Here is a 140,439-nt window from a genome sequence, read left to right as displayed (position 1 = left end):
TTTTTTTTTGTCTGATGATGTGCAGGAGAGGGCAGACAAGAGACAGGATAGGGGAAAGTTTATCAGATGAAGGAAATCGCACAATTAAGGCTGGGTATCGAACTGTAACATATTTTGGTAGAGGTCAGAATCAGTGTCTTTTTTCCCAGTAATTCTGCAGTTAAAGATTTTGTGTTTTAAATCACAATTTTGCTCATTTCTTAAATCAAATTTAACTTAAGGGATTGTACAAAAAGGCCAAACTTCATTCTGACTGTTCTTCAATTGCACTTTTATACAGTGAAAACAGAAACCCTTCTACTGACCCAGCATCACATATTTACCAAATAACATTACTCAAACCCTGGAGTGGAGTTTAAGACATTTCTCTGGGCATCTGCTATCGGTTACTGGTGATTATTCAAAACGTTCAATAGCCTCCTGCTTATTCCTGGTGTAGATGACACTATGCCCTCTGCTCCACTTGGCTCTGCATTCAACTGCTCGCTCATCTCAGCCCTCCTGCCTCGGTATGTGTGCTCTAACTATAGACACTATAGACACTCTTCGGTCACCGTGAGCCTGCATCAATACTGTCAAACGTCACATGCAGCCACGTCACTTCAAGTCTCATTTTAAGCCACTAACGCACAGAACACATAGATATGAGACAACTAGACTAACATTTGATTATTTGTTGAGGTAAAGTAAAATACAGAGGACACTAAAGTGTGTTAGCTTGTGAGTGTAACAAAGATCTCGTCACTACGTGTTTGCATATTTCCAGTCAAGTTTGTCGTTCAGCATGTTCCGCCGCAGCTCTGCACAGTCCTTCCCCCCCTAACCAGGAGTTTCATTTCAGTCACCTGTCAGTCTGAACTAGTGTCTTGCCAGGTTTTTGGAACAAAACAGGCATGAATGGCAGTGAAGTGACAGACCATGCAGCTGTCACGCTGACAGCAAATGGAAGACAACATTTGTGTATAGTGTGTGTACATCGTGTGTCCAACACAAGCAAGTGGGTGAGGATATTAAAAATCAAAAACACACAAACAAAACTGATATTACCATCTATTTAAAACAGCTCTCACACGGTGTCAGCAGCAGAGGGGCAATGTAAACTTTACAAAGGTGTTGTACTGAACTGTTGAATTCAGTAAGACCTCACATTTGGAGGATTACATAAGAAACTGTTTGATGCGCACTGCACGTCTGGACTGCACGTCAACAGGAGGGTAAAATCTGTGATGAAATCAAATCTGTCAAAGAGCCCATGATAATATTACGGTGAAAATAAACATAAAATTAGACACCATCTTGAAATGGGACCATCCTATCCACTATCTCTGTTAATATGTTGACATTCCAATGGTTGAGGACTCAGTGAGTACTTGGACCACACCCCTCTTCAGACTCTGCCTTCACTTTGATCTCAGCTACACACCCTTAACGTTTTGGGACAGTATTGTGCACAGTTGTGACGGGACAGAAGTGGTACACATATCAGCCACAACATTAAAACCTAATCCTGTTACAATGCATGCAATCTTCTGCTTGGATACCTTGAGTCCTGCCATTGGTGGGGATATTAGTTTGACTGCTAACACCCACCTAAACATTGCTAAGACCAAACACACACCTCTATTCAGAGAGTGTGGCCACCCTCCCCAGGACAAAGCGTCCTGCCACACCCACCGCAAAAGGGTGTTTAAGGTGTTTACTCTGCCATATAACTTCATAGATCCCAGTTACATTGAGCATTCGTGGAGTGTGAAGAAACAAACTAGATCCACGGAGGCCACACCTCATAACAAGACTCAAAGTATCCTCTCCCAATCTCTCCAGAAGTCTCTTGTCAATGGTCCAACTGGTCAGAGCTGTTTTAGCAGACATAAAGCAGGCCCGTACAGGTGGTTCTATTGTTATGGCTGACACGTGTGAACACAATACCGGCCACAAAATCCCGACTGGTAACAATGTGGGCACTCCTTCATATCCGTTGGCACTGGCATAAAAAGAAACAGGTCTGCTGTCACTGCTGTATCTAACCTACAAATCAAGATGTGAAGTGTTAGAAATATTAATTAATTCTACTCAAACAAAAACAAACTATTTGATAGCAGTCTCAAAGCTGCTATGAGCCTCTGAGCTGGGAAATGTCACACTTAAACGTATTAAAACCACTAATATCATATAATCTGCATTCAGCTCAGATCATAAACTTTGGTATGATTCCTTAAAACAAACTCACTCACGACAAAGCGAATCTCAAGGGGCCGTGTTTTACTCTCACTAAATCATCTTAAAATTCAAGAGCAAACGAGTGGAGCCTTGCATTGCATTGGAAAGTGTCTGTTTGAAGCAGACACAAATGGCAGCTGGAGGACCTCGCTATGTGAACCTCCAAATTCACAGACTGGTTCACGAGGGTAGGAGCTTTACAATTTATCTGTACACTCGTAAAATCATTGATCATATTGCACTTAGATGTTGATGACAACAGGGTGTCCCATAACACATACCACTGTTGCACACACATCCTGAGCCACTGTGCGTTTATCCAGCAGTTCATATTTTTCACTCTCCCACTTACCCTCTTTGTGTCACTTTAGAGGGTTATCATGTCATCCCTCTATCCCCGTTTTCCTCTTTCTGAATCATTATTATCGAGCCGTATAGCCCATTTGATGCAGCTTCCTCAGGAGAATCTGAGTAAGGTCAAAGGTGGTGAAGCTGATCCCCACCGCAATGGGTCCTTTGACCCAGTTCATACTAAGACCTTTGTAGAGTCCTCGGATAACGCCCTCCTCAGCCACTATCTCCTTCATGGTGCCCAGGATAGTGCCGTACGTGTGACCTGTGACACCTGCGGTCTGCATGCGCCGCCTGACCACATCCAGTGGATAAGACGCTGACTGGCCGATGAGACCGGCGCAGGCTCCAAAAGCCAGACGTTCATATGAGTAGGGCTGCGGGCGGCCACTCTGCTCTGCACGGAAGAGGACGATTTATTTTAGATGTGTATACAGTTTATGTATATATTACATCTATGAGAATAGAAGGAAAAACATACAGATAGAGATACAGATACGCGTGTCGTAGAACAGTACCTGCATGCAACTTCTTCAGTGTCTCATAAGTAAAGAAGCTGAGACCAGCATATGGGATGACACCTAGTATGGTGGGAGTAAAGCCTCGATAAAGCGTTTTCAGGCCCTCCTCTCGAGAGATCCGCACAAACACGTGCATAATGTTACTGTACCTAAAACAGAGAAATGAAACAAAGCATTACAAATGATTGAGAAGCTCATTGCTAGATTTCGGCTTCTGGTTTGCAAACTGACGAAAAGTCAATCCAGAGTCTCATTCAGACAAAAAGCCATGAGCTCACAGAGTCTGCACGGTGAGATTTACAGTATTTTGGTTGCATCTTTATTTTGAATACTGTCTAATAATGAGTGCATTCAGTGTTCAGAGTTTCAGCAACATTGAGAGCTGATCTGAGACCTGAGCTGAATAAATACTACAACAGTTTTATCTCCATGCTGTATTATGTTTCATATTTTATCTTACGAAATTCACAGATACACGCTGTTGACTATTCACGGCCTTACATTTCCTTTGGCGTTACAGCCATCCTCGCTCGCACCATGTCAAGAGGATACGTCAATATGGCCGCTGTGGTGCCAGCCATAGACCCGGCTAATAACCTCGGGACTGGAGGCAGAGCTCTGGAAAAGAGTAAAACAAGTATGAGTGTTTTTTTTTAACTTCTATTTAAAGCAGTGAAAAAAATAACAAGTGAAAGACCTAAAAACTAAAACTTACTTCCCCTGAAAGCCATAGTAGCCTCCCAGCAGCCTCTTGTACTGCTCATGTGCACAGAACTGGATGGCAGCGTAGGGGATGACTCGCACCATGGTGGCAGAGTTCCCCCTCCACAAACTGAAGAAGCCATCCTTCAGGTAGGTGCGGTAGATCAACCGGTAAGCTTCCTGTAATTAAGTTTGCACACAGACATAAAAATGCACAGTCGAAGAAGAATGATAAACTATTTTTGCCTCTCTGCTTTTTTCTAACACTCAAACATACCTTGGCAGAGAATCTTGCTGAAGACACTGAAAAACAAACCACATAATATAAATAACGGTACAGTCTTTCTGTCTTCAGTCTAGTTATTCTTTTTAGTTCTACCAGTAACATGTAGATAGATGATTCTATATCATTCATTTAGGTCACATGTAAAATCACTTTTAGGTCAGACTTGCCTTGGAAGATGATTTTAGTTCTGTCCAACGGGGCGACAGCTGTCTTGGCCACAGCTCCTGCTAAAGCCCCCGAGAACAGTGAGTTGAGGACAGTCCGAGTCTGCTTCAGGCCCTGCACAGCAGCAGAGGAATCACATTTAGCGTTACAAGCGGCAACAAGAGTGAATCCTGGAAATTTCCAACCGCCTCCTTACATGAGCAAAGTTGTGTTTGAGATGCTGTCGATCATTAAGCCACTATTAGCCTCAAGCATGGTAGCAGATGTCGCTTAATGAGCCTAAGTGGCTGTGAAGCTACTAAGCTCCACATACGGTACAACTAAACTATCTCGTTCTCTTGTTATATATTTATTTTTAAATTAACAATTATTAGGACACTGGTACACAGAGTAACAGGAGTACATATCTAAAATGGACTTGTGGTAAGAAAAACAGCTTTGGGACTGTGAGGTCACTGGTTTGATCCCCTTGCTGAGGTGCCTTGAGGAAGCACGGCGACTCCACAAGCTGTTCGCCGGGCGCCTTGCATGGCTTGAATGGGTTAAATGCAGAGAACAAACTCCGCCAATAAAGCTGAAAAAACATGACGGGGAAAAAACAAAACACATATACACGTCTCTCTAGCTTAACAGGTGAATACGACACTTAGGACACATTTGAGATCCCATCTCTCAGAACACATTTGGAGGTGGTCTGGGCTGTGACCACATTCTCTCTGAAGTGTGAACACACAATATGCCCTGTGGGTCACACTGATGGAACGCCTACTCTGCAGGGCTGCTCTTGCACAAGCACAGCTTTGCCTCATTCATTCTGGAAAAGAAAGAAAACACACACACACACACACGCTGGCTCCGGCTGTTATAAAGGTCTGACTGAAAAGGAAAACCTCCCGTAAGTGATGTCGAATTATCAGCAATGAGAGCCTTTAAAAATATTTTGTCCTTGTAGCTGTTAACTAACTAATTTATACATCTAAAATGCATGAGCATGTGGTTAATTAGCGATGCGATCATGTTGATGTTTGCAAAGGAGCCCAGTGGAATTAATTTGCTGTATTTTCTCAGCAATATCTTTATTCAACTTTATTGCTGGAGATATAAATTTCGCTTCAGCAAACAGCACTGTGAGGACACTGTGTGTGTGGAAGCTTCCAGGGTTTCAGCTATAATCTGAGCTATATGTGGGTTTCTAAAATAACTAACGTCAGGAAGAAGATAAAAGAATAAATCCTTACTTTTAGTGGGCGAGAGAGACTTAACTGATAGAGATCCAAAGGCAGCTGTTGCAATATTCTACCCAAAATGATTGATCGGTGTTTATCTGCATACAGATCAGATCTCAGCGCTGGCTCAAGACACATGGGGAGAAACATTTTAATTGCAGGTGTGACCACAGGTACCTACACTTGTGATCGGATTACTCAGAACGCACGTTAAAATCAAGTCTGACCAGAGCCTGAGTGATCCGAGCTTAACTGCGTCCTCAGTGCATCTTGGGTGTGTTCACATTTGTACTTGGAGCTGTTCTTTAGTGATCAGATCACCCAAGAAACATTTTAATGCCAGGTGTGAACAGGGCCTCACACCACACCTGCAGGAGGTCATCTGACCACATTCTTTTAGCAGTGTGAACACAATGCATCCTGCGTCACCTGCCTACCTCATCTGCCTCTGACGGAGTTTCCTTTGAAAACTATGGGAAGTGCTCAAAGTATCCCATAACAGATGTTTTTTTTTGTTTTGTTTTGTTTTTTACACCGAGCCAGCTGCTGAAAAGAAAACACACAGGCGCTCTTCTGGATGATGTACCGCCAGAGAAGGCAAAAGATTTTTCCTCATAACTTACTTCTGACTGACTGGAGGAAGCCAGTGGCAGCACTTCGCCCTGAGTGAGTGATGCCCGTTGTTCCTGGACTCCACTCCCCATCCCCGAGGACTATGCACTGAGCACAACCATGAATTCAACCACCAGTGTGGTGGGCAGCAACAGCAGATGACAGCTACAAGGGAAAGGGAGAGGCCGATTAAAAAAAACATAAAAAAAAAAAACAGAGGTCAGTTTTAAGTTTGTCTAAATATAAAACAATTAGCAAGTTATTTCCATGACTGATCTTCTACTCCCGCTATTCTGGCAGAACTGAATCCTGTGACAAGTGTGACCATGACTCTATAAACAATGCAAGCTCAGTGTGTCAGTAAGACACATAACAATCAGATTTTACAGTCAGTGGTATCATCATGTGGTAAATGACTCCGACACTGATTTTCTCTGCATTCCCCTTCAGACTACAGCAATGTCGTCTCAACCTCTGACAACTGACAGGCAGTGTTATTCTTAAACAAAAAATTATATATACAATACAGACCTCTAGTGAATAGTTCCCATCCAGTTGCTTTTAATCGACCGGCACACCTATGTAGCCTGTACAACACAAACTGAAACACCAACAAAGAATCCCTTGAAGGATAGGGGTGAGGACTAGTAGGTGAAAGGTGTCAGTACGAACAACACAAGCACAACTTAAGCTCCTCCCTTGCAGGCATACCAGATGGCAGCCATGCCACATTTTTGCACTTCCAGGACAATCTTGCCCATCTAACAATAAAGATGAGATGAAATTCAGAGGTCAAACATGATGTAGGGTGATCTCAGTACTACTAAACAAGGCTGTATACATGCCCCTCAATGAGCTAATCATTCCACCAGACAAATCACTTACTCATGCAGCCTTTAACCTCAACAGGCCCACTGGTTTATTGTTTACTACTGTGCCAGTTTCACAGCTGTTGCTCAAACCAACTGTGCACTTGCCCACCTACATTATTCAGTCCACACATAAACAGCCCAGTCAGGGGGAACTGGATGAACAATGAATGAAATTAAGGAACAAGAGGCCTAGTTTGGAGAGGTCTCTCTTTTTTTTTTAATATAGAGTAGACCTATAACTACTTTTCTGAAACATTATTTACATTATTTGTGGTTTAGATTTATTACTAGGCATACATCATTGAGTCATATAGTTTCTGTTGTAAAACGGGCTGTTCCATACTAAGATAGTTGTGACAGGGAACCAAAACAGTATGTTCTGGGCCAGATGTCTAAACAAAGAGCTGAAACTCGCCGTCAGGCTCTGTTCAACAGAGAGGAGCTGCACATTCACATTATCATCTGATACACTGTTTTTATTGTAAATTTTTTTTGTCCTAGTCAAGAACACTGTTTCTAAACCACCACAAATCAATTGACATCTTTATGCCAGTACAAGTACTGATTTATCTGCAAAAAGCTACAACAAATCATCAGTCAAGCTCTATATCTGAATAAAAATTATAATGTTGATGATGCAAAGGAGAGACAGCAGCACATTCGTTGAGACACTGGAAGCAGACAATATTATTTTTAATGTTTAATCAGTTGTTGTAAAGACTTTGCCTATCCATCCCTCATCTAAGCTAGTTCAGCATTAGATTACTAGTTGATTTCTTAATATATTAAGACTGAGTGGTACTGTGGACTCTGAACATTTGTTAAAAATTACTAAAAAAATCAAAGTTCAAGCAGTGTGGCAACAGCGAGGAGAATCAGGCTAAGACAGATAGAGAGAGAAAGCCATGAGACAAGAGTGCAAACAGAGGGTCTGCTGAAAAGCTGGGTAGCCATGGGCAACTAATACTGGAATCAGTCCAACGGGTATTGAAGCCAGACCCTCAGAGGCGCACTCAGAGCCATAGTGAGGCCCATTTCACCTCACCCACTGTCCTTACTCCTTCACTCACCCCTCCCTACGGCCTCCGTTACCCATGCATATCATTTTACAGTCCCTTGTTCTTTACTTGTTCCTGACTGCCAGCTAAGTGCTTCGCCTTGTGTGCTTTAGGCTTCATCTATAAGCCACTACCTCATTCCCATGTCATACTTTACGGAGTAATTAAGAGACAGAGCTGCCCTGTGGAATAACAGAGTTAAACAAACAGCAGTGTCTTTCACTAACCAGCCTGTTTAGCTTGCTCTTGAATAAAAATCAGTTCAGTGTTGTGTCTGAGTCATTCAATAAAAGCATGCAAATGATCAACAATCACACAATCAAGTGATTAATCGATTATTAAAATGACTGACGATTCACTTAGTCGACTGATTATCTGATCTAATTTTTATGTAATTGTTTTTTCATTTTATTTTAGGTCATCTGCAAACTGAACATGCACATTTAGAAGAATGGCTTACTGCTCTGTTGAAAATAATTATATATGCTATTTTACATCGTTTCATGACATTAGTTTGATAGCAGCACTGTGTCCCCATATGTCACCATTTTGCTTGGCGTATGACATTATTGACAGCACTTGTGTTAATACAAAACCGACATAGCATAGCCACAAACATCGTGTGTTTACATTTCAGCAGCGCTTCAGCATAACTAGACACTGATTCATGAAATAACCCCTCTGCTTTTCCTACCGTCTGCTGCACCAGCCTTGTCGAAACTTGTCCACTAACAAAACACAGCCACCAATTGCAGCCAGTTAGCTGTCACTGACTACAAACACCGAATTTCTTACCTTATAAACCGGACAGCAGGACGGAGAACTGTGTAGATTTTATATTTCCGTCACTCACTTTATTTCGACTCGTTGGCGGGTTTGTAAGAAGTTAGCTCAATAGCAGGTTAAGTAACGGCAGCTAGCTGCTAGCTTACTGCTACACTAACGTCAACGTAACTATCGTCAACAACGCGGTGGAAACACAAATAAAAAAAACTTGAGACTTGACTTAAAATGTGTCGCGGTGGCGCTGAAGGCACTGTCTCCGATGCTGTTTTGAAATTCATCAGCCTAGCGGTGACTTGAAGTGACAGGCATCCTCCATGCTGCTGTATTTCTGCCGTTACTACTGCTGTCAGAGACGCGAGTCGTTAGCTTGACCACAGCGAGGGTTTGACAAGGACGAGCACCGGGGCATTGTGGGAAATGAAGTCTGAAAGAGGTGGGGCACGCTTGGATAGGTCGGTTAGAGGGGCGTGAGCTGAAGACACACTTGGCAAGGAGAGGTCTTTCTATACGCTCAGTTTAAAAAAAATAAAATCAGGATGTCAGAATAATAGAAACATGTATCGGTATACCACAACATAATTTAACAGTACTACAAACCACAGCCTCCAAAATGGAAAAATAAAAACAAGTGAATCAACAGCTCTGTTATGTTTAAGAAATGCTGCATACAATAACCTACATGAAGATAAGATTTAGCGCCGTCTGATACATAAGAATATTTTTTTCTCCACTAGAATACCCAATGAAGTGAGTGTAGTTTCTCAAGTTATATGTTTTTCTTGTTCATCAATTACACAGGAAATTAATTAATTTCCACAGTAACTTCCATAAGACTAGATAATTATATATATATATATATACAAATATACACACGCAGCAAGATAAATGTGGAGTAACAAAAGTGAGTTTTATCATAATCATGCACAACATACAGTATAATGTTGATTTACACTGTAATAATGAATGTAAAAACTTAAAAGACAGCTGTTTTCGCATTAGTAAATGTGTAAGGCATTCAATACACATTAAAATTTGACTCTGTCAACATGGAAAAGGAATCTGCACAGTACACCACCATTTAATATTCAGTGGCAAAACATCAAACGGTAAAAAAACCACAATTACAAAGGTATTTTTTTTTTACAGGACATGTATTTGGTCTTATGAAGGTATTGAGTGTGACTTCACACTGCTTGCAAGGCCTTTCTACGACAACTACACTGAACAGAAATGTCTAGCTAGGTAGGTGCATCTGCTTCAGTTATTGGCTATAAACAGGATATAGCAGCATTCATTTTGTAACTCATTGTTAAGGGTATACGATCTTCAGTGATGCTCTCCTCAGCATTCAGTTGGTAAGGCTGCCATGTTTGCCAGTCCACAGCTCTTTAAGCTCCACCTCACATCCCAGATCTCTGAGGGCTGCTTTACCCGCATCACTGCAGTCTCGATGGGTCCGTATTGCCTGGACTATCAGGGCCTCTGCTCCCATGTCCAGAATGGCTTGGCTGAAGTTGCGCATACGTGAAACCAGGTTTCTCAACAGCATGCATGCTTGTTTCTGTTAAGAAAGGGGGGAAAAAATAGACATAAAGAGCTGAAACACAGGGTCTTTCCCTAAGTGTGCATCTTCATTTTACCTGTACATTAACACCATCAGTATGAGACTTCATAGCCTGCACAGCAGCCAAGGCTCCTCCATTCTCCATGATGACTTGGCAGTTGTTGGGTTTACGTAGAGCAAGGACAGAGAGGCATGCGCAGCCCTGCTCACATACCTACAGCAGAAAATGAACATAACATCTGAGAATATTTGTTGCATTGCTCCTTTTTTTTTTTATCTTGTGACATTATATCTAAAATAGAATTAATAAATTACATTTGTAGTTAATACTAGAAGAAAAACTCATTCATAGTCGTTTAGCATGCAGGTATGACATTCGACTCACAGCAGAGTTGCTCATGTGTTTGTTCATGGCAATGACAATGAGCTGGACTCCACCACCATTAACGACTGCATCTTTCACATCATCATTTCCCGCTATGGCTCGTAATGCACTCAGGACCTGCCGTACCAAGTCCTGCAAGAAAAAAGAAAAAAAACAGTTTAGTGAGAAAATCAAACATGTAAGCTGAATCTTTAATCAGTCTGAAAACAAGTTCTGGTTATTGTTTTATGAGCACTACCGCTGACTCATAGCTGTCTGCAAGCAATGTCAGCATGAGTTTTAATCCGCCCAGATCACAGATGTCTTGACAGAACTCGTTCCTTACAGCCAGCCGGGACAAAGTTGCCCAGAGCTCGCTAAGAACACTTGTATTGTCAAGGTGAGCTGTAAGGAAGGAACACAAGAAAAGAAGGTATTACATTAATGAAATCTAAATATCTATTACTGCGATAACCACACATAGACACAGCTGGTCTCACCTTTTGCAGCCTCAATTAAAACCTTCAGTCCATTGTGCTCAAGAACAATAATCTTGGCATGTTCATGAGCATGCCCAAAAGTAACTCGGACGTCATCATCATAGGTCATGACCCTGAGAGTCAACGAGGCCTCCTTGACCAGCTCAGCACATCCACTATGTTGTGTAATGGCACCAGTCAGCAGAGGCAGGACGCCACCTTTAACCAGATCCTGCCTGTTCTGTTCATGCTTTATACAGCAGTGACGCACGGCACAGACGGCGACGCATGTCACCGAGGAGTCTGCCTGGTACTTCTTAAGGACATCTAAAAGGAACTGCTGGCCATCTGCATCCAACAGGTCTGGCTGTCCATCTGTTAGTGCAGCCAGAGCAGACACCGCAGTCAACACTGCTTCCTGCTCCTCCAGACTCTTTTTGCAGTAGGAGAGGATGACGGGGTAGGCCTCTTTCTGGGCAGCCAGGTATCGCTGGGCAAATCCAAGTAAGCACTGCTCAGTGAAGCATTTAATGTCTGCTTTCACTTCCACTACACTAGCTGAGTCTTTTCTGATTCGGAGGGCGCCCAAAGCCTGCAAGTGAAAGAAAAAGAGAGATGAACAGAGTGAGATTATGGCAAGAGATAACTTTGCAGGCTCCTTTCAACAAACCGCTCAAGACTCACCTGTAAGACCTCATGCATTTTCTCCTCTTGATTGTCACCAGACGATCCGACGGGAACAGCTTTTACTATACAACTGAGGTCCACACCTGCATTCAAACATAAGGTCAGAGTTAATATTCTGACTCATAACGAAAAAGGTCTGCATAATTGTATTGGTAAACAATGGTCTAAGCAGCAGCAGGCTGCAAACTTTTAATGTAAAAAATATTTCCCTTCCAATGTAAATCTTTCCTTTCAAAACAGTGTGTGGGTTACAGGACCTTTATTTAAAACAGAGGCCACATTATTCCCTCTTATAAAAGACACAGAGATGTCTGTCTACACAGAATTAGCGAACACTACTCCTGCATTGATATTAATCATCAGACTTTATAGATGATGTAAGATGTCTTACTGGAGACTGTTCTCAACGATAAATAATTTAGTAGGCTTCACTGACCAATACATCTGCAGTTTGGACATTAATTATTAATTTATTTTGGTAGTGTAAGGAAAACAGTCACGATATTGGCTATGTGTCTATTTTATTTGTGTCATTCTGATCCTCGCTAAACGTTTATATAGGTCCTAACTAACTTGGCGTCACTGTAATAAAGTGTACATTAATAACAGTCAGCCACAAATGTGTACAGCCATGACACCCTCTAGTTTCTACGGCATCTACCTTGAGACTCAAACTGCTCCACAGCCTCCCTCAAAGCCTCGTCGGGAACCATCTCAAATTCCTCCATGTTTTCCTTGACAGCAGCATCAAAGGTTTCCTGTGTGATCCTCCTTTTCGCCATTTTACCTCGTTATTCTTCACTCTGAAATCAAATAAGACAAAGGTCGTGGCAGCAAACATCAATTTCGTTGAGCTGATTTAAGTCTTAGCCAAGACAGCTAGTGACAAAGGCAGCTATTGTTAGCTTATGGATATTATGTGTCTCCTCTTGTTGCTACGGCGGTTCAAGTTTCCAGAGCTACCGTTAAATAACGCTCGTGATGAAATATATCTATTCATATTTATTTTTTGACTTGATAAATGTCGCTTATATGATATTCAGTGAAATCGTTTATCTCCTACCTCCGCCCAGTGACAGTCTGCTCCACTGTTATGAATGGACCGACTACAGTTACGCACTTTTCGTAGTCGACTGTGTGTCCGGGACAACAACGGCAGCGGGGCCGAAATTGTGCGCAGCAATGTAAGTGAATAGCAACTTCCGCCAAATGTCCCGCGCACACATTTGCTCCGTTAGAACAAAGGCGGAAAACATTAGTTCCTACTGACCTTTTTTTTTTTTAATCACCTTAATTGTCAATTGTTGTGACTCGTGGCAAATTATAAATTTAACAGACAGTATGTTAACAAAGCAAGAGATGGGATACGCGATTATATGTAAATAAACACTAAATGATCTTCAATTTAAGTGATCGGTTTAGTTCCCTTCAAAATAAAAGAAGCATTTTTTTATAACTTATGATAGCCTACATGTGTAGAGGATAATATGACATGAAATGCTATTTTCGCAGTGAATAATTTATTTTTGTTATGTTAAGCTAATGCTACAACTTAAAATTTGTATACTCACTGGTCACATTTGTCTCGACTGGTCTTATTTTAAAAGAATAACAACCGGAAGTTCTTTTCCTTCGGGCTAGCTTGGCGCGCTGGTTCATGCAAATGACTGATGTTGAAAACACAGCAGAGGCTGAAGCTGCAGGACGGAGTCAGGGGACGTCGTCCCAGCAGCGGTAAACTGATACATTAAGTTTTTGTTTTGTCAATTTAAGATGGCAGCGACCACAGAGGCTCCGGAGCCCTGGTACCTGGCCCTGCTGGGCTTTGCCGAACATTTTCGCACGTCTAGTCCGCCGAAGATCCGGCTCTGCGTCCACTGTCTGCAGGCGGTGTTTCAGTTCAAGCCGCCTCCGAGGGTCGAGGCCCGGACTCACCTCCAGGTGGGCTCGGTGCTGTACCGCCACACAAAAAACGGCGAGCTGGCTCGGACACACCTGGAGAAAGCGGTGAGCAGAAGCCCCGTTTGTGTTTGATACGCGGGCTGGACAGCTAGTGACAGACACTAGAAACCAGTGTGTGATGCTCTTATTTTACCTGCACTTCTTACTTCTCTATTCTCACTGTGATACTGATACAAATATTTTGTTCCATTTCCCTCCTCAGTGGTTCATATCACAACAAGTATCCTTTTTTTGTGTGTGTATATGAAAATGCATTCAACCCTCAGCATCACTCCATCTCAATAAAACCACAATATATGCACGTTTTATAAAGAAATCAAGGTTTTATGTTGTATATCTTTAATGATGTGTGTCAGATATCTCAGTTTGAAGATGTTAAATTTGAAGCTGCAAGTATTCTCTCTGAGTTCTACTGTCAACAGGTAGGTGCATCAATCTCATCACATGTCTTCCTACAGTAATAACACAATAAATAAAAAGTAACGGTGTTTAAGTTCATTAAAATGCACATTCGATTATAACCTCAATGCAAGAGTAAAATAATGCACTTTCTGTTGCAGATGTTGCTCGGTTGTGTTGCTTGGTCTTAGTAACTCACTTATTGGATTCTTTATTTAAGAACTTGGTGGACTCTGCAAAGCCAGTGCTGCGGAAGGCCATTCAGATTTCTCAGCAAACTCCCTACTGGCACTGTAGACTTCTTTTTCAGCTGGCAGTAAGAAGTGTCATGCATTACAAAGTGTTTTTTTTTTTGTTTGTTTGTTTGGTAAATTGATTTGAAGCAGGTTTATTAATATGCGTGAGGTTCTTTTCTCCCTCAGCAACTGCACGCGCTAGAGAAAGATTTAGTGTCGGCATGCGACCTCCTAGGAGTCGGTGCGGAGTATGCAAGAGTCATGGGATCAGAGTACACAAGGTAAACAAGTCGGATTTACGCACTCATGATTGGATGCATATTGACCTGCGGTTATGTATCATCTCACATGAAGTGTTTTTTTTTTTCTTATCTTCCTGCAGAGCTCTGTTCTTGTTAAGTAAAGGAATGGTAAGCTTGAAAACTTTTCCCTGCTAATTAAAGCCACTCTGTTAGCCACGTTGTTACTGTGCAGTTCTGTAAACTGTGTATGCGTTTGTGGGTCTGCAGTTGCTGCTGATGGAGAGGAAGCTCAGCGAGGTGCATCCACTGCTGACGCTGTGTGGGACCATTGTGGAAAACTGGCAGGGGAACCCCATCCAGAAGGAGTCTCTGAGAGTTTTCTTCCTGGTGCTGCAGGTCACACACTACCTGGATGCTGGGCAGGTAACTACTGTATTCCCATGTTTAATTATTACACCGAAATATCATGCAAAAGCAAGGCTTGGGTGCACTATTGCTATAACTGCACACATTTTTTGCATTTGTACTATCTGTAATATTCAGTATTGGAAGAGAAGAATATATAATATGCTGCAATAGTTATTCACGTGCTTGGTTTGTAGTTTCATGTTTCTCGTATGAAAGACTAGCATTGTTAATGAGATGTCATCCTCAAAGAGTCTTTGTATTTGTATGGTTTAGGTGAAGAGTGTGAAGCCGTGTCTGAAGCAGCTTCAGCAGTGTATCCAGTCTATCTCCACTCTCCACGATGATGAGATCCTACCCACTAATCCAGCAGCCCTCTTCCACTGGCTGCCCAAGGAGCACATGTGTGTGCTTGTGTACTTGGTGAGATTTGCTTCTAAAATATCCTAAACTGCAACACAAAACATGCCCTGTCTTTTTTTGCTTTTGTTTTTTTTTATGCCTCTTTATGCGCAGAAGCATAAAGAGGCATTATGCTTTCAGACTGTCTGTCCCGTACTTGTGAACGCGATATCTCCGCCTCGAGGGAATTCCTTCACATTTGGCACAAACGGTCACTTGAAGACAGACGAACTGATTAGAATTTGGTGGTCAAGTGTCAGTGTGACTCCACGAACATGTTTTTGGCCGTAACTCAAGAATTCGTATGCTAATTATTACCAAAATGTCGCACAAATGTGACCGTGACAGGGGGCCTTCTGTTCCTCTGGTAGTCCACCATGACCTCACTGGATATTTCGATATTAAGTTTTCTATCAGTCTTTTAGTGTACACTCCTCTGTAAAAAAAACTATTTTTTTTATCATTTTACAATTTATTTTGCTACGTACGTTTAAATGTAAACTAACAAGGCAGTAATACTTTTTTTGTGTGTGCCAAAGGTGACGGTGATGCACTCCATGCAGGCTGGCTACTTGGAGAAGGCACAGAAGTACACAGACAAAGCTCTCATGCAGCTGGAGAAGCTGAAGAGTAAGTTTGTCGGAGTGTTCGCTTCCTGATCATTTCCTCCTGCTTGATGGAAGTGGTGTCAGCTCTGATCCATCTTTATGTGCTCTAAGTGCTGGACAACAGTCCCATCCTGTCCACGTTCCAAGTGATCCTGCTGGAGCATATCATCATGTGCCGGCTGGTCACTGGACACAAGGCCACAGCTTTACAAGAAGTGAGTCATCATCTGTAGAGATTCATCTGTCCTGACAGGTTTTAATGAAAGCACAGATTGTTACAATCTCCGTCTCTCCTCTGGCGACCGTCTGAACTTTGTTGATTGTTGGGATGGTCTGTGTTCAGATTTCTCAGGTTTGTCAGCTCTGCCAACAGTCTCCCAGGTTGTTTACGAATCACGCTGCCCAGCTTCACACACTGTTGGTGAGTCTCCAAGCAAAGAAAACATGACCATTTGGACATTTCTTTTGTTATGTTGACAGACTGGATTAGCCACAGGACTGCCCACCATTGTTTCATATGACTCACATAATGTGATCCATTCACATCTGTTTCTTCTTTCCCTGTTTCAGGGTCTCTACTGTATCTCGGTGAACTGCATGGATAATGCCGAGGCACAGTTCACTGCTGCTCTGCAGGTAAGTTTCCTATTGTCACTTGGCTTCATCCAGTCATCCAGATAATCAGTAGAATACAAAAAATATGTTTCATGTTTGTAACGGTTCCTGAAAAGCTAACATTTGGAGAACACAATGAATGGCAACAATGAATATGACATTTTTAAAAGGAAGGTTTTGTCAGAGTTGTCAGCCAGCGTTTCTCAAAATCAAGGAAGGATCTTTAATGGCTGCATTTCCAGGATGGACTGTTCCAATGTTGACCAAAGTCCTTTGATCAAACAATTTACAAGCATACCTATGTGAATCCTCTGTGTCATTAAACCACCCTCATTCATATGCACACATACAAGTGTGGGACACTTCGTTAACATACACCTGCTGCTTGCAAACTGTTCCATTGTGTGTTTTCTGAAGGAGTCTTGCCTTGCCTGGAAGCCTCTTTGACTTACAGAAACACCTAGTATCTATCTGTTTTCTTTCTTCTGTTAGATGACAACACACCAGGAGCTGTGGACGTTCATTGTGACAAACCTGGCCAGTGTTTACATCCGGGAAGGGAACAGACATCAGGAGGTCAGAAAGCTGCTGCTTTCTCAAGCATTTCATCCTGTTTCTTCTTTGGTTCTAACTTAGATTTTAAATCGACAGCTGTACAGCCTTTTAGAGAGGATAAACCCTGATCACAGCTTTCCTGTCAGGTATGTGTAGATGCTTTAGCATTTTAACGAAAACACATTGTGTTCATATTTTTTTCCCCGATATATTTTGCACTATTTCAAAATAACTTTGACTTCTGCAGCTCTCACTGTCTACGAGCTGCAGCATTTTACATCAGAGGGCTCCTGTCTTTCTTCCAGGGACGTTACAACGAGGCCAAGTACGAGCAACCACTGTAAACATGTGCACTGTAAAAATATTTTTCATTCTTTAACGTGTGAGTTTGTATCAACAGACGATTTCTAAGGGAGACTCTGAAGATGTCTAATGCGGAGGATTTAAATAGGCTGACCGCCTGCTCACTAGTCCTGCTTGGCCACATCTTCTTTGTTCTGGGCAACCACAGGGTAAGTCAACAACATAACATGTCGCATCCATTAGACCACAGGCACAGAAGCACAGTTATCTTTGCACTGCAGATGTGATCTTGACCCCACGTGTGCCTCTACGTATTCTCCAGGAAAGTAACAATATGGTGGTTCCTGCTATGCAGCTGGCCAGCAAGATCCCAGACATGTCTGTACAGCTCTGGTCCTCAGCTCTTCTCAAAGGTAGAGCCTTAACTCCCATTATTGTATTACTGTTGTATTAAGTTACAGTGAAATGTGCTAAAACAAGAATGTCTACAGTCTTTTTCTTGGCTTATGGGTAGCTGAAAGGCTAATTGAAATCACATCCCATTAAAAACAAGACGATATTTAATTTATCCTCAAAGGGGAAATTAACTATTTTTATTAGAAGATCATTTTATATTTTGGCCTGAGGGGGGCGCCAGACCCGAGCACATTGGATGGCTTCAATTTAAAATGCAGTTTTCCAGTTTATTAGGTGCCCTTAACTAATCCCAATACAGGCTAATCCAATCAGTAGTCCACCAATAAAATGGCATTATCATGAAAGCTGCATTTTTCAGTTTTTGCTAAAATTACCTCAGAGCGGTTTTCAACCTTATGAACACTTAATACAGTGTAATCTAGCACAACCCTTCTCACAAACCGTTTGCACAGAAACTGACTTGTGTTTATGTGATGTGGAGTCATTCCATAATGTTCACAGCTGCACGTAGGGAGGATGTAGTTAAAAGTGCTATAGAGACTGACCAGCTGACTGACGTGGCCGTATCTAGACTCCACCAGAAAACTGTTGTTGGTGATTGAATTTGGTTCATTTGAAGCATACGTCACTTTGTATTATTCTGTTTTCTCTCCCACTGATTACTGGCCACATGAACACACCATGACGTCATCTGGATATATTTCTAGTACTGCAGAATCATTTTATTTATTTATTTATTTATTTTTTTGATACCTTACAATAACAGAAACAGTTTTTCTTCCAACTAAACATTTTGTACCAATATTCATATGAGGAGAGATCCCTTGCAGAGGAGACAGTCATACTCTATTCTGATCCGGTTACAGCCTCAATACATCACAGAGTAATGAAGCCACAACTGAGTTAGAGGTGGACGAGGCTTAGGAAAAACAACAAGTGGGTGAAGAAACACTTAATCACGCTGAAATAACTCGATACATCTGAGCATAATCAGGGTTGGATCTGACGCTTGGATCCGAAATCGTTAAACCATCACCGGCACTCGCAACGATTTTTCTCCCACAGATCTGAACAAAGCGTGTGGAAACACCATGGATGCCCACGAGGCAACGCAGATGCACCAGAACTTTTCTCAGCAGCTCCTGCAGGACCACATTGCAGCCTGCAGCCTCCCTGAACACAACCTCATCAGTGTAAGCACAACATCAATCAGTCATACTATAAACAGTGAGTCATTCAAGCCTGCTTGGATTTTCAAAGACACATTTGTGTGGTGTGTTGTGGTGCAGTGGACAGACGGCCTCCCTCCTGTGCAGTTTCAGCCTCAGAACGGACCTACGACCAGCCTGGCCAGCCTGCTCTGAGACCTAGATGCCACGCGCAAGGGGGGGAAAAAAAGACGCTGACGAGCTACTGCAGGGAAAATGACATTAAAAAAAACTGATTACAAAAAGAGAAGCAGCTGATAAAAGGGTAAGAATGAAGGGAGGGTAATGAAATTAGAAAGAGAAGGCACTGTGTCATTTGGCAGACTTCCATTTGGTGCATTCCTTCACCTATTTGGGGCACTGGGGCCATAGGACTGAGTTTTAGGACATTTTTTTGGAAACCATAAGGTGTTTCACCACCTCATAATAAATGAAACACACCTCCTAATAAATGAAACACTAAAGAAAAGTTTGAGAAAGAAACTTACTAATGTTATTGCTGAGTTTTAAGATTGCTACCACTTTTATATCCGTAAGGTAAATCTGAGTTATATGCAAGACTCGGCTTACTCAGCTTAGCACAACATCTAAAAACCGCTAGTCTGGCTCTTTTCTAATATAACAAAATCCATGTAGCAGCTGTACCTGTAAAGCCCACTTATTAATATTCTACACAAAAATATGTTTGTTCTATTCTCAGATGTTGAGCTTCTCCTTGAAATTGAACTGATTTGTCCTGCACATTTAGCTCCCCCTTCTTTTTTTTTTTCTTACAAGATCACAGGGTATTTTTTATTTTGGTAAAAATGAAGTAAAAATGAAGCTTTTGTCTTTTAAGATTAAATTACTGCTCCATTAGAAGCGTCCACTGGCTAAACAGACACAGTCACATGAACCCAATATCTGTTCAAATCACTGTTTCGCCCGTTCTGATGCAGCATTAGTTAGGATACATTTGGATATACAGCATATCTCTGTATTGTAGTGGTCCGTTTGATATGTAATTTACTGATGACTGTGACAATTCATGTTGAGCTGTGACCTTGACACCAAGTGACTTTCCATAGATTGCACAGGCAACCATTGGCTTGCTCGATATTAAAACAGTAAACATGTCCTATGAAGTATTGGGACGCTACAGTTAAGACAACGTACTGACCTACTGCACTTCCTTTAAGAGTTATCTCTCTCACTGTGCTGTATGTTTATGCGCTGTGCACATTTTGCCTGAGGTCAAGAGGAAGTCAGTAATAATAGTAGCATTTCTACAAAATAAGGGCGACTCTGACCTCGTTGTACATACGTTGTTTCATGATGAAACTCACATTTTTACCTTTTCCATGTAATATTTTTTCACTCCTGTTTTTCTCACTTCCTGTTTTACTAATTTCTTCCAGGCGATGGTGGTATAAATCTGTATTTAAATAACTTATTTATTCACCGTTGCTTTCCATTTTACCTGGTGCTTTTTGTCCTTTGCCGGCACTGTTCATTACAGTTTTGATATATTATCAAACGACTGGTAGGAATTTGAATTTAACTACGTCAGAGGAGGAAAGTTACAGTTTTATCTGGTGGAGACTGTTACACAGATTTATGTGCTGATAGTGGATTGCAAAATAAGCTGCTGAGTTTGGTCATTTGAAATAGCGATTACTGCAATAAAAGACAATAAGGATGCCATTTAATTTACTGGCATTTTACAGCGTGTTATTAAAAGCAGCGTTTGTGTTTCCCCCAGTGTCACTTTAACTACTTCAACACTTGTATGACTTTTTTTTATAAATAAAAATTAAAAGATTGAATGGCTTGATTATTTACTGACTATCCATGTGAAGTCTGATATACTGCATGTGCAGCATGAAGACAGGAGGTTGGCAATAAATACAGAGAAATGTGGATGCGTTGTCTTCTGTGCTGCATATAAAATAAATCAGAACAAATTACTGAGAGTAGAGGAAGTAAAATTGGTGGAGTGGATAATGGTGACAGTGTTTTAGGAGCATCAGGAGCACCAAATGAGCAGAGCAGAGATTTAGCATAGTTTATTATTTGCAAAATAACCTTTTTGCAAACCGTACTGCTTTTTTAATTAGGACATATTGTTTCACATATTCTTCAGTGCATCCTTTGGTTTCCATTAACTTCTATATGTTATTAAATCCACTCTGTGACTCCTGAGTGGTCGCTGTGAAGTGAAAAGAATTACTTTCCAGTTTTAGGATGACAGGCACATACAGTATCCTGCATTACCACAAAGCGATGTCTGTAAAAACGCTGCACAAACAAACGCACACAATAAAGTCAAAGAGCTAAAACTTGCCACATATACAAGTTTATGTTGAGCACAACTGTCAACCACAAGAGCAGAGGTTTTAATTACAGCCTGAGTACTCTTTCTTTTCTGTTTGAAGTGTTATGAAACTCCTGGATGTTGTTGTTGGGCAATGTATCTGCATGGCAGCGTCTGTACTATTTAGGCTTGAACAAAGGTTGTTTCCTCAGGACAAATGACAGCCCAACAGTATATTGTTATGGTTTTGCTACTCGATAACCTCGGCGAGGTGATTAGTCTGATAGTGAGGCTATAAATACAGATGAAAAGCGGGAAGAACACGACTGAACTTGTCCAATGCAGAGGCATCATGACCACAGGGGAGAGGTGATCCTCACCTTTATATACAAAAGCCATCAACGGGCGGTCGTGTTTCGAGTAATAAGCTGTAAAATCGATTTTTCTGAGTTACTCCATGTTTGTAAACGGAAGTCAAAATCACTAATGCCGAACAAGTTGCAGACGATGTTGGGTGAAAAGGAATGTGGCGTATGTTACAACACATTCAAACCTCAATGTCCTTCATGGAAAACCAGATGTTTGCTGTTTGAACGCAGAACAACAACAGCTCATTCAGGATGATAAATTTGGTCCTCTGTGACACAGCTTTACTGGAGCAGTTACTTTGAAGAGCCTCCTTCTCCGGAGAAAGGCATGTGAGGTAAATGAAGGCACACCAGGGGCACAGGGTAACAAGGTTTTTAGTCTTTACAGACTGCAGCCAGCCAGCATGCAGAGTCCTGCCACAGAGGGAGACAGAGGGACACACGTGATGGTGACTCCATTACATTTTTATTACGCTGATTACTGCAGCTGCATAATCTGATTATAAAATGGTAGCTGCTGCATTATAGCACACACTTTACAAGAGGCCTGGGGATGTCTTTTACGGTTTAAATGTCAAAGATCTAAAGAGGACTGTTGCACTGATGGATATGATCATACAATAAGGAACTGTCTTAACAGATATCATCTGAACCTGAGGGTCAGGGTGGTTTAATCGTTTTTTACATTTGGCTTTGACAGTTTTCTAGATATATTTACAATAATGAGCCATGTTAAAAGACGCAAGATTACATTTATTTTATTTTAGTATTTCAGTCAGCTGGAGGATGGCGGATAAGACGTGAAATTGGCCAAACTGAAACTAATAAAACGTATTAGATTTCTGCACATTTCTCTCATAAAATATCCACCGTAAGAAACACGATTTTTTATATATAAAAAATAATTGATGTGTTATGAAAAAAACTTACAGATGAATAGGAATTTAACCTTAAAAAACTCTTATTTTGAAATTTTAAGACATTATCGTTGTTGTTTTTCAAGTGTGATGCAATCTATCACATCCATCGGTATTCAATGGAGACCCCTCCGAGAGCTTCATCTTTTTCCTCAATGAATAAAAACACTCATTTAAAAAAATAAAATAAAACTCATTCCGTCAGATTAACGCGTTTCTCCTCTCCTCCTTTATTCATTCGCTCCGTCGTAAATCTGTCGCAAGAGGACGAGGCTTTGGTGAGAAGTGAAAACTTTTGGGACGCTCTAGGTGTCTTGGACGTAGCTGCTAAAAAGGAGCCATTTCCTGCCAAATAGTGCGCCCGCCTAATCGTGACTGCAGCAGCTACTTCCTGCATTGTTACAGTGCTTAATGAGGATTAAGTTGAAGCTGTCATGTTGTAACGGGCGGCCATTAGGCCCTCTCCAGACGGAGGAAGAGGCAGGGAGCAGAGAGGAGCTGGAGGCCGACCTTGCCTCAGTCTGATTTCAGGAGCTGATCCCTTCACCTGGACATGCCCTGCTGACTGACTCTGTCCTGTCAAAGTGTTTGGAGATGTATTTTTAAACCTGGAATAATATATAATCTGAATGCTCTCCTCATTGTGCCAGCACATCTGAACTGAAAAATTATAAAGCTAATATAGCTATAAAATGTCCAAAAAATAAAGTAATTTATATAAATGTGAACCGTTATAAGTAAATTAAATAGATGCAATGAACAAAGAAACTGAAATTCAAACATAATCACAAAGTGTAGCGTCACAAGATGTCTGAGATGAAGACCCACCCTGAGACGTTTATTCCAGGTGCCACACACTGTAGGTAGAAATCACTGCAGGCTAGTTTTATTGTATTAAACTACTTCCTGATGCTTTTCTTTAATAGATATTCAGAAGTGAACAGAGGAATCATCCTTTTATTTACCAGAGTTTGCAGTCAGACAAAGACAAAACCACACACATTCAGTCTCATGGAGAAATCTGACAAGGCACCGATAATCCCCAGTGGCTGTTTAATTGTTTGAATTTGAAACTGAACTGAATTTGTATTATAATATATCAATTAACACCAATCATGGAGTTTTTGTTGTGTCCCTCTATGTGTCACTGCTCATCAGTCCACATCTTCGGCCCAAACTGAAACGCTGCGTGAATAAATGAAAGTTTGTGAAGTCAGACATTCATGGTCCCCTGAGGATGACTCCTTTCATGATTCTCAGCAGCGGTTAACTCTCTTATCCAACACGTTTCGTCTACATCCTCCATTTATGTATGTACTCTGATGTCTTTGGTGAGCCCCTGGCCTTTCCTCCAGTGCCAGCACGAGGTTGCATTTCTCAACGTGTACTGGCGCGGTCATTACTGCTATTGATCCTCTGTGATTTTATGTTTTCATTTAATGTGTGGAAGAATGAAAACTCCTCCGGGTTGTTTAAAATTACAAGAATCCAATTTAGAAGGACGTGACCTTAGTGTTCCCAAGCGTAGATAAGGCCCTGATTGTTTTCCACATCTAATAGTCTGTTGTGGCACATATAACCAGAAACAATATTTACAGAAAGATTCTTACAGACGTTACCGCTAAACTCCAATGTGTGATTATGAGAGGGTGGCTACGAGACAATCTGTCGCCTCAGGAGTTGGAGTGGCACGACGAGAGGACGGAAACAATTAGACCTGATGACACAGCAACATCTAGAGAGAGCTTTTTTTTTTGTCATTTAAAAACAGCAGGGTGAGGGTGACAAAGCACTCCAACCCCCCACCTGTTGGAGAATAGCCTCTCCTACCCACTCCAGTCTTCATGGACAACGGCTTCTTTTCCCGAGCTCGCAGTATTTCAAACACATGTGTCGGTTTACGGGTGCATTTGTGAGATGAGTGAGGATTAGTCCGGTTCACAGGGATGCTTTGAAGGGATGCAGGTCTTGTCATGAAAGAGGAAGCCAGCTGGAGCTGTTACAGAGGCGACTCTGCCACTGACGTATTAACCCAGAGTGTTCTGGACGGTCATGTTTGGATCTGACTGTAAATGCAAGCCTGACTCATCAGAGCAACTGATCCCCACTGTAAATTGAGACATAAATATCATGTATCAGGTCAATCACACAGGACCAAATTCTGCTCACACCACAACTGTGATTCTGAATTAGGAGATAATTGGAGATGTTGGCCAGAATATGCACTTTTCTTTTCATTTTTTTATACAGAAACTATGGTGTGACATGGTTTATATTATAATTTGGGGTCATTTGGGGAGACAAATGTGAGGCTGAAGTAGGAGCAGGCAGGAGATAATGATAGGATGCTGAGGATGTGAGAGCGATCCACTTATAAGATCACAGTCTGAGTTCAGTGCGAGCATATGATGCTCAAGTTGCCAGACTATATGAATGGTGATAAATGTAAATTTTGCCACACAAAGAACAGTAGCATATGAATACAAGTGTTGGTACTTCCGGTCATAGCTTCATTAACCTTTCAGGGGGCATAGATTTGACCCCCATTAACCTCTGCACCTCCAACTCCCACTGCATCCGTTCCCTCAAAGTTTCCATTCTGGTACAATCGCACACATTGCCTACATGTTTACTGCACACGTGTGAGCACAATGTTAACCGCTACGTTGATTATGGTCTTATGTGCTATATGAGCGTAATGCACCAACATGATTAAGGTCTACAAACTAGATTTAGTCCCAGGTGCCTGTATCAGACACAGTTACAGCATTATGGAATGATGCAGGACTCACATTTGCTGATATTAGTCTTTGGTAGTGCAGATAATCAAATGACCACAGTGCAGTGGACATTGGACCTTGTCGGTCTGGACAATGGTGCAGCTGACATGATTACTTTGCATTGCAATTGTGCAACTGTGTAAATTGACATTGTGTTCGCTCTCAGTCGTCATAAGTTTATTTATTTTTTTTGCTTCAGCCATTGTGCTCATCCCACTGCCATTACAGCGAATCTGAGTCTGAGTTTTGACTGGGAGTTTGATACATATTTTAGTCTCTAGAGGCAAAAATGATGCTAGTGAGTGTTTTTAGGGAAATGTGTGGTGCTTTGCATATTTATAGGTCCTTACTGTAACATGGTGCGTGTGTATGTGTGTGTGTGTGCGAGTGTGTATATTTGATGGGATCCGTGTACTTGCTGGTACAGTCATGGGTCACTCCGAGGACCCCGTGGCCCCTGTCATTGTCGCCCTGCTTTGGCCCTTGGTGGTCAGTGCTTACATGATGTGATCCGGTCGCCCTGGTATGCCGAGGTGCGCATGCCCACTAAGAGGACGCAGCGGCTCCATGTGTGTTGAGGCGCATTATTTGGCAACAGACGCGGCAGTGGGGAGGGCCGAAAAAAGAGGATATCCCCTGGATTTCAAAAAAGCAACGATTTATCGAGGTTAACTGCAGATTAAACATTCCTTGGTCGACCATCGGCGAAGAACAGGCGACAAAGCTACCGAGTAAGTTGACTTAGGTGAAGACCAAGTTTTTTAGTAAGTGGATCGAGGGGAGCCTTTTATTCGGACTCGTCGAGAGGAGCCAGGTTTTCCTCCACCTATCTGTGACGATAAAGAAGCTGATGGGCTGTTGAAAAGTAACACTTCTCCGCAGAGCCAAAGGTTGAGTACCGGGGAGGAGAGGGGGGGCTGGCTCAGCCGAAATTTGTTTTATTTTACGTTTTCCTCGGCGCAGCAGCTTGTAAACATGATGCGTGGACTTGGTTTTGTGCGGTAGAAGTCGTTAAATGAGGTGAGGATTACAACGTTACATCGCCAGCGGCTCGTCGGCGGCAACCTCCGTCCGTGGGCCGGTCGATGAAATTTATGAGTTCCGACTCGAAGGTTTTTCCTCCGGAGGGGACACCCAGGTAAACAGTCCCGGTGAGACTAGTACAGCCTTACTTTTAGGGCAGTAGGATGAAAGTTTGTGCCCCCCTTTTTTTTCTTTGAGCCGACGGCTGTCCCGCATCCGGGGGTGCCGTCAGGTCAGCGATCCGGGCTCGGTTCTGGTTGTGCGGGTCATGTTGACGAGCGGCTGCCGGGGCTGGAGGGACTTTGATTAGTTTGACTTGGAGTGGTCTGGCAGCCGTCCATGCCCAGACAACCGACCGCTTTTTTTTTTTTTTTATTCGAGCTAAAGTGGCTTCGTGTTTTTGTTTGTGCGATGTAGCTAATGTTAGCTCGCTAACTAATAACACGCACACCTCCTCCGAGGCGGTGTCAATAATAAAAAAGCCGGCTAGTTGCACATGTACTGTGGGCTGGGTTTAGTTTTTAAAGGGCTGAGTTTGGTTTGGATGGTGAACCGTGTGTTGAGACGGTAATGGTGGACGCCGCTGCCCGCTTTAAGCCCCGTGGCACCAGTGTTGGTTCTGCTATCTGGTAGCTAATCTTCCTACTTCTCTCTGTGACAACCGTAGTCTTCCTCCTCTTAAAGCTGAACACACACACACATACACACACTGACACACACACAGCACACACTCCTCCTCTCTCTTCCTCTCACCCAGACACACGCACACATACACATACACACATTTCTCTTCCACTACTGACAGTGTGCAGCTTTTTCGGGACAAAGCCGCGTGTCAGGATTCCTGCAATCAAACTATTTCGTCAGACATTTCTACCGATTGTTTACCATCCGGATGGATTTAAACCTTTTAATTTTTAATGACTGGATATGACGGAAGCCCGCGTTGTTGTTCATGGTATGTTCACGACACCTCACGCTGCATTTGTGTCACGAAGGCGCTTGTTATTGCTGTTAGACATATTAATTGCACTTTTAATTAAACGTTAATTAATTAGATTGAAAGTTGCCTTATTGTAAAATTTCGTCCCTTTTAACCAAGACTTGTGTCTACAGGCTTTCTAAGTGACAGCAGTAGTGGATTGTTTTTGTTAAGGTGTGAGCTAATTAATTATCCCTGATTGTTGTGTTACAAAACCTAACATTTCCCACTTTTATACCTTGTAAACATTCTTAACAGTAAGGATAATTATGAGCACTCCAGCCCTAATGCAACACAGACACCTAAAAGTCCTGTGCATGCCCTGTGTACTGGGGATGGTGGTGAAGCGAGCTGCGTTTAGGAGACTTTATTGCCTCTTTGTGGTGATCTGGAATGAACCCCCAGTTGTCTGTGTGAACAAAGGCCTTGTAAAGCGCTTTTACATGTTAACAATATGCAGGTTGCCTTTAGTGAAGGGGGTTGTCAGGGGAGGAGAATGCTTTGACTCTCATGAACTATCTGGCTGAAGTCGTGCATCTGCAGCATGTTGCACCGCTATTAGTCCCCCCCCAACAGGGTCTGTTTTTGTTGTATTAAACTTACAGGACTGGAGTGAGTCAGAAAACACCGTTCCGGTGATCGCGCACAAGATGGAGCCAGTAGTTGTGCAATCAGCCACTGTTCTGTAAAGAGTCATCTGCTGGCCAGATTTTAAGCTGCTTCACTTAACTGCAGGAGTCATAGGGCAACTGTGGTCAAGCAACACAGACTAAATCAAATATACTGAGAGCAATTTTCTCCGTAATTGTCTTCTCGGCTTGTTTTGTGTAAACAGTGACGTTAGTTGGTGCATTAAGCACTGACATGTCAAGGTGTGAAGTTATTTAGCCGAGCGACTTTGTGACCCGCAGAGAACTCTGATTAAATTCTTACGCTATGATCCGTCCATGAAGGTTTTGTTTTTGCATGGAAACTATCTTTGCTACCATTTGTTACTCTGACAGACGATAAGAATACTTTGCTGCCCCAGCAGTTTTGCAAGCTAGTGCGCCTGCATAGTTGCACAGTTTTCTGAAACCCTCGTGCGATGTAGAAATACGTTCTCACGGGGTAAAGGTCTGTCGGTGGGTAAATAAAGTTCTGAGCACGTACTGTATGCGCGGCCGGACATCAGCGATGGCCGAGTTTGCCGCTGCGAATGAGGCACGATTGAGTGACTGACGGCTGACAGGATCCGTGATAAATAACCACCTTGACGCAGCTAGAGGAGACAGAGATGAGCAGTGCCCTGATAGTGGTGGCAACCTGATACCAGACTAAAGTACGTGTATTCAGCGCTGGTGAAAGCCACACTTGTCAAGAGTCAAGTACCTGCACAGTGCAATCAGATAATGCGGCGGTTATCATTGTGATTTAATTACACTGCAAGGCTAATGAGATGATTGAGTTTTATTAGATAAATACGGACAAAAAACACAACAAAGAGTATTCAAACTCTCATCAAGCACTTTAGGCCGATAACCAAATAAAGATGAGCAGTTTTACGACCACTGCTGGATACGACATACTACCTGCTATTAAGAGCCCATTTAGCTCTCATTAACTATCATACTTTCATATAGTGAGGACCAGCTTTGTGGTCGTGAAGCCAATATACCCTGAGCAAGGGACGCAGTTGCCGTACTCGACGTTGTCCCGTCGGCCATACAAACTTCAGTACCACGAGCGCCATCCCTCGCCGTGCTGTGAAGTCTTTACAGTGTCGTTAAATGCTGTTTGAGGATTTCCATCTCATTTGAATGTGTACCAGGATTATATTTTATTTAAGATTATTCATGTTCACACGTGGCTATTTATGAGAATAGTATACAGACATAGAGACTTGTTTTCAGACGATTTGCATTTGTTGCTTGCAATGTCAAGTTGTCAGATGAGTCAGGGTCTGATCCACCGTGTGTGTGTGTGTGGTGGTGGTGGGTGCTTGAAGGAATTGTGTGCAAACTGCCGTGGAGATGAAATGTGAAACCTGTTGGCCATTCGGACTCCCCATTACAAAGATAGGGCGAGAGTCTGTTTAAGGATGTGGGGTGTGGAGTGTGTGTGTGTGTGTGTGTGTGTGGGTGGGGGGGGGCGGGGGTGCTGGGTTGACGTGTCTAATGTCTAACTTCTCTCCGCAGCATCATTTCACAGCTATATGCACCAGAATTAAAACTGTCATCACAACGCCCCACCCCAGTCTCGACACACACACACACACACGAATACACACACTGTATAATGGCCGTCACTGTGGAGGCCCTGCTCCGGCACCTGAAGGGTTAAAACCAGCTTCAGCTTCTCTCTCTGTCTAACACACACACACTGACAGAGTCTCACACACACACACACACACACACACACACACACACACTAGCCGACCGGTTTAAACCGGTTCTCAGGAAAAGTGCTTTGTGTGTCCCAGTGAATCCTGGGAAGGGTCATGTCATGTGTGTCTCAGTGATGTCAGAGTATTAAATAAAACTTAGTCAGCTCTCCGTTACCAGATGATTGCTCTGCATTGTGACTCTGCACGTATGTTGTAGTGGTACATGATGGAAACACTGTGCGTCCTTTGTGCTCGCCGCCATGACGGTGTGTACTGAGAAGTAACCCAGGTTGTAAGGGTTAATTGTACTCCCTTTCTCCCCCCTAAAAAACCAAACGGCTTCCTGTAGCGTGTCGCTGGGCAGACAGAGGGCCTCCACAGGCTTGAGAGGACCGGGTCTTCATTCTTTAACAAGGATGCATGAATATGATTCACGCTTCTTCTTCATGGTTGCCCAACAAATAGCGAGGGCCTTTGTAAACCTGTGAATGTCACTTTTGGTTTCTGTTTAGGCCTCCGTGAACTTTAATCGCAGGTTGGGTCGTCCCAGTATAGCAGGCCGTGTGGGTCAACACCTTTTCATTTGGTAATGACCAAAATCAACTCGGTGAGTGTGTGCACATGCAGAATAGTATCCCGCTATTTGTTCTGGACGCGCCGTTTACATGGAACATATTAAACCTATTATATTATTGATATACTCTGAATGCATGATCATAACAGTATCCAGGTTTCTGTAGCAACCGGGTTTACTCAAGAGTTGAGTGGAAAACACTGTTTGCTTTCTGTCTGTCTGCTGCATTTACCTCCATTTAGCAACTCCATCCAGACCACTCATAATGGCAGAGGAGAATTAATAAGCACAATATGTCGGGCATTATCAATTTCCTTCAGCATATTGAACTTCATTATATAATTTGTCATCATGCTTCTTGATCTTCTGACTAACTGCTAACAAGCGTTTAATGCGAATCTGCGGGCAAAGCAGAGAGTGATTGGAAACTTCTGTTTTAGCCCTCCGGCTAGGGACGAGACGTTAGCCACATTTTCTCAAACTCTGATCTGAAGTTTACATGTGCACTCAGTGTTGTTTCACCACGTCAGAAGGCAAACGTTCCTGAACTATCTGCTGCTTTTGAAAGTGGAAAAAAAATCCTGACCGTCACAGAGAGAGAGAGAGGGGCGCCGACACGATAGACGTTCACATATGGGGGATAGCGGTGCAGATTTTTAGACAGCCTGTCCTGCAAGTCAGTCATGGTGTTGCTCTCAGCTGTACCTGCAGAAGTGACAGTTGTGAGAGAAAGTAAGAGAGCTGGGGGGGAGTTCATACCCCGCGTGCTGTCATCTCCACACACCTGTCCACATGCTGCATTAGCGTGATTGTCAGTTTTGGAAAGAAACATTTGTCAGACAGTCTCCGCTGACTTTAACATACAAAAGTAGGATGTCTGTTGCAGCGCACGGATCACTTTACTTAACCTGTCAGACATGTCTGCACCGTACCCTGCTATACGAGTGTAACTGATGTCGTATGAACAGAGTTACTTGTGACAATTTGCTTGACGGAAGTGTCAAAGAGGCAAATGATGCCCAAATTCACAGATTTATCAATACAATGATTAACCCACTTACAATTGTCAGTGCACAGGAAGCTGAATGTATGCAGTCTATTATCCATAAATAGCTCTTTATCCTCTGCTGTGAAAAGTGCATCAGAGATGTACAGTGTGAAAGGCCATTATCAGAACCATGAAGGTAAACATGTATTGACCGATGTGTTCGCCCATCTCCCAGCGTCTCCTCCTCTTATTTCTGACTCTGAGGGATTCACTTTAGGAGTAATGCGTGGCACTATGAACCACGTACTGATGCACCTCTCTGAGGGCACAAGTGCACTCTGTAATGCCCATCTGCCAAACAGAGCGAGCTGCTGTATGTCTCCGTCTCCACTGCTGCTCGGCATGTCAACATCTGGAGGGACTGAATCTGTTGTATATGGGTTAAGAGACAGTAATGGATCTGGTGCTTTTTGGTGCCTGACTAAGAGAAAGGAAGGTATACACGAGCTTTCGAATCCAATTAAAAAATAATTACTCTTGGAACACATGAATTACTAAAATATGTGGATTCACGAGTTGTCGTGAATATTTGAAGATAAATCACGCTCCAGTTCATTTTAGATAGTCCCCAAGTCAATTTTAACGCTGATTTGATCACGATGTTGTCTTGTTCTTCCAACTGTTTGTTATCACTGCAACATATTTATGCTGTAACACGTCTTTCAGAAGACACGAAGAGCTCAATCCCTTTGTTTGTTTTGTTGTTTGTTTTCCACTCAACATGAGGTGCTCCCAGAGTACTCCCATATTCTTTTCACTCTTGCCTTTTGGTTTCTGGTTTAGGTTGAGATTTGGATAATTGGAGGTTTTGGAATTACACTCGAGTCAACATCTTGGGTCATGTGACCACCCTAATCTAACATGTTTTGTCTGGGGGCCATTTTAGTCAGCCTGTGTCCCCTACAGCTGATTCAAGGTCAGTTTTTTCTACTTCAGTATTGAATAATAAGTGCCCTTCTGAGGTGTGGGTTTGTCCTTTTATTTTAACAGTACAGGAATAAGTGAACTAACCTCTCTGTGTGTGTACAAAAGGATGGGTTAAATAAGGACGACAGATTCCAAGCACATAGTGTATATGCACTGATCAGGCATAACATTATGAACACCTTCCTAATATTGTGTAGGTCTCCCTTGTACCTCCAAACCAGTTCAGACTCATCAGAGTCCTATGGGTTGAGGGGAGATGCCTCTGTGGATCAGGCTTGCTACAGTACATCCCACAGATACTTGATCAGTTTGGGATCTAGTGAATTTAGAGGCCTTGTGCTGTTTTTCATGTTTTTTGAGTTGTTCCAAAACCGTTTTTGTGTGTGTGTCTGTGTCAGGCTGCATCCTGCTGGGGATGGCTGCTGCCATAAAGGAGCGTCATTGCTATGGGGTGGGGGTGCCTGGTTTGGTCTAGGTTTCCCAGCGGAGAACATTGTATTTTCACAAAATGGTCAATGTTGTTTACTTTTCCTGTCAGTGGTCATAATGTTATGCCTGATCAGTGTATACTTGGCCAAAAAAGTAGATTTACAGACTTGAGAGCTTGACTTCATCTGAACTAAAGAACATCTTGACAAATGTTTCAGCAGTTTTTTTTTTTTAAATCAAATCTCTCACCTGATGTGTCAACACTAGTGCTGTCAATTCACACATTTAACTATTTACAGAGCACAGGATGAAACTCTTCTTCTTAAACACTTACAGTTTCCTCTATTGTTTACACTCACGCTGATAGTAAATTGCTGATTTACACGCTGATTGTAATTAACATTTAACTGGTTTACAGTTTGGGTTGGATGAAGTGCGACAGGATGCTGACCTGTTAAGCGTGTGACCGAGGTCCTGTTTGGATATTGAACAACTGACATAATTCTGTTATTTTTCTCCTGGACCCGCAGGGGATGTCTGAGGAGGCTGTCCGCCAGACGCGCAGCCAGAAGAGGGCGCTGGAGAAGGAGGCTGTTCCACAGTCTGGAGAACCCTCCAATGCTGACAATGAAAGCAAAAAACCTAAATTGGACCCGTCTGAACCAACAACAGAGGAACAAACTAGCCCTAAACCCGAGCTCATACTGGCGCAGGACAGTCAGAGCCGGACTAAGGCCGGATCAGTGGACGAGAAGGAGCCAGAGCAGAGCCCGTTGCCATTATCTTTAACGTTATCCCAGCCAGCGAAGGATGACGAGGATCGGACCCAGAGGCCGCCGACCGTCGAACCCAGCTCGAACAATCGGACTGACTGCAATGACAGAGCCAGCAGGGCGAAGACAGAGTCGGCTATTGATACGAGGAGCCGGGTCCGACAGGCCGAGCCGAAGGCGTCCAGTGGCCTGCTGGCTGCAGGCGAGGTGAAGGCCACCATTAAAGTCGAAGTTCAGACGGGAGAGCAGCCCGTGGACATGAGCACCTCCAGAGGGTGAGAAACAGTTCAACTCTGTTCAGCTGTGACGACCACAGGAAATAAAACAAATAATAATAATGCTCAAATCTGCCGGCTACTTGTCTAGATTTCTAGCGTAAAAATATGTAAAAGTTAGTTTTGTAATCCTGTTATTCTTTAAACCTACTGTGAGGAAGGACGGTGGGTGGGGGGGTGGTTGGGGAGGTGGTGGGGGGGGGTTTCCATGTGTGGTGCTCAGAGGTGATGCCTTATAACTTTATCTTTCAGTCCACCTCCATTTTCCCCCCACTCACCACCTGAACCCTTAAAACTCTCCCTCACACAAAATGAAGCCGTGTGTCACAAACTGGTTCCAGCCGGTTGTTGCCATGGTTTCCACCGTGGAAGGAACAGAGAGGGGAGGGGTGGGTGAGGGGTGGGAGGAAAAGTGAACGTGTCACGTGACGATGACTTTGAGGTCACGTGACTTCTTTGGAAGAGTAGTGATTAATCCACAGGAAGTGATGATGGCGCTAAGCCCTGAGGAGACACACACACACACACACACCCACAGGAGGACAGCCAGGAGAGACAGGCCTCATGTTGACATGACGATAACTTAAACAACTTTTTTACGCTTCAGAGAAAACCGTAATATGTTCAATCAAAGGGCCACCTTTGTTTTTATAGGAACATTACTCCCACTCTTTAGCTTTTGAGCACCAGACGTCAAAGGATTTAGGTCGTCTGCTCTCGCATACCGCCTGCATTTGAACTGGGAGGGGTACAGTATAAGTAAAACATGCACAATGACATGGAGACGCAAGTGAAGGTCGATCCGAACTGCCTCCATGATTCCCATTAGCTGCGATTTCCTTAGCGAGCTTTGTGTGACGTATTTAGCCCCATACAGGTCACCCCTGAATGCCTGCGACGCCTGCTATACCCTGCCCATGGTATCCTGTTTCAACAGGAAACGTGTGCTCTCCAACAGCCATTTCATTGAGACTTACAGACCTTGACTGGAGCTCTAAGTCCCACCTTGCCCCTCCTTGCCCCTCCTTGGCCCTTAAAACCTCTCCCCTGTTGTCGGAGTGGCATCAACATAAAGAGACGCTTTGTGGAGATGTGTCTGGACTTGTTATGTTATAGTGGAGCGCATCAACCTGCGGTCATAAATTATAATTGTGGCTGAGGAGGAGAGCTCCTTGAATACAGACATTAGTAATGGGAGACTATATTTGAACTAGTGAGGTGTACATTATCCTCCCTTAAACAGCCATAAATCTTCATGGCCTCCTCAACCCCACTTGACCTGTCAGTACAAACTCATGTAGTGCACATATAGTAAAACGTAAAGGGGTTTCTAGGGTTTTCCAAAATTTCAGATTTGTCGTCTGTGTTTAGACATTTATAAGACATAAATGACACTGAACATAGATGGACATTAAGGATTCAAAAACTGATTGTGAACTTCATTTCTCTCCTATTTTGTTGGAGTTATACTGGTAATATAGAAGATAACACTGAGATTTAGACCGATCAGCCACAACATTTGTCAGTGATCAAGCACTGACAGGAGAAGTAAATAACACTGATCATCTTTAACAATACAATGTTCTGCTGGGAAACTTTTGCACCTGGCATTCATGTGAATGTTACTTAGACATGTACCACCCACTAAGACCAGACTAGACAACCCCACCCCATAGCAATGGCACTCCTTAATGGCAGCAGCCATCCCCAGCAGGATGCAGCCTGACACAGACACACACACAAACGGTTTAGGAACAACTGAAAAAACATGAAGAACAGCACAAGGTGTTGACCTGGCCTCCAAATTCACTAGATCGCAAACTGATCAAGTATCTGTGGGATGATCCACAGAGGCCCCTCCCCTCAACCCATAGGACCTTAAGGCCCCCATTAACAACAGTTGCCAGACACCACAGGACACCCTCAGAAGGCCCTTGTCTATTCTCTGTCTATCACAGCTGTTTTGGAGGCCTACAGGAAGGTGGTCATAATGTTATGCCTAATCGAAATTTAAATGCCTTTGTCCCTCTTTCTTTCTCAAAGCAGTATAAAAAGGGAGAAGCGCCCTCCGTCTCCTGAAGATGACGATGTCATCATCCTGTCAGACAACGACTCCCCCAGCCCGCCAATGAATGGCCTCAGCCACTTTAAGGAGCTGGACACTGACCTGCTCATGGTGAGACACAAACAACCTACAGAGGTGGAGCTTTAGATTAAGATGAGATAAAACTTCATTAATCACAAAGACAATTATTGTGCCAGAGGATGCTTAAAAAAGCAAATTACAAGAGTTTTTAGATTTAAAAATGTGAACAAGGAGATTCAGTTGTGGTGTGAACGAGCTATTTTCTGATGTTAGTACCACTGTGCACCATTAAAGATCTGAGTCAGGGAAACTAGAAATAGGTGATCAGATAGAGCTTCGTTGAAACACAGAGGGACCAGTGGAGGTTTACCTTTATATTTTAGTTAACCTTAAAGAGTTTTTATTTCTTTGTGTAACTGATATTGTGCTCTCCTGAGTGCAGAAGAGCAGCCCAGCCGAGAGGGAGCGTATCATTAAGCAGCTGAAGGAGGAGCTCCGTCTGGAGGAGGCTAAGCTGGTGCTGCTAAAGAAACTTCGACAGAGCCAAATACAGAGGGACACTCTGCAGAAGGTAAACAACTGAATTCACACAACACATGATTGCCTCTTAAAACCCTTTCAGTTCCAATATTATGTTTCAGAATAACCAAGACTGAACATTTTAATTCATTTGATTTGAGCAGCTGACGTCAAGCTTTATAAAGATTAGCTATGGAAATTTAGGTTTCCCCAACGAATCGCAATGTTTTATTTTATGAGAGCTGTCGTCTGTGAGGTTATTGGTAAAACTGGTAGTAGCTGTGAGCTTCAGCAGCAACTACAAAGACTTTCAAAGGGTTTACTCTAAATGTGAATACAGGGGATGTCTAGCTGTGGCTTGGATTGCCACGACAACACACGGGGAATGGTTAAAAGCTAGTGGAATAGTTCAACAAGGATCGTTCTTATCGATTCTCCTGCTTGTTGTTTAATATTGTTCCCTGTTGTTTTCCAGCCCTCGGGTGTATCCGGCTCCTCTGCTCCTCCTCCTCTAATTCGAGGAACAATTACAAGCAATAAAGGCTCTCAGCAGGTTAATGCTCTAACATCACAAATGCACACAGTGTGAAATCGAGCTCAGTCGTACTGTAGTCGATACGTTTTCTGATCGCGTTTTTGCTCCCTGACTAGATTTTGACCGGCAGGAGTTCGGGTACCGTCATCCCTCCGCCTCTGGTGAGAGGAGGTCAGCAGGTGTCGTCTAAACATGGCTCCCAGATCATCATGCCGCCTCTGGTCAGAGGGGCACAGGTGAGTTGGGTGGAAATGTTGTTAACAATACTGTTAGCTAGATAGTAAGCAGCCATTTTCATATATTTAAATCTCTTCTGTGTCAGTGCAGTGAAAGTCTGAACCTTCTGTCAGTTCACTTTCTGGAGACAAACCGCATGGAAGTGATTCAACTTAGGACTTATGATCTTTCTTTGCGCCTCTCTCTCTGTGTGTGTGTGTGTGTGCTCTTTGCTTTGGTGCTCTCGATGTCCACTCCCCTTGTCCTCCACTACCTTTGTCTGCGATGTTCCTCCGTGTCCTCCCTCTCATCGTCCTGGTTAGCCCATCTCTGTCTCTCCACAGCAGATCCAGGCTCTTCGCCAGCAGCAGCAGCAGCAGTTGGCTGCATCTGGAGGCTCAGGGTCGGGACCCCCTCCTCTGCTGTTGGGCCCCAGGACCTCAACCCCTGCAGGCCAGGGCCAGAGAGGCATGGTCCAAGCAGGCCTCATCAGGATTGGCGGTAGTGCGAACTCACTGGTTAGTATGTCACCTCAAAAAGGAGGAGAGAATCGGCATGAGTGTGTCTTAGTTATCTGGTGCAGTAGCAGTTTCCACATTCACTTTGAAGAAGTCAGTGACAGAAAAAGTAAAGTTTTCCCTCTTCTGCTTTTGTCCTGACTTTTGGAGGAACAGTATGTTTACCAGTTTCTTTCGAGTCAAGAGGAGCATCTGCTAACATTTACACATGTTTTTTCTCTAACCACTTGTCTTCTTTAATCATTAAACACCTCATAGTTAATCAGCACCAGTGGTTGTTAACTACCGTATTGCTCAAACAAGATATGATGATCTTGACCGAACTGAACCTGTTGTGTTTCTTCAAAGGTCTCAGCATCTAGTTTGAAGGGCTCTTCGTCAGGAGGCGTGTCTGTGGTTAGCATGAACGACTCTCCTGCCAGTCGCCAAGCTGCAGCCAAACTCGCCCTGCGGAAACAACTAGAGAAGACCCTGCTGGAGATCCCTCCACCCAAGCCACCTGCCCCAGAGTTTAACTTCCTGCCCTCAGCTGCCAATAATGAGTTCATCTACCTGGTGGGACTGGAAGAAGTGGTACAAAATCTGCTGGATACCATCCACAGAGGTGTGTTGTAGAATACAGTTAATAAGTCTATCAGCAGAAACATATTTGGAAGTGATTTCTCAATCAAAAATGCTGAGTCCTGAGTCGCATCTCTAGATGTTGGATATCTTTCAGATTAATGTGTGGAATTGAAAATATTTTCCAGATATAATCACGTCTACTTGTGTCTATTTTTAATCACTTATTTTGATGTCACCTATTTATTTTTGCTCTGTGCCTCTTATCTATCTCCATCCAGGAAAGACAGGTGTGGCACTGTCCAAGTCCACACTCAGAGACCCTTTCATCTGCACCCAGTGCAACACTGACTTCACCTGCCGCTGGAGGCAGGACAAGGCAAAAGGCGGGATAGTGCTCTGTGAAGACTGCATGTCATCCAATCAGAAAAAGGCTTTGAAAGCAGAGCATACCAATAGGCTGAAGGCTGCGTTTGTCAAAGCACTGCAACAGGAGCAGGAAATAGAGCAGCGCATTATCCAGCAGACATCCTCATCGGTCTCCCACAGTACTTCGTCATCCTCTTCATCTGCCTCTTCGTCCATGAAGGCAGAGCAGCTGGTGTCTCAGCAGATGAAGCAGGCTCAGGCCAGAGTGTCCTCCCTCCAGCACCACCACCAGGCCAGCCGGGCAGGCAACATCCTTCATCACCACTCCATCAAGCAGGTTGGAAACACTTTATCCTTTTAAGCGAAACGCCTGCGTAGCCAGCACCTGTGTAACTAAAAACACCTTCTCTGTGTCTCTTAACCCCCCCCCCCCCCCCCCTCAGAGCTCGCAGGGTCACCTGTCCCGTGGCATCTCATCAATGGGGGTGAGAGGCGTCCCCCACTCCTTCTCCTCCTCCTCCCAGCTGCAGAGTGCAGTGGCGGCGGCGGCTTTGGTCAGTCGGCCAGGTAAGCACGCCCATGTTTCCCACCGCTCTGTCCAGAGTTCAAAGGTGAGCAGCAGTGGAATCGGCGGCGGCAGGAATATCCGCGGAGGTAGTGCCTCATCCACTGCATGGAAGAAGCAGAGCAACAGCAATACAGGTAGACTCGCATTAATACCAGCCCAACTCTGGCGCCATCTGCTCTTTTTCAAATTCCTGTCTGGTCCAAAAGCAATCCTTGAACATCCTAAATTTTTTTTTTTTTCGTGTTGAGCAATCTTTTACAAAAGGAGCATAAAAAAAATACGGTTAAACACACTGGAGGAAATGTTTTCGGACAAGGCATTCCCACTCTCCGTCCCCCCTGGAAGTGATCTCCATTTTCCCACTTTAGTCCCTCAGCTTGGTGGATTAGTATTTTTCCTGGGTGTCACTGCTATACATAACCCTAGAGTAGAAATCTCTCATTTTTCCTCTGTGTTTGTTCGTTGTGGGACCATGGGTGACTTTGTATTCAGGTGTTGCACAAAATCATTCTTCTATTCCTTATCCAGCTCAAAAAGCATTCAATTTCGTCGCGTACGGCTCACTTCACACACTGATACGCTGCTCTCTTGCATGCTTACAGGAGTGACCATGGCCTACGTAAACCCCAGCCTGACGGGTCACAAGACGTCGGCCACCGTGGACGCTCGTCAGAGGGAGTACCTGCTGGACATGATCCCCTCTCGTTCATCCATCTCGCAGACTGCAAACACATGGAAATAATTGAAACAGCACTCTGCTCTTCATACTTAGTTTTTGTCCAAGTTCGTCTGCTCCAATAATATGGTCCACAGCACCCCTGCAGGACTGCTAAGCAATTACAGTCTCTCAAAGTGAAGAAACGTTCCTTAATTACCTTTGTATGATTCTTGTTTTAGTTTTCTTATTTTCTGTTGTTTATTTTTGAGGCTCGTGTTCTTTGATAATTGTGCAGAAACCATTTCGATTTGACTGGGGCAAAAAAAAACAAATACTTGAAGGGCTTCCTTTGGGCTCTGTCCTCCAGACCGGGTAGTTAAATGATGGGTGATAAGTGGATTTGTCTGCTGTGAGTACCTTGGTTAAAGAGGAGTACTCAGTTTTAGGCTTTTTAGCCCTTTTTGCCATGATGCGGGTCAAACGGACCCAACCTTTTGACACTTGAATGGTTCTAGTCGTCATACCCAAGAGTTCAACAATATACACATTTATTTTAAGTAAAAACAAAATAACCAAGTTGTAAAATTTTCAGAACATCATCGTGTAGTTACAGGTTTGAATTTATTTTGTATTTACAGTAAGTTATTTTCTTTCTCTTTGTTATTTTTTTTGACTGATGTTAAAAATCACTCAGTATATTGTGGTTTCCACAAATGAAGAGTTTATTCTAGCTTGTTTTTTTTGTTTTGTTTTCCTGTTTAACAGCATGCCTACCCGTAAGCCCATTTTGCACCTTAGCTGAAGAAGCATGGTGTAATTGCTTAATTCATCTGTAATTACCATCTGTAATTTGCTTATTTTATATCAGTGTCAACATTGTAAGATTATTTTGAGTGTTACGTCATCACTGAGAAAATGCAAACTCTGAAGGAGCTGAATTTGCCACCTGGAGCAAGAGATCATGCCTCCGTTATTCATCAATAATCCATGCGACACTTGGGATATGCATAGCCCTGAGTCGGTTCTTAAAGGAACCATTTCCCAGCTATCAAGACTGGATTACACAAGACCATATTTACCTTGTACTCCTCACCATGTGACATAATGTCTCTGCTTTCCAATAATCTTAATTGCATTGTATAAACTTATGTTAAACTTTATTTGGTTTACTTTTTTCCTAGCTCCTGAAGAAATAATAAAAATATAAATTTTAAACGGCTGCTTTTGTTTGTTATTTAGTCTAGAACCCAAACAACCCCAGGAGGTTTTCAGCGCTCTGACTTTCTTATATGAAAGAGGAATGACCGATGATGGAGAGTGGATTCTCTGACAGTCACTGTTGAAATTGACAGAATTTAACCAGTCAAGCGCTGTCAAAGAGGAGTGAGTATAAATAAAACGTGGGCAAGAAATTACTAAAGGACAAAGAAGATTTTAAAGAGCAAATGAAGCATACAGGATCTACATACGGTCTGTTTGTGGTGTTTGTGTTAGTTGGGGAGATCCCATATCGTTATCTCCTGACAGTTGTACATACAACTACATATAACCGGCAGGAGATAAACAGCTGTGTTCCCATACACTGAGATATGACAGCTATTCTAGAGCTCAGATGCTGTAGCGGCAACTGCACATGAAAAACATTCTTGAGATACTGTAGTGTGTAGTGTCAGAGGGAAATATAGCTTAATTTTAATTATTTGACAGATATACTGTAGCTTATATACATAACTCATAACGCAACAGAATAACATTTAACATGACACTTACATAAAACTCACCTTTGCTGCTGTATGCTATTCTTGTTCTTTTACTTAAGTAGGATTGTGGATGTAGGGCTTTTCCTTGCAATGGAGTACTTCACAGGCAAAAAGAAAGTCGGATATGGTGCATTGAAGCAATTTTGTTACACGAAGTATTATTGTTGTCTGGATAATAGCCATTTAATATACTAGTTACAGTATGACTTTATGTAAAGATGTTTTTTTTTTTTTTGGTAAATTATTTAGAAAGTGGAGTGGTAAAGTCCCGAAAATAGCATTCTTCAGTACGGACATGTGGGGGCGCCAGAGCGCAGCTACGGTTTTTCAGAGTGTGAGAAGAAGAGTCGCTTCAGTGACGTCGCCGGCCCGTTTAGCGAAAGGCAGGAGGAAGATGGCGGGGTCCAAGGTGAAGCAGGACATGCCTCCTCCGGGAGGCTATGCCACCTTTGATTACAAGAGAAATCTGCCGAAACGAGGATTTTCGGGTACATACACCACATACTCACCAAGCTAACTATACGCAGTCATGCACCAGTTACTAAATATGGACGTTTTTATAGCATGTACTATTGACTGACCTGCTTCTAATGCTAACCGGTCAGCCTCAAGGAAACAAGAGACACATTAAAATGCTGTTGCTGTTGTTGGAGGCTCGGGCACATATCGTGTCATTTAGAGGAGCAATGCATGCAATCTTTTAACAGCGTGATGTGAAATAATTTACATTTATTTAAGTGGCTTTTGTGTGAAATGTTATTGACAGGCACGTTAGCTAGTTGCTAACTAGCTAACTCAGACACTAGGCTAACTGCGGATTTGGGCAAATATAATAAAGATTATCTGCTCTTGACAATAAATGAAGAGATTTCATGTAATGCATCTTATAATAATAATTATAAAAAGTTGTATTTAAAAGGCATAAGACCAACTAATTAAAGTTGTTTGTGTAAATCTGTTACACCTACCAATTCTGCAGGGTTTACCAGATTAGTTTTGTTTAGACCAATCTATATATGCATCATTTCCTGCTGTCATAGCTATGAATAACATATCATAGCTATAATATCACAGCTATAAAATATATGCCTCATTATGAAGACACAAATTTATTTACAGTTGCTGCTACCATTAAAATACAACGTGTTAACATGATAAAGACGATTTTCAGTGTAAGTATTGTTGACATTTTTTCAGGTAAGACAATGTATTACAATCCTAACAGCTGCAGCAGTCACATATCAAAATACAGTTTGTGACCAGTTATTTGTAGACATAATCAAGTGTCTTAGCACAAGTTTCCAGATCCTCAGCTCATGACAGCGTTGCCATACAAAGGCAGAGAGCAGTGACTAAAGTAATGGTGAAGTTGAGGAAAAAAGTGTCAAAGTTCTTATGAACTGTAGAGGAGATATACGTTTCATGTATTTTTCCTGATTATTTATAACACCAGATTTTTCAATACAACATAAAAATGCTTAACTTGAATACTTCATATAAAATTATTCATTAAATATACATGATAATATACTGAGTTAAACATCAATAAGTCACACCAATTCCACAGTAGTTATTGTTACCATGCTAATTGATGTTAACTATCAGCAGGACAGACTCTTATTATCTGTTGTTTTTTATTATTATTATTATCATTATTATTATTATTACTATTGTTTAAGTTTGTATTATTCATATTGCCTAAGAATTGCTTAAGTGTTTGAGCATCAAAATCAAATGATTTCAATTCCAGGTGAAGAGATTTATTTATTTAACATATTCTTTGGTGTAATAGTTCTGTTTTATCAAGTTATGGTGTTGGGAACCCAGTTTCAACCATACATGAGGTTAGGGTTCACAGTAACACTAGAGATCACTTTTTTTGAAGTGAAAAGATGTCATCAATCAGTGAGATAGCAGAGTTAATATAAGGAACAAAATAGCTGCTGCAGATTTGAGACTTGCACCACTTGTGTACAACCCCGAAAAATTAGTACATGTGTCGCTGAATATGCTGATCTGCTGATCTGCTGCAGGTCTTTGTTGTGCAGGGGGCGTTACGGAAAGCTCACCTGAACAAAGAGTATTCACATTTGAAATGTATGCAACAGGGATGTCCCGATTAGTATTTGTAGATCTGTATGGGGAACGATCTAGGCATTTCTAAAATGATCGGTATCGGGCTTCCGCCAAGTCTGATCTTTAGCAGTTACTGCAGTTACTTTAGCTCTGACATAAACCAAAACCACATCCCTGTAGCGTCAAAACGTTGTCTTCCTCTATGTTGGCTAGCGTCAAAGCTGCCAAAAATAGGAAATGAAAATGAAGTCAGTCAGACAGATATTTGTTGATTATGCAATATGGATGTTTGGTGGTAGTAGGAGATTGTCATTCAGTACTTCCAACTTGATTCACCACCAAAAAACAAAAAAAACAAAGCCAATTTCTGGAGTGAAGAACACAGGTTTCCACCGACCGTTGGAGCTTCTGGAGCCAAGGTACGAGTTACCCTCTCCTTGCTACGTTAGCTTTGACTGCTTTATTTATTGGACTCTAAGGAGAAAACAAGGAAGATAAGAAAAGCCTCCAGGGGAGGAAATTTTGTTTGTTTAAAATTTAAATCGGAACTCAGAACGGTACCGAATGTTAAAAGGTCGGTATCGGGGGCAAAAAAACTACTTGATTGGAACATCCCTAGTATGCTGTTGGCTAGACGTGAAACGTTATTAGTCCAATCTGACTATTAACACTACAGCTGGTCCAGCTGGTTCTTGAAACTTAAATAAACTTTCAGATGAGTAACTGAGCTGTAGTCGTTTAATCACCATGTTTAACAGGTGGTGCCACCTTTGTCAAAGACATCTAAGCAGCCGTTATTTATCTTTAAAATAGTTTACTAGATAATCATTTATTTCTCTTACACCCAAGACAAACCTGTGTAAAACACGAGGAACTTCACGTGGCAATATAGTTTTACCACTTAGCTAATAAACATAAGATAGTGATGTGAGTAATGTAGCTGTCTGTGTAGTTAATAATGTGGTTTAAATGTAATTTAAAACTGTACATTGTGTGCCGTGCACTAAGCTATTTTAATGCCATAATGAATTCTTTAATCAACAGGATACACTATGTTCGGCATTGGCATCGGCGTCATGGTGTTTGGTTACTGGAGGCTATTTAGTTGGAACAGAGAGAGGAGGTAAGAAAGTTCATGGGAGTCAAGCTGCGTGTAACATTCACAGTCGGGCTAAAACTGACCCTGGTGCTGTGTTTGTGTGTTGCAGGCGCTTGAACATCGAGGAGATGGAAGCCAGGATAGCTCTGATGCCTCTGCTACAGGCAGAGCATGACCGGAGGTGACAATAAAAATAATAAATAACATATCCCACATGTTCATTTTTGTAAAAAATAACTTATTAGAAATCAGACATTTATGTAACAATTGGGTTTTACCTTTTTTACGCCAGGACCTTACGGATGCTGAGGGAGAACTTGGAGGAGGAAAATATCCTCATGAAGGATGTTCCCGGGTGGAAGGTAAAGATGTTCAAAACAACCCTCGCATTCTTAGTCTCGTTTTTGAAAACCCATACATCCATATCCCATCCAGATATTGGTGTTTTAATATGCACTTCTTTTTTTTTTTTGGCAATAAAATGGCAACACATTTGACAAACGCCTTTCATAAGTGCAGTGCATTTCCAATTCATATTTACAGTAGCTATTAGAGTACATACACACTAGTAACTGTTCATTGTTAGAAAATGTTAACATTTGCTAATTAGTCAATGTTCTATACGTATTTGCCTGAGGCCGTCGTTCGATAACTTTTTACTTTTTGTGGAATTAAAATAATATTTTTGAGCAGAGTTACATGCGCTCAAAACTATGTTGTATGTATTAACAAATGACCACTTGTTATAACTCAGGTTCCAGTGACCTAAACTACAGTCATAAACAGTAACTTATTTTATTTTAAACCACATGATTCAGCTTCTTCTTCTTTGGTGAAAGTATGTTGAAATGAGTGTTTATTTTCATATTATTTAGTATTTATTGTGGCCATTAGTAGTATAAAAACACGTTTCATACACTGAAGCTACCTCAATGCTCACTCGTGCAGGTCGGTGAGAGTGTCTTCCACACAGACCGCTGGGTCACCCCTCTGAATGAGGAGCTGTACAACCTCCGGCCCAAAGAAGAGCTTTTGCACCGGCGCTTCGGCTTCTTGTGGCACGTGTAGTCACCTCCGAAACGGACCATGTCCTGAGCTCCGGCACCACCTCCCACAGCCAGGACCACATATGACCTGAGCCGCCGTTCCGTTCAGCTTGTAAATGTTCCAATATTAAAGTATCTTTTTTCTGTACCTCATCTCGGATCAATGGCTCATTATTTCAGTCAGGATTTATTTTTGTTGTTACGCTGCATCTTGGCATCAACATTTTATTCATCCATGCTGCATTTCACAAGTTAATATTGGACTTGTTCACCTCAACAAGGACAAATGCATGTTGTAAGACATGATGATGCTTAATTCTAGAAAAACACAGAAGTTGCAATGAAGTGTTTGCATTGTTCAAATTTTTGAGTATAAAATATTCCACAAACTGAAATTTTGCATCATCAACACAACCAGTTACATGAAGTGCCATGACACACAGCAATGTGTTACTTATGTTTACCAGTATTTGTACTAATGCATTTCTGGCTGATCAGGGAACAGTTTGGGCATGAACTTAAATTTTTTTTTTTTTTAAGCCTGTGCACATACCCATATTTATGTTGGTCACAGTAAGAGATGAATTCAGGAGCTTAACAGTGAATTACAGGGTGTAGGCTGGTGCTATTGTCTTAACATACTTTACTAGACAGTAAACTCCCTACTTATTACCTAGAATTGACTTTAAAATGAACCAGCTCAGAGCATCGAGTCGTCGGATTCAGACTGATAAGGTAACACCTGAAGTTGAAGGTCTTGTTTGACTGGGCAGTCTTCACAAGCATTGTGCTATGTAAACTGCAACCTACTTCTCAATGCTTCTTGTAACATAGTTACAGAGGATTCATTCTTAAACCAGTTTTTTTTTTAGTCTTAGTTCATATTTAGTGTAGATCATATAAAAATGTTCAGTCCAATGATAATTATGTATCAGATATTGACAGCTACTGAATATTAAACAAACAATGCAAGAAGCTTTTCGGTCAACCCAATTTTATTTTTGAAATACAAAAAAATAAAAAAAAGGCACATAGGCATGTCTTGTGCTTTAAGGACACAGTAAGCCATTCCTAAAGACTCGTATGAAGTCAAACACTTTTCTTCGTTCAGTGCTCCATCAGAAGATTAGCATTAGACTGGCTCACCCCACATTTAAAAGTTGATAGACAACATCTTAAGGGTTTGCGGTTGTTATATCGCATTAGTCAATGGGTCTTCAACTGCCGCTACTAACATTTGAATAAATGTTACATAAAGGGTTTTCAACTTTTAATTGGCAGGTTCCTTCATGTAGATGCGGCTTACTGGTGCAGGTAGGACCTGAAACAGAACAACATTAATCAGCCAAAATGTGACATGAAACCAAGAGGTCCACTGTTTCAGATTGGTACAATAAAGACTCACCTGACACAGCGCCTGCGTTGGTCAACGCCACCTGAAGCCGACCACTTCAGCTACGAGGAGATCCAGTGATGCCTCACTCTGTCAGTTCACTCTAAAAAAAGAAGAAAGAGATTGAGCTTGGCAGCTCCTGTTGGTTTCACACAGTTAACAGCATGCAACAGTATTAATGAGTCTGAAACTCACCACTTATATAAAAGGGTACAAAGAAATTTTTAATGCAGTCTAGACATTCTACACATCAATTGGAAGTGCTGTGGGTCATTACTGGAGCAAATTTGAGGACTACTGGAGTGAACAGAAGTGGACTGAGCACAACACTATCCGTGACTTAAGAGACCAATGCTTTCTGGTGGACTCGGGGTGATCAATACAATCCAGGCGCTTCTTAGAATCTTTCCCCCCAGATGGACTTTTAAAGAATCAGGGAAGAGGCCATGGCATGTTTGTAGGCGAACTCTGAAGAGGACTAAACACAGCGACTAACTTCAAGGTATTCATGGAAACAATGAGAACTGAGTTTGAAGGATGTGAGCAAAGCAAAAGGAGATTTTTACCTCACGTGCACTGGCCTACTTTCTCCACATTTGACCTAGGCAAGAGAGCAGCTTTCATCTCTGATGAGCACTTGTTGGTAGGCGCAACACTTCACTCTCCAAGGACTTGTAGGATTTTGAAGTAGCTGACCTCTTGAACGTAATGAAGCATTAACATGACCAGACACCAGCTGATGGGTTCCCAGCATTTCCCTGTGCCACTTTTGGGGCTTGTTCCAATCCCTCACTAAAGGTTTGATCTCAGTACACTAGGCTGTCCAAATTTGGCCAATGGATGGTTTCAGTTTTGACTTGGGATCTTATGAGAACAGGCAGCCAGCTTGTTTTTGGACTTTATACACCAAGTTAGAGCTAATCATTTGTTTTTTTTTGTTGTTTTTAAATCAAGAGAACTTAAACTGCCAATTGCCCTCCAGAGAAATCCATGTGTAATTTCAGTGCTTTGAGCAGGTGACTTGGATCTCACGCAGCATTACTTTGACATGAGCCTATAAGTCTCAGCTAAATTCCCCCATGCGGTTATTTTGAAAGGCAAAAGAATCAAGATTATTTTCCACAGTCTGTTTAATAGGCTCCATGAAGCCGAACTGACAAAGAAAAAAAAACGTTGATCATACAAAGAACATAAAGTACAAAACTGTTCCCGGTTGAGATATTACTTTGGGGAAACGAAGTTACATTTCTCGATCACTTTAAACAAGATTAGTCCATTTTACAGCACATTTAAAATGCAGATGTTGAGCAGAGCACAGAAGATACCTTGGACAGACTGTAGCATGCTGCAATTTGCAACTTCATGAACAGCCGGCCACTTCGGATGTGTAGTTCACCAGTCTGAAAGGAATTCACTCTTTTGGGAAATTGAACACACAGGAGTCTCAGCTAAACTAAGTTTTTTTTCTCTTTAATAGTAAAAGTATTTAGCATAAAATCCCCCAAAAAAGTCTGTTTAAGAGCAAAAGGATCTCTATCCTCACTCAGTTTAAATCTGGCAGGAGGTAGGACAGTCACGAAGACTGAGAGGGGAAATAAGAAAACAAAAAACACAAACAAGCCCCATCAGATATTTCTTTATATAAAAAAACTAAACTAAATAAGGAATCAAATCAGGAAACACTTTAACGTGCTGGACAAAAAGTCTACAGCGATGGTAGTGGCTGTTCAACGAAAAGCCAGGTGGAGAGCCATTGTTTGATCCCCAATTTGGGACTTCACAGTACTGATCAGATTATACGGATGCCTTTTAGTTAAACGATCTTATTGAGGAATAAAGATGCCCAATTAAGCAAGGTGAGATTCTTGAACTGTTATTTGTAACATGGTTTGATAAGGAATGACCAAAACTCATGGCTACATTGTTTTTAAGATGCTGAGCTACTACAACAGAACTACAAAACTAAGGTCAGCAATAACACGTGGACATTTTTCTTGAGGAGCGCATCTTTGAAATACAGCCAGCCAAGTGATGATCTTGAATCAGGGAGATGTTTACTCGTGAGTAGCTGAGGATAAGAAGTGGGCACACAGGTAAAGACACTGCAAGTTCCAACACTGGAGTTTCACAACATCCCCCTCAACCCACCAGACAGTCTAAACCCCTCCCTTGGTTCTTGCATTAGGGACTCCATCAGCTGACATATGAGCAACATTAGAACAGGTGACATTCAGCATTTTCTTAAGTGGTTTAAATCGTTTGCCAGCCTCTGTCAGAACGGGGCATTGGCTAGCAAAATTTGGCAACCGTTTACAAAGAGGCATCGGCTTGGGCTCAGGTACAAAAATTAAGGGGCGTACATGTTTCATATGTTGGGGCTGTGAAATGTCCTAAATTTATGGTTTGAGGATGCCTAGTGTGATGAGGTGTGTTTATAAATCTAGTATGATGATACAAGTGGGATGGAATGGCATAGCACCATTATTAGTGTCTTGATTACAGTACTCGGTGTCATTTGAGATTTAAAGAAACTAACAGCCCCAACATAAGCCTAGACACACGGTGCAAATGCATATCATTCATGCTTACCATAGCTGTCATATCCATCGCGGTAGGATCCTGAGCGGTCACCATATCCACCCTGCCCCCTGTAATTTGACAAACATTGGTTAAGAGCTTGACCCTTAAAATTTTTCCATCACCATCTTAAAGCTGTGAAACCAAATTTCCTTCCCGCTCACCTGTTTTCTCTGTAACCGCCTGAGGAATATCCTCCACTCCTGTATCCACCGCCGCCGCCGCCACCACCGCCAAAGCTCCTGTCTCCGCCTCCGAAGCTTCTGTCGCCGTAGCTCCTGTCACCGTAACTCCTGTCGCCATTGTATCCGCCACCTGGAATTGCACGACAAATTTACTGACAAAGTGAAGAAGCAACTGTAAACACACGCCAAGCATGTTTACAGGTTGGCAACTCTCACCTCTCGAGTAACCACCACCACGCCCACCTCTTCCTCGGGATCCACCGAATCTTCCTCCTCCGCGGGGTCCTCCTGAGCTGAATCCTCCTCTGGAACGTCCTCCCTTCCCTGCTTCATCCACGCGAATAGCCCGGCCATCCAGAGTCTGAAAGGCAAAGGTAACAAAATTGTTAAAATTTGAAAAAAAAAAAAATATTCAAAAAAAATGTAGATAACTGTTAAAGTATCTTGTTAAAAAGAATAAATCTAATTCAGTATTATTTACCTTTCCGTTCATGGCGTCCAATGCATCCTTTGCGTCTTCTGCATTGTCGTATTTGACGAAGCCGAAACCACGAGACCTCCCAGTCTCTTTGTCTCTGATCACGTCCACTATTGGAGGGAAAACGGAATTTAACCCTTTGTACTGCCACACGATAGCGCTCAAAACTGCTTCAAATTGTGCAATCGATAGCGCGCAGTCATAAAAAGATAAGCAGTAATGGCGGGAGGGGGATTTACCTTTTTCGATGGTTCCGTATTTGCCGAAGGCCGCAGCGAGGGAGTCCTCGTTGGTCTCGTAGCTCAGACCGCCGATGAACAGTTTACCTTCGTCCGACATTTTAGCTACAAAAAAATAAAAAATAAACCCATCAGAAACAAATACAAGCACATCGACACAAAATGACCGAAATAAGCCAAACTAAAACTCATGTTAAAACACCACGCAGCACATGCTGCGCGAAAGTAGGTCACCGGATGAGTTGCATGAAATTAACACGATAACCTTGCAATCCTGCTTAAAAATCAACTTAAATGTTCAATAAATCATTATGTGTTGTTCTAGGCCTATATTGGTGCAGTATTTTGTGATTTTCAACCACTAACGGTTTCGGGTCGAAGAAGGCCTCAGGCCCGCAAACGTGGTATCGTTTCATTAGCGGATTAGCTTTTTTCTTCCGGCGCCATTTTGTAGCACAGAGCTCACTTTTGTTGTTTCATTCACCGACTTCGCGGTTAGCTCGAGACGCTGCTACACGGCCCGTTTTCTACATTACATAACGATCTTTTACTTCCGAATTAAATTCAATCAGTAAAACAGCGTCACAACATTTCCCACGAAAATCCTAAAACAATTTCAGCCGAGTCTCAGGCTGCACAAACGGGTTAAATGTCGTTATCAGATGTATTTGGATATCATTGAGAAAGTGCGATTTTTCATCAAATATTTTTTTTAAAAAGCAGATAAAACGTGTTAATTAAGCCTTGCAAGTGGATACATGCAGTTTAGAAATGAAAAACAGCGAGTAAAAGTTTAACAATGAATCATAAAATGGTGATTACCTTTATCCTTAGAGATACCAAATGGCTGATGCGTGGAGATCCAGGTCGAATGAGAGAGAGGAGACAGAGCGCTCCGCTTTTCACCGCGCTGCGCAGCCGCTTCTTCTTCTACTGGTGTTAAACGGCTCAGGAAGTTACATGAGGGACCACACCGCCACCTACTGGCTAGGGCGGTACAACTGCATATCTTTTCAATAGAAATTGACTTGTTTTATGATTTAGGCTTTAAAACGTTAATAGGAACGGCCATCAAAAACTTTAATAATAATAATAATAATAATTAAATATTTCTACACTTACATCTAGTTCTTTTTCATATCCACACAGCCCAAATATCACCTGGTCAAACACGCCGACGAAACAGTTCTCCTGTCTCTGCTGTCGGGCCCCTCACAACACCACGGGCCAGCTCTTGAATAGTTTGTAGAGTAGTGTGACGGCTGGAACTCAACGTCAGCAAAGCCAAGGAGATGGTGGGTGACCTTTTCCAAAAGTCACCACCATCGTTCGTGGGCAGCCAGTGGAGCCGGCTCATGAGCACCATCTTTGACAACCTGCTGAAATTTTCCTCCAACACGGAAGAAAGCAAAGACACTCTACAGACTTTTTACTACAGTTTCATGAGATGAGATCAATCATTACTTTCTCCATAACCTGCTGGTTCCCCGCCAACTGCGGAGAACTCTTTCGGTTTGCTCCAAGATCATTGGCCTGCCTGTCAGAGCTCTCTCACACACTCACGACCAACAGACACTCATGTTAGCAGGCAAGATCACCAAAGACCCCTCACACGTCCTTCACTCAGCATTTGAGTGGCTCCGTTGCCCCGCTATTATCACCCATACTACCTCTGATGCAGTTACAGGCCTGCTTTGATTGCACTGATTGGCGTGTCTTTGAAGCAGCAGCCTCAGACCTGGATGAACTGACTGACACTGTGACATATTACATCGGCTTTTGTGAGGACATGTGCGTGCAGACCAAACCATGGTTCACTGCTGAACTGAGACGACCACGCGAGGACAAAGAGGAGGCCTACAGGAGTGGGGATTGGGACCTGTACAAGCAGGCCAGGAACAAGCTGACAAAGGAGATCAAGGCTGCAAAGAGGAACTATACTGAAAAGCTGAAGGACCATTTTTCTGCCAACGACTCTTCTGCAGTTTGGAAAGGCCTGCAGACCATTACCAACTACAGGAGACCATCCCCCCACCCTGTGGGGAGCCCCCACCTGGCTGAGGACCTCGGTGAGGTCTACTCCAGGTTCTAAAGGACTTTCACACCTTTCACTTCCCCCACCATCTCCATCACAAAAGGCCTACCGCACCCCAAACCACCCCCGTACCCAACCCCCTGCCTGCACTGAGGATCTGCGAATAGGATGTGCATCAACTGTTTCAGAGACAGAGGATTAGGAAGGCTCCAGGACCCGATGGAGTGTCTCCGTCCTGCCTGAAAGTCTGTGCTGATCAGCTGGCTCCCATCTTCACCCAGATCTTCAACAACTCCCTGGAGCTGTGCGAGGTCCCCTCCTGCCTCAAACGCTCCACCATCATCCCGGTTCCCAAGAAGTCCCCTGTCACAGGATTAAACGACTATAGACCAGTCGCCCTGACATCTGTAGTCATGAAATCCTTTGAACGACTGGTGCTGGCCCATCTAGACCCCCTGCAGTTTGCCTATAGAGCAAACAGGTCAGTAGATGATGCAGTCAACATGGCTCTTCACTACATCCTGCACCACCTAGACTCTGCAGGGACCTACGCACGGGTCCTGTTTGTGGACTTCAGCTCTGCGTTCAACACCATTGTCCCGGAGCTCCTCCACCAAAAACTGTCCCAGCTCACTGTGCCCCTCTCCACCTGTAAGTGAATTACCAGTTTCCTGACTGACAGGAGGCAGTGGGTGAAACTGGGTAACTTCACATCCAGCACCCGGTCCCTCAGCATTGGCGCCCCCCAGGGATGCGTTCTCTCCCCACTGCTTTTCTCACTTTACACTACTGACTGCACCTCAAGGGACCCTTCTGTTTGCAGACGACACCACCGTCATTGGACTCATCCGGGACGGCGACGAGTCTGCATACAGAAGGGAAGTGGAACAGCTGGTCCTCTGGTGCAGTCAGAACCACCTGGAGCTAAACCCGCTCAAGACTATGGAGATGACAGTGGACTTCAGGAAGAGACCCCCATCAACCCCTCCTCTCACAATCTTCAACAGGACAGTCCCTACAGTAGAGTCATTCAGGTTCCTGGGGTCCACAATTTCACGGGACCTGAAGTGGACCTCCCACATAGACTCTGTAAGGAACAAGGCCCAACAGAGGCTGTACTTTCTGCGTCAGCTCAGGAAGTTCAACCTGCCTCAGGAGCTGCTGAAAATCTTCTACACTGCAATAGTCCAGTCTGTCCTGACCACGTCCATCACTGTCTGGTTTGGATCCGCCACCAGACGTGACAGGGACAGACTGCAGAGAACAGTCAGGGCTGCAGAGAGGATCATTGGTACCGACCTTCCCTCCATCCAGGACCTGTACCGGTCCAGGGTCAGGAAGCGGGCCAGTAAAATCTCCACAGACCCCTCACACCCTGGTCACAATCTGTTTAGACTCCTCCCCTCAGGCCGGCGTTACAGAGCACTGTACGCCAAAACAACCCGTCACAAGGACAGTTTCTTCCCCCGGGCTGTCGCTCTGATGAACTCTGAGCAGTCACAGAGTGTGAGACCATTCACATGAACAAACAACATTTGTACTTTATTCACTTTACCCTTACAGTCATGTTTACACCCTCCATCCTTTTTTTCCTTTTTGTGTATGCTTTGTATTGTTCTATTTTGTGTTTTCTTGTTTCTTAAAAGTGTCTCATACTTACACGTCATGCTGCTCACTTGTGCCTTATATTGCCAACCGGAGACAAATAAAGTTTTCTGAATCTGAATCTGAATCTGCTCTCCCTCAAATCATTGTGAATGTAAAAAGAGGACCCAAGATGCTTGCTGCTTAAATATCCAATTACATAAGAGTTTTCTAACTATGTTCATTTGCCTAGAGTTCTGAATCCCTCATTCAGAGTATTTTTCAGAGCATTGTTATTTTTTGTATGTATTTTTCAAATTTGTATTGTGTTTTTTTTTTTGGTAACTCTTTTTTAACCCTGTCGAAGTCGTCATTGTCTTCTGTATATATATTTGCCAAATTCCGTGCTACTGTGACAAGGAAATTTCCCATACGTGGGATTAACAAACATGTCTTATGTCTTATGTCTTATTAACAACGTCCAAGTGAGGCTGTAAATTGTCCTTTATTGATTCAAGTTCTTTTTGTTGAGAATATCCTTTTTCACACATCAGTGTGCAGTGGGCTGCAGTGAGCTGGAGTGGTTCAGGGGTTACAAGTTGCTTTTCCAGCCACTACTCCACGAGCCTCTGAAGGATGATTTCTATGACATCAGGACTGGGTGGAGACACGAACCTGTGGACAGGGAGGAGTTTACCAAAGGGGGAGGTTAAATCAGGGCTGCATGGGTTTTGTTGAGGGAACCCTTTGTCTCAGACCATGCGGCCGGGGGAAAGATGGTTTGGAATGATCTGCTTGAATCCTTTGTTTTAGACCATGCGGTTACACCACTAAGTTGTTTGTAATGATTCTATTTGTTTATCGATTCCCTTACATGTACTTATGTTTCTTTAGATATTTGCAGTTGAAACACCTTTAACCTCTGTGGAGGCAATTAAATGTGAGCTAACTTATGTGCTTCCATTGTTCACCCTGTTTGTGGCCTACATGTATATTCTATGTAGAGAAAAAGCATTCAATCACCCATTTTCCATTTTTTTGAAAAAATAAAATGGTGGGCTCTTTGACCCTTGTGTTTAAATGTGTACACCATTCAGAATTTCTATGTTGGCATGCCAAATTTAACAATCACGGTAACTGGACCAAAATACCTATTGCATGCAGAAAAGATGGCTGCTTATTAGATAACAGTGAAAAAAAAAAAAGCTTTGCCTGAAGCAGTTTTAGTCCCTCATTCATCGAATTTCCAGTCACGCTTTTCGCCATCCTCCTATTGATTTCAGTGCAAAAAATAAATTTTAGGATGAGCAGGACAAGTATAACCTGCAGTTTTGAATGTATCACCGTCTTTCAAACTGATCAATTGCCCACAGTGTTTATTTTGCAAGCTTTTACTTTGTCAGTCAATATGGTGATCTAGTGTGTGGGTCCTGAGGTTGGCCAGTGTCCTTTTTGTCTGTGTGGTAGATGTAGTTGTGTGTGTACATGGGCTTGTAGGCAGTGAAGTGTTTCTGAATACCATGTGTGGGAGGTAAAGAGAGAGGAAGAAGCATCTGTGTAGGAGGCCCAAGGCCCAGCCATGTACTTTTAACACTGATACATGCAGTGAAAATGCAAATATGCGGCTTTGCTTTCCCGCGGAGTTAAAAAAGAAAACTAATGATGCTTATATGTGTATGCTGAATATGAAGCTACAGCATTTTTGCTCAGTGGACCCTAACAAAAGGGAAACGGATGCCGAGAGAAATGTATCAGATATATTTATTATGTCTGAATCACATCATGTTGTCGTCTCCAGCACTGGCTCTGCAGCACAGACAGTCTTTGGGATTCAGTCACGAGTAGCCAAAATCCTTCAGCTGTGTTTGCTGTTGCATATCAGGCCTTTTGGCAGGCTGCTGCTGCAGCTGCTCACAGCAACTGCATATTTGATCATCCCAATCAGCAGAGCACCACTTAAAATAGCATCATGGTGCAGCTGTAAGATTCATCTTAATCGTTCGATAGCTGACGATAAAAGAGCAGGCCTCCGCATGATTGTTTCCACCCTCATATGTTAGGTCAAGTGCATCTGTTTGGGAATGGGACAAAGTATTGGCAGTGAGGAGGGACGGTGCTTTTTATACCCAGTCACCATGATGCTATGAGATCCTGATAGCTTCCAGCTGAACTTGTCCTTTTGTGACTGAAGCAGGAATTGTAATCTGTACTCTGCAAAGTTTAGCAGGGTACAGATTATCCTGCAAGTAACCTGAGTGCAAAATGTGTAAAATTAACAGAAAATGTATCTAAAGAGGTTTGAACTTTCCCTACGTTCTGAATGAAGGGATCTTTGTCTAAGTGACGATCCACGGTAATGGCACAGATCAACAAAGACACAAAGGGCCATGTGGCTTCACTGGATGATGGCTGCTTCAGAATTTTCAACAAAGTAGTGATTTCATTGCTTCTGAAAGCTGGCGTCCAGCGTATCTGACTCTGAAAGCGCAGACACATAGTCCTCACCGTTCATCAGAAAATCTTAGAAAAAAGTAGAGTGTTCAGCTGCTGTCATGGAGGAAGTGTAAGTTGTTTAGGTTGGCTGCACATCACTGCTCTAAGCTCTGCTTCCTGGGTTTAGAAATGTCTAATGGGGAACCATTTATCAATGTTAAGAAATTAAATAAAAACACAAGTAACAGAATGTTGTGAAGCGTGATCTGAAAACCTCTTAGGCCATTAGTCATGTTGTCTTCCTCTCATTGAACTAAGATGGTATCACCCAAACTCTAAAATACTTTTCAAAAATACATACTTACCTGGAACTAGTAATGTTTAATGTTGTAATGTTTAGCTAAAAAAGACAAGGTACGTGAGATAAAGGCCGAAAGCATCAAACCATTAACTTAAAATCTAAACCACTACCCCCCACACATCCCCACCCCCCAGAACATCTGTGTTACCAACAACACACCACTCTCTCCCCCCACTACTCTCTGCCGGGGTGATCCATTCACCCCAACCCCCACCTAACCCAACAGGGGTCTCTTTACACCACCCCTCCAACTTCTCCATAACAACAGACCAGGTGAGAAGGGAGCTAAGGAGGATAAAGGCAAGGAATGCCACTGGCCCTAATGGCATCATCTCCAGACTTCTCAAGGACTGTGCAGATCAACTCTGTGGGACTTTTCTGCACATCTTCAACTTGAGCATCAGTCTGGAGAGAATTCTGCTCCTGTGGAAAACATCCTGCGTGGTTCTGGTTCCCAAGACTGCGCACCCCAGTGAGCCGAATCACTTCAGGCCAGTAGTCTTAACCTCTCACCTGATGAAGACCATGGAGAGGATCATCCTTGGCCACCTCTGTCATCTGGTGCACAACAAGATGGACCTGCTGCAGTTTGCCTATCGACCAGGCATAGGTGTGGAAGACGCTGTCATCTACCTGCTGCACAGATGTCTTTCTCACCTAGAGGAAACCGGTAGCACTGTGAGGGTCATGTTCTTCAACTTCTCCAGTGCGTTCAACACAATTCAACCATCACTGCTCCAGGGGAAGTTGGAAGGAGCTGGAGTTCACAGTAGCCTGGCTGCATGGACCACCGACTACCTCACCAACAGACCACAGTATGTGAGGCTTCGCGACTGTGTGACTGATGTGGTAGTCTGCAGCACAGGGGCGCCGCAGGGTACTGTGCTCTCTCACTTCCTCTTCACCCTGTACACATCAGACTTCAGACACAATACTGAAAGCTGCCACCTTAGCTGCCACCTTAGTAGACTGGTGTGCACTGCACCACCTGCACGTCAACACCAGCAAGATGAAGGAGGTGGTGATCGACTATATATTTTTAAAATTCCGTGCTACTATGACAAGGTCATTTCCCATACATGGGATAAATAAACAATGTCTTATGTCCTATGTCTTATGTTGTGCTGGTTCAGGCAAAGTTGCAAAACTTATGAATAGATGAACAAAGCAATGCAGCATTTGGATGCCTAGGATCTGTCCTAGTTCATTTAATTACTTTTCAAGCATCAAATTTTATACAAAAGTTGAGACTTTGTCCATAAAAGTCAGGTCATGAATGAAGCTGTATAGAAGACATCTGTGTCAGTGACAAAAAGCCGTAATTTTAACAGAGAAAGGCAACGTTAAATATTCAATTTATTTTCTTTATTCTTTGCAAACTTTTCCTTTGTTGGGTTTATGTTTTAATTTTGCATAATTCAAATATTTTAGACGAAAAAACACAGAAAAAACAGTTTACATTCAAGGAATATATGGCTAAGGCATTGGAATACACAAAGAAACAGACAGAAAGAGTTCTTTGACAAAACACAGACGTCTAACATGAATATATACAGTAGATGCTTTTGTGGTGTTATGCTACATACTGAAAGCCGGTGTCCCCGAAGGACAGGCTCAGGTTACATATCATGCTCAGTACAGAGAAAGATACAGGAATCAGACTACACAGATCTTCTTACGTTTTGATGAAATGCCCACAGTGTTAAAAATACCAACAAAGCAACTCCTTCTTTAGTGTGCTCCACAGGTATTTCACCGACAGCGGAAGGTCAGAGGTCAGCTCTGGTGTTTGTCACAGTGAGAGGATCTTTTTCATTCGACTAGGGACGGTGGTGACGATGCTGGTACGGGCGGGAGGTTGGCGAGGAGTGGAGGCTCCTGCGAGTCCGTCTGCGAAGGCGCCTCTGATGCATCAAAAACTGGAGGCGCTCCAGCTTACAGTGCAGGGTTTGATTTTCCTCAGTGGACGTATGCAGCAGGTGAGTGTCATCACCTATGAGAGAAAAAGGAAATGACATATTAGATGTGATTTTATAGGTTTTTATACGTGCTCACGGAGTGTTCTGCCATGAATTATTGCATTTACTATGATTGAATCTCTTGGTAGAAGAAAAGAAAGCTCTTCAAACGACATTCAGTCTCTAGTAAGCTTATTTAATCTGGTCAAAAATGGTAAGTGTGCACAAAGGAAATTAAGTTCAAAAGGTAGTCTGAAGGTTCTCAGTTCATGATATATCCAAATAAACAAAACCGAAACCTGATCCACTGGACTTGCTGGGTTTTCTTAAAGCTGTTTCATCCACGTAGCTTCTTCAGTTCTAAATTACAGGTGGGGAGTTTTTGTTTTTACTAGGCACCTGTGTGGTGCCAACCTGAAACTCACATGACTCGTCTGATAGCGTGTATGTATCTGGTGGTTACAGACCATAGTCATGTGAGTTTCAGAACCAGCCACAGATGTCACTAATAGAAACCTAAACTCTCCATCAGTCATTTGGTACTGAAAAAGCCACTTGGATCAGTGGTGAAATGTCTTCAGGAAAAACCCAACAAGTCCAGTTGAGTTTGTTTTGGCTTTGTTTCTTAGGGGGGACCGAGTTAGAAAAGTAGAGATGCAACTAACTGTAATTTAAATTTCTGATTACATTTTTGGCTAATTGGTTAAATATTCAGTTTATAAAATGTCAAACAAAAATGTAAATGTTAAGTGACTGAGTGAAATTAAAGCACTGCACTTGCAGAAAATAGGGAATATAAATAGTGATGGGAGACTAAACACGGCCTCAGCACAGCTGAGAAAGTTTGGTGAGTCATTCAGACCTGATTATTTTTTTGCGAGCAGCTGTGGTGAAGGTGCAGTGTGACATGTGCGCGACCTCATGTTTGGACTGTTTGCTCGAGCTGACCTGGAGCTTTGCTGAGCTGCTCTGATCTCTGCGTTGCCGCCGGTCTGCTCCTGGCTTTGCAGGCCTCCTGCGCGGTGAGAAGCGAGCCGACCGGGAGGTTTGAAGCAGGAAAATGAGGTAGAGGAGGAGCCGCTGGAGCCCTCTGGTGGTGGCAGGCGGCGTTGAGGAGGTCGTTGAGGATCTGCAGAATGATGGCGATGCCACGTCGAGGATGAGTGATGCCGCTCTGACTGCAAGGGGCCAGTGTCCCTGAGAAGAGAAGAGAGCAGGGGGACAGAAGACAGTACAGCATTAAATGTAAGCTGAGAGACATTATTTTCACTGGTTCCAGCTTTTAAATGAACAATTTGTTGCTTATCATTGTCATATTGTACATGGAATATCTTTGAATTTTTGATAAATATAGTTGCAGCACTAGACAACCTGTCTGAGCTGCTCGTAAGTATGCCTTAATAAGTAAAGCTGTGGTTGTCTGGGCTAATTTATCTTAATCAGACTGATGTAAAACTGACATACCAGAAAAAGTCCCAGAGAAGACGCCCGGAGAGTGACTGACTAAACTCTCTATGACTGCTCCTGGCGGCTTTGGCATCTCTGCAGTGGATGAAGGATTAATATTACTCTGTAAGAAAAAAAATAATCATATATACATATAAGTATAGGCTTACACATTGAAATTAAGCTGACTGTTATGTAAGTTCTGTTGAATCCAGGATTAGTTTTTGTGTTTTGCTGCTGCTTGCATGTCTAACCTCTGTGAAGGTTGATGCTGGCGTTGGGCTAGGAGGTCCAGAGATGGAGCCGGCGGGACCAGCTGAACAGACTGGTGTGGCTGCTTGTAAAGGAGAGCTGGGATGTGGGCAACCGGACGGCAAAGAAGGGGTTGAAAGAGGAGATGCTGAGGGGGAATGAGGCAGAGATGACGGATTGTGACAGTTCACTGGAACGCCAGCTGATGAGTGGGAAATGTTAAAGGAAGTCCTGGGTTTCTGAGAGCTGCATTGGATCGAAGATGTAGAGTCCAGGGTCGGAGAGGAGGTCTGCAAGGTGCTGCTGGACTGCCGTGCTGAGGCATAGCCAGGGTGGTTTAGCGGCCCGGTCTGACGATCACTGCAGCTCTGGGCCCTCGAGTCCCTTTCCTGCTGCAGCTCCTTCACATCCTGGGCAGACAGCTGGAGCTGCACATACATCATCTGGGCACCGATTCCAAAGTTAATAGTCAGGGGCGAGCGCCCAGACAGGAAGTCATTGATCTGTGAGACAGACAGGAAATAACCACAACAGAGTTCATTTTTACAGTCCAGTAGATTTCAATCTCGGTAGATCTGGTGACACCCACAGGTGAGTGAGAAGGGAAGAGATGGTGTGGGTGTTTACAGCAAAGCCAAAGAAAAAAAGAGATGCTGCACTGATAAAGAATAAAGAGTAGAGGATGTGCTGGATTACATGCATGTGACAAGGAAACTACAATAAAGATAACACCTGAAGCAATCATTAATTTGGGCCAAAGACCCGTGTGTGCGCGTGTGTTCAGCCGTTAAAGTGTCAGTCATCAGTCGAAGCGTTTACCTCCCTAATGAATGACATAATGTTGTGTTTGCATGTGTATACATGTTTTTTTTTCCTGAAGACAACAAAGCTAGAATGTGTGGGTCTCTCTTTTCCCGTAAGTGATGTAAGGTGATTCACACATTCATCGCTGCCCGAACAAAACCACGCATCCGCACATTTGGATGTTTTCAGTTTTTCCTATAAATTGAAGGGCTCTTTCACAGTTTCTCAACTCAGTGTGTGTGTTACTGCAAACACAAAGTGGCAGTAGGGTGTAAGTATAGTATAGTTTCAATGATTTAAGGAGAAGATATTTCCCTCACCTCAGTCCTATATCCATTAAGAGTGGACTTGCACACAGCATACACTTACACACAGACACTAAGTAAGACTCTTACCTGGACTTCTGTTAAACTTTCCAACACGTCCACTGCAGTCCTCTCAGCTCTGGCAGTCGAACACTGTGAGTATAAAAAGAACAAAACTGTTCTGTACGGGTGTGATTACATATGTGTTGCAGTGCAAGGGTGTGTAACGGTTTACTTACTACTAAACCAGCTTCAATGACTGGGACCAGGGTCAGCTTGCTGCCATCTGTTACACCCAGGTCCAACAGTTTCCCTGCAGTCAGGTGCCTAATTTATATCCCCCCCAAAAAAGAGAAGGTAAATTCTAAAACATGTATACTTTATATGGATTAAACTGAAGTGAGTGCAGTGTAACATAACTCACCTGTGTTTATGCAGGAGGACGATCCTGTGCGTTTGCAGTCCAAGTTTTTGTGAGATGCGCGTCCTCAGGCCCTCCAAAGTCTCTCCCCGGGGGACAGTAAGCTCCACGGGGCTGCCGGTGGTGGAGGTGATGAACAAACGCATAGAGGGCTGACTGGTTTGGACCCCAGCCCCACAGCCTGCAGCCTGGGAAGGGGCGAACAAGCTACAGAGACCCCGCTGCTGCTGCCGCTGCTCCATTCAGTCACGCTGACAGAAAAAACACCCGGGTTAAAATCAGATTCAGATTCGCTGGAATCTAGTGAGACGAGCGTTTTTGTTTTTTGTTTTTTTTTTCAGTTTACTCCTCCTCCGTGTGGAGCATCCTTTAATTTTAACACAACAATAACTGTAACAGATCCTCTTTGTGGCCGTGACAGACGCAGCTCTACTCCTCAGAGCGTAAAACACCACAGCCCTGTGAGAGCAGGCCCCGCCCACACGAGCAAGCAACCAATCGGGGCGAGCCACAAGACTATTGAGCCCGCATTGACCAATCAGAGGGCCCTTTCCCCTCAAGTGGCCCCACCCTGTTCTGTGCACAACTCACCATTCATAAATGATGCAATCCGCGGCACAACATTTTGTACAGAATGTCAAAATATCTGATTTCTCAGCGAAGTGACAGGCTGCATAGTAATGTGGGAGATTATGAATGACTGCTGGGAATCATCAGATTATTCAAAGATTATAAAAAATAAGTGAAAAATATTTAATCCCCAGCACAGAAATAACTCATCATCTCAACACACACTTGTGTTAAGATTTGATGATTATAATATCTATTATAACACAGACTGAGTTTATGCTACTTATGGTGTTAAACCTTGATCTTAATAAATATAAAAGAAGAGTCCTGTGTGATGAGCACATATGCTTATGATAGATTCAATAGAGCAATGTCAAACATGGGGTTTGATATCATGAAAATCTTGTGAGTCACAACTTCAAATGAATTTTGCTTCACAGTACGTGACCTTTATTTAGTACTGAGGTGAAACATGTAACTCTGTGAGCTAATCAGTTAACCAATCACTGTAAAACTACCTCCTACAGCTCCTAAACCTCAAAATTGTGTTTTTTTGCCATATAAATAAAATGTATTGTCACTGTAAAAGACATTCACTGAGATAGAAATTACTGTAAAGCCACAATAACAGGAAACACTGAAGCTACATGACGCATAGTGAGAAGCCAAATGCATTTAACGTAGGCCTAAATAGGCCTCAGTGATAGATTTTCAAGGTCACACATAAAGCATGCTTTGTGCTGAAGGCACACTCACATGCATCCGCTGGTCAGCCAGCGGGAGGAGATGCACACAGAAAGCACCTGCTCTTTGTATCCTGCAGTCCCTCACATCCTCTGCTGCTTAGTATTCACGTCCACCTCTGGCCCACAGCAGGATCTCTCGGGCTGCTCCTGTCACGTGATGCACGGTGGAGAGGACCTGCTCGGAGTAAAGATGACGTAGAAAGCAGGGGAGGGCAGAGGAAGGCAGCTAATATGTGTCTCCTCACTGCGGCTAAAAATAGCTGCAACCACAACACCCCCGCTTTACAGACTGCGTCACTGCCACTCACGTCACGCCATCACACACTGAATGCAGGCAATGTTGGTCTAATTTTCTGAAAACTATCATCCTCTGCGGTATGTGAGGGGTTCCTTTACTGCTTTGTTTGCCATGCGAGTCTATTTCAGTGATTACTAACATGCTTCACAGATAAATGCAATGAGAGCTGTCCTTGAATTTGCAGTCACAGTAAATCAAGTGTAAAATTCCATTTTAAGCTTTGCAGCATTTCACTAGAATCAACACCACCCTCCCCTTTTTTCTTTTTAAGTGGGATGATCAGTGGGATATCTTGATGGGGGTCCTGTCCTCTCTCAGCCTCTCCGACTTCCCTCGCTCCACTCGCTCCAGACGAGCTGGCCGGGAGAGGCTGCTGCTTTGCATTCCTCAGGCCTCTCGGAGAACAATTCCACAGGAAGTCCTGCTCTTCAGAGCACGCATAGACGTAGCTCTGACGTCAAGCATCCAGCTACACACACACACACACACACTCTCCTCCACATTCTTCCCACCCCTACACGGCCTCTCCTTGGCATCATTTCCCAGATGTTTCAGTCGTCTGGTATGTTGCACCTTAGAGTTCCTGAGAGATGAAACAACTGCATGAGAGGAATTTGACCGCACATATTTCAACAAGAATCTCATTGATATACTGGAAATAGTAACTGGCCCCCTGGAAACACAGACAAATCTGAGAATTTCTTTACTTCACTGCTTCTCTGTATCATCTACAGTATTTAGCAGAGGCACCGGATTAACTAATCAATGATAACATGACTAATCCCAATTGAAAACTGTTTAAAAGTGGGATTAATGTTGTAGTCACAACAAACAGAGAGCACTACCAGTCCAGAGGACTGTTGAAGATGCATCTCACAGCTTTTATGAGCACCTGAGGTGATCATTATGTCATTTGTTGATTAACTTAATGTTTGCAACTTCAATAGATTGATCAAACCTTACATTTTTAGTTCTGTAAATTTGTGGATGCGCTGCTATCTTATCAAATTTATACTTAAAATATGTATACTGATTAATGTGGAAAATTTTAATGCGGAGGAGAAAGATTAAACGATAATGTTCAACTCACAGACTAAAAAGGTTCAGTTCACAAGTTGCAAAGCACACAGTCACTTGATTCAGTGCGCTTTGGGGCCACTAGTTCAAACTTCAGACCCAGACTCTGAGTAGGAATCAGATTTATTGCCAGGCATGCTCATACAGAAAAGGAATTTGTCTTGGTGTTTGGTGCAGTAGACACTGTAAGAAAAAAGGAGACACAAAAATATTAAACCAAAATACAAGAAACAATATATAATATAGTCGGAATACATAAAGAAACAAACGTACAGATGTGCAAAAAGGAGGCAGGGAGTGTACGAATGTGAACAGTATTGAAAAAGAAGTATGGAAAAATGTGAAGGCTATGGGAATCCAGCTGTGGCCACAGTTTTTGAAATTCAGCCAAAGATACAGAGGTGCACTTTAACTGTCAAATGTATCCTAAATCACTTCTACTACGATGTCAGAGAAATGTGAAAATTGCTTGTCTTATTTTCCATCAGCACAGGGTTTGTCCATTTGTCAAGGCTGCAGATGTTTGAAGAAACTGTGCCCACACAGCATCCGCTCTCTCCAACGTGTTTCGAAGTCGCTGAGAAGCATATTTACGTTTCTGCATTTTGAGCATTTAGGTCATTGTAAATGGACCGGAGAGGTTAAAACATAAGAGGAGACGCAAGGAGCCCTTAAAAGAGAGATGAAAAAACGTTTCCCTCCAACTGAATTAAATATCTCGTCATGTGATGTTATTTACGCCACTCAGTCTGTTACAGCTTTAGTTGGTGCTGATGTGTGTGTGTGTGTTTTTCTTTCTGCTTGTGCAACACGTCACACAGGAATGCACACTGCAGAGGCTGAGAGTGCAAGTAGTGTTACCGGATTAGAGTGTGGGTGCAAATGCAGTAGAAAAATGTGTACGATGGAAAAAGGAAACAACAACATTTAGTGGGTTTAGAGTCAAACAACAAATCACCGGTTAAATCTCCAGCTAGAGAGCAGGTGCACTGATCGGTTGAACCGTTTGATGAGAAATGCTCCCAAGAAACATAGAAACAAATACGATGCAGATTTGCAGAAGATTTCTCTGTGGATTCTTTAATGTGGATTATAGTGAAAATAAATGATTCTGTATTTAGCTGGGGGTCTTCTGTGAGTCTTGACATGGACTTCTGAATATCTGAACTGGATCTGACTGAATGCTGAACTTCCATCTTATGTTTCACACAAAAAAAAAAAAAAAAAAAAAAAATAATAACGCTGCAACGCCGCCACCTGGTGGTGAAACGTGAGATTACAAAAACCTCTCCAGCACCCGTCTGTCTCCTCTCATCTTATCTCAGGACACGGTGGGTGACTCAAACACATATGGAGCGATATACGAGATATTTATTCGAGTCCCGTTCATTCAAATGTCCATATCGATAATAAAACCAATAACAACCTGACGACCAATCGATCCACCTTCTCGCCGCTGCCATTCACGAGCGGCTGGTTGTGAATGAAGACGGGCTTTCTCCTCCATCTCACATCACCACCACCTCCACCACCACCACCATCATCATCATCATCATCGGTGCTGGTCACGTGGTGCGTCGGGAGCTGGCGGTGGGTGTGTCTAATCGCGTGTGGTTTCATTCATAACTACAGTCTTTATTTGGAGCCCAAATTAAAGTATGCAGACGGGGCAGGCTGCCCGTGGACCGCTTCAAACGGAGTCTACAGCCGGGTGAGTCCGATCTTTGCCCTCCGCACACACGGTACCAGTTAACCCGGGGTAATCAACGCGCACCTACAGGCGTGCTCACGGTGTAATGTGATACTATTTCATTATGTAAGACGCGGGATAGGTGACACAGCCGACTCCAGATAGTCGCAGCATCTGATTTATTGAGGGGTGTTTGACGCGCGGCGACCTCGGCGGAGCCCCCCCGGTGTCCGGCGCACGAAGGCTCCCGTGTGACTAATCGAGATTTATCCCCCCGCAGGCTGAGAGCAGACGACGCAGAGATATTATGGGACAGCCCTGATCCGCGGGTTTTCGGAGGAGAGGGGAAGATGCTGCTGATGCTGAGGCTGAGGCTGAGGCTGCTGCCGAGCGCCGCCGGCTGCAGCGGATCGCTGTAGTCAGCCTGCACAGAGCGGAGGGAAGCTCCTTCAACACACACCGCCTATAGACCGTAAGGTACAGCACATCTGGAGCACATCAGCATCCAGCCACACGTCAGGGCGGCACGCAGGAGAACTCCCCTCGCCCTCCGTCCACCAGCATACACACGCAGACATGAACCGAACATGCTGGTGTTAGTCCGTCTGTGTGTCTGGTGTGTGTGTGCGTGGTTAAAGCAGAGACGATGTGACAACATGACCAGCAGACCCTGGAAACTAACACGCGCACACGCATGCACGCACACTTTGGATATTATTTTATTCCACCAGTCGGGGTCAGTGTTTTGAATTTGACTTTAAGTATTTAGATGACAAGCTGATGCACGTCATTAGCCTATATTAATATTCACGATTGCCTATATTACCGAAATAGTAATTATTATAATAATGAGATTATTTTTTAATGTCATCGTACATTTGGAAACGTTAGAATATCTACTAGAATAAATTACAATAAAGTTGGGATTAATAGTTTTCCTTAGTTTGTAAGTTTCTGCTGACAGTAATAATTATTTATGTTCAGGGATGTAACATGGATGCAGCAAGTAAAGGTGGTGGTTTGACTGTTTCAATTCAGTCTTTCTATATATATATATATTTTTTTTTTTTAGATAGACAAAATATGAGCAGCACATTAAGTTTTTAAAAAAGACTTATAGAAATTATAAGTGGAATTCCCCAGTAATGATGAATTCATGTGTGAAATTCGTTTAAACTGGCCTCTGCACTGAGAGACCTTTCCTCCTATACTCTAGAGTTGTCCTCTTCAGTAAAGAAAAAATGAAAATGTCAGACCGTCTACAAAGAGAATACTGTATGTATAAATATATAAGGTCGTGTCCTTTTAATTCTTCTGGAAGGTACATCAGATTTAAAGCATTATTCAGTCAGCAATGAGAGGAGACATGTCCTCCCTACGTCAGTCCTGAGGGAGACTGTGACACACATTAAAAATCAGGCAGGCTGAAAATTTTATATCTTATAAATCTTTAAAACATGTAATTCATAGGCTCGTCCGTTGGATTATTTAATCAAGACGGACTCAAACACACACACACACACACACACTCGAGGACAAAACGACCCACTGGCACTGACTGTGTGATGAGCGTCACTGACAATAATTCATCAGGCCAAGAATGTCTGCGCCTGTATGCCATTCAGAGCTTTGTTCATGTCGCGGTTACCTTGGGCTGCTGGTTTGTATGAGATATTACATAAATTATGACTCTCGCATGCTGAGGGAATGTGCGGCTGTGGTACCGGCGTGTGTGAGGAATGCAGCCCTGGACTGATGTTACACAAGCTGCACTCTGTGTAAATACTTATGTGCTGTCAGCTCTTCTGCCTCGCGTTGCTGCAGAATTTCTGAAAGGTGCGAGCAGATGATTTAAAGATGGAGCTGAGGGATTTATTATTTTTTTTTAATGGTTGTTGTGCCTTCATGTCAGTAAAGGTTTAGACTCAGTGGAGTTTAGTACACAGCCATCAATCCAGGGTTTGAAGTATTTTAAAGGGATTTTACACAAATTCTACACCAGGTCAGCTGATTTATTGTTAGGTTTAGGCTTTGGAAACGGTTGTGTAATGTTTTCTGTGACTCTATGAAGAGAGACCTGAGAAATGTGTCATCACTGGTGTCATCACTGGTGTCTCTGACACTTGCTGGACGGCAGCAACGCTGTCTTCATAAACTGGGTATGTGCAGCTTGAAAGATGTGGATAGTTACCAGGCGTGGAGGGTCTCACAAAAGACACAACTGAACTGAGCGCTCAAGGCTGAATTTTATGTAAGATTTCAGCTTCTGCAGAAGTGACTTTGCCATTCAGGATTTCTATTTATTTATTATATCGGTTGAAGTGTCCAGTCACATTTACAGATTTTCTCACTTTTTCAAGTCTTTACATGTTTAAAAACCCCACCGTGTGCAATATGTCTGTAAATATATGACGTTCATGCTCAGTAAAATACTGTCCTACACACACAACATGTGGACAGTAGATATGGAAGACACGCTGTCAATGTGTGTGCTGTTAATGTGTTCCTGTGTGCTGTGAATTAGCATTCAAACAGCTGGGCAGAGCTGGCTACTGTAGGCCCTTTTTTCAGGGCAGACATTTTGCGACGGATGTGAAAGCACAAGCACATTAACGACGGCTGCATTCCACTTAGGGAGGCTCCTGCTTTGGTGTCCGTTATCTCGCCGTCATGTCTTACTGGGACACTAAATGCTACGGAGCCGGCGTCAACACACCTACTGTGACAACTTAGTGTGTCTGCTGTGGAAAAAAAAAGGAGTATTTTTTTTTAGCCGCGGATGATTACACATGTGGTGCTCTGATGAGTATTTGCAGCACAGGATGGAAAAGATGAATAAAAATATAGTGCTCATGTTTATTGTAATACTTTACCCAGTGTTGATGTGTTTTTAATGAAGCGTTATAGCACAGAGGAAATCAAGCTTATTTGTTACTCAGGTTTTTGCCTTTTAATTGGATTTGATGACCTCTAGAAAATGGCTGAACATCATCTTATTGGTCAAACCTGCTGCCCTCTGGGAGTCGTGTAATTTTAGCCGTCTCCAACTGACGTCTCTTCACTTTTCTTGTCCTCTGCAGGGTTCATTCACACTGACCTGGACCATGAGCAATGATCTGCCTGTTCTGACAAGTCTGACCGAGAACTCCACTGTGAGTACTGCTCCATCAGCCCCTCCCTCTCTCTGTCCACACCATCAACACCGTACTGTCCACACCTTCAAATAAGACACTATCCGGGTGCTGAACGATTTAACAATACTTTACGCATCAAACTGGACTTCAACCAAAGTGGGAAACACCATGTAGGAAGAAAAAAAGAAAAACCATGTTGAGTTAACGACACAGTGTTCCAGTAACAGGTATTATATCGGACAGGACTGAGTGTACTGCCGGGTTCATGTAGCCTCTGGAGGCCAGGGAGGATATCTGAGCTAGTGGCAATTATTGGACAGTTAAAGCTGTCCATGTGGAGGGAGAATTGACTGTTGTTTGCCTCTACAGAGTGTGTTAGACACATGGCCTGAAGACTGGTGAGAGGCTTCGCTGCTCCGGCTGATTGATTGTATTGTTCTTCCCGTTTGGCTGAGCTTGTAAAAACGGCCGATTTCATTAAGTTACAGATGCTCTGACAAATTGTGTGTGCCCTGGTTTTCCGTGGGTGTACAGCATCAAGGTGTGCACGCTGCTATTATGTTGCAATGGAGCTGCGTGTCTTGACATACTGTATATACTATGACTACAAGCTGCTGCTGCAGCATCTAGTGATATACCCATTCAGGGACATATCTGCCGATCAGGCATAACATTATGACCACCTTCCTAATATTGTGTAGGTCTCCCTTGTGCATCCGAAACAGTTGTGACCCATCAGAGAATGGACATGGGTCTTCTGAGGGTGTCCTGTGGTGTCTGGCAACAGAGTGTTGTTAGTGGAGGCCTTTGGGTCCTATGGGTTGAGGGGAGGGGCCTCTGTGGATCATCCCACAGATACTTGATGAGTTTGGGATCTAGTGAATTTGGAGGCCAGGTCAACACCTTGTGCTGTTCTTCATGTTTTTTTTAGTTGTTCCTAAACCGTTTATATGTGTGTGCATGTGTCAGGCTGCATCTTGCTGGGGATGTCTGCTGCCATCAAGGAGTGTCATTGCTATGGGATGGGGGTGCCTGGTCTGGTCTAGGTCGGTGGTACATGTCTAAGTAACATCCACATGAATGCCAGGTCCAAAAGTTTCCCAGCAGAAGATTGAATTGTCACAAGACGGCCAACGTTATTTACTTCTCCTGTCAGTGGTCATAATGTTATGCCTGATTGATGTATTCTGTTCACGACAAGACTTTCAGTTTAACGTTTTCTAGCTTTAAGCAAGTTTGAATGATAATGGAAAAAAAAAATGTGTGGCTTTATCTGCTCTGGATTGTCACCCTTTTGTGGTTTTAGGCAGAGAATGACAGCCTCTTGTTCAGCGACACTCTCTCCTCCGCGGTGCTGTTAGATTGAGCTTGTGATTGAAGCTGACACAGTCTGATTGATGCTTGTGTATAGGTGGCCTCACAGAGGAACCTGTACCAATTATAGCGAGAGCAGAGTCACCATAAAATCAGCTGTTTTTCTTGCACACGCCCTGTTTTCTAATAGACCTCCATGAGTCGATCGACAGTTGCAGCTATTTTATCCTCTGGCTGTTGCTTTTCTTTGCCTTATCTCGGAGGAAACTGGAAATCTTTTGGGCGTGGACCTTGCAGCTGCTCATAATATTGTTTTATGTTCATATCTAAAAGCTTCCCCACTCCACGGTTTCCTTCCAAGTCATGCACAATGACAATATTTTCATGTATTACATTAAATGCTGCAATGGTCGATTATTCCATCTGTGATGGTGAAAAGAGCCCAATTATTTCCACCATCTTTTGAAAGTGACATCGGAAGAAGAGCCAGGAAAGTCTTGTCTGGGGATTGCTCATGTGTGCCGGCATCCTCCTCCTCCAAATTCCATTTTTAGCCTGCGGAGGCCTCATTTCCCCCTCATAGAGAAGAGCTGGGAAATTGAATTAAGGGTCTCGTTGACGTTTCGATTAGCATCCCCAGGCTCACTCAGCCAAGAGTGAGAGTATTAATCAGAAGAGAGCGTTTGTGTGTGAGCAGCCGGGATGTACACGAGAGTGTGTCTGGATAAGAATCAGTGCGAGGAGACAGGGACTTAAGAGAGTCTTTCGGTGTTAATTCCACTCATTAAATATAGCGGCGCTTAGCTGACAGCGTAATGCCACAAAGAGATTCCTCACTGCCACGAAGCTCAGAGGAAGAGGAATCAATTATTACCCCAGCAGGAGCGAACGCAGGCGCTGCATTCACAGCAACCAAACATGACAACACAGATATGGAAGCCACTGCCTTATTGTGTGCTATTAAAGGGATGAGTTATGAGCTGCAGCAATGCCATGTGCATGCAAACAATGGAAATTAAACTGATGTTGTGCAAGCCAAACAACAAAAGAGTACAGAGAATACAAGACAGTGACTGCTGTGAATTTCTAATTCAGAATTTCTTTCATGAAGGAGAAGCTGGTTTTCTGTTTTTGAGGATATTTCTTTTACTCGTGACTGAACAAAAGGCTAAAAGGCTTATTGAACTGGTGAAAATAGGTTTGGTTGGTTGAGTCTCACTTGTCATTGTCACCCATCTAGACAAAAGAAAGTAGTAAGAAGGAGAAAAAAGAAAAGAGAGGACATGTCCCGTCCCACTCACAGCTGGTAACAGGATTGTAGTCTGTAATTTAGTGAACCCTCTCCTCTGATGGAAAAAAAAAAAAATCTCACTCACTGCATAGAGAATGGAACAAAATGGCTTCAGCTTTCGGTATTCTGCTTTGACATGGCATTCAAGATGACTGAAATGTACACCAGTGACTTTGGTGCACGTATCCTTTGAGGATGGAGATTGACAAAATGATAGTAAATCGGAAAACGGAATCGAAAAGGGAAGGAACTTATTTAAGGGGCATTATTTGCCTTCAATCCTCTAATTGTCCAAAAGAAGAATCCAAGGCCAAATCCATCCGCGATTAATTGTTTAAATAGCGACACAGAGACATTCAACTCTGCTGTACGGCTTTAGTTAGCGTTCAAAAAATTAGCAATACAGAGCATCAATTTTACAGAGAGTCAGTCATGAGTTTTTATTTATCAGGTCTCTAAAACACGACTTCAACTGAAAGCTGTGTTGCGTCGTTTGCTAACATGTTAGTCGTAACAAGTTTATAAAGTGGTAATATATCAGTGCTGCCCCCTGGTGGCCAGAACACCAGTGAATGCAGCTTTAACCGTAAAGAAGTGTTGATGTTGGGGTAATTGGAAAAATTTATTTCCGATGGTAAAAATTCACACAGCCGTTAGGAAAATCATCAGAAATGATGGTAAATGACTTGCTGAGATGTTGACGTCATGCACACAGAAATATGCCGGACATTAGGAACCCCCAACAATAAACATGGTGCATTTTCACAAGTGTCTCATACAACACTTTGGAAAAGATGCTGTTATTTTTATTATAATATGCATATGTTTGAAATAAATCATTTGTCCTCTGTTCATGATCTCCTCTTTGCTTTTCGTTGTCCCACAAATGTTGTTATAATGTCTGATTGTTTTATATTATATAGCATTTCAGTGTTGTATCTTTTTTTTCACTGACTCAATTATCCTCTGAAATGCAGTGAAGTGTGCAGCCACTAACTGAACGTAGCGCTAACCTCTTTTCATGGTTGCATGCCATCAGGACGTGCCCGTGTCGGCCGGCCAGGTGGAGAACTATGTGCTACTGTTGGTGCTGCTGAGTGTTTTTGCCGGGGGGACGCTGGTCCTGCTCTCCCTGCTGCTCCTCTTCTGTCACCGCTGCTGCATGGGTGGACGACGCTACTCCAGGTGGGTGCTGCCGGCTGAGTTACGCCGGTCAGGCTTGCCTGGAAATGAACGGGGATTACAGGGCCCAATGTGATTATGGCAGCGCTGGATTAAAGCTGCACTGGATATGAAATGGAAAGCTGAGACGTGACGAGGCATTTTTGCTTCTGTGAAAGAGCACAGAGAGTAAAACTCATTTTCCTCTTTCAGAGCGAGCGATGACCCTGAGAAGACAAACACCACTTATGCTGAGGATTCTCAGCCCACACAAGGTCAGAGAGTGTTTTTTGTAAGTTCATATATACATCTATTTTGGTTCGCTTTCATCATTGACACCATCATTTCTCTCTGTTGATGTGTCCTTGTCACCTTTGTCACCCAGAAATCACCATTCGTCTGGATGAATCAGACGCTCTCTCAGCATCGAGCTGTCACGATGGCGAGTCTGAACGATTTGTCTCCACTGGGTCTACTGGCCGCAGAGTCTCCTTCAACGAATCTGCACTTTACGAACAGGAGAAGACGACTCAGGACAAAGGTCGCAGGTATTGTTCTTTTATTTCTTCCGACTATTACTTGGATGAGCTGTTAGGTGGAATTGGATCAGATAATTCATCCTCATTCTCAGGTATACCCTGACCGAAGGAGACTTCCACCACCTGAAGAAGGCCCGGCTGACCCACCTTCACCTGCCTCCAGCCCCGTGTGACCTGAAGATACTCACCATCATGGAGTGTGATTCAACAGAGAGCAGCACCATCAACATCAGCGAGACTACAGCTCCAAAACTACCCCTCACCATCTACCAGGTAACTCAGTAGTGCAAAGTTTAGAAATCACCTGGTGTTGAAATACAAAATTCCTCTCTCACAGATAACCCACATTATTTTCCTTCTCTAGCCCGCTGAGAGAAGAATCTCTGAATGGATGGGACAGAGCCTCAGCGGAGGTCTGCCAGGAGACCCACACCACTCCATCGTCCTGGACCAGGGGCCCAGGCAGTCTTCATCGGCCATGAAACCACAGCACACACGGTCCCAGACAGTGAGTTTAGCCTGATTTCCAATTTTGTGTGTCAGTAAAAGTTCCTAGCTTTGTGCTTTGTGAGCATCTGATCCTAAAGTTTCTGTGTAGGTTTGCAGAGCTGCTAGCATGGCCCATAAACTCTAGACTTGTTTTATCGCTTCCTCAACGTGGGGAAGTGATCATTTTAAGTTCACACAGAATAGTTTAAACCAACTATTATTGTTTTTTTTTACCGTGAAACTGCAGCTGCATTCACACCATTTGGCCAGAAATACAGATAGATTCTTCAGTGCAGATTCGTCTGCTTGTACCAGAGCTGTGAAAAGCAGCTGCCACAGGCTCTAACCTACAGATGCACTGTGACATCAGTCATCTCTGCAGCTGAGTGACAAAATGACAAAATGCTGTCCCCCGAGGGCTTTGCCTCTGCTCGTCACGATTCATCTCAAGCTCATCCGCCGCAACCCCTTCCTTAATGTGCCATCACCTCCCTCCCTCCGTGCTCCCCTCCCTCTATCTCTTCCGTCAGATGGAGGCTATCGGGGACAGGGGAGAGGCCGAGAGCGAGAGGGGGCTGAGAGGAGAGTCCACCCAAGCTCCAGGGCAGACTTCAGTTCTGCATTTCTTTTCTAAACTGCGTCGCCACGCCAGCCTGGAGGGAGCCGGGCCTTACTTCAGGAGGTGGAAGTTTGACACCAGTCACCGGGCCGCCAGTCTAGATGCCAAAGGTTTGCATACACGTCTTAAATGGATGAGTCAAATCTGGTTAGTGGGTGAACCGGTGGTAGAATAAAAGGTAAAATACATCTAGATAGATTTGTTTTCATGTGAATTTCTACCAGGTTCCCCCAAGAGGAGGCCCTTTCAGAGACAGAGAGCAGCAAGTGAAACCACAGATCACACTGAAGATGACTCCTCTCCTCTCCGAGATGAGGCCATTGAATCATTTTCACACACTCCTCTCCAGAGCAGCGGCCTCCAGTCCCTCTCTGCAGAGTCTCTGTCTCAGTCGGAAATGACGCCCACGTCTCCAGTCTTCCTTAGCAGGTACACCGCTGCCCACAGCCCCGTGACTTACACCATCTAATTTCCAGAGTTCCTGTTGTACTGATTGTTGTCTGTCAATGCAGGCTAAAACTGGAGACCATGGTGCAGGTAGGTGGCAGCAGCGCCGCCAGGAGAAGAGAAGAACTCTGTTCGGCATCAGAGGGTTGCCATGCCTTGAGGCAAGAGGAGGGAACGGTCAATGGAGCAGACAAAGAGACAGCATTTGGAGTCGTTACAAAAACAGAGGCAGCAGGAGATGGGCCAGTATCGACGGACGATGACGACTTGTTTGCGGTACAACAAGAAGCTGCCATTCAGGAAAGGTCTGAAGACATGTTAAGGAAAACTGAAGACACAACGCCAGATAGCAGGATGCCTGATGTGAGGAAAAAGAATGAGGCCGACGCGGAGGATGGAGATGAGGTGGTGTTTGGAGCGGAAGCCAGACAAAGGACTGACTCAGGCTCATCTTTTTCCTTCATGGTTCGCCAGGAGAGCTTAGAGGCCCCTCCTTCCCTGTACAAAGACATTTGGAGCTTGAGAGCCTCTTTGGAGCAATACGCCTCCTCAGACCAGAGCAGCACAGATAGAGAGTCCATCCGCAGTGATGCAGACAGCATCTCATCCCTTGGTGGTGCAGGTGCTCGTCCTGGCCTGGACAGCTGCTTGTCCCAAGACCTGGATGATGAGCCTGAAGGGGAAGGGGAGGGAGAGGCATTGGAGGGAGGAGCCAGAGGGTCACCAGGTTTAGACAGCGAGATGGGAAGTGGAGCCGGGGCAGAGGGTGAGGGGGGAAACAGGAAGCTCCTTCAAATGGACAGTGGCTACGCCTCAATCGAAGCACCATCCAGGGCGCCAGAGGAGATGAGGCTGTTCGGGATTCCTGGAGCCCCTCGAGGGAAGACCGCATCTGAGAGGAGGCTGTTTTTCACCAGCTCTGGAAGAAAAGGTTCAGTGTGCGAGAGCGTCGAGGCCAAGCTCTTTCAAGAGGAGCTGGAGGACGAGATGACAGACCGCACAGAGAAAGATGAGAAACTAAAGGAGAAATCTAAAACTGGGAGCCAGTCTCTCGTCCTTCAAGAACCATTCCAACTTCTGAAATCCCTCCATCCTCAGAAAGCTCCAGAATCACAGCTGATGTCTCCACTGATGAAGCCAATCCCGCAGCCCTCTAGTCCTCACCGACCTCGCCTCCGCCGCCGCGACTACAGCATCGATGAGAAGACAGACGCTCTCTTCAACGAGTTCCTTCGCCATGACCCACGGTTCGACCAGCAAGAATCCCCGTTACGCTCCAGGCACCGGTCCAGAGTTCACCTCCGGAAACAGTGGCAAAGACATAAGCAATACAGTGACCCAGGGTCGAGCTCTGGGGGGAGGTACTCCCCGTCTTTGGAGAGGCAGAGGTTTACTCCGCTGAGGAGGGGTGACAGTGCCGGCTACCCTCTGGACACCAGGTATCACAGCACCCTCTCACGCATAGCGAGCGCTGCAGATGAAGAAGCCAGTGAGGTTGCGGCTTCTGAGGAGGCAGCCAGAGAGAGCAAAGATCCGTCAAGCGAGATTGCTGAAGGGGACGCCGCAGAAAGTGTGACCTACAAAACATCTGAAGAAACAGACACAACAAAAAGCAGCTCCAGTTGTGCGGGCTCGACTGGTGAGGCTGAGGGCTGCCAAGACTCTTCAGACAAGGACACAGAAAGCACAACGAGCGCCGTGACTGCACAAACAGCCCACATGGATCCGAGAGTGGACAACAGGAACAACAACAGCAGTCAAGCCATCTTATCAGAGGTTGCCCTGCAGGCAGAGAGCAGTCTGACAGACAAGCTGGTCGTGTCGGTGGAAGAGAGGCTTTACAGCGGCCTGCGGAGCGCAGAGAAGCTCGGCCAGGGAGGATCGGAACGCGTGCTCACCGTGTCTCACACAACCTCGCCTGGATTCAGCCCCATATAATCAGTTAACTACGCCATGTTTATCACTTTATTTCAGACTCATTGTCAAGAGACTACACAACCTGACACAAAGGTCCAGTTCAAACATGTGTTAGCTACGTTGTCACATTCTGCATCAGAACTACCTTCTCGATGAACGGTCGATCCCAGTATTTCCATTCAGACCTAAACTGCCACTGTGACGACATGTGAAGCCCCTTTCTATTGGTAGTGGTTCTTAAACTCAAACGCACTCATTACACAACCATGAAAATATACACCCTTCATTAGAGAACTTAAATATTTTTCAGACTTAACTGTGAATTTTTGGCATGCTACTGTAGGTCCAAACAACGTGTCTGTGAATACTGTACAGTTTTACCTTTAAAACAAAAAGCACTTTGATGGGAAGAAAGACAAGGATGGTGTTTGTCACCCGTTCCTCTCATTTTAAAACCACATCCTCCTCAAGTGTCCTTCTTGTCTCGATCATCACGAGGGTATATGATAATGCTGACCGTGTTAAAGAAAAAACAATTCTTCAGCAGCCCTCTCTTTCATGAACACTGCATCAGCAGATCCTGAGATAACACCCTACATCATGAAGCAAAACAGATGGAATAACCGGCATCAGCTCAGCAGTGGCAGTGAGTGCATCAAGTGTTTTTCTGCTCATATTTTCGTTAGTCATCTGTCCCCGTTATGTCCTCATAATGAAGGAGGCGGTATCCAGGAGCTTCCGTGGGCTCGTGTTGCTGTGACTCTGCTGAGGGAAGACTGACAGTTGATACTTACCGTGGATGACACAGGAGCCTCTCAGGCTTTTAGACAGACGGCGCGGTGACAAGAGAGTTGACGCTGTGAAATGTGGAAGCTGAAACTGAATCCTAGCGGAAAGAGAAATAAGTGTATTACAAAATAAAAAAAATAAAAAAATGTGGTGATACTCTATATTTTTACTGTCAACAGATCCTCAGAAGAGAGAAACACCTACAGTGAAGTGATCCTACCACGAAAGCCTGGTGAAGCCAATTCTTAAATGCCCACAGCTCCACTGTTAAGACAATAAATACACAACGCTCATTCATATCCAGTTGAAAATACTTGCAAATACATGTGTTGCTCGTGTTTAACATTAAAGATTGCAATCTGTTGAGATGGGAAAGTGAGAATGTACATTTATGCATTTTGATTTTTGCAGGATTTGCAGACTTTGATATAAAATACAGAGTATATGGAGTATTCATGTCAGGTTTGACCAGAAACCTATAGTTAAAATGTTCTTTATTTATTAACTGGGTTAGCTGTTTAATCACAAATGTCCCAAATTGTCTCAGTGATTGGTGATTCAATGGCCTCGTCTCAGAGCTTTTATTTATTTATTGTTTGACAGGGCTCAGTGACCACAGAGGTCGACTTTGAGATGCTGCTGAATGCACCACAAAAAGCTCTTAAGTACCTTAGGTTTAGGTTTGTTTTTATACGTTTCACTTTTTGTAATATAAAAATCAGAGTGGACTGATTAGTGAACTGTATGAGCAGCTAAACTGCTTTGTTTTAAAGGTCTGTGTGAAGATCAGGAGCTATTAAATTTATCATCAGAACTTAAAAGATATTAAATTCAAGTTATTTCAGCTTGGTACACACACACATAGCTTAGATTAAGACAGAGGAATTAGAAAACTGTTGAACAATCTGAGCGCTGTTGATTAATTCAGTTCCAGTCAATCTTTTTCAACCTCATGACCCTAATACTGCTGAGCGGTCTATTCTATTTTATTTTTTTCCCCCCCAAGGACAAAAAATACATTCTCCTTCTCAGCTTTAAATGTAACACCTTGTCCACTCAGCCAATGCATTAACTAGAGAGATTTAAGCTATAACAATAGGGAAGCAGCAGCTGGAGGATGTTTTTGATTGATAAATGGTTATTTCACTAAAAACCATTAACTAATCATTGCAGCTCTAATCTGGAGATGACTTCAGTGTTCTTTTAGTGTCAAGAGATCTCAGACTGAACAGCTTTCCGCTCTCGTCAAAGTGTACTCATTTCTTCAACTTACATGTGAAATAGCATCTCTTCAACCTGAGAGCATAGCTGCATGTGCGATGAGGATTATCACCTGGGAAACTGTGACGGCAGGTACAGCGTGTCCCTTTTCTTTAAACGCAGACTTGTGTTGGAGCTTCAGTGTCTCATAAAATTCACATCTTTGTGCTCATCGGCAGAGAACCATCTGCTTTATTGTGAAATAAGAAGTGTGGACAATTCAAGTCTTTCATCCTTTGACCTTTTAGTTAGACCTTGTGGGACCAACTGAGGCAATCTGGGCTGAAAGCTATTTTTTAAATAATAAAAAAAAATGAATGACACCCACACCCATGACTTTTTGCTGTTGTAATGTGATTCATGTCCACTGTGAAACCGTCAGAACAGCAGAATCATTACCATGAGAACAGAAACCTGAAGTGTGTTCTCACGTACTAATACTGCTGAAATGTTCTTCAGCCTCCAGACGTCCCTTCGCTCATCACACTGTGCGTCTCACCGGACAGAGAACCTCCCCATCGACCTTGCTGATGTGGGAAGCTCTACTCTCTCTCTCTCTCTCTCTCTCTCTCTCCCTCCCTCACAGTAGTGACTCACCTGCTCTCTGATCTATTCCCAGTGAGGAGCTGATGATGGGCCTGGCTGCGTAAGAGGGGGGGGCAGGGCTCCCGCTGATGTGATCGGCACGACAAAGAAAGCATCATTGGAAAACAGGCCGACTGGCGATTGTTACGGTACACCACCTGCAACTAAGCAGCATCGGCTCCGACTACAAAATGGTTGCAGACATCAGAGGGATACGAGCGCACTATGCCTATCAGGGGACAACCTTGTCAAGGACAAGTGAACTGGGCATACACCAGTGGGCTGTATTGAATTATAAAAATATTCTCCAGTAAAACTTAAATAGAAAGGATCATCAAACAAAACAGCCTGGTTGGGACATATTTTATATAAATAATAATTAAAAAATATTCATTGGTAAAAGAAAAAAAATAACTCCTAAATGAAAATCAAAAATCCCCAACAGGTCAGCGGTGGATCTCAAGGCTTCAGTCTCTCCACAAACCAAGCACTTTCCCTTTCTTCCAGCTCTGTACAGCATGCAGTTTGTATGTTGGTGGTAGTACTATCATAATTATTCTCATCATAGATTTAAATACAGAATTATTCATAACTTTTTTTTTTCTCCTTTTTAATTTTTACACATCACAATGTGTCTTAAAAACTGCCATTAGGGTTCTGTAAAAACAAAGGTAGTCAATGAAACAGAAGGTGGAGGGGTGGATGGGGAGGGACAGGGGTGATGGTGTCTGTAATGTCCGGTGCAACGCTTGGCCCTCAGAAGAGGATGACGGGATAGAGAGGAGAAGTAATGACAAGAGGACAGAACTGGATGACACAAGTTGAAAGGAGCCAAAATAAACACCATCTTCGCAGCCAGTGCCTCAGTCTCAGAGCAAAAAGAACATTTCATGCTGTCCTCCTCCTCCTCGTCACTTATACCGCATCTTCAAGGGACTCTGCGGGCCGGTGGTCCAAGGAGGTATGGGGACATTAACTTCAGCAGGTTTCTGTCACAACTGTGAGGACTCCGGACACAGAAGTACGAGGGCAGACCCACCTGATGGGGACAGAGAGAAACGTCGAAATGTAACAGGCATACTTTGACAAAATAACACGCTTCCCTGACATAAAACTGAATAGTATGGCAGGATTGTCACAAGACAAGTACTAATTGGTGCTGCTAATGCAGAAAGACTCAACCCACAGGGCGAGAAAGAGAGAGACAAACATCTCACAGCCCACTTTATCTCATGCAGGGTGAGTCATCGCCTGAACAAATTAATACACAGCATCTCTTCTGCACTGCACCCATGACAAACAGCCTCGCGCTGTGAGTGGTTTGTATGTGCAGGAAGACAGAAAGAGCAGCTGTGGGTGGTAACTGGAAAAAGAAGAGGACAACCTGTTAAATTTATGTGTACGCATGCAGCAAAAATCTGCCCCACTTCAACTGAATGAGGGGCACAGACGAAGCCTTGAAAGGCTCCAATGTAGATAATCCAGGCAGAAAAGAGGTGCACCAAGACAGGACTTGTCCAGATTTAGTTTTTGTGACTGTATAGGAAAACGCCCATGTGTTTGCCTGGGGAGCGATGGTGAGTCAGAGCGCCGCTTGCTGAATATCAACACAGACTCTCTCACTCCCCTCCCTGATTTCCTCTTCCAGTCCTCCACCTCCTCCTGCCCGATTCTCCCCTCTACGTCTCATTCTGTTCAAACACAATCTCATATCTCCTACCTTTTATCTGGATCTGCGGCGCCTGTTCTCTTAAAGAGTTTATCTTTTTCCTACTTCATAAAATGGCGTCCCTGAGAAGCTTCTGTGAACCGTCTACACACTCACCATGTGGGCTGGTGTTGATGGAGCTTGAGGAGAGGGGTCATTGCTGTTTGCAGGTGGAGAGCTTGCGAATTTTGCTGGCTGTGGAGACTCCTTTACGTGAGGGGTTGGACGAAGAGGAGGATCGCCGTTCGGCTTTGGCCTTGCTGTTCAGAGACCCTCCGTCCGTCCCGTTCACACAAACTGGCTTGGCTACAGTGGGACTGTGGTCTACGTTCCCCATATCTTGATCCTCTTCGGCCACTTGTCCTAAAAATAAACGCATTAGGTTTAATACAAAATCTTCAAACAAGCACAATAAGACGGAAGGTAACGTGCTATTTTTTTTTTAAGATTCAAATGTCAGGTAACCATGAGAAATGGTACAACAGGAAATTCAGCAAGTCAAAAACAGGGTCAACCATAACAGGCTCGTTCAAGTGCAGACGTGTTTATATCCGCATTTGTAGCAGATTTCTCACGCAGCAGAAAATAACGCAGAGTGGATTAGAGATGTAGTTACTGCTAAAGAGAAACACCAGGTCAAACATTTGTTTAATTTACCATACTACACACTATTCTTTCATTCATAACCAGCATCCAAGCATCCAGTGGTTCGTGTGTGTGTGTGGGAGTGAAAACCATTCATACTCCCACTAAACCATTTCAACTTGACTATTTTTAGATCACTTCATTCACATTCTGCAGCTCCATTTGCTTTTTATGTGGGGCACCACTTCTAGATACCCGACACTGACTACCGCATTTATTATTACCGGCTGTTGCCTGGCAACAGATAAAGGATCCAGATTCTGGGGGTGAAAATGACAAAGGAAGAACTGGGGAGAGAGCTGAGTTCAGTATAAAAGATGCTGTCGTATCTCTTCAATCCAAAGTGTGTCAACAATGGGTTAAAGTTGGCACACAGTTAATTAATAGGAACATCTCAGCATTTTCTAAAACTGAACTCGACACAGTAGGGAAACCACAGGCTGAATTAATGATGGCTCAGCTCTATCAAGCGCCCCAGTAAGCCAGGACCTCCCTACGTGGAATGCAGCTATCATTAATACACTTAATGCTTTACTGATGTTGCAAGTCAAAACGTCTGTCGAGGAAAAGGTTAACCGACCAGACCTTGGTAGGTTGGTTTTAAAATGGATATGTGGTCTTTCTACATGAATTTAATTCATGAAAACCGGAACCGAATGAATCAGACTGATGCAGGTGTGGTGCTTTTTAAAGGTCATACAGACAACCTTTAAACTCTCCGATCAGTGTGAAAATGAATTCAATCCTTTAACAACTTTAGCTCCTAAAAAGTCCAACATGAACACGATGTCAGACTGAATAAATACATTAAAACCTTTAATCTTCGTTTTTATTTATTGTAATTTGATTTCTTTATTTAAATTTAGTTTGGTTATCAGGCCACATTACATAATTAATTTCTTGTCATTTGTACACTGACTAACTGCATTATGAAACCCAGGGGCCTTTACTGACCTCGATGTGCTGCAGTACTAGTAAAATGAAGAAATGAGTTTCAATTTTAGTCATGTGGGACTGAAATAAATATAAATGCTTAGGGAAGCTCTTTTACAAACACTGTCTGATAATTACATCCCCTTGAGTCTAACACAGAATCCAAAGATTTTCACATAAACACATGAAAAACCTAGTTGGGGCCCGAGACCAAAAACCCACACTAAAACGTGTTAAACTAAATGTCCACAGGTGCTTTATAGCTGATGCTGCATTAGATATGGTGTCTTTGACTTTTAGTCACAGGTCGCAACTTAGTGTGGGTTATGTAGAAGTCTACGTCTCATTTTGTAGCCACATTTTGACAGAAGGAAGTGGTTTGATGCAGAATACTGTAATGACATTTTCAGCGTTGCATTTCAAAGGACGATAAATCATTGCTGTCCTCTATGTTGAGGAAGTAGCTAGTGAGACGACAGACAAATAGAAACTCACCATCTGAATAGAAGAAAAATTGTAAATGAGCTAAAAGAGGACATTTACTAATCACTGCCTCTCTTACTGCACAGTACTGGAAACACTTTTAAACTCAGAGTTACCTGGCACTGTGAAGTCCTGAGTGTATATGATCTCATCCTCTCCATCGTAGAGCTCATCATCGTCCTCCTCCGTGTAGCCGTGCAAATCCTCCAGGTAGGGCACCACCGTCATACTCCGCCAAGGGTCCCTGCTCTCTGCGTTGGCAGGGATGGGTACAGGGGCCTCAGACGGGGGGTGTTTCTTCCGCACCCAGCTGGCATGGTTGGGAGAGGGGAGGGAAGGCATGTAAATTACAGACTTTAGCTTTAGCTTATAATTATGTTTCTTCTGCCGTGTCAAAGTCCCATACATCTTTTTAGTAGAAATTTGCAACTAATATTACTACAACTGATTTGGGATACACGACAAATGCTACACATTAAATGACTCACTTGTGTTGTCTTATGTTCTGTATGGAAAACCTCTTTGCAGGATCATACTCAAGCATTCCTGAAAAACACAAATGGAAACGGTGAATTTAATCACAACTATCGTGAATGAATTCTTGGCTCACATCTCTATGAAGCGTTCAACATAAACAGATGGGAGGCCACCGCAATGAGGGGAGGGCTACTGGGCAGACCGACGACAAACTCCTTCAAGGAACATTAATTAATGGCAGTAATAATCTCATTCATCACTGTATGCCAAACCGCCCTGCGCAGCTTAAGGAGTCAGTGAGGCAGATTAAGGAAACATCAATGTTAGCAGCGTAAGAGCTGTACGAATGTAATCAAGATTTTGTGCCCATAATTATAATGTAGGGTGAATCTGTCGGAAAAGAAGAATGTCAGTGTGATAAGGCAGAAGTGATGCAGTGCCCACCCTAACAGTATAATTGTCTCGCAGTATGCAGAAAAGGGTAGCATGCAGAGTGCTGATAGTAGTGCTGCGGCTGCTGAAGGACACCTTTTGTGGCACTGGTCTTATTTTAGACCATGTAATTATGGACTGACTATCTCTCAGGTGCTGCGTCATCGCACAGACGTCACAGGCTTGCACAAAATGGGAGATATAGGCTGGAAGTGTTTTACAACAGCAACAAAATAAGGGAGATTTTTCCCTGCACTTTGTAAAACATTTGCTTTGACTTCGCTTTATTATTAAAAATACGTCTGTTTTGTAGCAAGTCATTTTAAATATAGAGGTAAAAAACCCCGGACGTAAGGTACGCATGTGTAGAGGCTACATTTCCATAAAAGGACATCGAGTGCAAAGCTGGATAATAGCCTTGACTACTACGTAAGCACTCAGCCTCCGTCGAAGGGCTTCATTGCTTGGTACAAACATAATCTTCCCAACATTCTTCTTGGATTTCACAGGCGGTTAGTTCGCTACTATACAACCGATCATGTGTTTCAGTATAGAAATACTCTTGACTCTTCCTTATTTTTACAAGGGGTTGAAGCATTGCAGCATTCCACTCGGGAGAAGCAAAGCCTGTTGTGTTTAGTATTCCGCTGCTGGCTCCAGATCAATGGAAACTACGTCAACAGCTGGAGGGATTTCTACAGTTTGGAGGAAGCCTCCATGCTGAGAAGTCACGCTGACTTTCAATGTCACAGCACCATCTACTGGACGCACTTAAAAGATCACACAGCAACTGGCAGACAGATTCATTACTCTCGCTAGATGCCTGAACAATCCCATTGCAAAGCTCTTTCCAGCTCCTACTGTGTAGGCACGTAGCCACGCAAACACCTAAATGAGGAAATGTCATTTCAGCTAAAGGTTAAGAGATTTACCAGTAAACAAAACTAACCTTGCAGCAGGTCCGACAAGAGGGGTCCACACTCTTCAGGTATAGTGTAGTCTCCTTTTCCAATGTTCTCAAATAGCTTATAGATGTTGTCTCCCTCAAATGGATACAGACTTGTTGTAATGTTGTATCTAAAAGGAAGAAAGCCGGAGTCAGTAGTAGTAGTAGCAGAAAAGACTGTTAAAGAACCTTAGAGGCAGGCAACAGTGAAAGGGTATGCTAAACATAGACAAAAGCGAATAGAGTGTCACTCACAGTGTTACTCCAGCAGACCAAATGTCCACTTTAAACCCTGAAAAGGTGTCCAGTCCGTTGGCAATCTCTGGAGGCTGAAAGGCAGGAGAGCCCTGACTGGTACGACATGTGTCATCCTCTGCAAATGGGTGAAGGGCCTGAAAAATACAGTAGAGGTGATAAAATGTACATGAATTTTAGTGATCTAAAAGAAATGAAACTCCACATGAAAGACGATCTACAGAAATGTTAACATTTATTTCAAACAGTATAATCAGCAGTATTTCTACATTTTGGTACATCAAACATTAAAATTTGGTTTACTGTATGGTAAGGCGTTCTGAACTCACCTCTGCTACTCCCAGGTCAGAGATTTTAAGTGCTCCGTCTGTGGTCAGCAGCAGATTCCCTGGTTTAATGTCTTTGTGAACTATTCCCTGGCTGTGCAAATATTCAAGGCCATCTAAGAGTTGGCAAAAGTACCTGTAAACGCAACAACAATAGAAAACCAGAGGTATTTATTAACATAATTAAAAGAGGAGTGGACGTATACTATAAACACATCAAGCTGTTTATCACTGTGGTCAGATAAAGCTTCGTCACACATCACCTTTTTGCTTCAGTGGCTTTCTGGCAGTGACGAAACATTCACACAATCTATGAACAGCTATTTTAACAGTAGCAGCCCCGCAGTCTCGGATCTAAACTTAGGCCTGGAGCAGCGGTTGCAGAGGGGCTCAGTCTAAATATAGCAGAAAGACTCAGAGAAAGGGGAGAGGTGGAGAGAAAGAGAGACTCACCCGTGAGCTTGAAATACTGGAAACCTTTTCTCTGGGACGCTGTCCAGCATTTCTTGCATCCCACAAACGCAATACTCCATCACCATATACGTAAGACGGGAGTCAAGGGAATTGGCCGAACTGAACAAATAGATCTTTTGGTGACGTGAGCAAATTACAAAACACTATTCTGGCATTCACCAACACTTAACTATATAAAACCATTCATTACAAAAATCAATACATATACACTCATTTCGCAGCTTAAGGATATATTTTCTGCTTCTCTTCGTTGTAGAGCACGTCCACCAACTGAATCACATTCTTGTGTTGGAGTCTCCTTAGCAGCTGAATCTCCCTATAAATGGGCATAAGAAGAAAGGACATGGGAAACATTAGGAAAGAAAATACAGTATATATTAGGGGGAGTGTTAAATAATCTAATACTGTGGCATGCCTGCTCCGAACGTAGGCTAAAGGCCAAGTACCATACATCAGCACACAGGCACTAATATTCCACTGTTTAGCACAAGCACAAGTGTATTATTGGTATAATACGCTGCTGAGCAGGGGAACGACATGCTAGCAACTCAGTTAATTTTCTGAAATTATTGAAAATTAAGCCATTAAATTAAGTGGAAAAACAAGATGAAGGACTGTACTAAAATGTGATTAACAGATCTGAAAGAATGACACTATAAGACTTGATTTAGGTGTGTCTGGAACTTGGTAACATCTGAAGTAATGTGCAACCCAACTCCAGCAGGAATTTACAGACCAAAAACAGCCTGGTGGACGGGGTGCAGTGGCAATGAATTACACCCGTCCCATTATAAAGACAGATAACCTCACTTCGCTACACATGGAAGAGATGTTTAAATCACAAGGATGGCAAAACCCCTGGAGACTCAACATTTATCAAAGAGCTGTGAGGGGGGGGGGACGCTAATGAATCTGGATCCGGATGGGAAGAGCAGAAAATACGAGCCACAGACTCCCCTAGGCAAACAATCCAGATCTACACACACACAGGAAATACAAGGATTTTTTTTTCCTGACAATTAGAGGTGGAATTCTTGGGATTTTTTATCCAGAAAATATTCGGCTAAAAATCCAATTCTTGAGGTAATATGAGCAGTACAACTTTATATCTGGATGTTTTAATAAGAGTGAAGACATTTTATATGTCTCACTGATGCATAGTAAACACTGTCCCATAAGACCTTCATGAATGTGTTTTAATAAGCAGCGATCACCTTAACTTATTGCACTTTCCTGCGTAAACTTTCCGGTAATTTTGTGACGCCAAGTCAGCCTAACTGCCAGCCATGCTTCACACTTCAGTGGAGTAGATATATCTTCTGTATTAATGCAAAGCCTACTGACGTAAAACTCTAAATGTTGTGTACTGGAAAGATTACAAACTATCTGGATTACTTTCCTCTGCCATGGCATTTCATTTAGTAGCATCACCACAGCTGTGCCAGACATCATGACGGCCCCATTCGTCTTTCCATTCAATTAAAATGCTGCACATTTGTTGCAGACCAAGTAATGTTTAACAAGGTCAGTTTATAACAAATATATTTAAAGTTGTACAATATAATAATGTTGATGCTTTGAACAGATCTTCTCCTTGCCTCCCATTCCTGGTAGTTCAAGTGATTTAATGTATCACTTAATAACAGGTCAAAGCTGTAAAGGGGGTGTGCCTGTTCCTAAAATAAATAAAACTCTCTCGGCTCCTACAGTGCTGAGACATCATCCATCTTCTCACTAGAAAAAATTCTTATTACAGTGCAGTTTATGAGCTGCCTTATACACTACCTTACTACTGACAAATGGATATTCTGGGCCTAGTCAGCGTCTCCTTCACACAGACACACGGCAGCAGTTACTGCATCAGTGCACTGGTATAAAAAAAAAAAAAAAATACACAGCTGCCTCAAGCACACGTACACCAGCGATATGATCAAAACACAGTAGGGTGAAGTAAAAACCTCACTTCATGTAACACAGTGTCTGCCCAGATGACACATCTGAAATGTAGCAAACCACACCGCATCAACATCACAGCTTATTTCCATAAAACAAAGTCATAAACCGGAGGCAGGGCTGCCACTGAAAGCTCACTGAGACTGCTGCAGTCCATCCGCAGTGCAAGTTCAAATGTGTCACGACGGACCTTGTGCATTCAAGGCCCGCAGGCTGCAGAGCTGAAAGGATTTCAACACTCAGCGTTAACAGCAGCAACTCTGGCACACTGCGGGAACGTAAACAAATGATCAAAATCTGCGTCTACTGGGCTGGTCTAGAGCCTGTCCAGTTGCAGGTATGCGGTGAGCGTCTATGTGCGCTCCTGTCATTCCAGAAAGGGGCACGGCATTCCCTGCATGTTACCGTAGAAACAGGAGCAGCATTGCTCAATCAATGCCAGCATGAGCATGCCCGTCCCTATGGCAACGATGTAAAAGCAGGAAGTGTTTGTCAGACAGGAATGCTGAACAGACTCTGAATGAAGAGGCTAGGGGCTACACTATGGCATCCATGCACAGGCGGGCCTTTCCAGGCTCAAGCACCCGGCTTCCTCAGGCCGGAAAACGTACGGCCTCAGTCAAGTAAGAGGGATGCAGAAAGAGACATGGAGAACACAGAACATCCAATTTCACACATCGAGGGACACTGCTGTAATCTCATTAACACAAAGTCATAACCAGTGACATTCAGATCAACCACACAGTAACACGGGAGAAGTATACTTAATGCAGTTATGATAGTAATGATATTTAGGACAACTTCACGATTAAACAACAAAGGGTATGAAGTGCTATGATACGTCATCAACCGTACATCAGTAACACTAAGAAAAGGTCGGTGGCACTGGCACTACATGGCGACATATAAGCCCTTTTATCACTACTCTACATATACACAAATAGACAAATGTTCACCTCCCTTAATTAAGAAATTACTACAGGCATCCTGACTATATGGTGATCAATTTCTATCAGCTCTGTTCAGGTGAAGATGGGTGATTTTTTTAACAAGTCGTCTTTGCAAAACTGTTTTGTCTGTCAGGTAACACAAACACTGTACAATCGTTAGGTTTGCCCACTCACAAACATCAAGATGGAGAATTATTAAGCACGTTTACATGCACACTTTAAATGTGCACATATGGAATATTATCATTATTATTATTACAATATTCTGTAATTTGAATTTGAAGGTCCTGTAAAGAGCATATCACATTAGGGATAAGAAATTAGACCTTCTTACAAATGTCGCATTTTCCAAGATCATTAACAACATTAGTCGGGTTTTAGGATTTGGACATGTACTCTACCAGAATAACCAAGCTGTCATGTGAGCTATGTGGTTTCCGATTTGCAATCCTTTGTTTTTATTTGATATTAAAGCAGCCTTTTTCCAGGTGACAGTGTCAGAGTTTCCCCAGTAACATATTCAACACATATTACGCATAGTAATGTGCCATCAACAATGTAAAGATTCAGGAGTAACATGATTACTTTAGTGCGTACTGTTTGCTGGTAACGTAGACAATAAAGTAGTAATGTCACTGATGCTAAAATGCTGCTAAAGCTGTGTCTTTGCACTCTCTTGCATCCCGTCTACACAGGATATGTCTGCAGCTGCTTTTGTCTGTCATCGTCCTCAAGAAACAAACGCACTTGAGATTTATTCCAGGAAAAACTTGGCAAATTTAACTCTTTATGTAATGCAGCACATATTTTATCGTGACCTGAAGTACACTGGATTGGGCAGCTAATGTTCTCAAAGCGCTTCTGAACTACTGATGTTGATATGACGACAGTTGCTTTTAATCCCATCTCATAACAAGCAGAAGTGGTATTGTGACACTCCTCAACTTACAGCTTTTCTGAGACAAACTCTTCAACTCTTCTACGATCTCAGCAAAATGGTTCTTACAGAGGTGTCACCAAATACATTGTTCTTTTGCTGCTGCTCTGACTGTAACCTAAAAGCATCTTGCAGCTCTTCTTTCTCTCTGTGTGAACTGATTCCAACAGTTTTCTAAATCTTACTCTATAATTAGCCCAGGCCCTCGGCGAAAGGGCTGGAATAGTATTTAATAATACTGCTGTGATTAAAGCTTCTGATGCTCATCAGGAAACGGAGGACGCTCCAAAGTCGGAGAATACATAGTCATGACAGCCAAATCACAGAGAGACAAAACAGACTCCAGAAAATATGAAACAACTACAGTGTACGTCCCTATCCATGCAACTGTGAAATTTGGCTTCCGTTATGTATTTAGCATGATTTTTTTTTTTAGGTTTGTTAATAAAACCTAAAGACTGACTACAAGAAGAAATTCTGAAGCGGTTTCTCTAGAAATAAACTTGCTGCTCTGACCAAGTTTCTTTTTCCAACTCAATTAAGTTAATCAGGTTTCCGGTCTATGTGACTATTGTAGAATTGGATTACTGCAAAATGCTGACAATGACTGACATGTATAAAATGGACAGTGTGCAGCATCCTGATGTATAATTCAATCCTTTACTATGGACATTTTAACGCAGTTAGAAATTATTGCAATTCTGCCTTGGCAGATTTAAACAGTTCTCTGTTTAAACTATTGAATGACTTGCTGTGTGTGTGTGTTTAAGAGATGAAACTGTTGGTCTCATGAACATTGTGATAAAATGAAAGTTACTCACTTTTTCACATTGGCTTCTCCATTGGGAATCCTCCTTAGCTTCTTCTTCTTGAGTATCTTAACAGCTCTGCGACAAAGTGTTTCTGAGTCCAGCATTTCTTTCACCTTGCCGTAAGATCCCTCCCCTAGCAGATCCCCCATCAAGTACTTTCCTATCAGCTTCGCCCTCTTCCTCCGTGGCTGGTAGATCACCTCTGTAGAGTCAATGCGGTGAATGAAAGTATCCATCTCCATCACCAGTTCATTTTCATTGAGATAGTCAAGGTGATGCAGCTCCCTGGCACTCATGACTGATAGTCGATAAAAACCACAGCTAGAGGCTCCTGTGCAAAAAAAAAAGTTTGTAAATAGCTAAGATTGCCGCTGTGGGTGTGGGGTGATCCACTGGTAACCTTTCAGCACTGCGCCGAGATTTTTAATTCCGAAAGATGAGTTTTAAAATACTGAACATTGGAGATGGAGTTGTCAGGCCTGAGAGTCGAGGGAGGAGGTGGGTGATCAATCCCAATCTGTAAACATTAGGGCTCTTTGTACTCAAGAGGAGAAAAAGGGGTGAGAAACCTGTTGGGTCCAGTGCTGAATTAGTGCTTTATACTGTGCATTATGAATTACATCTATGACAAGTGCAGCCGAACGAAAATTAGAAAAGTCGTGATTCTACTGTGACGTCCTCCACTCCTTCACTCAGATCACCTCTATGCGAATTTAATACCATACAGCCTTGGGCAGAGGCAAACAGTCTTGCTTCAAGGTAATGCAGCACTGCATTTCTGTCAAGGGTCCATGCTGCATAGCATAGTTTTCTCAAGACACATAAGTGTGGACAGCTGGACTGGATCCAAGCAGAGATCTACAGCCAGAGCATGCAGCAGTGTCACTCCAGTCTCTGGTATCAGTCAGGCTCCTGGAGGTCGACTGAACCATCCGATGTGTCGAACCGTCTTCAGGTGTCCTCCATGTCACCACGGTTCCTACTGCCTGGTGCCTGAAAACAAACAGTCCATTTAAAACATTAATGAAGTACACACATGGCTTTCGCTCGCTTCTGAACCAAGTTAGCCCTCTTTGGTAAACAATCTGTCCAGACATCAGCACCTGACCGGTTAAACTTACATTTCTGCTGTGAAGTCTACATCCTCCTAAAACCGCATATTTTAGAAGCACAATTTTATTTAACGCAGTGAGATGTTACGATTAAAATGCGAGTTCCTCAATTAAAACAACCATTTTAAGTGTGAACTGTTGGCTAGCCGGTAAGCTAATATAGCAAGTCTGCTTGAATAAACTAGCTTGCCATCACAAACTGTCACTTTCTGGTTCCTCGATGTGCCCGCCTTCAGCCACCATTGCAGGTTTTAACTCATTAATTTGCTTTAAATAAGTGGTTACTAATTTATTATAAATGAGAACTGACAGTGGACCACTGTGGGGCAATAACCGAAACGTCGTCACACAGCTGTAGCTAACGATGGTTGTTGTGCAGCACCAGCACAAGCTAGCCAAGTTTGCCTGACGTTAAGATTAGCGCTAGCCAACTTCATCTCATTTACCGGTGTATCGGGGACAATGTAGGGGACGGGCATTGTTCTGCGACTGTACTGCACTGTGCTCACCCAAAAAAAAAGCAAAGCCACTATCCGCTTTAGCGCCCAAACCAGTCTCCGACACAGAAGGAACAGACCAAATGAATGCAGCTAACGCGAGCTAACCGGAGTTGCGTTGGTTAGCAAGCCGCTCAGATTCCAATGTAAATTGCTAGCTAGCTAGTTAACAAGCTAACTAACTCACCTAGGTCCAAATGAATCTTGTTTCCGTTGCAGGTTGTATTTATCCCTTGTATGTCCGTTCTCGATGAAGCAAATATTTCACTCGGGTCTGACAAAATATCTGTTAATTTCTCTGACTCTTCGTGCTACTCTTGCCACTCAGGTTGTCGCCATCTTGTTTACCTCCCCCCCAACTCGCACTGACAGCCCGTACGTTAATGCGTCAAATCAAAGTTTTTTTTTTTCCCCTCTGCACACTGTAGAGGAACGACGGGAATGTAAACTTATTCAGTCGTTACAGTTTTATTTAGGAAATTTGATCCTAGTAATGTCCGTGATTATTTTTTAATTCACAGCAGCAGGCAATATAACTCTTAATATATCCAGTATTTCCTCCAGAATATCTTTATATTGTGGACATTTGTTGATGAACAATGGCCATAATTAGCAAAAACCTCAAAGCGGCACAGCACACAGTAACACAGCAGTAGAAGTATTCAGTTCACTGTGCTTTATTAATTAAAAACTGATAAATTAGTAGGCTAGTATAAATAAAATGGTCCATTAATTGCCAAACGTTAGAGATACAGTCCTGTTATAATCTCAGCAATCCACTGCAAATCTGCAAATCCAGATGCCATCCCAAACCATACTACCTAGCTGTATTTACATGCTGCTGTCTGGATCACTACAGGAGACATGGATGTGTGTGTGTGTTATGCACATATACTTTATAAGTGATGAATCAGACTCTAGTTGAACATGACAGAGGCCCACTAATACATGCATGGCCTTTTATTGCCACCCCACACAAAAACACCCATTTTTTTTCTTCTTCTGCTGTTTCCCAGTGCTGCTGGAGCACCTTGAGCCTAAGGGCCCATACACCACACCATTATGACCTTCATGACCCAACCAATTTCAAACCCATCTGACTATAGCTGAAACAAATGAGCAAATATTATGACAATTGTTACTTTTCACTTAAAAAATGTTAATCATTATAAAATTCAAGCTGTTTTTATCTCTATTTATCTAGCAATACAGCCATTACATTAATTTTTTGCACTTTCTGACATCCATGTCAATAATTGCATCTCGACATCCGACTAAAAACCTCACCGTACCACAAACCTTCCACAATGACTTAAGTGTCCTCTGATTGATGATGTGGCCAGGGAGAGGCTCTTGCTGAGCTGGGATTTCAGAGTTATATTTATCCCATGTAAACCTCTCTTGGGAATGGCAAACTGAAGGTCTGATTTCACTGATCTGTCACCCTTCCTCACCACTGGCGGCTCGAGTCTAGTCAACCCTGCTGTCCGGTGATCTGCTGAAATGAATACTGATGAAATGATCAGTGACTACAAGAATACCTGCCCTGGGCACAAGAGTGTACTGTCAAATAAGAATGAGTTGTTCCCTAATAAACAGTTAATAAACAGATAAGCACAGTAGCTGATTTTCACCACATTAGTTAGTTAGAAAACTACACATTTCAGTAAGTGGTCATTTTATTGTGAACATTGTACCATACAATGAAGGTAAATAAAAATGAATCACAGCACAATGATTAAAATTACTAAACGTGTGTTACACAGAGGATTCTGATATTTCGAAGGGAACAAAATGATAACACAAACTGAAGAGTGAGACCATTACGGAAGGCTGATCATGTGACCCCTTTGTTATAGTATTAAATTAAAATGTAACGTGTGATCAAATATAAAGCATTTTTTCTGAATGTAACATCAAATGAAAGGTAGGCTCTACCAATCTTCATTCTGTTTTCAAACATCATTACTGTCTCGCAGACACATTTGAATTTTCAGTGTCCATTTCAGAACCGAGCAGAGGTGTGACAGCAGCAGAAACTACCATGTGAGTTATGATAAACTACTGTTTAAACAGTCTTCTGTATTAGTAATACGGTCTCCGTGGATTATTCTGTGGAAAGAAAAAAGAAACAAGACAGTTAACCATGTTGTGCTGATCAGTTAATATTAATCTGTATAAATTGGTGAAAATTCACTGACTATCAACTGAAAACAGACGTTACCAATGGGTTAGGCCTGAAGCGATAGGCAAGCATCATTCTCTTCCTGAAAGCATCATATTCATCATCACTTTTCGTAAGCTCAGCTGGTCGCTCAATTCCGAACCCTGCTCCATTCACAGCTGTAGTTCCCCTAGAGTTGAGCAGAGAGACACACAAACTCAGCTTCTCCTTTTATATCCATCCGGTACTTTGAGATTATAAAACAAAAGAAAAGATATTATTGTCTGGAAAAAGCACAACTATTTCACTGTCTGGGACACTTGATCCTAAACAGAGCCCTTGATAATGTGAACACATGTGGTTTAACAAATCAAAACCATGACACAGAGATCTAGCTGTGAACTCATAGCTACCATAACTTAGATAACTTGCAACTGAAAGAATGTTGATATAAAGCATTAGTACATTTAGTTTTTTTTGTTTTTTTTTTGTAGAATAATAATTTATATGGACATGGCAAACAATCCAACATGGTGAAGGCCATTTTATTACAACATTTATTTCAGTAAAATGTAAATATATGGAGGAAGAATGCTCACTTGTTGACAGGAGCCTTGATACCCTGTCCGTCACTGCCGAGGCCATCGCCTTCCTTCCAGCCCATCTTCATGAGCATCCGGAAACCGAGATTCTCCACTGTCAATTTAAACTCTTTGTAATCTGAGTAGTCTGGGTCTCGACCCTCCTGCAAGACCAGAAAACAAAGTGAATTCATACCAAACATAACTGAGTGTTTCTAATACAACATTATCTTTTTTTTTATTGTGTCTACGAAGAATGTTTCAGAATTAAGTCATTATTGGAAATACAAATAAGATATTGTTAAAGATGGTGCATTTCTCTTTTTATTGTGACTGTGAAAATAACACAATGACAATAAAAAGAGAAACACTGTCAACTGCAGGAAGTAAGATATGCACAGGGGGAGGGGGAGGGGGAGGATAACACTGATTTACTAATTTTGTTACGGTGGTTTTCTTTTGTGGTCTTCAATCGATTAACACTGCCTGAGTCTGCTTATTAAAATAAGATTAATGTGTCTCCACCTTATTCTAAACTAAATACAACCTGCAAAACCTGTGTTATAGTAAGTAGACAACTTTTATTCTTCTCAGTACGGCTTATTTATTTGTCTATAGGTACTTAAGTCTCAAATGGCATGCTGTGTGGCATTTAACAGTTATTGATAACTCCCCATGCCTTTGACAGAGAAATTGCATTATATATAAAACAAACTCTCATTACACACTGTGCCGTTTTAAACTCTTAAAATGAGTGCAGCGCAGTTACCACAACAGCGCCAAGTCAACACATACATGTGGCAATTACGATGGTCGCCTTGGAGGATATGTGGTTGCTGACTTTAACCAACTTGAAAATAAGATAAATGACTGGCTGATTACAATCTGTTTACCGACATTTCAAAGTAACACCAGAAATACTAGTCTGTGCATGACCTTCTTGTTAAGTCATTACAATTTAAATGAGTTTTACTGTACTTTCAACTGGATTTCTTTGAATATTTACAATTTAGAGTGTACTACTATATCATCAACTACTAGTCAGCCCAGATCGTTACTTCCCAATCAGGCTAGAGAACAAGTGAATTCAGGGGAAAATGAATTTGGAAAACGAACCTTAAGCGCCTTAAAGGTCTCCATGAACTTCTCCAGCTCCTCAGGGGGCAGGAAGTCACCAATGAAGTGTTTTCCTTTCCCCATTTCTGTCAGAGATTCTGCCCACTCTGAAAAAGCAGAGACAAGTAGTATTAAACCCCAGTATCCCATACAATCAGCCTCACAGCTAAATACAACTAAATCCCGCACTGGCCCTTTATATAAAACTCATCAAAACCTGCTGTTAAGAGTTCATGTGAAAATTTTCCAGGCAGTTGCTCGGACATACCACGTGTCTTCTCCATTTCCATCTGTCGTAGCTGATGCTCCCAGGTGCCTGCCTCTTGGTCCACTTCTTCATCACTGTCGTATTCATGTTGGTTATCTCTCAACGCCTTATCCCACATCTGCTGCATCTCTGCCATCGCACGCTTGTGCTTCATGATCATGTCGTACATCTCTTGCATCTTCATGAGCGACAACATAATACACAATTAGCAAGCCGTCATAAGACGATGACAAAATAATCTTGAATTTATGGAATGTGTCAATGACCTTTCTCTTTTGACTGTCTAAAGGAGAAAGGTCAATCATTAAATTAAAAACAATACAAAAATAGTTATGTGGTGAAACTAAAAAATAATTAGTTGGCACTTTTGTACCTCTTGTTGTTCTTTAAGTTGTTTCTTCTGTTCCTCAGATAGTTCAGTGACTCCAACCAGACCAAGAGGCTTCCCTTTCTTATAACCGAGACCTCTCAGCTCCTGGGCTGAAATGGACATCACCACAAATGAACACACTTATAAAATTTCTACCGGTGTAGCTGATATTGCCAATAAAATATACCACTAAAATGACAATTAAAGACTATACTTTAAAAAGTGTGACTTTTAGGCAATGTGTATAACAATAGCTACATGAATTTCGTGTTAACAGAACTGAGCCATATTCATCATCTGTACACATAGTACTGTGAAATATTTTCAAACCTATTAGCACAAACCGATATGATTTTCCGAAAGGGCTACACCAAGTTTAGGTTTTGTGCTGATATTCATGTCCCACAAAAACACACAGGTGTGACAATGTGTTTGTACTCTATGTACACACGTATATTATAGTAAGTCAGTAGTTCATGTACCAGATAGAGTGGGTGTATTAGGATCTGGAAGATTAATCTCTTGAGGAACAATGATGGGAGGAACGGGCAACTCGACTTTGTCATCTTCAGACCCCCATCTGCTCTTTCTTTTCCGTTTGACAGGTGGAGTTTCAGACTCCTGAATGTGGGGAACAGAAGTCCGGTTCAGCAGTGGAGGTAATGGAGAAGCAGCTGGTCGCTGAATGTCTATCTTGGAGTCTGTTGCTGGAGGTGAAGAACTCTCAGAGCTTGTAGCACAATACTCTCGTACTTTCTCTTTATAGAAACTGTAGGCTGGACTTTGGTGGTCAAATAAAAAACTAAAGGAGAGAAGGAAGGTTGTTGTGTGAGGTGTGAAACAAAGCAAAAACCATGAAAGAAATGTCAATCCAGGCTTTAAAAAGTGTCTGGATAACTGAACACAATAATATTAAGTAATGGAGTGACTGACCTGAAGGCAGGGTTGTCTTTGTTGCGCTCAGCAGCGATGGCTTCCACCTCTGGCCCACCTTCCGCCACAAACTTGGCCAGCTTCTCAGCCACCTGCTGGGTTTCCGCGTCCACTGGGGGGGAGACTTTAAGCAGCCTATTAGTACTGGGACTCAATTCACACTCTACTACAGTACCGTACTCAACTGGCCCTCACACACCACCAGTCTAGATCCAATAGGGGGATAAGAAGAGGAAATGGGGAGGAGGAGCAAGGGGAGGAGGGACAGGGGTGGGGTGGTGAATGGGGAACTGTATGGACGTGAGGTTCTTACTGTAACAAATGAAGAAGAAAACAAGCCCAAAGATGGACACACTATGGCAATGTGAAACTTGTATTTGTATTTATAATATTACAGACAGTTAAAGACTACAATCTTTAAGCTTCCAATTGTTAATATGACAATAAATACTAGTGTAATCACCACTGCAACAATAATTATCATAAGGCCTGAAGTCATACTGTAATACCTGATAACTGCAAACAAAATCTGCCAATGCTATATTGACATACTGTCCATAACTTGAGTGATAGCAAACGAAATATGAGAGAGACCTGAGAAAATCTTAGATACAGTACTTACCATTATCTGATGCAGTGTCAGGTCTTTTCCAATTCCTTCTCAATACAGCAACTCTTTTTTTGTAGTAGAGATACTCCAAGGTGCTCTTGTCATATAAAAATCTGAAAGGTAAGGATAACAGATGAAAATATGTTACTAAAGGGGAAAATAAATCTGACTGAACTGTAATGTCCTTGAAACTCACGCGAAAACAGGATTGTCCTTGTAGTCCTCCTTGGCCTTCCTCTCCAGCTCTGGTCCTCCCTCTGCCACAAAAGAGGCCATCTTGTCGATAATGAGTCTGGTGTCCGAATCCTCTGGGGGAGAGACTTTAAGCAGGCTATGAGTATATTTGTCGAAGGACACAAATGACAAAATGCCAGTCACAAGGCAATTGTGCCACAGGAGTATGGCGAGGAAATGTCCAAGCCATGGAGTTGGCCAGAAGTACAGTGAAAACCACAGGCCTTGAATTACCTTTCATCTCTAAGAATTTGGAGTAATCAGTCTCTTCCTCTTCATCTTCATCATCTGGGGAGCAAAACACACTCGGCCTCTGGCTGAGAACAGGAGTCTTCTTGGTCTGTGAATAGCTCTTGAACTGACTAAGCATGCTACTGACTCCAAGGCCAGGCCGCTGGCCCACAAAAATACTCTTTTTTTGTTGCGTGTTTCCTCCTGGTGATGAAGCTGAGGCCGAGGGGGTCTTGGTATCGCTGGTGGAACCTAGAAGTTGTATGAAGCAGGTTACATTTTCAAAATCCTACTAAAAGCCTTCTGATAAATGCTACTAGTATTTCTACAACAGACCGTAATGATCACACAGTTCAGACATCCAAGATCTCCTTATCTGTCATAACATGTCAATGTATTTGCTACTGCGCTAAGTTTTACTCTACCAAAAACTGCAGTATTTCACAGTATAAAGTAACACAACAGGGAAAATTGACATGCAAAACAATTGTTTGGATCAATATAGTGAAGATTAAAATACTAACCAGATGTATTATTGGTTTTCTCCTTCTGTAGCTTCATGAACTGCTGTAAGAAGCTTCCATCATTTGCAAACTTATTTGAGGAAGCGCCCTGGAAACTGGGAGAACTAGTGGGATCAGAAGAAACAGAACATTTTAGGTCAATGTTGGTGTCAAACATGCCATGCACAGAACCAAACGCTGTATTTTCACGTGTTCAAATGTTACAAGTCTGTGCCACAGTAAGGAGTGTATAATTACCTTGTAGGCTTGCTGGTGGCTTGCAGAGTCATTTTGGCTTGCTCAGCCATCCTGGCTTCTATTTCTTTCTTCTTCTGAGCTATAAGTTTTTCTTGACGGAGAATATTCATGTTCATCTTGTTTTTCTGTGGTTGTACTGATTTGGATTTCCACCCTCCTCGCCCTAAAACAGATATGAGAGAAACTGCAATGTATGATACATGATATGATGACATTAAGTCTCTTAGACAGCTTCTGACAATTTCTGGTGTTGGATGTTGCAAACTATTATTTTGTATTAACTGGTTTCATCTTTTAAAGGGAACATAAAATAACGCAACTATAATTTATTTCATTTAGTAATACTGTAATAAAATAAAGCTTCTCAAAATCGCAAAATAGAAACTTTAACAGTTGTTTGATTGGCTAGAAAGTGGGTTAGAGACATGTTAGTAAACGTTAAAGTCCAGGCTACAGCCAAAACTCGTAATATGTTAAGTAAATGTTATAATATTTTACACTGCTTTCTTTAATAACTAGTAACACTGTTTAATCCGACATCTAGTTAACTTAGTTATGGTTTAACGTCTGCTGCGCCAACAAACGATCTGTGCAGCTGCTACGTAAGCTAGTTACCGTTAACGGCTAACGTAGCTAACGACTTCTACAAGGGGAGCTAACTGACACGAAGCACTGGTTTCACAATGAGTCATTACCTGAATCGCTAGACTCCATGCTTGTAGCAGGAGGAAAAATATGTATTTCAAAAAACCACACAAACGGACAATAAGGCCTCTGGTTGCTACCGTATGAGCTAACTGATTTGGAAGATGAATTTGCTAACAAAAATAAAGACAAGACTTCCGGTCGAAGCCATTCAGAATAAAAGCATCGTTCGCTACACTAACGGGCTAATACGGACTGACTAAAACTAAAAAACGCCACAATTTCCGTACAAACCCCACATTCCCGTCCAGCGTGTAGCACGTATTAACGCATCCAATCACATAATTATACATAAAAACACAGCTTGAACTTTAAACTTTAAACATAAACGTCTCCCATTTACAGGAAGTACTGTAAGTATGCCTTTTAAGGGAATTCCTTTTAACAACTGCGCTTTTAAACATTTGGAGCACACTCTGTAGTCTGTAGAAACATGGTATATTCAAAGCCTTATCGCGAATATGTTAATGGCCATCGTCAATTATTTACTTTTAGATCTATTGGTGTACATTTTGAATGTGTATTAAATCCGTCTTGTGGAAAGTATTGCATTTCATGGATGGTAGCGCGATTGTGTTTCCCTTTTATACTGCATTAAAGTTCAGTTGAGCATAAATAAGTGTTAATTACCGCACATATCTTTTTTTTTTTTCTTCATTTATTCTCGCTTTTATTTATAAATATCAAACCGGAAGTCTTGTTCTGGCGTATGTTTTCTGATTGTCAATCCAAATCTTCGCTGGAGCTCGTTGTTTCCGTTTTCGCCATGTCTTTCCTGATGCAAAAGTCTGGTTTTGTTGTCCCTCGTTGCTACCCGTCCGCACCGTACCAACTGCTCTCCTCCTGCTCAGAAATGGCTGAAGCTCCCACACGGCCCTGCCGGTTTTTTTGTCACCGGTGTTCAGCAGAGATTAGCCCCCGGTTACCGGTGAGAACCCAAGATTTCTTGCTTGAAGAATGAAAAACGATATTTGGGCTTGAATGTTTTGTACGTGTTTGTGGCGCTCAGGGAGTCACGTCGACTCATTGCTGCTGTTTAGCTACGCTAGTTAGTCAGGCTAGCTCCACAGGCAGCGACGGAGAGGAGGAGTGACACTCAAGTGTCAGGGATGGCGGGGTGGTCTGCTGCTTTAGAGATGTTAAGTAAGTTTTAACATAATGTGAAGAATAGCAACTAAACAAGCCCGTCTTAACAGCTTTGCATATATATTAGTGGTGTCGTTTAAGCTAGCTAGTCCTCAGGTTTCGATTCTTTTAATGGTTGTCTCTCAGCTAATATAGTAAGTCTACATGGAGAATTGGCTTTTTGAATTTGTGCCACAAAGAGAAGTAAAACTTGGATGGTGTCACTTTTATTTAAGGCCACTCAGTCAACAGTGCTGTTGTGGCAACAGTCCGCCTGCCTGCCTGCCACAGCAGTCTGTCTTTTCATGGGAATCTTCTTGAATGTTACAGTAACAGTCAGTCAGCTGCTTATCTGAGTGGTGGCAGGAAACTACATTTGCTATTAAGTGCTCACTCCTCAGTATTACATATACACATGTGTAACATATGTGTGACTAAATCCTAATGAGGAAAGGATGTTGACATTTGTATTTTTATTGTAGGACTACACGTGCCCACGCTGTGAATCTGGATTTATTGAGGAACTGACGGAGGACAGGGGGTAAGGAGGATATGTTGTGTGTCTTATGAGCTTAATTTTCTGGATGTTTGAGTGAATTTTTCTGAATCTTTTAATTTTCTGTATTGAAGCAGCACTGAAAATGGGTCCGCTTCCACATCCTCTTCCAGTGATCAAAACCGCCCGACCTTTGAGGTCAGTGTCACTTGACAAATGTGCTGGTACAGGAGAACATTTTTTCGCGCTGCACCGCAATTTGACATTGCCTCTGTCTCTTTCCTATTAGAACATGGATCACCAACACTTGTTCACGTTTCCCTCCGGGTACGGGCCGTTCGCCCTTGGGATATTTGATGAAAACTTCGACCTTCGGACGCGTCTTCCCTCAGAGGACAACCGAGAGACAGAGAACAGAAGAGAGAGGGAAATGGCCTCGCGGCAACGATACAGTGCACGGCAACCACGGGGTCGCCACGTTCCTCGGCGGCAGGGTACGCGCCACGAAGGAGTGCCCACATTAGAGGGGTGAGACATTTTCAGCAGTAGTGTGTGTGTGGGAAGTGGGTATGGAATAACAAAAGAGCTTCTCACAGTATGTGGTATTTAAGTATTTTATGATTTATTTTGAGAATAAGACTTAAAAATATAATTTGCCTTGTAGAATATTAATAATACTAAAATAATTTAGACCACTGACACCTCTGCGACAACTTAAAGCAGAAGTCTAAACTGCCTATTAGTTCGTTGAAAGTTGTGATGTTTCTTCCTGATACAGAATTATCCAGCAGCTAGTAAATGGAATCATAGCACCAACAGCTATGCCAAATATGGGGATTGGACCATGGTAAGTCTATATATGTTTAACTATTTGTTTCATGTCATTTAAATGATATTTACTGTGTATTTTAAGTACCACCCTCTTGTCTTGTAGGGGTATGCTACATTCCAATCCGATGGACTATGCCTGGGGTGCAAATGGACTTGATGCCATCATTACACAGGTAAAACAAATATTATTCTTGGAGTTAATCTGCATATTATAGATGACTACATTGTCTCGAGAGCCCTTTCAACAGAGCCCTGGGAATATCGTAATTAATAATTCATAATATAATTAATTTTGGAGAAATCTGTCATATGGTCGTGTAATGATGAGGTTCAACAGCCCGAGGAAGTAGTCTCGTTAGGGTCCAGTTTACAAAGTATTCTATAGACAAATAACGTTTTTTGTACCTGCATGTACGTCTCAGGCAAACCTAGCTCTTATTTTAGCTAGATAGATGAAAATGTCTTAAAGTTGAATTTAACAGAGCACACTTTTTCTCACGCTGGTCACACTAACTTTTTTTCTGCTCTGTTTCACTTGTAGTTATTAAACCAGTTTGAAAACACAGGTCCCCCTCCTGCAGACAGAGAAAGGATAAAGGGTTTACCCACCATTACCATCACAGAGGAACATGTCGGTAAGTCCACTTCATAATGACTCTGCTGCTTCTTCCAGTCATCTAACTCACACCAGAACAGAAACTTTCTCCTTTTTGAGCAGTGTTGTTCTTACACATAGGTATGTATCACCACAACGTGCTTAGCTATGTAGACCACAGAAATATGAAGGCAGTGCAGCTTGTCTACATAAGTTTATAGTTAACTGATACGTTGCCACTAGTGAACTTCACAGACAGCTTTGAAGGACGTTGGTTCTTTCAGCCGTACTTCCTTTTGCGCAGTGACACGGTTGGTGGGTGTAGTTAGGTAGACAGGATCGTTTCTCGAATAAAATGCTAACAGCATGAACATAATATCTTAATAACTTCTGAAAATTATCTCCATGTTTTACTTTTGGTTTTATTTTTACACCTTTGTAGTCTAATGCAGGAGTATGTGTAATACAGTGGAAACTGCTTGTAGTGATCAGTTACTTATATGGATCCAAAACCTGGAGACACAATAATTCCTGTACAGATAATGTTTTAATAATGTGCTCGTAGTAACCAAGTAATCTGCTTTTTAGTCTTTTCACACACTGCAAAAAAAAGCCGTGGTTTGTTGACTTGACTCCCATGACACTTGAGGTAGTTTCTCAATATAAACTCTAGTCTCCTTAAATCTTATCATAAACAAAAATGAGCCGACAAGACCCAACAGTATGTAGTCTGTCCTCAAATAATGTGAAACGTGGCTATTAGTGATGGTGACAGAAAACAAATGCGCACGACTGTATCGTCTGTGGCTGAAGCTGCCCCTGTCAAGTGGATTGATAGTACCCAGCCACTTAATTCCCCCGTGAGCCTGCCCTTGGTGAGTCAGTTTTATTAAGTTGTGTTCACTTACTACAAATATTAATTAGATTATGTTATAGCAATCATCCCTTAATTATCTGTTTGATCTGAACAGTCGCGATCGCTCTAAGTGTTTTCCGCTTGTGTATGCACATGTATTTTATGTTGTCTATAATCAAATGAAGGGAATCAGTGGGATTGCAGTTTTTCACACAGCTGATGTGTGTGGCCGTCAGTCTCATATTCAGTGTTGCTGAAGAGTGTTTGCACCCCTAAGAGTCTTTTACATTTCCGCATGAAGATGACTCAAAACATCAGCGGATTCACACACAAGTCCTGACGGCAGACAAAGAGAACGCAACCTAACAAATGAAACAAAGATATTACGGTTTGGTATTTGTTTATTAAGAAAATGAGACAATATTAAAGATCTGTGAGGTGAAAAAGTAAGTGAACTTCTAAGATTATGAGTTGATTTCGATGCCAAATTGAGTCTGTCTGTTCAGAAGTGTTTTCAATCAATGTAATGAGACTCTGATGTTGTTTAGGGCCCAGTTTTTCTTAAAAAGACATCTGGGATTTGTCACAGTCTGAACATCACTCCACATGTTTGTGGAAGTATGTGATGGCATGGACAAAGGAGCTTCCTGATGATCTCAGTAAAAGAGTTGTTGTTGCTCGTCAGCCTGGAAAAGGTTAAAAATCCATCTCTAAAGAGATATTTATAACAAATAGAGGTGATTTAAGACGATGCATGATAGTCTGAGAGGTCTTGAAATAACCCAGGGTAACGTCTAAGCATCTAAAGGCCTCTCTCACATTGGCTAATGTTAAAGTTGATGAATCCACCATCAGGAGAATACTGAACAACCAGTTTTCTAAACATCATGTGGACAAACCAGTAGACTATTGGGCAAATGTTTTGTGGACGAGTGACACCAAAGTGGAATTATTTAGTTTAAATGAGAGGCTCATGTCTGGAGACTAAACAACACTGCATCAGAACCTCATCCCGTCTGTGAAACACGGGGGTGGTAATGTTCTTGATTGGGCCTGTTTTGCAGCATCTGGGTCAGGACAGCTTGTCATCATTTGATGGACTAATGAATTCTGAATTATACTAACGAATTCTGAAAGAAAATGTCAGGACATCTGTCTGTGAGCTGAATCTTAAGAGAAACTGGGTCATGCAGCAAGAAAACAACCTCAAGAACACAGGTCGTCCTTGTGAATGGAAAAAGACGAACAAAATGAATGTTTGGAATGACCAAGTCAAAGTCCTGACCTTAATCTAATAGAAATGTTGTGGATAGACCTGAAGCAAACAGTTTATGTTAGGAAACCCACCAACATCTCAGATCTGAAGTGGTGCTGTACTGAGGAATGAGCTATCAGAAACATTTAGCTGCTGTTATTGCTGCACAAGGGTTCAATTATTTTTGCACATTTCTTTTGCATTTTTCACAGATGAGTGAAGATGTCTGTCAGGACTTGTTGAAAATCTGCTGATGTTTTGAGTCATTTTTATGCAGAAATGTAGAAAATTCAGAAAAACCTTTAAGCCTCACTGTACGTATACACATGACAAGTCGTTTTCTGTTTGTTCAGGTGCTGGTTTAGAGTGTCCCGTGTGCAAAGAAGACTACAGTGTTGAAGAGAGTGTTAGGCAACTACCATGCAATCATTTGTTTCACAATGACTGTATAGTGCCCTGGCTGGAACAGGTATGTGTCTATGACCCACTGTGCTTTCTTCAAATATTGAAGCTCTTCATGACTACAGTTCAGGCAGGTTAACAGCCACCAGTTTCAGCTAAAGGCTTCAGTAGTCATGGTGCTGCTGTGATTTAAAAACATTCTTTACCTGCATTTGCTATTATTCCTCTAGTGCTTCTCATAAATGTTAGTGAAATGTTCTTCATGAAGAAAAGCTCTCCTACAGATGATATTATACATTTATTCTTACACTAACACAGTAACACCCTTTCATTACTGATAATTAGACCAATTTGTCTTCATTCAGCCAAAAATTGTTGGGCTGTTAAGTTTTATTTCGCTCTTACGCTCACCCGCCAAAACACAAGTTACAAAATGAATGCATCCTAATATAACAGTCCTGCTCTAAATCCTCCTTCATGACTGTTATAATGTTCAGTTCATGCTGAAACTGTGTAAGAAAGGTGGTGACTCAACTGTATGATCATTTTGAAAGATGTAGTTTGTGGTGCTGTTAAACTGGATTGAACACTAAAGTGTTATTGTTATTTAGCCCAGCCCGCTGAGTCAAATGGGGCTGTCAAAATAATAGAACTATATCGAGACAACACAATGCATTTAAATAGTACTACAAACCACAGCCTCCAAAATGAAAACACAGATGAATCAACAGCTCTCTTGGCTATTTTCAACAAACACTGAACACCGTAACCTTAGTGAAGATAAGATTCGGTGCAGGACTGTTTATTAGAATGTATCTGTTTTTACTAGTGTACCTAATGAACTGGCAAGTGAGTGTAGCTCAGCATCGAATGATCTCCAGATATAATATTCAATTGGCACTAAACCTGTTGCTGGAGGCAGTTTAATTAGATTGTTTAAGAAATATGCCAACATAAAAGTTATCATTTCAACATCAACAACAACTCATCCACTCTTAATGCTATTTTCCTGCCAGTCTGAAACCAGACTACTGTCAATTATATGTAAACTAGAGGGTGCACAGTGCAGTTGTTATGTTATTATACTCGGTATTGAGACAGTGTTGATCAGGTCACGCGTGTTACACACCTGTAGCAGAATTAATATATTTCACTGTCCATGACAATGTTCAGTTGTTTAAGTATTGATGGTGATCATGTTAATAACTTGCTCATCTTCCTTTCTCACAGCACGATACGTGTCCTGTGTGCAGGAAGAGTCTTAGTGGACAGAACACGGCCACAGACCCACCAGGGTTATCAGGAATGAACTTCTCTCCCTCCTCCTCCTCTTCCTCTTCCCCGAGCTCGCCTAGCAACGAAAACGCTGCCAGCAACTCTTAGATTTTCCCACCACCACCTCGCTTATGAAAACATCACACCCTGCAGAGACCCAGCAGCTCCTCACGACAGCTGCGACCAGAACTGTTTTCAGTCTCAGTTCTAGGGGACGATGAGTCGAGGTGAACTCTGTTGTAGACTTTTAGTCATCATTCCTCCCCCTGTGCTGAATGGACGCTGGGTCCAGCTCCTGCTGCTATTGTTATCGAGTGTATGAGGAAGTGAGACTGAGCTAAAGGAGGATCTAGTTCGGATGTGATGTGAAATATAGTAATAACAGTGAGATTGAGACCAGACCTGGAGCAGAGTTTTTAACCAGAGTGGACTGCTTTTTGATGGAATCATGCCCTTGCCTCCAGCCTGGGACACATTTTATATTTAAAGACAAAATGGTCTTTTTTTTTATAAACATTGCCTGTGGTGGTGCAGAGTCCATAGATGTGTAGATAGAGACTTCATTCTGAACTGTCAGCCACTGTACAGCTAATGGATCGAGCAAAACCCTTGTGGGAAGAGTATGCATTTGGTTTTTATTTATTTGCACTTTTATTTTGCACAGTATTCTTCTGATGTTGAGAATGTGAATCTGGGGAAACTACTGAAAACAAACAAGCAGGATTTTTTTTATTTTTTTCCCTCAACTTTGAATCTTTGAGGACTTCTTTTTTTTTCTTTCTCTTTTTATTAGATTCTCTTTTTATTGGAGCTTGATCTGGTGTGTTTGGTGTATCTTGACAAGGTAAAGATCATTACTGCTCAGCGGTGGATGGATTTTTATTCTTCTAGTGAAAAATGTCACAAGCTTGTGTGTTTATTGAACCCTTGCCTAAAACCCAAATTAAACAATGTAAAAGAAATGAAAAGGCATGGGATCCTCTTACCTCTAGAGAAGTGGCCAAATGTGTTTCACAGAACAAATGTTCATTATTTTATTTACTGATTTTTCTTTTGTAAAGTCACAATAAAATCCTGAAACAGACTTCCCGGTTTTCTGCTGATAACGGATTGTAGAAGCATAAAATATGACAAAAAAAACAAACAAACAAAACACTAAAACAAAGGCAACAAGACTTGTCTGAGACCACTTGTCCAAGTAGTTTTTTTGGATCTAAGTGACTGGAGGGGAGTTGACTTAAAATTCACATGGCAAGGATCTATTACTAACCAGATAATCTGCTGTAATTGAAGGATTTTGTTCAGATTAATCTGAGTGGTGTCCTGTTGTTTCACAATATAGTAGTTCTCTAATGACGCCACGTTAACTGCCACATCTCCACACTCAAGGTTTGAATGGGGATATAACTGCTTTGCGGACAGGTGTTAAGACTGTGTCTCAGTCCACCTCCCCTGTACAGCGTTTTTAATTTATCAAACCATCTGTATTCAATGGCTAAAATGTGTACTTTGTTAAAAGCCTGTCCCTGGTCTTTCAGGTGTATGAGGACTGCTGAGTCCTGACCTGACGACTAAATTACCCCAAAATCTGCTGCAAATACCTAACAGAGGTTTAGTTATACACACTTAATAGTAGTGGAGTCTCCAGTAGAAATACGTCAGTTTAGTCTGTTGCCAAATTTTTAACTATATTCAATAAAGAAAGGAAGTCAGGAAGTAAAACTATGTTGCAGTTGCTTTTTTCTTAACTGTGTCTTTTGAGGCCGATTGCGTTAATACATCATGAACACCTTTAACCTGAAGCCTTTAACCTACCCTGTAGTGAAGTGAAGGTTATAACTCACAAGCAAACATACATTTGTTCTCAAGGTTGACCTTATTCGTATTTTCCTGTTTTACATCTTTGAATCCTTCCTGATTTAATGGAGCTTCGGTGAAAACAATCAGCAGGGCCTTTAATGTCAAAGTGATCTAAACAAAGCCCAAATATAAAACACAAACACTCACGTGGCACACTTGAATCATCACCGGTGCTACAGGTTGGTGTTAGATGCCATAGAAGTGATTCAGTTGACAATACCTGTGTATCAACAACAGGTTTCAGTTGTGGTATAAATACACCTGGTGAGTCACCACCCAGGCAAAATCCTTATCACAAAGACAATCACTATGAAAAGCACAAGACAAAGGACTTGACTTGGGCAATGCAGAAACACCTGTTCTAGTCACTATAACTCTGCTTAAAGCATTTGTAATGTTCCTCTGTTTGTGAGCTGTGCTGGTGACAAAATGCAACTTGATAAAACATCTCACAAATTGTTAATACCTTCCTTAAAGCAGGATAAATGTCACCCCTGCATTTAGGTGAAAGTGCAACAAAGGCATATTCCTAAGACATTCACGCCGATAAGGGGATTGTTTTAGCAATAATTAACAAGCAGGTGGTGGATGAGTCACTCCAGCGACCTGTGAGGTTTTCATATTTAAATAAACAGGAATAACTAATTAAATTTACATCGCCGAAGCTCTCAGACCTGATAGATGAGGTGTTGCCACCCACAGCAAATACAAAAAAACTGTTAGATTAATTTACACAACCTTGACAGAACAGAAGCTGTGGTGGAGAAACATTGTGTTATTTGTTGTTAAACTGTGGGGGGATTATATGATTCCTTGTTTGCCTCTCGTTTGTTTTAAGGACATTTGTGTGTCTTTTGCTCCACACCAGCAAGGTCATCACTTCATCTTCCCTATGTAGGTTAATGCACCTTACTTTGATTAATGCATATACCTTAACCCGACGTTGTTTCTACTCCTCGTCTAGTAAAATGTTTCTGGGCCATTCATACTACGTGTCTGCATAGTACGGAGATTATTTTACTCTGTCTTCTGTGATTCTCTCGTTCAGGTGTTGAAAACTGTTTTGTGTGTCACACTGTGCGTCATCCTATACGAATTAAACCGTTGTGCAGCTGTGCAGTTTTCACTAATGAAGTGAAAAACAAATGGCAGAGGGAAGGGGGCAGATATAGGAGAGAGGAGAGGGAAATGACGTTCATGACTTCTCAGTACTGATGACAAAAGGTAAGACATTTTTGGAAATGCTGTGCAGGAGACAGCTTGCAGTCAGAGCAAGCTGTGGGGATTGGTGATATTAACGGCAGATTTAAACTATTGGTGTTCTGTATTGCATCACTTTGCTTTGCTATGCTATGCTATGCTATGCTACCAAATTCAGAATCCAAAAAAACAGGCTAGCCACTTTGTCTCTTCCCTGGTGACGGAGCACTCGATTATCACGGCCTAAATGTGTAGAGAGGGTAATGCTTTATAGCTCCTTTGCTTTGGCCACTGATACAAATGTGCATTCAGGTATGCCAGAGTACTGCAAGGCACAATGTGGAACCAGCTCTTATTATGCAGGTGAAATCACAACACGTCCGGCGCTTGCAATACATAAATACCTCTGCTGTACTTGTTGACCCCTGTCAAAGTATCTGCAGTAGCTGAGTGTGCTTCTGAATTTTAAATAATTGTGGCCCAAACAGGGCAGGGATAGCTAATTGATTACTCATTATTTCTCATTCTTACAACACTGCCAACATGGGCCACAAATACACAGCACCAAAGCAGGCAGAAAGTATTTCATAGATTTACTGCCCAATACATATACTGCGTTCACATTTACAGTGTTTTAAGTCTAAGTAGAATTGATTCTTGACAAATCAAGAAGGGCTTTGGCACCTTGTGAGGTTTGTTTTCTTTTTCATTTTGTTTTCTTTTGAAGAGAAATGAGCCTTTAGATGTGCTGTTGCTTCTGACCATGTCCCACTGGCAACGTTTGAAATACTGAACGTCTTGCACCATTTGTGTTCAATCTGTATGGCCACCAGAGCGCACTAAACACCAACTGAGGGTATCATTGATAAAGGGAGAATGTCATTGTCAGAACACCTTATAAAGCACATGCCTTCATTTGAGTTGTCATTAACACGTGGCTGGATGTTATTAACAACGTGTTGATTATTTGTATAGTACCGTAGTCTAATTGGCTTAAGGTCAAGTCTGAGAGGCGTCAGGTGGAAGCAGCTTCTGATGAAATAAGAGAGCATAAGCCAAAGTTTATTGATATTTGCCGCAGACAAAGGCTTCTATTAGGTTAATGCTTAAACATCTCTAACACAATGACTAGTGAAAATATAAGTTCAGTAGTTTGCAAGTAAGTCACGTCCTCCCCTCCCTCTCTTCCTCTCTCCTTCCTCCCTCTCCCTTCTCCTCTCCATCTCCCCTCTGTCTCTGATTGGCTTCCTCCAAAGGTAATTGGAGGCAAAATTTGATATGCTCAATGTCATGGACAGGAATGAGGTTTCACCGGCGTCTGCTGCCACCATGAAAAAGAAAGCGGCGAGCAGCAGTGGATGCGGCCACATCAGCGCACCCAAGGCTGCCACATCCAAGGCTGCCACATCCAAATGTACAAGAAGCAACAGCAGGCAGAACTGTCTGGACGCTGCTTCTCCTGGCGCTCATAGCGGCAAGCAACCCGGTGTGGCCAGCAACGTCGTGATGGACGAGACGGAGGACGGAGAAGAGGAGTCCAAGTTTCAGCATCCGCGGTTGCGCCGAGCCGGGGGGAGCGGCAGTGGCGGAGGCGGAGGAGGAGGAGGAGGCGGCAGTATCAGGATGAAGAACTTTACGCCAGGAGGGGGAGCCGCGTCCTCGGCTTCCAGGAGAAACTCCAACAAGGAGCCCTGCCTTACGCACACAGAGGACGCTCCTGCTGCCCCACGGCCCACTGCTGCCTCCAGAGCCACCGAGACACCCTGTCCGGGCGATGCTGCCCAACGCGGCGAGAGCAGAAGAGCATCTGGGGCGGAGGCGTCGGAATCCGCGGTCGCGGTAGAGGTTTTAAACGCGACAGCGGGTGATGGTTGCAACGGCGTCGCTCCAATTTCCAGCATGAAATGCAACAAAAACGGAGAATGCAGGAGGGACTCGGGTACCGGGAGCCTGCGCTCAATCATCTCCAAGCAGGAGAAGCAGACAGGGGGCCCGGGGAGAGCCGAGGACGCGGGGAGCGCCAAGCGAGGAGCCCGTAACTCGACCACCGCCAGCATGGACGGCTCGATCACACCAGGCGGTTCCCTGACCGGGGGGCACGGAGGAGACCCCGGCGCTACACCCGTGTCCAGCGGTGTGCCGGAGAAAAAGGACTCCAAGGTGTCCTTCTCTAACGCGCCAAGCCGGAAAGCATCGTCCTCACTGCACGGCCCGACTCAGACTCAGACCCAGCAGCCAAGGAACTCTGTCACTTTCCAGAAGCCGGAGGATGGACCGCCAATTGTGCCCGCCGAGGATGCGGAACCTCAGGGCAGCCAAGCCAGCTTCATGCAGCGGCAGTTTAGTAGTATGCTGCAGCCTGGAGTTAACAAATTCTCCTTACGCATGTATGGTAGTCAAAAAGCAGTGGAAAGAGAGCAAGAGAGGGTAAAATCAGCTGGAAATTGGATTATCCACCCTTACAGCGATTTCAGGTAAGAGCTGGGGCTGCCATTGGTTGCACATTGGAAGTCATGAGGGGCCGTAAGGGTCCTCATTGTCACCTACAACTTACTTAGTGAGTAGCCTAACCACCAGGACTCCTTGGGAACACATAGCCTATATGGTTATTGTCCAAGGCTACCGGCTGCTGATGTTCCAGCCTGTCTCATATGATTGAATCTGTTTTAAATCGATGCATTGCTACGGGCTGCCGTTAATCCCACAAACAACCTGTTGTCGGACAAATTGACTCTAGCAAAGAGTGTCCTTTCAAGGTTGTAAACAAATCCTATTCCAGCCTGTACAGTAGCATGTCTGGGATGCTCAACAAGCCAGGCCTGCTAATACATCTCGACTTTTCGTTACAGTAGGCTCACATTTAACAAAGAGGACAGCGCTCCGACTCTGCTCGTTCGGGTTCATTTGAAATGCAATTGTAATCTGAGGATCTGGTTAATAATTGTTGTAGTATATTCTCTGCGATAAGAGCCGTGCGGACAGGATGTAGGCTATGTGTGTGTGCATGTGTGTATGCGATGCACTCAGTAATGGAATGTCACCTTGAGCCAAGTGTGCGAAAACAAGCATGCTCAATGGAGACATATCCGCCTGTACGACTCCCCGGATCCTGCATATTTTAATGACGGATGCACTGTGTTTATCACGGCTCATACACCGATTAACCAGCTGGACATCCAGCAGCTATTTTCTCATTTAAATATTTAGGGAAATCCACGAGCCAAAGGGCTCCTCGTGACCATGGGTTGCCTGTAAGCCTTTTTATTCGACACGTATCACTCGCTGAATTGTATTTGGGTCAGAAAATCAGAGGGTTTTACTCTCGGCTGGACCGGCTGGTTTCAGCACCACAGGGAGTGGACAGCTCCCATCTCATTTGGAGTCGTCTCGCGCTTTTGAGCGCTACCTTTAAAGCCCCCATCGCAGCGCCATTCATGTTTGGCCCATTTGTATCACATAACGCCGAGTCAGTACGCCACTGAACGCTAAACTTGAGCCACATCTTCAACAGCGGAGATGTAATTTTAACGACAGGTCACTGTGGAGACCTTCCTTCACCACGCAGACTCCCACACGGCGAGAGTCAATAGCTGACCTCCCCTGATTCGTATGCTAATGAATGCACAGTTAAAGCGGCAAAGTTGCTTCAAACATGATCATCGGGGTGGTTATTGTTGTTTTCCCGGTGGAGGAGTCAGAGCTTGTTGCATAAGTCGCAGTGTAATGACTCAGCGCTGCACCTGTCCTGCAGAGCTTCCTCTGACGGGCTCACATCTCAGTACTTTTTACTCTCTGTCCCATCTACCAGCCTGTCACATCACCACTGCCAGTGAGTCCAGACGGTCATTGGTCACTGTAGATATCTGTGTAAACTGTCATTGTTCTGTTAGAGGGCCTTAGAGACCCTGGCCCAACAAAACAGCTCATACACACACTTAACATAGCTTTACAATCTGGATACTTTGAATTTGGATGTTGAACATGCAGTATGTCCATCCCTATGGCTTGAATTGGTTTTAATAGTCCTTCCTATGCTGCGCTTCCCCCCTAAGATCCCACATTAATCAAATTATCAATTTAAACACTTTCTTTATAAATAGTCAAATTGGGCCAACATCACAATTTAGATAAAGATAGATTCATTTATGAGTGAGGAAAAAAAATGAAATTAAGTTCATAAAACACTTTCTTATTCAGTCTGATAATATGATGAAATTAAAATAAATGACAAGCTGTTGCATTAATAATTGGCTACACTTATTTTTACACATCAGGAAGGACTGTGGACCCGCCAGTGTAAGCGAAACACAAGTATCCAGCATTTAAGCATAAATATGCAGACGCAAGATCAGTTTTAGTCTGAAATTAATAAAGGAAAAAGAACCATGCTTATTTGATCCATGAGAATCATATGATTAACTTTGTTGTGTTGTGAAAATATAAAATGCGCAGAGAAATTGCACAAAAACACTGATTATAGCATTTCAATCTGGGAATAAGTAAATTCAGCGGAATATCGTTTTCTCATTATTCTCTGCATGTTCAAGCAGGCAAAAAACATAGCTCCCGCTCTTTGTTTACACTTTTTCATCTTGAGTTAGGAAGTCTCTTGTGCCTATCGGCTTTCCACAGCAACTATCTTTTCTTATCTGACTCTATTTTTGTCTGTTCTCCCTTCCCCCTTCTTTTCCCCTCCCGTACTGAACACACACCCATTGCCACCTCGCCGTCACGCACGCAACACGACTACACAATACACGCACTTAATAGGTTCTACTGGGATTTTACAATGCTGCTGTTCATGGTGGGCAACCTGATCATCATCCCCGTGGGCATCACCTTCTTCAAAGAAGAGACCACGACGCCCTGGATCATCTTCAACGTGGTCTCCGACACCTTCTTCCTCATGGACCTGGTGCTCAACTTTCGCACTGGAATCATCATTGAGGATAACTCGGACATCATTTTGGACCCTCAAACCATTAAGAAGAAGTACCTAAAAACTTGGTTCATTGTAGACTTTATCTCCTCCATCCCGGTGGATTACATATTTCTCATAGTGGAGAAAGGGATTGACTCAGAGGTGTACAAGACTGCTCGGGCCCTGAGGATCGTCCGCTTTACCAAGATCCTAAGTCTTCTGAGGCTGTTGAGGCTCTCCAGATTAATACGCTACATTCACCAATGGGAAGAGGTAAGAACACACATATCGTGGCGTTCTCTGGCCAAATACAGTATTAAATTAACTCTAAACACGCAGCTCACATCCACACAGGAAGACCAATCTAGTTGGCGACAAAAGGTCACTGGTTTGCCTCCAATATGCTGCTCTTGGCTCATGACCAAACCGACAATCTGCCTCTCTGTCTGCTCCAAGTGGCCTGCTCTCCTTCCCCTGCCGGCTCAGTATCAATGTTCTTACCTGCCACCTGGTGAGAAATGTAAACTGTCAGCGGGACGTCTGAGTGTTAACAAACTTTGCATTCTAATTACTGTTATTGTCACACAACGCCCCTGCCTCTCTGTCTGACCTGACAGTCCCACAGGTGGCATCAAGCTGTCTAATAAGCCGCCTATTAGCAGGGCAAACATAGTTAATCAATTAAGGGACCACAGGAAGAGCAGGTGAGGTAGAAGACGGTAATAATATGGAGCACTAGAGGAGGTATTCACTGAGATGTCACTAATTGTTCATTTAAAGTGATTGGAGAGGCTAGTAAAGATAACATTTCTGCAGAGACCTGGCTGGTAGACGAACAGGTGCTGTTGCTAGGTAGAGTCTGCGCCGTGTCGGCTGAACTCAAAGACCCAGTCCTGCCCTTCTTGGCCACTCTGCTTTTATCTACTCTGTGAGGGATGCACCCTGCTCCAGCCCCTCCTCAGACTCTGTCCTCAGTTGAAGGAGATCGGGAGGTCCGGCGATGTCATGAGATCACTCGACTTTTCGCTTATGCCAGTATTGGCAGCCCTGTGTTGGCATTTTGCAGCAGTGTGCAGCGCAGTGGGGCTCGCCTGCTCACTTGACCTTTGGATAATTGGATTTCAGAAGATATGATGTGATATGCACACACACACACACACACACACACACATATACACACAGTGGTGCATGATGGGAAGTGATACTTGGCATGCATGGAGGAAGAGTGGAGATGTGATGGGTAGTCAGATACTAGCATGCCCACTTCAAATGCCAGTTTCTTTAAGGCAATCTATCATATTTTATTTTGAAAATCCAGCCATGGTTTGACTTCCTCTCAGAGCTGTCCATGGTGCTGAATCTCTCATCAGTCAGCGTGGCAGTTTCTCTCATCAGCTCTCACTGGAATAAAATGATGACCTCTTGCTTTATTTTGCTTTACTGTTTTTGATGAAAATTGACTGTGAAAAGCCTGTGAAGCTTAAAGCTGTATTTAGAAAGATCCGCACATGTGATTCATGTCCTCGTCATTCCCACCACAGACTATCCCTTCTCCCTCACATGAACTGGGCAAACTATGACCCATTTCTTACACATTTATCATAGACTTTATCAGACATTTCTACATGTTTCATTGTGAAAAGTACCAATTTCTACACATTTAGACCCTACACAGATTATTATTGTATTTAGGCAGCCATTAAATTAAGTAGCATCACAGTGTGGTTCCTTGACATCAGTCAGGGGATGGGATAGATGATTGGCCTAAGTCACTGTCCAGTGACAGCGAGTGATTGATGTGTGAGACGACATAGACTATCAGTTGTTAAAGATCATGATGGTCCCTGTCCATCACTGTGTGTTTGAATGTGTACGTGGTGACTTGTCTGTCTGGGTTGTCAGTGTATTTTTGTGCCTGCAGGCTTGCGTGAGGGTTTTGTGTGTGAGTGACTGGACCCTGTGTGCGTGTTTGAGCCTCTGACTGATGTCATGTATCTCTGTGTAACAAATGTCTTGCCTTCTCCTGCTGTGTTTGATTTGGGACTGACGGGAAGCTGGCTCCCGTAGTCATTAATCAAACTTGGTATAATCCAAAGTAGACTGTGGAGCTGAGTGGGAAGCCAGTCCTGCTTCTAAGACATCAATGTCTTTGGTATTCATCAGTGTTATGAATGCCACGTTGTCTGTATTCTGCATTTTCCTGGCTCGGTTTTGACTCCTCTCCCTTTCTCGTTGGGCTGATCCAGATCTTCCACATGACCTACGACCTCGCCAGCGCGGTGATGAGGATCTTTAACCTGATTGGTATGATGCTGCTGCTGTGTCACTGGGACGGCTGCCTACAGTTCCTGGTTCCCATGCTGCAGGACTTCCCCTCAGACTGCTGGGTGTCCCTCAACAAGATGGAGGTGTGTGTGAGGGAAGCATGTCTGTGCATGCCAAGTGGCACATCTCAGCACTGGATTTGCATATTTTATTCCGTGTTGACTGTGAAAGAGTTAACCGTGGTCACAGAGCATTGATTGAAGTGTCTGACCATCATCAGAAAATATTGGCGAGGTGTCAATCAGTAATTTGTGACCGTGATAAACTCTTTCTTGTTTTTTTACAGCAAAACAAAACCAAAAAAAGCACTAGCCACCACCAAACAGCTAGTAATGTTGCTAGACTTGGAAACTTTAAATGGGAAACCATTATTACACATCAATGTCTGTCCTGAGGCGTACTGCTAAAAATGAAAAAGAATGATGTTTAATGTCCTTTGCTGCTTTAAATGAAGCCGTGGTAAGTCTGATAAATGTCAAATACTGCTTGAACTTATGAGATATCTTGCACCTGCTCCAACACCAGGCTACTTTAGCCATTAACCCACCCAAGTGTCTGGTTGATTGTTGTTTGCTTCATAGGTAATACAGGCAGCAGGAATGATAAGTGGAAGAAAAAAACATCTCTGTTTCTGCTGCATAAGATTTGATATGGTTTAAAATTCTCTGTTGTGAATCTGCTGGTTTTATAGTAGTAAAATGGTAAATTGTTTGGGTATTTAAAGCAGGCATTTGTCCCTGTCAACCCATCTTATTGACATAAGGGTTAAGATTGTTTTAATCCTGATATCTTACTGTTAAGTTCCAGTGAATTGTTTAAGATCCAAAGATGAAAACCTTTTAAAGACTGAGTTTTAACTTAAAAGGATAAATAATTATTAATGTGTGTCGTGGTCATTGAACAGACACTGCAGCTATACCGTATATACGAGTACAGAGCACTCACTGTACTCACAATTGCTGTTACTCATTCAGGAGGAATAATGTCTTCCAAACACATCGAGACATTTTCTCATATCACGACCTCCTGCAGCAGCATTCAGCCGGCGTGCCAGACATAGAAATCAACCAGTGAAGAAGCTGTGAAAAAGAAACCAGCGAGGTTTAAGCTCACCTCTAGATCCCTCTGTGCTTCCTCTTCAGCGTGTTTTGGCGATGACAGGAAAGATAAAAGAGGAAAACCGAGGGATGGGGGGAATACGGCCAGGCAGCTGGTCTCTTTGTTGCCATGTCTCTCTCAGAGAGATAAAAGCTGGTTGTTTATAGGTCTGTCTGTCAACCCAGCCTTTTACTAAGCGAGGAGAGACCACACCAACCCAGATATAAGGCACAGGTCCAAATGGGGCTTTAAACAGATTGGGTCCTGCTATCAGACATCGTCTGGGTCGGTTGTGACTGCTTGTAAATTTCAAATTTACAAGTATTTCCTGATGAGAGCAGTGACTCTTGTTTTTAATGTTATACAAAAGTAATTCTGATTAAATTAAGAATTTAATGTGAGGCGAGAGAGTAAATATCTGACAAAATGAGATATATATTTACAGATTAGGGATGGTTTGTGGCTGGGATGGTTTCATGTAATATTTAATCAATACTAATTGATAGCATGATCTCATAACCATGCCAAACATGGACTATGGTGGTGAAACTGGCAGAAGCATTTGGTATCTCTCAACTGAATGAGTCACGTAAGCCCAGAAAATAAATTCTTAATACTGTGGCGCAACCTCTAAAACAATAAAAATAATTTAAGGTTCATAAACATCATTGTTAAAATAGCCAGAATGAAGATATATAGGGAATATACAACTCTTCACCATTTAGTCTATGATTGTTTGTCAGACAGTCAGTTTGAATATGGACTTTGATTTGTACGTTATAAAATTAATTAGCTAATGCAGAAAATGATTAGTAGTAGATAAATAGTTCTTAGTTACCAGCACCCTGATACACATCTATTGTATAACCAGTCTCTCAAAATTTGTTCTTTTTTATTTCACGTTTTTATAAAAATTTCATAAACCGTTCTAAACTTCTCTTTAAAATATTGCAATTGTGTTTGCAACTGAATATTTCCTCTTTTATTAAGTGAAATGATGCAGAACAGTCAACCATGCGCCATGTGCACTGTAGAGTTTGAAGTCCAGGATGATGAAGTTTGGGGCTGACAGGCCACTGACTCCTTCAGTGTTCTCTCCCACTGTATAATCAAAGACAGTCAGTCTCCAGAGATCCGTCACTCTCAAACTAAAGGACCGCTCTGGCATGGTACAGGCTGCATATAGCCACCTGAGACCAGCCCCCTATTGAGTGGCTGACAACTTGTAACATTAGCCATTGTGGTGCAGCCTGGCCATCCATCAAGCATTGCACCCTACGGTGGCTCTGGTGGTGCGGGGCCCACGGGCTCATGGAGGGCGTTGAGAACAGTCTGTAACTCTGAATGACATCCACCGGCCAGTAATTGGATTCTGTCAAACTTGTACTTCCTCAGGGAACACAGGTTGTTTTAGCAGTATACATCTACTTCCGTCCTTAAAATTAATTTAGTTTATATTTAGCATTCACTTTACACAACCTTGTCAAAGTTAATTTCCAAGCAGGTAAAGTCTTGCTGCATTAGTACAGTACAGAGGCGACTGGGTAATAATAGTGACGGCAGTACTAACTGACAGACACAGGGTGTATAGTTTCCAGTCTGTAATTACAACTCTGTGTGCACCCGTCCCTTACTGTATCCACATCACAGAGACGTCTCACTCCCATTATCCCCCACTGCCATCAGCAGGAGGGGCTTTGCAGTACAGTGGTCTGCTCGCTTGGAGAAGATAAGCCAGTAATCACTATGTATGGTGTTAAATCACTTTATTTACTCACCACAATTAGTTTGGCCCAACAGCATTACAGGTCTGCTGCAGGACATTGCAGATTCGATTTAAAGTACTCGCCAGGCCAGTAACAGCATACAAAAATGAAAAGTGAAAGCTGCCGTCTGACTTCTGTAAATGGACTAGAAATTAGGTGGTGTTTGTTTCCAGAGTGAGGTGAGAAAAGAATGTGATTATCTCAGTCCCACAGGAACCCAGGTGTTTTATTCTGACGGATCTCACTGCACTTAGTACAAGCAGTGTTATAGCGTGCCACTGAAGCAAGAAGCACTGTTAGTGAACGTAAACAGCGGTAAGAATAGTTGTGCTGAGGCCACTCAAGCAGGAGAGTTTTGAAGACACAATCAGTCACGTATGGTCGCTGTCACACAATCGCACGTTAAGAGAACAGAAAACGTTCAAAGCAACTCCAACGGGACGTCATTCAGACAGCATGTATGTTAACTAAACTGTCATTGCAATATTTCTGGTTTGCAGCACATACTAGGAACACAAGGTCAGCTTGTTTGACTTTGCTACGTCTGCCTTTTCAATATGTCTCACACATGTTTGATATTTTATCAGATGTAAGTACAACAAATTACTTTTAAATGTTATTTGAAGACACAGGTGCATTTGAAAACAGTGCTAACCAGTGGCCTCCGACCTTATTCAAAACACCTCTCTTACTACGATCGTTATGACACCGCTGCTATAGAAATCATCAATACGCAATAAAACAGGACATTGCATCGTAGACGGGTGTCTCATACAGCCAGATGAATGCCATTACCAAAGCGAGAAACTCACTTAGAGCAATTCAGAAAGTCTCCTCTCACCCACGCCAGCGCCACATACGGCAAATCCAGCAGAAACATGAATACCGACCCAATAAAATGGCAAAAATATACATAAAGGATGTAAATATAATTCATTTTTACTGACCAGAAGTTAAGAAACAATTTGTCAGCTAAGGGTAGCGCTCATAGCTGCTGACGTGAAGGTGCCAGGCATGCTCTGTGATTGCCTGGGTCAGGCTAGCTAGCCGGAGCTAGCTTGGGCTGCCTTTCCTCACAATATCCAGCTTTTCCTGGAAAGTCCGCCGTGAAAATGTCTTTCCAAGAAGATCTGCAACCAAATCGATATCCTCCCCTCCTTCTACCATCGTGGGTTCAACAAATAGGTATCAAAACATTAACGGGGATGATTTGCTTGTGCAGCTCACTAAAGATGAACATGAACCGCTCGCTTGGCTTAAACAGAGACCTAAGGCCTAAGAATACAAACTTGAAATGTGACTGGTTAAAGGAACAGCATCATTACGATGTATTTCAAGCTTCAGCCGCCTGCAGTTTTTTGTGAAAGCCCAGGCAGATTTCTTTGACTCCAGCAAGACATGACGCCTGAAATATGATTGTATAAAAGCTCTAATGCAAAGTTACACGGCCAGAAGCACCGCAGCTGAGAGACATACAAGACATAAAATGAATAGAACAGGCTATTGGGAATAATTTAATAAGATTAATGGGAGGGCGGCACAGTGGCGTGGTGGTTAGCGCTGATGCCTCACAGCAAGAAGGAGTTTGCATGTTCTCTCTGTGTCTGCGCGGTACTCCCCACTGCTCGTTAGGTTCATTGGTGATTCTAAATTGGCCGTAGGTGTGCTCGTGAGTGTGAATGGTTGTCTGTCTCTCTGTGTTAGCTCTGTGATAGACTGGAGACCTGTCCAGGGTGTTTGTGTATACACTGCACGAACAGAAGTACAAGTTGTTATTTTACAGGGATATGTGCTGCAACTAGCCAGGCCTAGCTAAAGTCCTCCTCCTGTCTCCTGTCTTCAGTTCCTTCTTTCTATCAGAGAGATGTCAATCTGTTCATCTAGAATAAAGTTAAAGAAGTATATTTCACACAATTTAAGAGCATATATCAATGGGAAAGGTAAAATGTGTGCAGTCAGTGGTCTATTGTAAATCTGGGTTTACGCTAACTCCAGCTCTATAGCCTGCACTTGACCCGGCTCCCATCACATGGTGTACATGTGGGACAGAATACCAAATTTGCCTCCGACCTTACAATGAACTGCCTTAGGACGCTTTCTTGCCTTCCCCATTCGGAGTAAACATATTTCTTTGTCCACGATGCAGGTTATAAAGACAGCACATACACTGAGGCAGACGAGTTGAGAGGAAGACAGAGAAAGAGAGGAAGCGGCTCAGACTACAATAAACTCAGATAAGCCATTGTGATCTAAACCGGTGGGTGTGTGACGGGGGCCAGGCCAGAGGCTTGTGTGTCGATTATCTTTTGATATTCGTCCAGCCTATCGGCCGCCAGACACCCATTGGTCATTCTGTGTGATACAACTCCATTTCCCACTATCTGCTGCACTCTCTGTCTCTGTCGTTTCTTCCTTCCTGCACCAATCGCTCTCACAAAGCCTCAGCTCTTCACCACTTGGTGGAGAGAAGTGTGAACCAGTGAGACTGGAGACGGGGCAAAAGTTCATCCTAAGACAGGCCGGTGGTGTTTGTCCAGTTTTGGTTGGTCTGTTGCTCTATCCACCACTCTGCTCTTATTGGATGAGCCGTTATTTGCTGCCAGGGGGTGAATCCTGATGATTTCAGGGGTCACCTCAAGGTTTCCTCTTAGCAATGCTTCATCCTCAGTGGTATTTGGTACTATTTTGCTTTTAGCACTTAGCATGTTTTTGTATTAGCTAACATGCTAAATTGGAAATGATGACAGCACTGATGTTTTTAAACAGACTTTTTAAACTGACCTGTGCATAATCGTTCTGAAAGGCTCCAGCATTCCTTACACCTCTTTACTCTGACCCTGCCCTAGCAGTGAAACCATTTCTTACCAGATCTTTGTGCTGTAGCCGTCTTAAACAAGTAAACCGTAACACTTTCAGGCACATTACAATATTACTGTATGCTGCCAGAGTTGTAATTTTCTAAAAGCTTTAAGCATTATAGCATGACAGGGATTCTAGCATACATCTCAGCCAAATTCTTCATTGTGCCGATGTCACTTCTCAAGAGGACATAACTTTCTTGCATGTGTTCACTCTGTTTAGCGTATAACTTTAACGTCGTTTTCACATATTCTGTTTGCGAGGCCTCCTGAACGTCTAAGCTGCAGCAGCCCATGTAACGGTGCATTTTAGGATACTGCAAGCTTTTAAACTTAAAGAGCCTGCTTCATCAGCCAGCTTCAGACAGAGTATCTGTAGCTAATGGAGACCTGATCACGTCACAAAGCAACCGATAGTTCCCAAAGTGAAATCTCCGAGGAGCTCCGTTGAGACTTATGAGGATATGGAGTCTCTCCCTCTCTCTTGACTGTGCTATTTCAGAATCAAAGTGCTCATCGTTCATCTATTATTCAATCTGTTTCACTCCACTGTTTCTCTGTGTGTTTTCACATACACCATTTAGCCTCGGCCCACTTGGTGGAGCTATATTTATTTTTGGCGTCTTGATTTTCCTCTGCTTGTGTGGAGAGGTCCTTGTACCACTTGGTGGCCCTTTAATGTTGTGTCGCTTGGATGATAACAGACTTCGGCGCAGAAGAGACGTGCGGCTCAGTTGTTCCTTTGATTCTGTCCCGAAACATTGGATGATTGTTTGAATTATTGATTAAACTGTTATTCTGTAGATCTGACAGTTGTCAGTTTTATCTTTAAATCGGCTGCACAAAATATGATAACAATATGAGGTGGAGTGATATAAAGCACTTTAAATTTCTCAGATAAACTGAAGGATCAAGTGTTCCTTCTAGGGTTATTCTTATTGCTAATGCATGTGTTTGCTGTAGGTTATGGAGAAGATGCATTGTTTGCTATCTAAACACAGCCCCAGAGCTCCGTGTAGCCTGGTACAGATTTATGTTGGTATGTGTCTCTCTGTGTGCGTCAGAAGCCATGATAGAATTTATTTATTATTATTTTTTTTGTGCTCTTGAAACGAGACTCTATGGAGGCTTTGAGGGTGCTGTTTCTAACCCCATTAATCCATTCACATGAGCTGTACCCATTATAATAGTTTCATTACACACGCAGCTAGTTCCTCTGGTAGAATAAAACCCTATTCTTGGCATTGCCCGGCATTAGTGGCGTCAGCAGTGTGTTCAGGTTGAGGTAGCCAAAGTTACCACTCACTGCTAATGAAAGAAAAAGGGAAACAAAAGAAGCTCGGTGGACAAAAGGATCGGTTCTATGGAGCCTGCTGCTCAGTCATGTGACCAGTTGGTGTGTGTGTTTCTGCACAAAGCTGCATTTAGGAAAGCATACTGAGTGTTCATGCTCCCAACATGGTTAATGCTCCTCGATGTCTTTATAAGTCAAAATCTGAGGTTTTTAGCTTCATGAATCTCAGCACCAGCAGCCTGGTGACCGCTGCCCGGCTGTCACTGGTTGTAGTAGATTCCTATTCACGCAGCTCTGAAAGGGCATATTTAATGACCTCTCATTATCATTCCTCTCTGAGGAAATAATTTCCAAACCGTCTCTACTTTACTGATTAGGCCTCAAAGGATTCCCCTTGTGTTGTTTCCTCTTCCTCCCTCTTTCCTTCTAATGCAACCCTGTCCCCCGAGCTCTCATTTGTATAAGTGCTATTCCATGACCCCATTGTCCCCAAAGCTTTTCTTCTAGTTGCTGTATCTCCCTGCCACCACTCTCCCTTGAACCATGCCTTTTTATGTAACACAGATGTCTCTAACTTTGTCTCCCTTCTTCTCTTTCCACAGAATGACACCTGGTCAGAACTGTACTCCTTTGCCGTTTTCAAGGCAATGAGCCACATGCTGTGCATCGGTTATGGCCGACAGGCCCCAGAGAGTCTATCAGATATCTGGCTCACCATGCTGAGTATGATTGTAGGAGCTACTTGCTATGCCGTTTTTATTGGCCATGCAACAGCTCTGATCCAATCCCTGGACTCCTCTAGACGGCAGTATCAGGAAAAGGTGAGGAAACAACTCTGTCCCATGTTCTCAACACTTGTTCTGGTTGCTGTTTAACCTTCAAGTAAAGATTTGACTTTGGGAATATGCACTGGAAGGAGAGGACACAGCTAGCCTTTGTATGTCTGAACGTCAAAAAAGAACAACACCTCATCTACCAGTCCCTCTAAAGATCCTAACCCTCCACAAAAACATATCAAAGTGTATAAATAGCATATAAGGATGAGCATCTTTAAATTTTGTGATAAAATAAAAGATGAAATTCTCCTTCATGGGAAGAGACAATAAAACATTTTAAAATGAAAGATTAGAAAATACTGTGTTGCAATGTTAAAAACAACGTTTCTATTCTTAGCTATTTGGTTATTTCGCAGATGTATTGTTTTTATAGTCCTTGTAGTTTTAGGGTCAGATCTTTTGAATTGTTGCAGAAATTAAATCAATAATATATTTAATAAAAGGTATTGAAGGAGGAAAGCTCAGAAAGGCCAAACTGATATTATGTGAATGTGTTCATATCCCTGTGCAGGTTTAGCCTCACATTACATGTTGAGAACTGGTTTTATTTTCAGATTTTAAATCTGGGAATAGAAAATCATTGGAATCCTATTGGAGCTATAAATACCTTGGTTTAAGTACTTAACTCGGTATCAGGTTTGAAAAAGATGGACTGGTTTAACCATATGAGACAGAACAGCACCAGTTTTGCTAAATGATCCACAAGTCAGTGTGGTTAAAGAGCTCGAACAGCTCTTTGTCACATGTTTCTCTGTCTCTTTCTTAGTTCCTCATTGGCTACAGCTTATTGTGGGGTTGGTAATGTTCTTGATTGGGCCGGTTTTGCTGCATCTGGGTCAGGACAGCTTGTCATCACTGATGGACCAACAAAAACAGAATTATACCAGCGAAATCTAAAAGAAAGTGTCAGGACATCTGTCTGTGAGATGAATCTTAAGAGGAGCTGGGTCCTGCAGAAAGACAACGACCCCAAGAACACAAGTCGTACTACAAAAGAATGGATAAAGAAGAACGTGAAAATGAATGTTTTGAAATTACAAAGTCAAAGTCCTGACCTTCATCTAGTAGCAATGTTGTGCAACGACGTGAAGCAAATAGTTTGAGTGAGGAAACCCACTAACATCTCAGAGCTGAAGTTCTGTACTGAGGAATGAGCTCTCAGATGCTGATCATAAGTTATCAGAGACATTTAGTTGCTATTATAGTTGCACAACAGGGTCACACCAGATGCTGCAAAAAAGGGTTCACTTACTTTTGCACCTCACACATTTGTACTACTTTCTATTTTGTTTTTTTGACTGGGTTCTCTTTGTCTTCTGTCAGGACTTGTGTGATGTTTTGAGTCATTTTTTTTTTATGCGGAAATGTTGAAAATGTTGCGAATACTTTTAAAAAGCACTGTACATGCTGCTGGTAATTTATTGGACCTCATAGTTTCATTCATCAACAAGGCCAGATTTTCATATAATGAATGTAAATTTTATAAACATTTATCAACAAGGACGAAATTTTGATGCAACAGCACCGTTTGTTTCAATTAACACCAGAACACACAGGCTATGACCTTAATTACACACCATTCAGGTAGTGTTAAAGCACCTGTCGGCATTGTGATGAGGTCGTGTTTCTCTTTGAAAATGTGACATTGTTTGAAACAAAGATGGGGATCAGAGCAGCGCTGAACGGTGCTGCAGCAGTGGCCTGTGGTGGTAGCATCACAGCCGCTCTGTTTCCAAGCAGAGTCTCGCTGGCTGGGGAGCAGGGGGAGGGCTGCTGGCGTTCAGCAGCCAATCAGAGGCTACGGGTGTGTTCGGCCAGGTAGAGCCACGTTGCCGGGGGGTGGGCGTATGTGTGTGTGTGTGTGTGCATTTGCGTGCGTGATATGATGTCCCCTTGGGCAGCAGTGGAATTGATGAGGCAGCAGACCTGTGTGTCCTGCCAATGTCATCCTGAAGGTGACGTAAGCAACCATGGCTGCCTCTCTATCCGTCTCACTCGCTTCCTGATCACTCACTCACTGGCTCTCACTCTACCTGCGCTCTGTGTTATCTCTTATGCATCTTTAACTTCACATGATCTCACTCCCCTCCCCTCCCCTCCCCTCCCTTCCCCACCACCCCATTCACCTAAATATCCACCACATATTCTGCTTTACCTCCATCTTGATCTCTCCTCACCTCCTGATCTAAATTTCGGTCTGTTTCCTTCTCCTCCTCCTCCTCCTCTCTCTCTATCCTTTCTGGTGGTGATGTCCTTGAAAGGTGCAATGCTAGAGCTAACCGGCTGCTACAGGGAGCAAAGCGAGGGGGAGGGGAAACCTGTGGGAGACAGAGTCCTGGCGCACTGCGAGATATTTGAACCGCTGTGCAGTTCACATCGTTTACAGTGTTTTTGTCAGATTGTTGTCTGGTTAGCAACGTATAAAACTCCCCGCAGGATGTTTTTTTATTTATTTATTTTTTTTATTTTGCTGTGTGGCAGAAGGCCTGAGTATAAATCATGTCCAATAAATGGTTTAAAAGACAACGATTCCGCAAGCTGAGTGCTGACCGGTGCTCTTTGTCTTCTGTTCTGTCCTGGATTTTGGGAGTTAAAAGGCTATGGAGAAGCCCTTTGCGTTTTATTTGTGGAGTTGAGTTTTCTTCGAGGAGACACTTACTCAGCCCACTTTTCTCGTTGCTGATGGTGGAAAGTTTTAAGTATCTTCTTTAATCTACACAAGCACTCCGAACACTGACAATAAACTAAAGTCTTACATATTTATGGGCTGTGGTGAGTTGAACGCGTTTGTCTAATCCTCAAACCGCCTGCATTTTTGTTCATTTTAAGGACGAACTGAGAAGTGAGAAACACACATGCTCTGGCATTAGAAATTACCCCATAAAGCTGCGTGCTTTCCGTGTGTTCATTCGTGTTTAGACATTTTCTCTTCCTGTCCCAGAATATAGTTTTTCTGCTGAGGGCAGGAAAGTGCATTTCCTCAGTGAACCCTTTTTTTTCCAGCCAGTTGTCAGATTTTTCTTTTTTTTTTTCTTGTGCCGCTCTGTGAGGATTAGTATTTGAGCTGAAGACGTGTTTAAAAAAAAAAAAGATAAAATAACACACAGAGCAGAAAAGTGGCAGCCATGCCAGTGAGGATGATGCTGATGCTGCTGGGTGAATTCGCCATGCCTCCAGATAGGGGCCGTGAGTGACATTTTTATCATTTGGAGAGTGTTAGCAAAACAAGTCTGCTGGCAGTCTGTTACAGCCTCAGTGTGGATGGAGCTAGCATTGTGTGGTGGTTTCCGTTTCGGCCCAGAAGTAATGTCAGGCTCACAATCCACGCGGGTTAAATTTGGAGAGAATTTGGCTTGGTGGCTTTGGTGCAGAGACCTATGAGTTATTTATACATGGCAGCAGTGGTAGCAGTGCACAGTGACACGTAGCAGAGGAGCACATAGACCTACACAGACCGCCTCACTTGTGACACATTTTTCAGATACATAAATACATGAATTATGAATTAATTTATTCCTAGACATGTTGGCCTAATGGTTATGGATGCCATATAACAGCATCATACACCGATCAACCGAACAACCTTCCTAATATTGTGTAGGTCTCCCTTGTGCCTCCACAACAGTTGTGACTCATCAGAAAATAGACGTGGGCCTTCTGAGGGTGTCCTGTGGTGTCTGGCAACATCCCACAGATGCTTGATCAGTTTCTAGTGTATTTGGAGGCCAGGTCAACACCTTGTGCTGTTTTTCATGTTTTTTTTTTTAGTTGTTGCTAAACCGTTTTTGTGTGTGTGTGTCTGTGTCAGGCTGCATCCTGCTAGGGATGGCTGCAGCCATTAAGGAGTGTCATTGCTATGGGGTGGGGGTACCTGGTCTGGTCTAGGTGGGTGGTACGTGTCTAAGTAACATGCACACGAATGCCAGGTCCCCAGCAGAACACTGCATTGTAACAAGTTGTTATTTACGTCTCCTGTCGGTGGTTTTAATGTTGTGGCTGATCAGTGTACATGGTTTGTTTGGGAAGAGAGACATATCACATATCATGTTGCTTTCTCTCTAGATTAAAATGTCATGTCCAAGCAAATGTTTGACCAGCTGAACATCATTTTTTTGGTGCGTATCCTATTTTATGTCCAACTGTGCAGCTCCTACCTGGGCCTCGTCCAACAGGTCCTTTCATTCATTAGTCCTGACCTTGTCTGCGGTTAGCAGAATGTGGGAAAACAAGACTAAAGTCCCATAATTCTAAGTTTTTCCAAGATGGTTAACCCAGTGCTAGCCTTGTAATGACACCATTTAAACAGCCATATGAGCTACTGATGGCGGTTATTAACAAGTGATATCAGATCCAAATAAGCCGTGCTAGGATCCTTTTAAATGAGCTGAATCTACTGAATTAGTGATATCATGAGATGCAACACCACATCACCACATATACACAGTCGTTTGTTTAAACTCCTATAGTTCTAAATTAACTATTGTCTCTGTCTCATGAGATACTGGAACTTGGAAACTGAAGTTCATGACTTTCTTTCATTCAGTCGTTAGTTTTTATGATCTTATAACATGATGTGAATGAGGCATGGGGGCTGTGTGGGTACGTGGTGCTGTGCTTACATGACATAAAGACACACTGACTGCTATTTCTTTACCTGTTGGGTGAGAGACAACACACTTTCTTATATGTTACTGATGGATGAAGTTTGTTCTAATTTGCCAGAATAAGTGAAAACACCACTAAGGTGTGCAGGGCCTTTGACAGCCGGTTGTTAAGTGCAGTCAGTCTGGACTTTGCACCTCCTTCATTTATATGTGGAGACACTGATGTTTTATAACAACTAGACCCTGCACTGAAATAGAGTTTCCACTTACTGAAGAATGAAAATGGACTTATTTAACATATAAAGATGTAAAAACACTTCTGTGCATTTGGAGTGGCCTGCACAATACATACTTTATATTAGTCCACCGTGATGAAGTGGTGCAGCCATATCAAGCTCTGTTTATTCAAAGCCAAAGTCAAGATGTCATGGTCCGGCTAGTGTCTGTTCTACGAGCTTCAGTCTTTCAGTCTTGCACTGGACTACAGGATGTTCCTTAGGTTTTCTTTTAGTAGTTTGAGGGTTACACCCACTACAACACCCACTAAGACATGAAAACCTTTGTGATTTAATAACATTTTAAAAGGAAAGATAACTACATGTGTCGTGATGTAACTTGGCTTCGACTATATCCATAACTCACCAACACTCTTTTCTAAAATGATGATTTAGTGTGCGATCAGTCACTCGGCAGATGCTTCTGAATATGCATCAACCAGTTTGATGTGCAATGTAAATAACAGCTGAAGAATTTAAAATTTTAAAGTCAAACATTTTAACTTGATTTGTAGAGTGTATGTCCAATAGCAGGACCATGAAGACTAAGCAGCTAAATGGAATTCATGCGTCATTCATTCATAAATTTGCATTTCCTGCTGCTATGATGAAATCTGCGTTTTGAACACCTGATCATAAATCTTTAATTAATGTAATTTTTAATTTGCATTTTTTACCGATTTAAGATGGTTTTATATATATTGAGAGACTTGCCAATGATTCTTGAGTTTACAATGTTGTATTTTGCTTTTTTGTTAGAGCTCCCTTTAATTTACATTTTAATTATGTGTTGTGCCTTTAAGACATGCGTCAGAAGGGAGATTAGCCATATAACAGGTGTTTGCATTAATAATCATCACCTAATGGCCTCGCTTATTGGATCAGCTCTCCCCCGTTGTACTTGCAGAGACTGATCTTAGTCAACGAGACAGAGAACAGACAGTAGTCTGAGCTCTCTGTAATGATGTGGCGCTGGACAGCGTACAAGATTGTTTTCTACCTTCTCCTCCACCCCGTTGTCCTCCCCCTCTTTGCACCGCTACCACCAGCAGCAACAGTGATCTGTCTTCCTCTAGTCGGACTGCTTGTCACTGATCGCTCCAATTATCCAGAAGCAGGCTGACTTAGCAGAGATAGTGGCCAAAGAGATTCTTACGCCAACGTCTACAACAAAGACAGAGTCTCCGGAGTTGTGCGAAGTGATTCTCACTACTCTGGCAAAAAAAGAAAATGTGTAATGAACAAACCCTTATCATCCAGTCTCCTTTGGATGTCACGATTTCCTGTATTCCCTCAGAAGTTTTATTTTGTTTAATGAGACTTTGTACTGTGTGACCCCACAGTGTGTTGTTTCTCCCTCTGTACCCAGCTCTGAACTAAAGACCAACAAGAAGACAAGCTCTGACTTACCACTTTCTGATTTTCTTCTCTTGGGTGAATGTGCTCCATAATGTCATGAGGCAATTTAGCCTGGAATCAAGTGAATGAATTATACATCCACATGGACGTTCAGGATGAACCTGAAGTAGAATTTCCAATGGAGACGAGTTGTGGGATGAATGAGAGGAGAGGAGAGGAGAGGAAAGAAGTGGTGAATAATAAAAGTCTCTGAATGACAAATCACAAAAGGCAAATGCAAACTGTTTAGATTACAAAATGTGACTGGAGCGTTTTCTTTGATGTCATCAAAGTGGCAGAAAGTGGATGTCATTTTCAATCTCATTTGGGTGTTTGTCAGGCCCCTCTGGGTGCTGTGACGCACTGACCAAACGCTTGTTGCCTCTCCTCTGTGACACTGGAGGGATTTTAGGTTCGATGATCGATATGGCGCGCGGTGACATGGCACTGAAAGTCAAGTCATTAAATGCCACCATCTAACTTCAATCAGACTGGCTTTAGCCGCCTGGTGCGTTCAGATTTAGCCGAGTCACGAGCTGCTGGAACGACTTTCTGGTCTTACCACAGCTGCTTGCATCCGAGGTTTTACCTCGCTACGAGATTATCCCCACACCTACGCTTTTTACACAATCAGCTCTTCTGTTCTATGAGAGGCCGCCGACTGCAGCGTTGGCACTGACACGTCGGGTAAAGAGTTGTGACACGGGGTCATCTCTTCAGGCTGTTCTCCATCTGTAGTTGTCAGGAAGCAGAGTCACTCATGCAGGTGAGACCTTGTGTTGTGTAACTCCATCAGAAGAGCTGCATAGCTGCCTAGGAGACTTTTCTTCAACGTGGATGCTCAATAATTCAAATATTACATGTTTATGTTATATTGCTGAATAAAGCTCTGTGGGTGACGATGCTAGGCAGAAACGTGCATTGCTTTTTTTGTGTGTGTGACAGTCCTTTACCCTGACTTTACCGCAGAGCAGTCTGCGGTCACATAAAGAGTATAAGATAAGATAAGATAAGAAGAGAAAACGTCATTGTCAGTTTAGTTTGGGTTGTTTCATCATGTCCCTGTCGAGAACAGTCTCAGCAGAGGGCACAAACTATTTTTTTGTTGCCATTTTTTCTTGGTGAGTGGGACCTTGAGTCTCCTGCCAGATGTCACAGCTCAAATGATGGGTGAAGGGATGGATGGAGTCATTATAGAGCTCAATTGCCTTCTTCTTCAAGATGACCCTAGCGGTCAACCAGGCCAGCAAGATCTGAGACAAACAACAGTATCTTGTAAGTTTAATGTTTGACCACTGGACATGCAGAAAGTGTGAGAGTTCATTGTGGTAGCTCTGAATTTTAAGTCAGTGCATTTGCTTTTTATGGGCAGAGTGACATGAAACAGGAAGTATGAGACTGAGCTTTAACCATGTACTGTTCCTGGTATTGTATTATGTAGTGTAAAATCTACTATGGTGACATTTAAAACAAGACTATGGCTGTCCTTGGACAGTCTTGCACATTCCTGCTTTGAGCTTTATGCCAATGTTGTAGAACTAGTTTTCCACAGAAGTAGAGCTAAAGCTGTAGTTTTTCAAGTTTTGGGGCACGAACTGGATGTGAGCCAGGAGATCCCCAAAATGATCAAATGTATTAAACATAATCCTAAAGAGGTCATGGACGGTAATTATCTAAAAACCTTTATAAAAAAAAAAGAAAAGAAAAACTGTATGGTGTGTCCCGTCCCCATAAGCTCAAAAGCCGTTTACATGTAATTTTGTAAGTAGAATTGCAGCCCTGCGGTTTTAGGACAATGATAATATTCCTGCATATGCAGCCAGGTAGGCAAAAAAATTAAATGGTCTTTACATAGTCAGTTACATGACCTCACTCCCACTTTGTCTTCATTTGCTGAAAACCAGCCTGAAGGCATTAGACAAAGCTGGCAGACCACCGGCAGAAAGATGCCAAACATCTGCAGAGGTCTACTGGGCACAGGCTAAAACTAAACACTGGCAAAAAAAGATTTAGAACCAAATATTAGATAGAAGATCATGATTTATGTCAACTTATTTTGCCGTCTTTCCTAAAATTGCTTGTTTTTGTTGTAATAATTGAAACAAAAACCCAAGACAGTCCTTCAGAGTGTTTACTAGGTGAGCATTGTTTCATTTCATATCCAATGTGCTGCAGCAGAGATCCAAGAACCCAACAAAAAATACAACAACCTGTTAATGTTGTAATTCAATATGTTTTCTCGCTAATGTGACCCTAGTAAGAGTGTAGCAGGGTGATTTGGATGCTTTTCTATTCAATATTATAAGTTACAACACTGCTGTCACAAAGTCGGGGATTGGGAAAAGATTGTATTGCCGCAGTGATTGTCCCTGTGTGCACATGCATTCAGCTGTGTACAACACAAACGTCTTTGTTTGCCAAATGTGCCTCCCTTTAGGAAACAGAGAACCAGGCGCTGCATTCCTGATAGTAAACAATGTTCGGTTTAGAAATTTATACGCTGCTCTTGAGGATTCACAGCTCATAAGTTTGTTTGAGCAGGTGGACCTCATTGTTTTGCTCAGGGCTGTTTTTCTGTAGCAGAAGTGATCCGGGCACCTTGCAGTTGTGGGGAGGTCTTGCTACTATTGAAGCCGTTGTCAGAGGATGATACTTGACACTAGCAGACATTTTTTTTTGCCGTGTCCATCCACCACACAGGCCAGGTTTGGGACTGTGTGAGATGGAGGCAGCACGGATGATGACTTCCTCAGTCTGTGAAAGTTGTGAGTACACGGTCTCTGCCAGCCCGCTGACCTCTCTAAATTGTGTTTCGGACAGCTTTATACGTTCTGGATTGAGCTGCGGTCTTATGATGCTTTGCTGAGGTGCACAGAGTCTGACAGCAAAGTACAAGGAGACATCTTTTTCTCTCAACCGTGTCTGTTCTGTTTACCTCCACGTCCATCGCTCCCGTCTCCGCAGCTGAGCCCGGTCGTTTTTGGTTTCTCAGTGGTCACTTTGCACGGCCTGTGATTAGCATATCTCAACAATAGAGGCTGATTGTTTGTGCTGCTGTCGCGTTGAACGCTTCACTTTGTATTGATCCGGCTTTGACTGACTTCTAGGTAGCACTGATCAAAGGGGGGGAGTGTGTTCATATCGGACGTGTGGCTGCTTATATTGTGTTTGTTGACAGACTGGAAGAAATGCAAGTGAAGTGCTGTTGTTTTCGAGGCATCATGTTCATAAGTTCACTGTTTATTTTAACGAACGCAGTTATCACAGGATACAAATGCATGTGTGAGTCTCTATAGAGAGCCGAAGTCCCGCCCCCTCTACTTCCGGGTTATGGGACCTATCTTTCGAAAAAATATGCACAGCAGTCTATGGCGAAAGATAAATTATTTTCTGGTCCCGATCGACTTGTGCCTTGGATTATACATATGTTGTTTTTCAGAATAAAAAATGATTTTATATGTCAAGAATGTCACTGTTTGTCGCAAGATAGTTAAGTAAAACGCTATGGAAAATACGTAATTAAACGAACTACAAGTCCCGCATGCTGGCGCGTACAGAACCGACCAAAACTCCTTTCGTGTAACTACAGCTCTCGACATGACCCGATTTATAATGATTTTCACCTCGTTTGATGCTTCTGCCTTCGTCCTGGAAGAAGACGGTAAAGCTCAACGAGGAGATAGCCATAGTTCTCTAGGGATCTCTAGAGAGATGTAGTTCACTAACCGATCTCATACAAAACCTAATGTTGTTCAGCTTATTTACGTCAAATAATTTATCTCTTGACGTGAAAAATTATCTTTTAAATTCACACACATCATATGTGAAATTCATGCCACAATTCGATCGGGACCAAAAAGTAATTGTTATCGCTCCATAGACTGCCGTTCATATTTTTTCGAAAGATAGGTCCCATAACCCGGAAGTAGAGGGGCGGGACTTCGGCTCTCTATGCTAATGAAAATCTGTAAAAATGTGCACACAAATGATCTAGTCCCTTATGTTTTAAATTTATGTAACCACTTTAATTATATTTAGATTATTTTTTTAAGATTTGGAGGCGACATTGTTTATTTATAGGTTTTTTTTTCCACATGCTATTTATGTATTCTTTTGTTTCGTCTTGGTTTATTTAGAGGATGAAGATGTTTTTTTTTTTCTTATTGTCAAAAGGCTTATGAAAGGACCAAAACCAAGTTTATTAGACTTTCAATAAAGCCAGAGCCTTTCTCCTCGACATATGTGTGTAAGACTGGCCACAGATGTATAATTGTAAATAATAATGTCCATAAGCAAATATGAACTGCAGTTTTTAACTCCCACTAAGCTACACTGCTCATGTTCAGTGTACCGATGCAGCTCCTTGGTGTGTTTTAGTGTTTGAATTATGGTCTGTGACCCAGAAGAGCAAACTATATCAGTCCTAATAATAATGAATAATCTCGTTAACCGGATCAATTAATTGGGGTCTTATTCTGACAATAAGAGACATGAAGAATATCACCAGAATTACGCTCTAATGGGAACATTACAGTTAAACAATGTCACACTGAGAAATGAATCCAGGCATATAATGCACACTCAGCATATTGCTAAAATCTAACTGCTGACTGCAGCTCAATAACGTTTTCTTTCTTTCTTTCTTTTTTTTTTTTACTGTCTATATGCACTGCATTAACAGAACATCATCCCTGTCCATCGCACTCTCTCTTAGTACAAACAAGTGGAGCAGTACATGTCCTTCCACAAGCTGCCCGCTGATTTCCGACAGAAAATCCATGACTATTATGAGCACAGATACCAGGGCAAGATGTTTGATGAGGAGAGCATCCTGGGAGAACTCAGCGAGCCTCTCAGAGAGGTGAGACAAAAATGCAAGACACACAATTTGCATAAATGACTATCAGCCTTGTCTTGCATGCCAGACTGAAGTTGTACTTTAAGGTTGTTTCACCATTCCTACCTGCACTAAACAACGTGCCTTTTCTCAGGAAATTGTCAACTTCAACTGTCGCAAGCTGGTGGCGTCGATGCCGCTGTTTGCCAACGCAGAGCCGAACTTTGTGACGGCCATGTTGACCAAGCTGCGTTTTGAAGTATTCCAGCCGCACGATTACATCATAAGGGAAGGCACCATCGGCAAGAAAATGTACTTCATCCAGCACGGCGTCTGCAGCGTCATCACCAAGGGAACCCTTGCGATGAAGCTCTCAGATGGCTCCTATTTTGGAGGTGGGATGACTTGTTTGCACTTGCACGTGACTTTTTTTGGTGATGCAGTTTTTAGGTTTTGTTTCAAAGCCGCTGGATTTTGTCTTTCGTCATTTCAGAGATCTGTTTATTGACGAGGGGTCGGCGAACAGCCAGCGTGCGAGCAGAGACTTACTGTCGACTCTACTCTCTGTCCGTTGACCACTTCAATGAGGTGCTGGAAGAATATCCCATGATGAGACGGGCCTTCGAGACCGTTGCCATTGACCGTCTAGACCGCATAGGTGAAAAAGAAACACAAGAAAATAATCAACACAAATGTTCAAATTCACTGCAGACTGAGATATTGTTTTTAATTAAGAAAATAAATAATGTCCTCTGAAAGGAACTCTGTGTACAAACAACAAAATAATATCATGCTCAGGAAATGTTTCCAGACTATTAATGGTGAAATAGGCAGAAAAATGAGCTGCTCTGTTCCCACAGAATGACACAGGACACTGTAACAGTAGATGAGTGTACAGGGTGAGACGTCCAATATCCTCCGGGCTTGTTCTATTAGACGATGTACCTGGTGTGAAGGACATCACATGCTATATCTAACTCATATTGCTCTCTCTGTCTAAAGATTCCTATTTAAATGTATTTGTGCCTTGTTCAGCGCTTTGTACTCCACGTCCTATCTCTTGTCTGCTTCCACCGCTCAGCTTTCTTTGTGATAATTAGTCCATGTTTTTAATTTATTTCTGCAGGCAAAAAGAACTCCATCCTGATGCACAAGGTTCAGCATGATCTCAACTCTGGCGTTTTCAACAACCAGGAGAACGAGATGATCCAGGAGATTGTTAAGTATGATCGTGAGATGGTGAAACTGGTGGATCTGCAGAGGCCGCGGGCCATGTCTATGACGCCCTCCATTGGGGGCATCTTTGCTCCTCCAGGTCAGCAGCAGTCGGGCTCTGCCATCGCCACTCTCCAGCAAGCTGTGGCCATGAGCTTCTGCCCTCAGATGGCAAGTCCTTTGGTGGGTCCAGGGACTCTGCAGTCTCCTCGTATGGTGCGAAGGTTTCATGTGATGCAAAACCTGTCCAGTCCAGTCTCCATGTCTCCTCTTCAGTCTCAACCCCCCCAGACACTCGGAGGGGCGTTTGGATCTGCAATTTCAAGCCCACCAGTCCAAAGCCCGCTCGCAGCAGCTTCAGGACGGACTTTCCAGTACATGGCGAGCGTAGGACCCTCTGGGTCCCAGTTGTCCCTAGTACAGCATCATGCACCTAGCCCCACACAGACCCAGCAGAGGCCTGCCTCACACAAGAGCACCCACTCACTTCATACGGGCAGCTTGAGCCAGGACACCCGAGCTTTGTCTGCCTCCCAGCCTTCGCTCCCCCAGGAGGGTACACCACAAGCTGTATCTGCATCTGCATCTGCAGCTCCCAGCCCTCCGCCCTCCACCCGCACCTCCAACACCTCCATCGGTCCCCCGCAACCCTCTCACCCCAGCTTGCCAGGGCCCTCAGGGGTAGGGAGATCGGCGGGAGCCCAACAAAGGGTGGCCTTTGCCTCCACACCTCCTCCTGGTGGACCTACTGGAATGGGGGCAGTAGCAGCAGCTGCTGGATCAGGACCTCCAGACTCTGGAGTTCCCAAGAAAGATTCAATTGTCAGCCTTCCAGAGCAAGACTCTGCCAGATCTCGGCTGTCTTCCAACTTGTGACCCTGGTAGAGTTCAGGAAAGAGGCCTTTTTTGTAGAAGAATCTGTTTGGTTTAGGTCAGTCCAGCTGATCTGTCAGCCCGCTAAATGACCAATCAGCCACCGCCAGCTCAACCAGTCATTCAACCTGAATGCACTGTGTGCTGGTGTCAGCAGAAGGAAAAGAGCTACTCACAGTCTTGAGACACGTTGGCTATGAGGAGTCTATACAATTAAACTAGTATAACTTAAGGTGGAACTGGTCTAGTCTACTGTGCCAGCACCTTTAGTCTTAGTATCACCCCCTTCACTCTGCTTCCAAACACCTACTGTATATCGCTGTCTTTACTGTAAAGATATAAAGAAAAGTATGATTAATGTAACTATTGCATACTGTGTAGAATCCATGCAATGCAATCTAGCAGGAGCTGGACTTAAAAATGAAAATCAGGGACTTGAGGTCAAATGACAATGACATTTTAAGCGTTCAAAAGTGTTTTAAGTGTAATTTTTTCTGTATAAGCTGTCGTAGCAAAAGAACACATTGCTCTTCATATTGTTTAAAATAGTAGTGGAAATAGTGTTTTAGACCGCTGGTCGATCTTACATCGATGTGTAAATAGTTGATGAAAAAAGTGTGGAAGGATAATATATTCATTGTATCTACCCAAACCAAAGTTGAGCTTGAACACCAAGTCTGGTTGTGTCTGTATCAACTAAAAAAAAAAAAAAAAAAAAGAAACATAGAAGAAAATGCCATTTATTTAACTGCCTTGATTCAACGTTAGAAGCCATATATTTGGTTTGTGTGTATGTATATATGTGGGCGTAAGTTTGTGCGCGTGAGTTTGTTGATACGTTTTGGTTCCATTTCCAGAGAATGGACTCACTCTCTCTACACTGCTTTGTCAAGCGCGACTGTGGTTTGACATGCTGACGGCGGC

General features: G+C 42.8%; 12 protein-coding genes across 23 annotated transcripts; 6 read left to right on the top strand and 6 right to left on the bottom strand.

Annotated features, from left to right (window-relative positions):
- Positions 1-1,007: 1,007 nt before the first annotated feature.
- Positions 1,008-9,599, bottom strand: LOC311489630 (mitochondrial coenzyme A transporter SLC25A42). The gene is made up of 8 exons (XM_084546793.1): positions 8,809-9,599; positions 6,095-6,248; positions 4,248-4,359; positions 4,072-4,097; positions 3,808-3,974; positions 3,594-3,710; positions 3,090-3,241; positions 1,008-2,968 (listed from the first exon to the last, which is right to left on the bottom strand). Exons 2-8 carry the CDS (start codon positions 6,173-6,175, stop codon positions 2,643-2,645), a joined length of 981 nt encoding a protein of 326 aa, XP_084402919.1. The 5' UTR covers positions 6,176-6,248; positions 8,809-9,599; the 3' UTR covers positions 1,008-2,642.
- A 66-nt stretch (positions 9,600-9,665) lies between these two features.
- Positions 9,666-13,074, bottom strand: armc6 (armadillo repeat containing 6). Its single transcript, XM_084546595.1, has 8 exons — positions 12,957-13,074; positions 12,555-12,696; positions 11,891-11,976; positions 11,228-11,798; positions 10,987-11,132; positions 10,749-10,880; positions 10,440-10,577; positions 9,666-10,360 (listed from the first exon to the last, which is right to left on the bottom strand). The coding sequence occupies exons 2-8, from the start codon at positions 12,673-12,675 to the stop codon at positions 10,148-10,150; spliced, it is 1,407 nt and encodes a 468-aa protein (XP_084402721.1). The 5' UTR covers positions 12,676-12,696; positions 12,957-13,074; the 3' UTR covers positions 9,666-10,147.
- A 536-nt stretch (positions 13,075-13,610) lies between these two features.
- mau2 (MAU2 sister chromatid cohesion factor) lies at positions 13,611-21,044 on the top strand. Of its 2 annotated transcripts, none has more exons than XM_084546594.1 (19): positions 13,611-13,900; positions 14,058-14,075; positions 14,212-14,277; positions 14,475-14,570; positions 14,677-14,771; positions 14,873-14,900; positions 15,000-15,155; positions 15,414-15,560; positions 16,079-16,169; positions 16,259-16,362; positions 16,491-16,568; positions 16,718-16,783; positions 17,255-17,338; positions 17,414-17,463; positions 17,565-17,642; positions 17,718-17,829; positions 17,943-18,033; positions 19,103-19,230; positions 19,354-21,044. In XM_084546594.1, exons 1-19 carry the CDS (start codon positions 13,667-13,669, stop codon positions 19,399-19,401), a joined length of 1,770 nt encoding a protein of 589 aa, XP_084402720.1. In that variant the 5' UTR covers positions 13,611-13,666; the 3' UTR covers positions 19,402-21,044. The 2 variants fall into 2 exon arrangements, with proteins under 2 accessions (XP_084402720.1, XP_084402719.1); XM_084546593.1 differs by having other exon boundaries at positions 19,327-21,044.
- Positions 21,045-26,180: 5,136 nt separating this feature from the next.
- On the top strand, positions 26,181-41,244 carry LOC311490077 (transcriptional repressor p66-alpha). Of its 8 annotated transcripts, none has more exons than XM_084547425.1 (11): positions 26,181-26,334; positions 33,482-33,999; positions 36,043-36,175; positions 36,528-36,656; positions 37,080-37,157; positions 37,256-37,375; positions 37,700-37,873; positions 38,222-38,477; positions 38,716-39,140; positions 39,247-39,505; positions 39,974-41,244. In XM_084547425.1, the coding sequence occupies exons 2-11, from the start codon at positions 33,485-33,487 to the stop codon at positions 40,111-40,113; spliced, it is 2,229 nt and encodes a 742-aa protein (XP_084403551.1). In that variant the 5' UTR covers positions 26,181-26,334; positions 33,482-33,484; the 3' UTR covers positions 40,114-41,244. The 8 variants fall into 8 exon arrangements, with proteins under 8 accessions (XP_084403551.1, XP_084403553.1, XP_084403552.1 ...); XM_084547427.1 differs by lacking the exon at positions 26,181-26,334 and adding an exon at positions 26,354-26,493; XM_084547426.1 differs by lacking the exon at positions 26,181-26,334 and adding an exon at positions 26,518-26,741.
- An 838-nt stretch (positions 41,245-42,082) lies between these two features.
- ndufa13 (NADH:ubiquinone oxidoreductase subunit A13) lies at positions 42,083-46,163 on the top strand. The gene is made up of 5 exons (XM_084546082.1): positions 42,083-42,277; positions 44,910-44,988; positions 45,074-45,145; positions 45,257-45,326; positions 45,913-46,163. Exons 1-5 carry the CDS (start codon positions 42,085-42,087, stop codon positions 46,030-46,032), a joined length of 534 nt encoding a protein of 177 aa, XP_084402208.1. The 5' UTR covers positions 42,083-42,084; the 3' UTR covers positions 46,033-46,163.
- Positions 46,164-46,983: 820 nt separating this feature from the next.
- Positions 46,984-51,824, bottom strand: cirbpa (cold inducible RNA binding protein a). 3 transcript variants are annotated; one of them, XR_014699131.1, is made up of 8 exons: positions 51,705-51,824; positions 50,883-50,987; positions 50,647-50,753; positions 50,382-50,526; positions 50,145-50,295; positions 49,993-50,051; positions 47,416-47,506; positions 46,984-47,331 (listed from the first exon to the last, which is right to left on the bottom strand). XR_014699131.1 is itself a non-coding variant. In XM_084546790.1 (7 exons), the coding sequence occupies exons 2-7, from the start codon at positions 50,980-50,982 to the stop codon at positions 49,458-49,460; spliced, it is 576 nt and encodes a 191-aa protein (XP_084402916.1). In that variant the 5' UTR covers positions 50,983-50,987; positions 51,705-51,823; the 3' UTR covers positions 48,516-49,457. The 3 variants fall into 3 exon arrangements, 2 of the variants coding, with proteins under 2 accessions (XP_084402916.1, XP_084402917.1); XM_084546790.1 differs by lacking the exons at positions 46,984-47,331; positions 47,416-47,506 and adding an exon at positions 48,516-49,471 and having other exon boundaries at positions 51,705-51,823; XM_084546791.1 differs by lacking the exons at positions 46,984-47,331; positions 47,416-47,506 and adding an exon at positions 48,516-49,471 and having other exon boundaries at positions 50,409-50,526; positions 51,705-51,821.
- Positions 51,825-58,322: 6,498 nt separating this feature from the next.
- On the bottom strand, positions 58,323-62,939 carry LOC311489931 (midnolin). The gene is made up of 7 exons (XM_084547244.1): positions 62,485-62,939; positions 62,300-62,387; positions 62,151-62,213; positions 60,954-61,454; positions 60,718-60,823; positions 60,202-60,450; positions 58,323-59,288 (listed from the first exon to the last, which is right to left on the bottom strand). Exons 1-7 carry the CDS (start codon positions 62,721-62,723, stop codon positions 59,116-59,118), a joined length of 1,419 nt encoding a protein of 472 aa, XP_084403370.1. The 5' UTR covers positions 62,724-62,939; the 3' UTR covers positions 58,323-59,115.
- Positions 62,940-69,030: 6,091 nt separating this feature from the next.
- On the top strand, positions 69,031-77,827 carry cbarpa (CACN subunit beta associated regulatory protein a). The gene is made up of 9 exons (XM_084547196.1): positions 69,031-70,014; positions 73,641-73,786; positions 73,976-74,037; positions 74,148-74,310; positions 74,394-74,574; positions 74,666-74,809; positions 75,321-75,519; positions 75,634-75,838; positions 75,922-77,827. The coding sequence occupies exons 1-9, from the start codon at positions 69,826-69,828 to the stop codon at positions 77,792-77,794; spliced, it is 3,162 nt and encodes a 1,053-aa protein (XP_084403322.1). The 5' UTR covers positions 69,031-69,825; the 3' UTR covers positions 77,795-77,827.
- A 2,926-nt stretch (positions 77,828-80,753) lies between these two features.
- stk11 (serine/threonine kinase 11) lies at positions 80,754-93,887 on the bottom strand. The gene is made up of 11 exons (XM_084546016.1): positions 93,535-93,887; positions 91,748-92,731; positions 87,319-87,402; positions 87,066-87,155; positions 86,616-86,748; positions 86,287-86,423; positions 86,035-86,162; positions 84,665-84,722; positions 84,293-84,486; positions 82,233-82,478; positions 80,754-81,446 (listed from the first exon to the last, which is right to left on the bottom strand). Exons 2-10 carry the CDS (start codon positions 92,032-92,034, stop codon positions 82,270-82,272), a joined length of 1,320 nt encoding a protein of 439 aa, XP_084402142.1. The 5' UTR covers positions 92,035-92,731; positions 93,535-93,887; the 3' UTR covers positions 80,754-81,446; positions 82,233-82,269.
- Positions 93,888-95,008: 1,121 nt separating this feature from the next.
- On the bottom strand, positions 95,009-101,904 carry sugp1 (SURP and G patch domain containing 1). Its single transcript, XM_084545907.1, has 14 exons — positions 101,311-101,904; positions 100,616-100,778; positions 100,379-100,482; positions 99,858-100,106; positions 99,586-99,709; positions 99,402-99,502; positions 98,780-98,903; positions 98,329-98,648; positions 97,850-97,956; positions 97,477-97,654; positions 97,209-97,315; positions 96,111-96,256; positions 95,572-95,701; positions 95,009-95,459 (listed from the first exon to the last, which is right to left on the bottom strand). Exons 1-14 carry the CDS (start codon positions 101,327-101,329, stop codon positions 95,433-95,435), a joined length of 1,899 nt encoding a protein of 632 aa, XP_084402033.1. The 5' UTR covers positions 101,330-101,904; the 3' UTR covers positions 95,009-95,432.
- A 213-nt stretch (positions 101,905-102,117) lies between these two features.
- On the top strand, positions 102,118-111,193 carry rnf126 (ring finger protein 126). 2 transcript variants are annotated; one of them, XM_084546883.1, is made up of 9 exons: positions 102,118-102,248; positions 102,928-102,986; positions 103,076-103,139; positions 103,231-103,469; positions 103,720-103,788; positions 103,876-103,945; positions 104,314-104,407; positions 106,832-106,947; positions 108,111-111,193. In XM_084546883.1, the coding sequence occupies exons 1-9, from the start codon at positions 102,174-102,176 to the stop codon at positions 108,261-108,263; spliced, it is 939 nt and encodes a 312-aa protein (XP_084403009.1). In that variant the 5' UTR covers positions 102,118-102,173; the 3' UTR covers positions 108,264-111,193. The 2 variants fall into 2 exon arrangements, with proteins under 2 accessions (XP_084403009.1, XP_084403010.1); XM_084546884.1 differs by having other exon boundaries at positions 102,119-102,248; positions 103,079-103,139.
- A 1,300-nt stretch (positions 111,194-112,493) lies between these two features.
- LOC311488829 (potassium/sodium hyperpolarization-activated cyclic nucleotide-gated channel 2-like) lies at positions 112,494-139,518 on the top strand (the record flags this gene model as incomplete). The annotated part of the gene is made up of 8 exons (XM_084545680.1): positions 112,494-113,689; positions 115,986-116,409; positions 118,383-118,544; positions 126,080-126,298; positions 137,305-137,451; positions 137,582-137,822; positions 137,921-138,085; positions 138,554-139,518. The coding sequence occupies 8 exons, from the start codon at positions 112,494-112,496 to the stop codon at positions 139,516-139,518; spliced, it is 3,519 nt and encodes a 1,172-aa protein (XP_084401806.1).
- Between the last annotated feature and the right edge of the window lie 921 nt (positions 139,519-140,439).

This window comes from Chelon labrosus (assembly GCF_963514085.1).
Source record: "Chelon labrosus genome assembly, chromosome: 6".
NCBI lineage: Eukaryota > Metazoa > Chordata > Actinopteri > Mugiliformes > Mugilidae > Chelon > Chelon labrosus.
Note: the sequence above shows the minus strand (reverse complement) of the source record. Positions and strands in the feature narration are given on the sequence as shown.

Coding starts and splice junctions, on each gene's coding strand:
- LOC311489630 (XM_084546793.1), bottom strand. CDS start 6,175: ATGGGGAGTGGAGTCCAGGAACAACGGGCATCACTCACTCAGGGCGAA. Junction 4,360..6,094: donor CTTCCTCCAGTCAGTCAGAA/GTAAGTTATGAG, acceptor GCTGCTGTGCAG/GGCCTGAAGCAGACTCGGAC. Junction 3,975..4,071: donor CAGCAAGATTCTCTGCCAAG/GTATGTTTGAGT, acceptor ACTTAATTACAG/GAAGCTTACCGGTTGATCTA.
- armc6 (XM_084546595.1), bottom strand. CDS start 12,675: ATGGCGAAAAGGAGGATCACACAGGAAACCTTTGATGCTGCTGTCAAG. Junction 11,133..11,227: donor TTTAATTGAGGCTGCAAAAG/GTGAGACCAGCT, acceptor CCTTCCTTACAG/CTCACCTTGACAATACAAGT. Junction 10,881..10,986: donor CAGACAGCTATGAGTCAGCG/GTAGTGCTCATA, acceptor TTTTTCTTGCAG/GACTTGGTACGGCAGGTCCT.
- mau2 (XM_084546593.1), top strand. CDS start 13,667: ATGGCAGCGACCACAGAGGCTCCGGAGCCCTGGTACCTGGCCCTGCTG. Junction 14,772..14,872: donor ATGGGATCAGAGTACACAAG/GTAAACAAGTCG, acceptor ATCTTCCTGCAG/AGCTCTGTTCTTGTTAAGTA. Junction 16,170..16,258: donor GCAGCTGGAGAAGCTGAAGA/GTAAGTTTGTCG, acceptor ATGTGCTCTAAG/TGCTGGACAACAGTCCCATC.
- LOC311490077 (XM_084547422.1), top strand. Junction 37,874..38,221: donor GCGGTAGTGCGAACTCACTG/GTTAGTATGTCA, acceptor GTTTCTTCAAAG/GTCTCAGCATCTAGTTTGAA. Junction 39,506..39,973: donor GCAGAGCAACAGCAATACAG/GTAGACTCGCAT, acceptor GCATGCTTACAG/GAGTGACCATGGCCTACGTA.
- ndufa13 (XM_084546082.1), top strand. CDS start 42,085: ATGTGGGGGCGCCAGAGCGCAGCTACGGTTTTTCAGAGTGTGAGAAGA. Junction 45,146..45,256: donor CAGGCAGAGCATGACCGGAG/GTGACAATAAAA, acceptor TTTTTACGCCAG/GACCTTACGGATGCTGAGGG. Junction 45,327..45,912: donor AGGATGTTCCCGGGTGGAAG/GTAAAGATGTTC, acceptor TCACTCGTGCAG/GTCGGTGAGAGTGTCTTCCA.
- cirbpa (XM_084546790.1), bottom strand. CDS start 50,982: ATGTCGGACGAAGGTAAACTGTTCATCGGCGGTCTGAGCTACGAGACC. Junction 50,754..50,882: donor ATACGGAACCATCGAAAAAG/GTAAATCCCCCT, acceptor TCCCTCCAATAG/TGGACGTGATCAGAGACAAA. Junction 50,527..50,646: donor TGGACGCCATGAACGGAAAG/GTAAATAATACT, acceptor TTTGCCTTTCAG/ACTCTGGATGGCCGGGCTAT.
- LOC311489931 (XM_084547244.1), bottom strand. CDS start 62,723: ATGGAGCAGCGGCAGCAGCAGCGGGGTCTCTGTAGCTTGTTCGCCCCT. Junction 62,214..62,299: donor TCATTGAAGCTGGTTTAGTA/GTAAGTAAACCG, acceptor TTATACTCACAG/TGTTCGACTGCCAGAGCTGA. Junction 61,455..62,150: donor AAAGTTTAACAGAAGTCCAG/GTAAGAGTCTTA, acceptor TCTGTCTCACAG/ATCAATGACTTCCTGTCTGG.
- cbarpa (XM_084547196.1), top strand. CDS start 69,826: ATGACCTCTAGAAAATGGCTGAACATCATCTTATTGGTCAAACCTGCT. Junction 74,575..74,665: donor TACCCCTCACCATCTACCAG/GTAACTCAGTAG, acceptor TTCCTTCTCTAG/CCCGCTGAGAGAAGAATCTC. Junction 74,810..75,320: donor AGCACACACGGTCCCAGACA/GTGAGTTTAGCC, acceptor CTCTTCCGTCAG/ATGGAGGCTATCGGGGACAG.
- stk11 (XM_084546016.1), bottom strand. CDS start 92,034: ATGAGTGCCAGGGAGCTGCATCACCTTGACTATCTCAATGAAAATGAA. Junction 87,403..91,747: donor GGAGAAGCCAATGTGAAAAA/GTGAGTAACTTT, acceptor GCCCATTTATAG/GGAGATTCAGCTGCTAAGGA. Junction 84,487..84,664: donor CAGAACATAAGACAACACAA/GTGAGTCATTTA, acceptor CAACCATGCCAG/CTGGGTGCGGAAGAAACACC.
- sugp1 (XM_084545907.1), bottom strand. Junction 100,107..100,378: donor GAAAACCAATAATACATCTG/GTTAGTATTTTA, acceptor TACAACTTCTAG/GTTCCACCAGCGATACCAAG. Junction 95,460..95,571: donor GCTTCAGGCCTAACCCATTG/GTAACGTCTGTT, acceptor TTCTTTCCACAG/AATAATCCACGGAGACCGTA.
- rnf126 (XM_084546883.1), top strand. CDS start 102,174: ATGGCTGAAGCTCCCACACGGCCCTGCCGGTTTTTTTGTCACCGGTGT. Junction 103,946..104,313: donor TTGATGCCATCATTACACAG/GTAAAACAAATA, acceptor TTTCACTTGTAG/TTATTAAACCAGTTTGAAAA. Junction 106,948..108,110: donor TAGTGCCCTGGCTGGAACAG/GTATGTGTCTAT, acceptor CCTTTCTCACAG/CACGATACGTGTCCTGTGTG.